This window comes from Xiphophorus hellerii, chromosome 6 (assembly GCF_003331165.1).
Source record: "Xiphophorus hellerii strain 12219 chromosome 6, Xiphophorus_hellerii-4.1, whole genome shotgun sequence".
NCBI lineage: Eukaryota > Metazoa > Chordata > Actinopteri > Cyprinodontiformes > Poeciliidae > Xiphophorus > Xiphophorus hellerii.
The window spans coordinates 16,837,773-16,981,951 of NC_045677.1; the positions used below are offsets into that span (position 1 = coordinate 16,837,773).

The window sequence follows — 144,179 nt, forward strand, 5'->3', positions numbered from 1 at the left end:
AAACTATAGCATACAACTACCTCAGGCTAATGCCAAACATTTATAGGAGCTATGTTTACACCTCCCCTCAGTTCACCGCCCTGCTCAACTGAAACGGAACAAAGGAATTATGGGAAACGTATTTCTTGCATCTTTTTCCTCAGTAGAACTCTTATTGTGGCGAACACGTTTCCCAGAATTCCCTGCGTTGTTATTAGCGACCCCATCTTGTGCCCTCCTCATGAATATATATCAGCCAGTATTTGCGTAGGAGGTCTGCCGACGTTCATTTCATATTCTAGCACTGTATTTTGGGACGCACGGTACAGTCACGTCTCCGCCCCGATCTGCCCCCTTAGCGCCCTGCCTCTTCCCAGCGAATTTAATCGGGTAAAATGTTTTTTTGGAACCGCGGAGAGCACTTCGACAGGGAAAAGACGGCGAGAAGTGAATGACAACTAAGGGCATAACTCGGCAACGCCGCCTATTTGGCGGACATTTATCACGTTGGGGACATTTTAAGGCTTTTAAATGTAGGGGGTTTCAGGAATAACCCACTGCGCACCGCTATTTATTGAGAGTGGAGGGTACTTTTCTCTGACAGAGATGGAAAGTGTGCAGGCTGTCGCCGAGGATGCGCCGTCAGATGGAGGCGCGACCAAGTTAATGAAGAAGCCCGGCGGGCCGTCTGTCGCCCGGGGGACTCCAGCGGATGATGGCGGTAGACGGTCGGCACCCTCCCGCGCTGAGACTAAGAACGGGAATAGCCTATCTCATTCCGCCTCCATGCCGGCGACTAGTGCGTCAAACCGGGCCGTGGCGTCTAATGGCCGGGGCTCGTCCAGTAACTCCAGCTCCCTCCTGTTGAGACGGCGGCGCTTGAAGAGGAACCTCTCCGCCGCAGCTGCAGCAACAACTACCGCCGCCAGCTCAGCTGTCACTGCGAAGATGAGCTCGGCCCTGTCCTCCGCGTCCCTTCACACCCGGAGCCTGGACAGGAAGACTCTGCTGAAGCACCGCCTGAACCTGCAGCTGCAGCCAGCGGATCGCGAGTGGGTGAGAGCGGATTTGCACCGGGGCTGCATTCACGTACACGATAGGCTGACGTCCTCATATCCCAGGCCAGTCCTTTGCACTATGGACAACACAGCCGGCGAGGTGGCGCTCCGTTTGAGTAAACTCTGCAGCAAGTCGAGCTCGAGCTCGGTGATGCGCATATTTTGTAAAGATACCTCCAAGACTGACCAAAATGGCAACTGCAATGTGAAGTGTGAATTTAATGACGATTCCTTTCATGTGAAAGACGGGTCACTAAGAAAGTGCAACCAGCAGACTTCCTTAGGATCTGCAGAAGTGAGTGGGCACCCCGGTGACAGATTGAGGCTGCTGCTTATGGAGAATGCAGATGACAGGCAAAAGCAACAGGAAGTTGATGGGAAACTTTTCACCCCCGAATCAGAGTCACAGGATAACATAACCTGCTCGCTGTCAGACCTGAACTCCAATATGGATATCCATAATGACGACGATTCGGAGCATAGGAATGGCGTGGACAGCTACGGATTAAACTCTGGCTCAGATGTGGAGAGCAGTGCGTTTGATGACCTGAGCTCAGGGGCCCGCCTCAGTGAGCACAGAGACTCCCTGAGTGATGACATGATCCTGGGAACAGAAGCATCCATCCTCAGCCCCTCATTTGACAGTGCCACAGAGGGCCACGACATGTATGGAAGTTCCTCAGACGAGCTGGAGCTCGACTGTCCAGTGTCTGGCTCAGGCATTGACCACAGTAATGGCATCTCAGCTATCACTGCGAGCTACACGCAGTGCAGCATGGGACATTTAAATGACATGACGAAAAACGTGGGCCCTGACAGCAGACTGAACTCACACAGTTTGGGCAGCCTGCCACCCAGCAGTAGTGCCGGCTCATTGTCAAGATTCTGCTCCACAGATATTACACCTGGCAATCAAGATTGTGGTCAAGATGCTGTGAAACAGGAGCCAACAACACTCCAAAATGGAGATTGTAGTGATACCAGCCCCACACTGTATGTTCAGCTGCATGGTGAAGCTGTGAGGAGGCTTAGTCCAGATGAGAGGCCTCTGCAGATCCAGAATGATTTTCTGTTTAAGCTTGGATTTAAGGACCCTTGGAGAGTTCAAGAGGAAGGACTCAACACAGAAATTGGCTCCCTGTTACGTTTTTATGCAGGTAAATTTTTCATATTGTGTTTCTGCTCACACCAAAACCTGTTGATGATGCATTTTTATTATGGTGATTAATTATGTTACTTTAGATTAGAGATGCACTGGTCAAGTTTTTGGTAGCTAATGCTGATTTTCATTCTTGTTTGTTGTTTGGTGTAGAAATTTGACTTTCTGGTTTAAATTATTTCTTATTAAATTATCATAATGACTACAAAGTTTATAAAAGGGCTACAGTTTCCTTCTTGGAGGCAGGAGTTTTGAATCAAACAGGAAATGAAGGAATTACAAGATTCACAGTTTATTCATCAAAGCTTATGTACCTAACCTTTATCTGATTTGTATTAAAACTCGAAAGTGCATCAAAATGCACACGCTTGGCTTTTGGTGGGAGATGGATGCACAGAATAAAAAATCAAAAATCACATTGTTCAGTAACTGACTTGATGATTACTGATCAGAGAATGGGAGAAATTGTCCATTTCCAATACTGGGATGACTAATTGCTGCATCTCTGCTTTGGATGGATGTTATTTAATATTTCCTATTCTGACTTTGTTTGCTGTTTGGTCACAATGTTACAAGTGGGATTGTGATGCAGAGGTTGTTAGCACTTGTCTAAATCTTCCTTGCCTCAGGAACTTCCTCTGATCAATCAACGTATTTATTTTTCGTTTCTTCCGGCTTTAACTGTCTTTGTTGGCCTGAAGCAGCCCACTTTGCTCCCGTGAACATGCATGACACTGCCACAAAGGCATTCAGCACAACTTATGGTGTGCAGACATAAGGGGCCCTTTCCGGCTTTTGGCCCATTATCATCCAAATGAAAAGCCTGAATGCCTTTGTGGTTGGATGGAGAATAGCGGTGGGAGCGGTATGGCCTGGGTGGACCATAAGCCCCCTCTGTGGACTCTGTGAATTTAAGTCATTGAGATGCTGCGCAATGCCTGTCCTATTGGCATCCAGCACAACTACTGTCACACTTACTGCCTGCCAAGCTGAGTTAACATGCTGCTCCTCCGAAGCTCAGGAAGCCCCCTTTTTCTTCACCAGTATTGCTACGGTTGTTGGAAGAGGAGCTGGGGGTGGCTGAAATGTGCGTCTGGTAAAGATGTTTGATGAGCAATTGTTGGCACTAAAGTTTGACATATTGAAAGCTCCTGTAAGCTAAAAATGGCCTCAAGTTTTTGAGTTCGCAATCACACACACTCAACAACCTGTGGTGATCCTTAAACTCCCTTGCTGGTGTGCAGGATTGATTTAATTAGGATGACATTATATGATTGGCTGTATAAAAATTCATGGAAGTTAACTGGGATGTGCATTAAAAAAAAATGTCTCAGATGAAGCATACATGAGCCTGTGTAGGGAGATAAAACGATGCAGTGGGCCAAAGATGCCTTGATGCTCTTAAGGTAACTCTACATCCCATGTGAGACAGCTCAACAGCGGTCACTTGAGATAGCCTCCAGCTCTCCTACCCTCGACAGCACCACTCAAAACCCAGGCTGCTCATTCTGCAAGTGACCTAACTCCCAAGCACATATGTGAAAGGACAATGACTAGGACTCTCAGGCACACAAGCTTGTCCTGCTTTGAGAAAGAAGGACTGATGCCCTTATGACATGTCTGTTGGCTCCTTGACCATTTCTTTATGCAGCTGAAGCATGTGAGGAATGTACGCTGGCTTCTCTAGAATGTTAGGCACGTCTGCTGAGCAGGAAGTGGAGGAAGGGGATTTTGGAGGCGGGGATGCATGAGGGTGATAGTGTGCAGACACATGTTGAGCTTGTTTTGAATGGTTGTTCAAAACAGATAGGGGAAAATACGACTGACCTCGGCTGACAGCAAGGCCGGTCCCCTGTCACTCCAGAGGCCTTTTTTTTTTCTCTCTCTGCATGGCCGTTCACTCTGAGCGACCTTTGATACAAGAAGTCCAACATACAAACCATGCATAATTAGCTAGTTGCTGAACAACAGTGTAATGCAAATTTTATTGGTACACAAATACATTTAATAGAAAGGCAGTATGCTTTGTTGTGGTGCTAATATGAGTGACACATGAGGTACTCCGCATGATTAGGCTTGGAGTACTAAGATATAAAGAGCCTGTTAAATGGAACAGTTGCCATGGTGCATTATGCCAAATTGTCTGGACAATGCAAAGATCGGTTTGACTTGGAAGAGGTCAGGGCATGCTTCGAGTGAACCAATTCTGCAGAGGCCAGATGAGAAAACACACTTTGCCCCTCATACACACACTCATGCACACACATGTATAGAAGGACGACTAGATCAAAGGGCCGCTGTCCTCTTTGGCAGGCCGATGAGGGATCCTTTCAGAACTGCCCACAGAGGAGTCTCTTGTAATGCCTGGTCAGCTTTATTAGAGAAGAAAGAAGTAAGAAAAAAAATCCGTCATAAGAAAGATTGGCTGAAAAAAAAAAAGAAACTAAAAGTTAATTAGTTCATGCAAATTATGTTCCAGACAAGTCCACAATTTGACAACTATATAAAGTCTGGCTTTTCTGGAGATTTGATGTCTGTTCTCTTTTTATTTTTTTACAGTTCCGGTTTAATTGCCCATATGTGTAAAAACATGCAGTAGATAATGATTTCACCAAGTATTGAGAGTATCTCCTGCTTAGGTTGGTGTTTTCACCCACCATGAATGAGATTTTTAAATACAAAATATTTCTTAGATGTTTTGAAAACAGTGCTTTTCCTGAAAAGAGTAATTAAAACCTCATAAATTTCTTGACCTAGAAACCTATTTGTGTACTGTTTACCAACTACTTTAAGCTTGGCATGAAAAATGATTCTTGCAGAACAAAGTGGTAACGCACAGTGGGTCTGCTCATGATGATTCTTCCGTCATGAGAAATATGTGCACTAGGACCTACATATAGCACTCGACCATAATATAACACCCATTATAACCGTAAAGCTTGGTTTCTCAAAACAACATTTATAGTGCATTACTTTTTTATTACATCAAAAATTCATTGCCAATGTTCTTGACTTGAAATAAGTAATATTTTAATGCTTGTTGGCTCACTGTTATTGAATTTCTTACTCAGCAAATCCCGACAATATCTCGAGTTTATTACTTTGAGCTCAAGCCAAACTCCACAGCAAACATTTCCAGGAGTATGTGGGTTAACTCCGAATGCATTTTATTTTAATTTACAAGTTTAATGTTTTTATGAATCTGAACATTAAATGACTGTCAATTTATTTACTCAAAGAAGCAAGGAGAAGCCTCACACTTACAATAAGCCTCATTTACTTCCTTATGACTTTCTTTATCACTAGAAACCTGTTTAGAGTTTACATTTTGATATCAGATCGCTAGAAGCTTTAATAAGTGCGCAGCTCCAAGATGATGCTTAGTTTAAAAACACAAATTTTGTTTCCTTTGTTCAGATTAAAATACTAATTCAAAAGAGAAATTTTGTAAAATGCAAAAAACATTTTCTCAGTGTAGCTGAGAGAGATAGATGCCATATGGCCTCATAAATAAAAGTCAATATTCCATTTCTCAGCATGTTGTTGTTTTCAAAAACAGTCGTCATGAAACTTACTTGTGCAGATCGTTCTGAAATCTCAGCTGTGAACTCCATATTTGCCTTGTTGCCTCTGGGAATGTCTGAGGATGCAGCAGCCAGTGGCGTGATGACTTAAAACGTCTCTGCAGGGTTTAAAGGCTTAATGAAGCTCCCAGCTTTCTCCAGCAGGCTCTGTGGCAGCTATTAAGTGAAGAACCAGTCTCTCTGTCTTGTCTGTGCTACGTCGCTCCTTTTGTACAGTCAGCGCGCCAGATTGCTCCCACACTCGCACTTTTTGCACTTCTATGAAAATAATTTTCAAATTTCCAACAACAAGCTGTAGAGTCTTTTTTTTTTGTTGTCATTTCCATTTGTTCTTTGAAGGCTGCTGTCCATTGTGTTAATATCCCCTCATTTTGTTTTGTTCGTTTGTATTTTGGTATGTTGAAATAATCTATTATAAAGTCAGATGTTCGGGTGTCATTTTCTCTTAGATTTATTACATTTGAATAATCATTTATCCCCCTGTATGTGAAGAAATCTGCAAATATCACGTGCAGAATTAAGGCTCCCTAATTCATACCTTTAATTATGCTTGCTAGGGCATGCTGTGGTGGCGTAGGGGATAGCGCGACCCACGTTTGGAGGCCTTGAGTCCTCGACGCGGCCATCGCTGGTTCGATTCCCGGACCCGGCAATATTTGCCGCATGTCTTCCCCCTTCTCCCTTTGCTGTCAGTCTACTTTCATATAAGGGACACTAGAGCCCACAAAAGACCCCCTGGAGGGGAGAAAAAAATAATAATTATGCTTGCTAAAAGTATTTTTAAATGGCCTTTTGCAGGTATTATGTAATTATGGCATAAGATTTCACACGTTTCAGAGCTCAAGTTTATTTCTCATGTCATTTAGCCTCAGAAAAAGCAAGCACAGTAAACAAAATGTTTTTCTTGTATTTTACCCCTTAGGATGTTAGATGTTCAAGTCTGTGGGACCTATTTTCACTTTTTATTGTAGCAAAGCTAAATCGAAGTAATTCATTTTTCAAACTGAGATTCATTGGCCTTGGGTCATTTTCTGTGAAGAACATAAATCTGAAAAAAAATTGATGACCACCCACTATACACCCTCCCTAAACATTTACATTACTTTCAGGGTGTTTGGGTCCACCAGACCCAGAGCTGATAAAAGTGTGTCTCTTTATGCTGTGCTTCTTTCTAGGCCTGTTGTTTGTGTGTGGGCTTGTGTGCGTGTGTCTTTTAGTGTGTGTGTGGGAGGAAGAAGTGAAAGGGGGGGGGGTCCTCTGGGTTTATATGTGTGCTTGTGTGTACTACATATAGAGGACCATTTTCACCAACAAAGGGAGGTAATTCGTGGAAACTGAGGACATTTTTCTGATCTTTATTTCGTTCAATTGTACTGCGCTCTACTAGTTAGGTTTGAGGTACAGTGAGAAAAAAGTTTTGGTAAAGGTTAGGATTAGGAATATACTTGCAATGGTTAGAGTTAGGAAAATGTCCAAGTTTGGCATTCAATAGCTTGTCATAAAGCCTTGCAGATAAATTGCAAGATAAAAATAAATGTGAATTCATATTGAATAGAAATTTATTTTTAAAATGTATATGTTTTTGTCATAAAACAAACATGAACAAGTAGTACATTTTTTTGTAAGTTAAAAAGCAAAAAGATCAACCATATATGCTGTTTCTTTGGATGGAATTGGAGTGAAATGAACATGGTTTTGTATTTTAATGTAAAAAGCCTTTTTTTATGTTGAATTTGAACTGTAAAGTGCAGACACCAGTGGCTGTGTAAACAAAATATGAACACCTTACAAGGGTTAAGACTGTTTTTTATGCAAGTTGGTCAAATCAACCTGAATCTTCAACTGGATCTGTGCATCAGCTGAGTCAGACTTTGAGAGGATAGCATTTTCAGCTCCTGGGTGTTAAAGCTAACAGAACTGGGGTTTTTTTTATATAGATTGCCTTCATGGCCGACACTCCATCCCCTCTCTACTTTCAGACCAAATCTTCCTCCCTCTCTCAATTTCTCTCATGATCGATCCACCTCCCCCTCCTCTCGCTATCTTTTCTTGCATCTCCTCCTCCCTCACACCATCTGACAAATTCCATTTATCTTCCCATATCTCTGTTTTCCTCTATATTATTGCCTTCCATTCCAAGATCTGCTGGTCGCCCTCATAAATGCCTTTAAAAGCATTCATGAAAGAACTTGACCAAACACAGCTACTGTACCAGGAGGTTGTAAATTGTCTCTTAGTTGTGGGATGGTATGACCCTGGTCTCCACCTGCTTACACAAAAATGTACAACAAAAAATCATATGTAATTATATAAGAAAAGCAACCATTTCTTTTACTGTTAAAATAATATACAATTGTTCCATGAGTTTATAATTTCTGGAAGTTCTTTATTTTGATTTAGATAAATAGTATAAAAATGCAATACAAACAAGCTAAATGTAGCAGTATACACAGAGTATAGCGATTTGGTAATTGCTGATTTATTTTTCAAGATACCTTCATAGTTAGCCTGCCTGCACCCTGTTGCTTTACAGCCACTTTTAGTTTTTTTGATTTGAGGTATTTCGCTAATTACATCATATGTCATGATGTACATTAATTACAACAAAAATGTAATGTCGAATAAATGAGTAACCATTTAAAAAGTGGCATCCAGTGCAGTAATACACAAATCACAACATTAAGTTTTCTGCATTGTTCATGCACTTTGCAGAGTAACTTTACCAGTTAATACAATACCAGCAGAATATTGTGTTTATGTGGTGCAAACCTGCATGGAAATTCATCACATGAGAAACTTCAACAAGTACGGTACTATAACGAGATTCTTGGCAATTTAAATTTTCAAGATGATCATCATTCACAGTTTGCTTCATCCTCAGCTTGCACATTACTAGGGCATGTGGCTTGTCAGAATAAGATTCTTGCTCGTATACAAAGCTGACGTGCTTGCAGGTTGATTGTTCCTTCTGTATAAGTTGTTTTCCTCTAAAAAAAAAAAAAAAAGAAGAAGAAAGTCCTTTAGACCAGATGAGATTGCTTCAGAATCCACGTTGGAATCTCTCCATCGCTTTCTAGCCAGCTTTTTAAAGACCTTGACTTCTTGTGAAACCCTTTGCAAGTTCCTCATTTTATTGTATAGTGTTATTTATATATGTATATATAATTACACATTTATTCTTAAAAATAAATTGGCAAAAATAAGTTGGCAGAAACAGAAGGGGAAATGATTTAACTAAAGTCCTCCTTTCTTTGCTCTTAGCAACCGAATCTAGGCTAAACAATGTCAGGACTAAGCAGGCACCTCTTAGACATAGAACTAGGAAAATTAGCTGTAAGGGGAAACGGCTTCTTTGGCCTTGTGGTAGAATCCTGACCTCTCAGCTGTCTTCCAAGCTGCCCTTGCCAACTGCTCCCCAAAATCCTCACATGGTTGAACTTGTTGTTGCCCATCAGCAAAGCCATTGAAAAGGATCCCTCCATGGGGAAGACCGACTGTTCTCGACCTGAGCACCAGCCGCAGTTTGGACTGCATGCATGAGGGAGGATTAGAGGCATGCCAGCAGGGGCTCACTATCCCCGGCTTTGATCAGCAACAGCACAGCCTAATACCAGACAACATCTGCACCTCTCTGCATTAAAGAGGCCCAAAAATTCCGATTAGGGAACATGAGGCCCGCATGCCTGCTAGTGTACAGGACAGAAGTGTGTCACTTCCTGGATGGGAGGTTTTTAAATACCACCACTCCACTGGTGCTAATGCTGATTTGTTTTACAAAGCCAGGGTCTCTAGAGAGGGGTTTTTGCCCTGTTGCTTCTTAGCATTTCATTTTGTCTAACATTCCCTGATCAAAAGCAAAAAAACAAACACACAAAAAAAAAAAAAACTGTATTTGCACTGTTTTGGTCCGCTAAATTAAATATTTAGTCATCAGAGCCAAAAAGAAAAAAAAAAAAAAAGACCTTTCAGAAACAAAAGACAAATTATTTTTTTGAGTAAACAATGATTGTTACTGAAGTGTGAGGAGACTGACGCCAACTTTATGTTTGCATCATCAGGATACAGCAAGATTAACTGTTTGGGTGGAGCTTGGGCTATGTTCCTAATATAAGAGGACATAGTTGTTAGTATGAACTGACCTAGTTTAAAGCTCATCTGTACTTCTCAGAAAATGCTGAAGTACAAGTCTAATGCTTCCTCATTGGCAGGTGAGTCTAAGATAAAAGGTTTAAAAGGAGCTGCCATGATACAGCCATATGCAAATTTACATATTTTACAGCTGCAGAGACCTTCAGCTCACTTTGCATTTTACAGATAAATTCACATCATTCTATTTTCTTCACCTTTAATGTGCAACGTTTTTTTGATTAACTCTCAATAGAGAATTTCTTAATATCCACTAAAATGTGGCGGAAGGCAGAGGTGATAACAGAAAATGCTCTGCATTGAAAAATTGTTTTTATAAAACATGTTCTGCAAGACCATGAAGCAGTTGCTTAAAGCTGTGAGTGATATGCTTGTGGTTGTCATGTTGAACCCAGACTCAATTAGCATGCCATAATTTTCTAATGCTTTTTTTGTGTTACCATTAGGTAAGTGTTTTTGGCAGCTATGTTCTCTAAATGATTACACAAAGAAGTAATGTGCCAGGTTTCGGGGTTTCACATCATGTATTAAAAAATTACAAGTCAGCCTGTCTGCGCAGGCTGCAACAAGTCTGCACTTGGGATTGACTTGAAAACAGAACATGATATTCAATAACTTTTTCAAATATTTGGAAATATTTGCTGAATATATTAATATATTACCAGAATGTTTTTTATGTTTTCGAGCAAGTGCATCTTTCTTTCAGTCAGCTGTCGGGCAGTGTGTAGCAACATAATGGGAGATGGGGGGGCTTATATCAGTTACTTTATGCTCCATTCTGCTAGAGGAAAGTCAGGCTGTTCCTAAACTTTATCAACTCTTATAGTAAAAGGATTTTAAACCAAAACTGACAGGTTATTATTTGACATTAGAATTGGTCACATGTTGAGAGTCAGAAAGTGGCCTTTGACTCTTCTGTAATACTTTCATAACTTATAACTTGCATAAATTACATTCTTGGATTCATCAGGTAACAGAACTTATTATAACATTTAGATTTTGTATCAGCTTGTTATTATTAGAAAAACAGTCATCCTTTTGAAGGTTTAACAGTTTGTCATTAAAGTATACCTTTTCTAAAACTTTGTAAGTTAGTCTGTAAATTTAAAGACTTTTAAAACACTAAATTTATGTAAACAAGGTAAGAATATAAGCAAGGCTGTTATATTATATTAAATGGCACTAGTGTTACTTCAGTGTGTCTGATTTCTGGAGAAGTAAGTTTCAGCCAAAATATACTGAGAAGAAAGCACTCCCACTGGTCTCAATCATTAACGTGGAAATTGTCTCCTGTGGCAGCAGTTTGATAATTACCCAAGTTCTGGAAAAAAAAAAAAAAACTGTGACAGGCACCTTTTGTACCAGGAAGTATCCTGTCACTTTCCGTCATCACGTGCTTTTCCTTGTACAAGCTTGTCTTGCATGGCCCAGCCTTCAACTGCAGCTTCTGTTTTTGTTTTTTAAATTGTTTATTTAAATTTTTCTTTTCTTGCATTGCTTACTGCTTGCCCATCTGGTTGAAAGCGTTCGCTCTTTAGTTTTCTCACTGTCACTCCCTTTAACTCTTACACCCCCCTCTAAGCTTCCACTGCCCGCACCCCCCCCTCCCCCCCTCCACTTCTCCCTCAGTGCCACTTTGTTCACATGGCCCCTGCATGTGACACAAAGCTGTGCCAGAACACCCCGGATGCCCGTCTCAGCCCTCCGCTGTTCCAGGCCTTGTTAAATTTTAAACAAAACAAAAGGGAAGGGAAAAAGGGAGAAAGAAAAGAAGGAGAAAAGTGAGCACGTGGGGTTGGGGGAATGTGCAGCAACATCACAAACTCATTCATTACTCGCTCTGTCCTCCATGCATCATCAGGCAAGCCCGGCACTTTGATTCTTGTGCTCTCCTGCTCTCCCTCCTTGCTCTGTGAATGTCCTGCTTCTGCTTCTGGTTGCTTCTGAATGTGGCCTTAACCTCAGATCTGGGGTCTGATTACTTCCAGGCTTGTCCTCTGGTGGTATTTAAGAGCTTTTGCAATGGCTGCTTCTTTCCCATAATAGCCACATGCACACATTAAAATCTAAAATTTCACATATATATGAAAGAAGTTTACTTTAGTTTTTTAAAATATTGGGTATTCTCATACTCTCATTACCGGTAACTTTTTCACTGTCAGAGAAATAATTTTGTATGGCTGCCTTCTGCATCCTCAAATGTCTTCTGCATCAGACATTTGGCATGTCAGAGGATAATTGAAAACACACAGACTACAATGGAAAAGGAGTGTGTGAAGCCTTACCAGCCTCTAGAACCACCTTGAAGTTTTTTGGATAAATTTATTAGTCAATATCATTGTGAAGGAATTTTGGCCCACTTTTCCCTTCAGCACTGCTGAACAAAAAAAAATTGTTTTTGCACAACTCTCTTAACATCCTGCCACAGCATTTCACTCAAGTTAGCATCTTGACTTTGACTGGGCACCTAGATTTCTTTCATTGTCAGCTACACTTGACAGTTAACAGTTGGTTTGGGGTGTTTGCATTAATATGCTGTGTACAGACTTCTCAACTTTGGTCTCATCTTTCCAAAAGCCATTGTTCAATATGTTTTAGCTTTTTCAAATGCATGTATGCAAGCCTGCTAGTCATGCTAACATCATAGTTTGTGTGAGATAAAGGTTCATCATGGTAGCCCTTCTAAAAACTCCCTTTTTCTTAGGTGTGCAGTAATAAACTTTAACATCTGACATTCTTACGGAGGTCTGTGAAGTCTGAAGTAAAACTTTTTGGATTTTTGGAAATTCTCATTGCCTTACACAGCCATGATATTTGGGTTAATAAGCTGAGACGTTCTGTCTTAGGAAGACTGGCTAACGTATAAGTAATGTTTCTCACTATAAAATTGTTACTTTCTAAAATTTGCTTTTTAATCATTCCCAGATTGTTTGGCAAACATGACTTCTCTAAGGCTCCTTGCTGATGTCTTTCCATCTTGGCATTATACTGGTGATAATGTGTGCTGATGATCAGATAATCAGGTGTTGGTAAGAAACACCGACTGCAACCCGCCCCTCTTTAAACATGAATTGAGGAGGAAGGCTGAACTCAGTTTTTAGTTCTTAATCCTGAACAACAATATATACAAACCTTACCAAATAATGTACTTAATGTATCTGATGTTGAGGCTAATCAACCAGGGGATACAATTTCTATCATTGTGATCACACATACATGTTGCAATGGAACCTTCCTGGTATTATGCTTTGTGCTGACATGCGTTATTTCAGCAACAGTTTTCCTTAATGGGAAAAACATACAGTATATATTATATAGTTATGGTATAATTATGGATCTGTTTAAAGTATTGCTATTTAGCTATGATAAGGACAATAATGGTAAATATAATTAAATTATTTATTGCTTTTATGACCTACAGTTAATCATGACAATCTTACAAAGAGGACTTCAGCTTGTGGAGTTCTGATATGAAATGGCACAAATGTTTCATGCTCATATCCTCTTATGTGAGTAAAACAAGTTCAGACAGGAGCCTGAAGCAGGCTGCAACATTCTGTTTATCCCACCAGTCAAACACACGCACATGCACGCCCACCAACACACACACAAACACACCCCCTTCTGATTTTACAGTACAGTGGTTTCTTTCTCATGCCAGCGCTATTCTAGTTCTGCATCTATGAAAATGTTGCTGCTGCGTACTTAAATGGGTCCCCCTGCTAAGGAAACTGTCTGCTCTGTGATTTGTTGCACATACTCAGTGCACACTGAAGACATAAAATCACATTTGTAATGGTGATTATCACTATGCCGCACACAATTATTTTATGATTTACTATAATAATGCTGCCCTACAAAATTGGGATAAAAAAATGTACATCAGTAAAAATAAAACTTGTTAAAGTTTGTTTTCCATATTTTAACAGATATTAAAATGAAACAGGAAAGTCTTTTTCATTTTGATGGCTAATCTCACATTGTTTCCACTTTTGATGTACTTGTGACCCCATTGTTTCTGTGTATTTATTAAAGCCTTAGATTTTGAGTTATTGTTGCATCAGCTTTGCTGACAGAGTTATGCATGCTTAGGCCCAGTTTTGATCGCAAAAAGAGTAAGGAGATGGCACTTTTGTGGGAGAGCAGCAGTTTAATAAGCGTGGGTGTAACTTCTGACATTATTTGTGTCTCAGGTTGTCAGACCTGATGCACCCATAATTAGGAGTTTTGAAAAGGATGTCAATAATTTTAGCCTGAATTCCTTTTAGTTTTAAGTTTTACAGATTAGGATCTTGGGATCGGGAGCTGGAATGTCTAACTGTCCAAAAATGATCAAGTGTGTCAATTACTGGTATCAGAAAAACAAGAATAAAAAAATAAAATTGTCATGTCTGTCTGTGTGATACAACTTTGACAATTAGATTATGTGCATCAGTTCATCTCATTTTTGACCTTTTTAAGTGATCTTCTAACTCACATTTCCATCGGCCTTTAGGCAACTCGTTCATTAGGTTATTTAATTAACAATATTCAGAAGAGCCTAATGGAGGTTCCTGCTGTATTATAGAGGATAATTATGATCATCATTTTTGCTTCCCAGATAGCTTAATTCTTCTCCTTAACAAGATCTGTTTTTACTACCACTTTTGTACAAGAGGATAGACTTTGGACCTCTGACCATCTTAATATTTTGACAACAGGAGGAATGATAAAGCCTATGGTAAAAAGGACAAAAAGAAGGCTTTATAATGCCTATTTTCTTATTTGTTTCAACAGCAAACATTTTTATGAGGAGGACAAAGCCTGCCATAAGTGTGAATAAATACAGATATAAGCAAATTACTATGCCAGTAAAATAAACAAAAATAATAATTTCTATAACTTTAAACTTTAATCATGTAATGTCAAATTGAAATTAAAGTTTTAATTTATATTGTCATTTTGGCTCAAATTTTCCCTTTTTTTGGGATCATTCATCAGCGTATGTTTTAACCCACTTATTCATGCAGAGTCATGGGAGACTGCTGCTCAACAGCAGCGGCCTTTCGGCAGCAGAACCGGTACAATGGGGCCAGGTTGCAGATTATCACGGCTGGGTGATAATTGTTTAAAATTAAATCTCCCAACTTTTTCATACCAGATATGATTTATGATTTTAATCATTTTTTTCTCTCTCTCTTAAGAAGACATTCCAAATGACACAAAGTATTTTCTAAAACCTACTTTTATTTCAATTATCCATTCTGGAAGTTGACATGGAGTTCAATTATTACAAGCTATAAAACATTCATGTAAAAACAGATAATATGCTAATATCACTGTGAATTATAGAAACTCAAGGACCACAGACTGGGATGCAAAAAGGACCTCAGGCTGGGATTCAGACTCAGACTCCCCTTGCTGCATGGCAACAGTGATTACAACCCAGCCCGCATACCTAGGTGGGCCCCATATGGGATAAAAGAGGACAAACAATATGGGTCCCATAAGGTTTTGTCCATGGTGGCCCTACATGAAGAACCTAATGGAGGCCCAGAAAGAAAATCTATCTGGGCTCACCAATGTAGGTCCCAGTAAGGATATAGCCTACCCAGTGTTCTTGGTGGGCTCATAATTCAACCAACTCAAAAATCAGAGTGATGGGTTGATGTGTTTATGGACCAAAATTGGGGCAAGTTGTTAGACTGAGTGTTTGGATCTCATTCAACACTCATGTATTTGGTATTTGAGAGCATTTACATAAAATAACATGAAATATAGAGGTAGCACCACTTCCACACCATTTTTATCACCTATTTATTTTGATAACGTTTAACCCTCTTATTCCGTCCCTCCAGCACCTTCCACATATAAGAATATGTCACAAAGTGAAGCACTTTGTGAGATTAAAATATGGCTAGAAAACATGAAATAATATATATATTTTTTAAAGTATACAAAGACTTTTAAAGCTAAGTCAATGTAAATGGTAGATAATGGCATCATATTTTACAAGTTTTTTTTTTTCTTTTTAATGCTACAGTGTAAAAAAAAAAAAGGGATTCCAGGATGATAAACATGTTGGGATCCCTGCAAGCTAACACCATAAAAGTTATCCAGAAATATTTAGGCTGTTGGCCTCAAAGAGCAGTAACCTTCTGCACTACATCAAAGCTGCACTGGCTCACCAATTAGCGATCACATCTCACCTCTTTAGCCTCGGTATCAGGGGGAGGTGTTGTCAGCCTCTTTCTTATCGCTGCTCTCCCATCACCCCTGCTCTCATGTTACATCCACCCCGATGTGCTTCCCGGGGGAGTTGAATGCTGGGTGGGTAAGCCTAAACCTCTGAGAGTATTATATAGTCCTTAAGATGACAATACCCCATTCCCATTTCATTTTCTGTGTCTTTTAGCCCTTCTGTATAGCATAAGATGCTGTGCTTTATTAAAGCTGTATACAGAAGGAGACCGCAGACAGGCTGCTGCTGAATACAGGCTATTAGCAACTTCTGAGTGACAGAATGCGGAGGCTGAAGTGACACAGTGATACCGGTGATGAGCAACCAGTGTCCTGAGTGAAAAGATAATATGTGAGGCTGGGGAAGCTCTTATATTAATCCAAGAAGTGTTGAAAATATCTACAGTCTTATCTTTTTTGTGATCAACAGCTAACCATTTCCCAAAATATGGTCTTTAAAATTATGAAACGTTAATGTTGGTAAATTCAAATCTCAATTCAACTGGAGATGTAGCAAGAAATCATTGGTGACCGGAATACGACAATTTTCAGCTTGATCAGCCCTGACTGATCAAGTCAGGGCTGATCAGTCAGGAACTTAAGGATTTGATATTTTATCCATCAGTGAGAACATCAAAAATGACTGCTGCCCACTCATAGTAACAGCAATACTCTTCTGTTGTTACTTTGTGAAGGAGGCTCAAAGGAAGCACAGAGATGTGAGAAGCTATTTAAAAGAGAATATTGTCTAAATGTCAAGACATGTCTGCATAACATTCAGGCTGCAAGAGAGCTTGATAACAGTAGATAACAGGAAGATTTAATAGAGTTGAGCAAGGTAGATATACTGTAACCTTTTTGAGCTTTATCATGAAACATGCTCCTTGGAAATATTAGTGAAGGATCTTCATTCCCTATGGAGATGGTTCTCCCAATCAACAAGCCTTGGGTCTTGAGATCCTCTTCAAAAACAAACCTGAATAAAAAAAAGATAATTTTCAATCATATTCGCACTCTAAATGTCAGAAGACATAAAAACTAAATTACTTCCAACTATATGTGCAAGTATATATCTTTTTATCGTTCTGCATTACCTTAGTAAAAACGGTTGCATATTCAAACAATATTGTCAAAATTCTCATTCACTGTTATTTTGCTAATTAGAAGCCTACTTTTGTACTGGTCTTGAGGTTACATACAGAGACTGCCATATGCAAATATAGGGATAGTGAAGTTTAAAATTGAATCCCTATAATCACATAGTCTAATATCCTGTTCAATAACAATTGTTTCTGCTCTTTATCTAAATAATAACATAATTTATTACTCATCGCTCAGAGCAGGAAGGCTAGAAAAATTTATTTGATCTTGTTCCTATATCTTATATTATGGGTTTTAAAGTGAAATCAGAATCGAACAAAATGGGGACAAAATCGGAAATAGGCCATGAATGTCCGATCAGTGTATTTTTAGAACTTAATTTTCATAGAATTATTTTTATTATTTTGTTCTAATTAGCAACCTAACAACAGATGTTTCCATTTATGTTTTCATCCATGCATGCATCATCTAAAAAGACAAATTGCTTTGTATATTTGAAACACTAGAACTTGGAACTCTTTGTTTTCTCTAAAAGCATACTCTGATGAATTTGTATGATAAGCTTTGCTTGAGGAAATCAGAACTCGACTTGTAATGTGATCGAAGAAGGTTTTTAGTTTTTTTTGGTCAAGATCAACTTCAAGTGTGAGACAAAAAGAACTATAATGAAATTACTTCATTATAGTTCTTTTATACATAAAAAGAACTATAATGAAACAGACTTATTAATGTATTTATCTGTGTACATTATGTGCCCATCTGAGACTTAATCCCTACAAATTTGATAAACAGAATAATCTGTAAAGTTATTTATAAGTCATTAAATACCTGTAGTGGACCTTTATTGAATATAGTTTAAGCATTGTTTCTGAAAACAAAAACTTCCTTTGATTACTTGATTTTATTCATTCGCTGATTACTCTGGAATCGTGCGAAACAATGGAAAGGTGTGCAGGATGCTCTTTCTAATTTGTATTTTCCATCTGCTCTCCCAGTAGTCTGACCCCATATGGTATCCTGCAGTGATACAACTTCATCAACATAAAGTGTAAACAGTGCAGATGTGTGCCACAGATCACAGTTTGTTTAGAATCTCCCCGCAGGCTGAGGCTCTCTCAGCACTGACACATTCCGTTTGCTGTCTTTTGGATTCACTTCGGATTTGTCTGCGTTGCACGCCACATCCTGCCTTTGCTTTCTTGTCATTGCAAATGCCTGCCTGTTTGTAAGCCTGATTATGTGTCCTTAAGTGTTAGTGTGAGGGGCTGTTAAAATAAAGGCCAGTGCTGCATCATTCATGAGTGTGTGCCACCCTGTGCCTGGACTGCAGTGACCCATAGCTGTCAGCGGAGTATCCTTGAGCATGATGGCACAGGCTGTGCCGAGGACAACTACAGAGCCTGCTGGAGTGTGGAGGCTATGGGAGGGGCCAGGGGCTGGGTGGGCCCATCAGGGGCAAAAAGAAACCCAGAGAATATAAAGAAGCTATTGCATTGCATGACATAAATGTTCTGTTTTCAAGAAAATTATCTTGTTCCTTCTTTCCCTCTCTTTTTTTTTCCTGAGAAGATGCGATAATTTTCGTTTTTCAAAATCGAAACTGAAGCTGTTGCATGTGTATATACATTTCAGTAGAGGGCAATAGCTTGGAGAGATTGTGTTGTAAAAGTATCAAAAGGACTAATCTATTATATTTCAAAAGGGAGCTTAAAATAAGGATAATATAGTTTCACATTTTAAATACAAAGAGATAGTTATGGAAAAAGATATAGATAACAAATCAGAAATTTACTGTTGCTGAAACCTTTTACTTCCCCCCGCAATATCGAAACATGAGCACATAGACAGTAAATCTTTAGCTCTGACTTGTCTGTTTTGAAGAAAGATAGAACGAGAGAAGCATTGTTGCCTTGCAGCAAGAATGTCCTGGGTTCGATTCCCGGCTCGGGGTCTTTCTGCATGGAGTTTGCATGCAGAGTTCTCCCTGTGCATGGGTGGGTTCTCTCCTGGGTACTCCGGCTTCCACCCACAGTCCAAAAACATGACTGTCATGTCATGTCTCCAAATTCTCCCTAGGTGTGAGTGTGCATGGTTGTTTGTCCTGTCTGTCTCGGTGTTGCCCTGCAACAGACTGGCAACCTGTCCAGGGTGTACCCCGCCTCTCGCCCGGAACGTTAGTTACCAGCTTAACCCCACTAGGAACAAGGGTGTACAGAAAATGGATGGATGGATGGATGGATAGAACGAGAGAGGAAGTAAAACAGACTCATTACATAACTAGGACTGTGGGTCTACCGCGAGTTTAGTAGCGGACAACAGTAACTCAATTCACACATGTGCGGGCTTAGTTCAACTTGTGTGTGAATGTGCAATTTCCTATTTTCTCATGTTCATGACCTGCTAATATCTTTTTTTTGCCATACAGTAGCTTCTATCTTTTGCTCCGCTGAACGAACTTATTGTGCTTTTTAGCATAGAAAATATGACACGGTTTGGTGGAAAATCATCCCGGTCTTTATTCTGTGGCAGGATGTGCAGACACTAATTGCAAGTGACAGTGTCTTCAAAGGTTTTTCTGAGCTGATTAAAAATCAAAGAAAAAATAGATGACTGTTAAATTAGCCTCACCGGGTCCTTACCTTTTCTATTGACAATAAACCAGGTTATTTACTTTGGTTTTCGGCATGACAGATTACAAAATCAGGTTTGCCATGATGAGATGCTTATCTGTCACAGAAGGTGCCTGACAAAACATCCGTTACACACACCAGAAGAAGCATTACAGTCCATCCTGACTGATGGATTAACTGATTTCAGTTCATTAAAGTAGGTGAGATTATTTGGGAGGTGTTGTTTTCCAGGTGTCAACTTTGTTTACACTTTAATCAGTAGAGGTTACTGAAATATTTTCTAAGCCTTTTCTCACAGTAATCAGCTTGTATTTTGTGTAAACGCATGGGTCTTATACGGGTTAAAATAAGATTAATGTTTAAATAATTAGGCTTGGGCTGATATGAGATTCTCACAGAATGATAACCTTGATTAAATTGACCATTGATCTCCATTACTGTATTTACTTGAAAATTTAAAGCTGGATATCGTGGTTAAGCAGCTCATAGTGAAAGCAGGACAGCAACAATTAACTTTAACGCTGCTAAAATATTATAAGATTGATTATTGCAGTAATGTTATCTATATCTACAGTACATCGTCAATTTCATAAAGTTAAAGGGACAGTATTATGTATTTTCCAGGAACATAATGCCACTTTATAGCACAATCAAGTAACTATGTTACCTTCAGTTGTTATAAAAATGCTGTATATATTTAAAACATTTTTTATTTTATAATTTATCATCTTGAAATCAAAAATTCCTGCTCCTTCTGAAACTTCGCCTTTAGAAATTCTTCTCAACAGCATTCTTCTATTAACCCTTTTGCAAACTTTTTACCAGCATTGCGGTGAGAAGTAGCTTGTATAATGAGCTCAACATATGTGCAGTTACACCTGGTGTTTGCTAATTACTACTGGCTAGTCTGAAAGAGCTGATAGGGTGAGTTGCGGGGTTCTCTGTGAGGTAGAAGCTCGGTAGCTTGGAAACTGCAGCTCTGAGTAGAAGAAGGCGGTGCTTGGTCCACCCAGGCATTTTGCACAGCCGAATGGTTGCCATGGGATATTAAAAGATTTCTCAACCATACATGAAGGAGTCAAGGCAACACTCCAGACAGACATTTTATGCATTTTGCTACATTACTATCAGAATAAATTGCTTTCCTATAAACTAACCGGCAGTACTCAGAGTATGTATTCTGTCAGTACAATGTGTTGCTATGGAAATGTTTCTCTTTCTCTGCTGCTATCTTGTTTATTTTATTTTACCACATTTCTGCAAACGTACTTGCTTATTTGCTCGGGACCCCTCCGCAGTTTATCAGCCCCTGCAATCATAATTATATTTACATCTATGCATTCAATTAATTTGTAGCAAAGTCTCATACAAACAGATTGTATGAAGCATTTGCATTCACTCTTTCTCTTTCTCTCTCTCTCTCTCTCTCTCTTTGTCTCACACTACACACAAACGGCTATAAAACGATCCCCGGAGCTCCAGTGTGTCTGTGTGAGCTTTGAGGTAGCTGATCAGTGGGCCTGTGTTTTCCAGTGCAGAGTTTCATAACAACACACTCATTACATAACGGAGGCAGGAATGGAGATGTGGAGCGAAGGCAGGAGAGAGGGGAACACACATCCATGTACGTCAGTGGACAGGCAAGCTTAAGGGAAATATATCTGTTTTCACACACCTTTACCAGGGCCCGTAATTTCCTTCTAAAGCGTTAATACTTCTCCCCTGTGTAGGAGGTTTCAGTTTGATTTTTGTGGTTTTTGTTTCATCAACCTGGTGATGAATCATGTTCATATATTGTAGCAGTTTTTGTGCTGCTGCAAGAGAATCTAGTCATTTGTGTTTTCTCTAACAAAATAATTCATAGCTGAAAAATGTGATTCACTAGCCTGTTGTGGAACTTTGTAGTTCCTCATTCATGCTGACATAAGATCTGGCTGCATACTGTACATCGTTTGCATTAGCTTCTGCTGATAAGCAAAAGATTTGCATCAGGTTGACATGAGGAGATATTTAAAGTCAGAGATTTTGCTCTGGTGTAAATACATGTTCTTTCTTTAGTATCTTCCTGCCCTTGCTCTAATCCATATTTAGGTTTACTAAATTTCATATTTAAAGTTTGAAAGCTGTAGAAATGTTAGCAATGAATTCATTCTGAACTTTCTTTGTGCTTTAAAAAGGTGCTAAACGTCACTTAGAATTCCGGAAATATGAATGCGAGACAGGGTAAAATTTTAATGCAAAGAATCTGTAGGAACCGGAACAAAATCCTTCTTCCTGTTTTAAGTTCTCCTCACACTGCCTCCTTTGTTTGCACGTGGTACTGTGATGACCTGGAAAACAAAGCTGCACAATGCAAAAAGCAGAGAGCTGTGTAGTTTCTTCTCCCCTGGGGCACAGGGTAATAATGGTGTGATGGGGAAGATGCTGCAGACTGTGACCTCATTTGGATTCAGGATTTGTGTCACTGGACAGAGGATTTCTTTTGTACAATATCTACGTGCACATGTGCACCCTGTGTGATGGCATCCTTTGCAGTTACAAGATTGAAAGGGATGAGTGAATTTAATCATTCATCAAACTATTAACTGCCTGCCTCCTCCTCTGGTGGAAACGATTGATGTCTCAAAGTCTCATGGTCACAGGCAAACACATAAATTTACTCAGTCTCTGGTTTCATTGGCCACAATCATTAATGTTTGAGACTGTGGTGGGGGGTATCACCCTGGCGGTGCTGTTAAAGGTGAAGGATACTCTGTGTTTCACAACAGACATCTGTATAAAGAGCACCGAGTGTCGCTCAGCTTTTCCTTGAGGGATTCAAAGGACTCTTCAGTGCGCTCTTGATAATTAAGTACTCATTCACAGACTCTCTGTCAATTGTTTTCTAATTACTTACAGTTAAAAAGGTATTTAGCAGAGATAATGTAAACACAATACAGCATGAGTAAGTGTATAACGTGCATGTTCATTAAACAAGCAGTTTAAAACTGTTTAATTTACATCTTTAGTTGTGATCTGATTCAGTCTTCCAAAATAAATTGTCCATAAAATGGATCCTGGTGGAATTATTTTTATATACAGTATGTGTATGATGCAATTTTTTTTTTTTTTACCTCTCCAGGGGGTCTTTTGTGGGCTCTAGTGTCCCTTATATGACAGTGGGCTGACAGGAAACGGGGAAGGAGAGGGGGGAAGACATGCGGCAAATATCGTCAGGTCCGGGAGTCGAACCCGCGTCGAGGACTCAAGGCCTCCAAATATGGGTCGCGCTAACCCCTACGCCACCACGGCACGCACCCTGTATGATGCAATTTTGTGTAAATGCTCTTAAGATGCAATACTGTGGTTTGAGAAAGAAACGTCACCAATCGATTTAAGAACTTCCTCTGCTTATGGTCTATAAACGCACCAACAGTTTGTACTTTGACTCAGTTTTGTATGTGTTTGTGCAGGGTTGTTGGCCAAAAAAAAGCTGCAACTGCCTTTTTTTTACTTTGATTTTACTTTGGGTATAGGGCTTTGGAAAACAAAGGAAATCAATCAAAATCTGAATTGGCAAGAAAATTGGAAATTGATATCTTCCACAGAAAACATAAAAATGTCCAGAAGGTTCTTAATTTTGCATAAAAAGTCAACAAAAATATATTTTTAAAATGAAAAAATTGTGTAGAAAACCTTTGCATTTATGTATCTAGTAGTTTGCTAATACTACTATTAGCAAACTACTATGCTAATAGTAGTTAGCATAGCTCATTTCACTAATAGTAATTTAGTGAAATGACTAAATTACTCAAGTAATCAAGTGATAGCAGTTTTATTACTCTTGTCAGCCTAAACTGCTAGAATCTAAAATGTCAAGAGGACGATCAGCATTTTACAGCTTTGTGACGCATGACTGGACCGCTAGAAAATCTATTTTAGCAGATGCTGAAAGTAAATGGTTGGGCTTATAAATTAGCATAATGTCTGCTTGTAATGTGGTTCACCATCTCAGCATGCTATCATTTTCCATTTATCACCCAACACAATCCAAAGCCTAATACTAAGCTACAATATTGCTATGGTACTGGAGTGAAAGTGGTGTAGTACCTCACTGTCAGGCTCAAATGATGTAAGCAAGCCGGCGTCTTTTCCTCAACCTTTTTGTGGGGATGAAATTAAGCTAACTAAACATACCTCAGTGTGTCCTTGAGTAGTGTTTTGACTGCTGGACATTTGTTTAATTCTACCTCCCTGGCAGTCAAAATATTACAACTTCAGCCTTGTATTTTTCAATCGTTGAGGCAACCCTGCCTATTTATGCCGAGCACAGCTCGATTCAAGAAAACGGATACTCAAGATGAGGTTGTGCAAATGTGGCGTCACACTGCGATAATGTAGGAACATTTCACTAATTTCCCATGCAAATGTTCCCCATCTTCTTATCACTCTTAGGCAAAGTACAGCTTGATACATTTCACACATCAGCACATTGCCAGTCCCCGAGGGAGAGTCGGCCCCCTCTTGCTGTATTGACCTGTTTGTGTGAGAACATCTGTGAATTTTTAAAGAGGGTTGTAGGATTAGGCGCCCACTAATTGGGATCTCTAATTTCAGAAAGTTGGTGTTTTTAAACAGGGTTTCTTAAAAGGTACATTCTTGTTTCAGTGCTTCACATGTTCAGTTGAAGGCATGCATCTGCCTAAAATGTGCACAGAGAGGTAAAATGTATTTTGAGAGGAAAAACTGTGGAGCACTTTAACTGAGTGCAGTGAGTGACCTGTCACCCATGATGGCCTTTGCCACCTTCTTGCGAGGCTCGTCAACCCCTGCCAGGCAGCTGGCCTTGCACGGTCTGTCACTTTGAATCTGTGTAATCACCTCAAATCAAGCATAGTACAAGAGGAGCAGTGGAGAAGTAAATAAAGGAATGGCATAGTCAAGGAAGCACATTTTTTTTCTTGCATAAAAACCCCACGTTTTGCATTTTGATGTTGCATGAGCACGCCTGGACGTCCTATGAACCAGAAAAATGAGGCAGTTGTGTCCCAGAGCTAACCGTCCCCCTTCCTAAGTTTAACTCTTATCTTGTTCTTCTTTCTTCCTTTAATCCATTTATTACCCTCCAACAGCACCACACCTAGTGTCTGATAAGATTTTTTTTATACTTTGTCTTCCATCAAATGGTTGCTGCAGATTAGAAGTGAGGCTTTCTATCCTGTACGTCACAGTTGCATATATGTCGGTTGATGCTCTGTTGTGACTTATGTGGGTCATAGATGCCCTACGGTATGGCGTGCCCAGTCCTGAAACGGAGGTGTGCTAAAGTCAGGTTGCATTTAGCAGGGCATAGTGATAAATCCGGGGTTTATTCTTCTCATTGTATATAGGCTCTAGAGTAGTGAAGTGTTGAACTGCTAAATGAAAGATAAATGAAGCAGTCTTGGGTGTTATTTTGAATATCTCATGTGGGAAAATGAGAGACATCACTAGTTCAGACTGTTGTTTATTATTAATTGATTATATGATACATGTTACTCTAAAAGATTTTGTTTTTCATATTGTGTTTTAAAATACACAGATTAGAGGCCGCTGCAGATGTGGATGTTCGTGTTTTTTACCTGTAAAGCCATGTGCCACTAGGCTATTGTGTATAATCAATATTTGCATATTTGATATAGAAAATCTTACCATTTTTTAAATAGCTCAATCTTTGGACTTTGACTTGGCCATTCTAAATGAATGAATGACCTAAATACCAAGTGTCAAACTCCAGTCCTCAAGGACTGGTGTACTGTATCTTATAGATGTATCTCTGTTTCAACACACTTGAATTAAACCAAAAAAAAAAAATGGCACCAGTGCTTGAAGTAATGCTAGTGTTTGCATGCCATGTGGGATGTACATAACTTAGCAATCTGATTACAACCATATCGCTATTGCTTAACTTGCCAGTCAAATGTCAAAGTGAGGTTTCAACATTTTCTTTCAGATGTTTGATCTTCTATTACTTGTGTTATGTTAAAACGATATATTTTGTTGTAGCACATGCACTGTAAACATCAGGTTGTTCAGTTCATGTGAGCTGTTTTTAATTATTAATCATGTAAAATAAATCTAGAATTACCATAGCAACAGTAACATTTTCTTTTTTTTTTTACAATTGCCAGTTGAGAACATATTGTTTATAATTAATAAGATGTTTATGCTGCACAACATATTCAAAGTAGGAAGTTTGGTCTTGAAAAAACTATTGCATCCATACATGTTGTGTTTAAAAATATTTTAATCAGAGTAAGTAAAGCTTTTAGTAAGTATTAGATTTTTTTGAGCCCATTTAAAGGAAAACAACTTTTCTGTAGCTTTAAAACATAGTCTAATTTAATGATCTCAAATGCAATCTTATACATCCACAATGTCTTAAATTACATTTAGTGACGTCTTAAATTTGCATCATTCATTCTTTAAATCTTCAACTTTTGTTTCATTTGTTTTTATTTACTTGTAATGACTTGTTTCATTTGTTCTATTCCCTGCTAAAATACTTAGGTCTTTGGTTTTTGTTTACCTTATGATAAAACTACAAGGCCCATATTCAGGTTTTCCTGCAAACTCTTGAACATAATTCTGCTTCACTCCAAGAGCTTTGGTACTTTGCTTTAGAGATTCACAACATTCTTATTATGTTTTCTAATTTTGCATTATTGTTATTATTTAAATTGCTTAATAAGTGGTAATTAGTGTTGTGGCAAGAACGCATGTATCATATTTAAGTCTAACGAATAGAACATTCCCTCATCTCTGCTTGATTGGACTGTAAATCAAAAACTGGAACTAAGCTTTAACTAAACTAAAATTATGTGAAACCACTCATCCCAATTTTTACCTCCTCGCCTTAAGAGATGAACCACATTAAAATAACATGGATCTAATATGTATTAAGTTGTAGATTCCTCTTTTCATTTATTTACATCTGTACACATAATCACTGACATAAATAGAAATAGGTATTTGGCATAAATAGAAATAGGTATTGGCTAGTTTAGTTTTCATTGGTCCTCTATGTGTGTGTATGTGTGTTTGGTTTGTATTTAAGCAGCAGGAGTGAACACACGTTATTGGATCCCGGTGTGGAAGGGAAACCGTCACTTCCTCTGCCTGGGGGAAAGGAAGGAAACTATCTTTAGTTTCTTACACACAAACACACACTGTACTCCTGCTTTTTCATAGTGTAAGTCTGGGAATAGATTGACTTCTGCACACGAAACACACCCACCTTGCAGGCCCCGACTATTTTTACTTTCACTCCTTATCCATTCCCCATAGATTATGGGATAACTGACCTTAATGACTAACATCATCGGCTCTCAAAAAATTTCCAGCCTAAGTGCATCTGTAGTTCATGAATTTTGAATATAGCAAATGTCTGTTATAATTTCCTGCCCCCTGTCGCAGGGTCATCCTGCTGTTCTCTTGCCCTCCACTGTGCACAGGATGCTCACTTGGGATTCCCACCTATCCCGCTGTTTCCTCCAGGGTGCGTTCCCACGGTCCGACTGTTAAAGTATATCCTCTAACATCCCACACGTCCATGTCAGATAGTTGTAAGCTCCAAATGTATCCGTGTCTGAATGTGTGGTCACATGCAGAGGTATTTGAAGAGGCGTAAGGGTGTGTGTGTGTCTGTCTTTTGTGCATACGCATGTGTGGGAGTGAGCATGCTCCAACAAAAGCCTAAAAATAGTAGGAATATGCCCATGTGACATACGGAAGCTAAAAGCTTGTGAATAATTTGCTTAACGCAACACATTCTCTCTTCCTTAGATCAGCCATGCAAATATTCTCCTGCTGGTAACCTCTGCGAGCCACAAAGTTGGAAGGGGGGAGGAACAGTCTGTTTCATTAACCCTGTTTTGTCTCATAGACCTTTGTGACATTTTGTATACAACTTGTTTTACATTGAAGGGATTAAAAGCTTTTAAAAAATTGTTTTCATGTGAAGAAGGCTTCTTCTAAATGTTATATGTTGCGTTTTGTTTTTTTTTGAACAATTGCAGTTTTTTTGCCCCTTCATTTCTTTCATACTTTTGCAGCTGTCTTCCACTGAACATTTTGCAAATCAATTCTTACCTACAGGGGATGATTTAAAGTAAAATTCTACCGTTTGATAGTTGTCTGCTGGAAAGAAGTAGCATTATTTGATTCCAACAAATGATATAAAGCTGGTGGAGGTCAATTTAAGGTTTTCTTACCTAATCACTGGTCATGATCTGTCATATTTCATAAATGTCAACTGGCCCAAAATTGGGTCACAACCACAGCTATTGGAAATAGGATGGTTTAAAAGATCTTTATAAATGAATATATAATTCCATCAAAAAAGTTTCGTAATTTCTCAAACATTGATGAAAAACACTCAAGAACAAAGGGTAACATAAAAGAAAATAAAAATTAGGGAATACAAATTGGATAAGAGGGAAATGAACCCTATAAATACCAGTAATCATTCTGTTGATTAAAGAAATGTTCAGTATTATTCATTAATCATCTTTTTTCGAAAACAAAAACTTGACAATACTGGCACTTAGTCTAAGGGGTTTTTTCTAGTAAATAAAGTAAATATTTGTGTGTAGTGTAAAACAGAGCTTCCCATTAGTGAAAGTTTTTTACCTTAGAATAAAGAAATTTTCCCTGATAAGATGTAAGAATCCTTAAATAAATATTAGTATAATAATATATTATTCAACAACGTTTGCTTAAAATTTGGTGACTACCAATGACTAAGTACTGACTAAAAGTGAGTTATGGTTTTGTGAAAACACTACAACTAAAGTTAAATTAAAAAGTACTGTTAAAAATTAACAGTGGGAAAACATTTTTTATAGACAACTTCCTCAAACTTTTAAAAAAATTTTCCCAACTTTAGTTTGCTGATTTAATCAAAATATTTTCTAGTAGAACTTAAATTGGAACTTTGCTTTACTTGTATTGTTCAGCTGTTTCTTTTTTTAACATTTATGGTCTTAAATTTGAAAATAGAATGCTTATAAGAAAAATCATCAGCCAACACCTCTGCCTTTGTGTACACGTTATGATGGCAACACAAATATCCAGTCGTTTTACAGCTTTTACCTGGAGTGGGTGGTGATAATAAAGTCTCCTCAAAAAGCAATAAAAACCTGTGGTTTCCTTCTCTGCCTTCACACCCCACTTGGTTTAGAAGTGCAAGTAAATGAATTTGGAGAGCAACAGTAGAAATCAAGGGAATTAGGACTCAAGCAAATCTTGTTTTTAATGAAGATATTGAAGGGAAATCGCTAATAATGGGGCACTGGATTTTTTTTTTTGTACCACATTAGAATTAAAGATCTTGTTTACATCGTTACGTCTCATACATATTCATTAGCAATTAACTTCAATTTAGTATTGCTGGCTTTGCTGGAAAAGAGTTCAGTCTTGATGCCAAGACATGTGACTTTAGCCCGTAGAGGTGTGTTTTATGATGTTTTTATTGTTGAAAATTTTGCTCCACCAACTAATTTGTTTCTACGGTTTCCACTAATGGAAGATTGCAGGGTTATATGATGTAGACATTTGAAAAATATGACATTTTGTACATTGCTACTTTATAATATGCAGCTTGTCCATGAGATACTTAATATTTTCCATTGATTTTTCTTTGTATCTTGAGTTATTCTACATGCCCTCAAAATGTTCTAGCACATCAAAAAATAGCTGACACTTGCAGTTAAGTATGTACAGTATGTTTAGCTTTTAAATCACATGCTCAGCATTTTGTCAAGTATCATCTTTAAAATGAGTGATTCTGCTGTGAACAAAAGATTAATATCTACAACAAAAAAAATAGATCAGTTCTTCTTTACTCTCTGTTATTGATCTGAATGTTGTGAAAAAAGTCAGGTCATCAAAAAAGATTCAGGTTTGGTCAGCTTGTGTTGACCTACCACCACATAGAAATACCTTACTGCACTACATTAGCCTTCAGTTGGCATGTGAAAGACCTGAATTATTTACAGCAACAAGACTATGTGCAAGTTCACACTTGCTCACCCTAGTGACTCTGTGTTTAGTGTCAATGGAAATGTGTGCCAGCGATGAGCTAGTCTACCATAAAAAGGACTAAAATTATTTTCTGTGAAGCTCTTTGGACATCATTTTGGAGGTAAACGTCATCAACATTGAGATATATAAGTTGACTGAATACAAAAAAAACAACGTGGTTAGAGATACAGCAAGTACAAAATACAGTCTATAGATGGAATGGTGAAATTGAAAGCCAGGGAAGGGAGGCAGATCTAGGAGGGAAAAACTGATAGAGGGGAGGAGGGAGGACAGTGCGTGCCAGCCTGGGGACGTTTTTGTGGAGGTGGAGGTAGACAGAAAGCAGTTGGGTGTTTAGACAGGGTGATAACACAGCCTCAGCTGACAGAACGCCTGATAAGCAGTCTGAAAGTCAGGTTTGGCAGGGTTGCGGTGGCAAGACTGAACTGGGTAAAAAAATAAAAGGCAGACAAATGGATAAAACTGAGGGAGCTCAGAATTTCCAAGAGCCTAATTAAGGAGACACACAACTGGAATTTTATCTGAGTCAATAATAATGTAAGATGTGCCTCACTGAATGTAAATCAGCACTGTTATATTCTGTCTGCAAAAGTAGGCCATCCAAGCCTAACATTTATCTTGAATGTTAGATGGATCTTTTGCTGTTGAACCGGTTTGCTTGGTTGTGTGGTAATAAAGCTTTTCGTCACCTTTGGCTCTGCATAGATGATATTTAAGATACACAAAAGATACGCAATACTTTGCAAAATGTCACTGAAGTCAGTTTTGTTACAGTTTGCCTACTTATTAGCCCTAGTCAGAAAACATCTGAGAGTCACAGGCTAGCCTTCTACTATTGACAGCTAATGCTCAAATGACAGGTAGCAGATATCCGGACCAACACATATGATTCCATGCACTGGTTGTTTGTATAAATAAAAGTCACATATACTGTCATTTTCACTACTTTTACAATTTTAACTACTTAAAAATAAAATATCATGAATTGAAAACTGCAAGTTTTCTTCTGAGAACTTAGCCAAAAGCTGAAAAAGAGTAACCAAGTGATATTTGGAATGCTAAACTTGGACATTAGAGCATAGCAACGTATTAACCCAAAAGTGGTGATGCCAAAGTCTCCAGCTTGAGTTCATAAAGTGAGGACTTGGTCACTAGTGAGGAGGAGAAAATTAGGATAAATCTTGTTTGAGAGGCTTAACCGGCTCCCTATATAGGAGTATATCTTTAGTAAAAAAAAAGTCTCTCTTGGTTTTTTCATATATCAGGAATATGGTCTGTCATATATTCAATAACATAAATAGATCAGGGACTGTGGATCCAGATTACTTACTACCCATACACTCACTTCCTGTTTTTAAGAAAGGCATTACTACATAAACTCATTTGTAAAAAAATAAATAAATGCATATAAAATTACTTATCTGATCTGACAGAAAAGCCAATTATGATTTTAATTATGTTTTATATTGTCAATAGTCATAGGTTTTCTTTTAAATACACTTTTAAATGCACTACCATGCCTATTTACCTATGTACTTGCCAATGTATTTTGTATTAAACCATTTTTTTTCTTTTTTACAGGGAAGCCCCAAAGTATTGAGAGCTCCGAGCGGGTCCAGCTTTCAGGGACCTACAACGTCCGGAAAGGGAAGCTCCAGCTGCCTGTCAACCGATGGACCAGACGGCAGGTCATTCTATGCGGCACCTGTCTCATCGTCTCCTCTGTCAAGGAGAGCCAGATTGGGAAGATGCACATCCTGCCGCTCATCGGCGGGAAGGTATGTAAAGGAAACATGACACACATTTTCCTGCTTATCCATTTTGTTTCAATATTTTATGGTTTATGCTTCGAATCGTAAAACGACTTGTGAAATGACCTTGACGATCAGTATGTGACCTTAAGTAACTGTTTGTTCTTTGGTTTGAGTTTGATATTTATATTGTTTGTGTTTTATTAAATTCAGTTTAGAGAGCCACTGGTTCTATGTGAATGTTTTCAGCTTAATTAGAATGTATTGCTTCTTTCTAATCTGAAGTCATGACACACTTTAACCTTTTGTGCAGTAGTATTCAATAAATTCACCTTTATCCATTTACAGCCTTGTATGCCTACTTGCCAAATAAGGTCCAAGGGTTTTCAAGAAAATAATTATCTACTTTTATGCCTGACACAAAGAACACTCCATACACCCGCCACACCCTGTTTCTAAACATTTCACACACAACATAAGACCGCATTTGTTTACATTCTGAGTGTGTGTGCTGGTGTTCCATTCAAGCTCCATTCTCAATGAGCTATTCATTCACAAAGGCCATCCTATGATCAAGTGTGACTGCATTTTCAAAAAAGATGTTTCACCTACATTCGTTGTTGCCTCTGTCACGCACATGTGTTTATCAGAAGAGGGTGTGCTTTGCATATTTTCATAACTGTCCTGGTGACTGAGTGAATCTACCCTGCAGGTGTTCAGTATTTTACTGCTTCAACAAAAGTCATTTCAAATTAGTCGTCCCTGTCTTAGTTTTGTTCCTTGTTTCCTCTCATTTATTTTACAAATGTGTCATTTTTTTGTGTGTGTGGTCAAAGTGGTTCAAAGCCTGTTGTCACTCTTATGTTTACCTTGACTACAGGTGGAGGAGGTGAAGAAGCACAATCACTGTTTGGCCTTCAGCTCGGCAGGGCCTCAAAGTCAAACCTACTATGTCAGCTTTGACAGCTTCACAGAGCACCTGCGCTGGCACAGACACGCTGCCAAGGTACGGAGTGTGTGAGGGAGTTGGAAGAGGAAAAATGAACAAAAGCATGTGTTTCTTCTGCACTACAAAAGTGTCAGGTCCGTTTTGTATTTGTTCAGCTGACATGCACTGTAATCCCACTATGGAATGGCCAAGTGGGCATAAAATTGCAGACAAGGTTATAAACAAATATTTTTGAACCCATCCACTGAGATTTTTGTGTTTTTGCTGATTAAATGGAGTCCCTCAACTGAGAAAATATAAAGTACACAGCCTTTCTAAAAAAAAAAAAAACTCACCACCTGGATTTATCAAAGCGAACAAAGTGGAAAATTCCCATTAAATTGCTGCATGGATGATTATGTTTCAGTTGGCACCAAGTTATTTAACCCCAACTGATTCAGTGAGTAACTTTTTCTTTCAACAATGTTGGAAGACATATCACATTGGAATGAAAAAGATGCTTGTTTGTATGTGAGGGGTCAAACTATTACCATGCATCAAGCAAACAAAATATCTAAGGAGATTGCTGAAATGACTAAAATTCAATTTAGAACTTTCTAATGGAAACGCTTCAGTGGACAAAAGGTTTTGTTTTCGATCGGAAATGACAGGTTTCTACCACTACTTATTGATGCCATGTGTATTTGTTGCCCATGTTTCTTAATATTTTAACGAAAATAGCATGTCGAAAATTATTTTTACTTTTCAAAATATTTAATGACAATTACAGCAACTGGGTTGAGATATCATATTATTATCTGAGAAGGCCAAATAGCCTTCTCAGATAATAATATATCTGAGAATATTTGGTTAATAATAAATTAACCAAATATTCATATATACAGTATATACAGTATATATATATTAACCAAATATTCATATATACAGTATATACAGTATATATATATATATATATATATATATATATATATATATATATATATATATATATATATATATATATATATACTGTATATATATACTGTATATAGTAATGAGTTTTTTTCTTTACTGTAATTGCTAATTAGAAAAATTTAGATTGCTTAATCAGAATTAAATTCATTTAACAGTTCAAAAACATTTTATAGCTGACTACTGGCACTGTCATGTGGTGTATAAAGCCATTGTCTCTAGGTGCCCTCGCACACAGTGTTTCTCTCTCTCCCGTCTCTCATTTGAACTCAAGTAGGACATAGCCAGAAAACCTCTTTTCTAAATATTAACAGGGACGTGCATGTCACCGGTACCCAAAGGGACACTCAGAATAGACGCTTGGATAAAGATGGCACGTGCTTCAGCGATGACTACAGAGCTGCAGGCTAACTCCACTCTTAAAGGCTCAAGTTCACAAATTGTAGAACTTCCTCCTTAAAATGAGAGACATTTATTCTGGCCTTTTAAATATGGTGCTTTTGGTGTCTCTGTTCACTCTAAGGAAACACAAAACTACTACTTCACTCTTCAACATTTAGGTGAATCGAACAACTTAAAGTTCTCAACGTTAGGTCAAAATCTTTTTTTTCTGTTGTTTGACCCCTATCATGGTGATATACACAACTACAGTTCTCATGTCATGGAGATAATACTGTTCAACTGTGTTTTTATTTCTCCCATTCATTTTTTACACTTTTCTTCTCTCTACTTCCTATTAGATGGTGTCCCAGAGAATCAACTCAGTTGATTTGTCCTGCTGCAGTCTGGAACTTCTTCCCCCCAACCTCTTTTATAGCCACGATCTCACCCACCTCAACCTAAAACACAACTTCCTCCCTGCAGACCATCGCCTTCAGCAACTGCAAAGGTATGATACTGTGACTTACCTACAGGAAAAACATCTAAGGCTAGACATCAAGGGGTTGATTTCTGGAAATGTATACTTTTGCACGTATCATTGATATATTTATGCCACTTCAGCACTTCCACATTTTGTGAAAAAATTGCTTTTCTGTTAAGGCCTTAAAGGTTAGAGAACATTAGTGAGCGGACAGCACCATAATTATATAAAATAAAAACAAAGCAGACCGATCAGGGATAAATTTGTGGAGAAGTTTAAACTAGGGTAAAGTTATAAAACGATACTCATTCCTAAGAAGTATTGTTCACTGCATCTCCTGAAATTGGAAAGTGTGTGGCACACCTGCAGATCTATGTGTTAGGGTTAGGTATCCACCCGAAGTAACAGGCTGTCCAAGGAGAGCATAAATCAGAGAAGCAGCCAAGAGGTCCTCAGAAGTGCCAGAGCAGCTGCAGAGAGCCACAGCAAGATTTCTCTCTGGAAGTAAAAAGGTCATTGAGACATGCCTCCAAACATTTGCAGGTGTAATTGAAGTGGAAAGGTGATTTTACAAAGCATTGACGGAACATTTTTTCAGACATTTTTTTGTAAAACAAAGTTTGAAAACCATGTTTTATTTTCTTTCCACTTTGCAAGTATGCACTTTATCCATCATCACGGAAAATAAACGTTGTGTTTGCAACATGACAGTGCAAAAAAATAAAAAATGATGGGAAAGTCATAATAGGTCAAATTGGTTTTGAATTGAATGTTGTGGCTCAGATGATGAACTTCGTGGCAAGGTGAGGTTTAGAAAAGTGAAGCATAAACCATGTGCTAAAGGAAACTTGTGATATGAAAAGATGAGAGACGAGACATTGGTGGCGAAACTTCATTGAAAACAGCACGACATTGCTGTCTGATTTGGAGAGATTTGGGTTTTAGCCGCATACTTGCAAGTCATCAACCTGACCAGACTAGGACAAGAGCCATTGGCACAAGAGGACCAAAGAAGCCAGCCAGGGTTGTTGGAGTGTAGGCCAAAAGAGCCCAGAAGGATAGAAGCGACTGCAGGGAAGCTTTTAATGTGCCTTGCCTGTCTTACTCTTTCTCTCTGTGGGCACCATCTGCTGCGTGCTTATCATGGTCCCAGATTAAAGACCACAGGCAAGACACTGGGTGCTACATGTGTGGTCATGTGTGTTTGCGTGTGTAGCCATATATAATGTATAATATACTGCTTGTCACTGTAACTCCGTACTGCATGTATGTATGCAAAGCGGAGAGTGTTAGTAGAGAAGTCGCTTGCCTGTAAATTTGACTGCAGGCTGTAGATTTGGGGTCAGTGCATGCAAAGTCATGATACAATATGACATTTTTATGTTTTTTGTTGTGTTTTTTAAAGTTTATTTTATTTTTAGCTGCCCTAGAGAACTCTGTGTTTGCGTGGCAGTGCATGTATAATCTGACATGCTTTTGTGCCTTCCTGACAAATGGGGTCAAATTGTTATGAGTCCCTGTCATGGTAATATTAGTTTGACTCATCTTTATTTCTTTTTTAATCTCCAGGGTAATAATGACTGATGTTAAAAGGAGGATGACATGGGAGGGAAAACCGTTTTTTTACTCAGAATATGGGATGCACAGCTCCCCTGCTGGTCAAGGGAGATAGCATCTATTTTGCTTTGCCAAATCTAAGTAGGCTCATCCGCATTTGACCCAGCATGACAGAAAATGAGGTCAGTAATGAGAAAGAGATGAATAGTTTAGCTGAAAATAGAGGGATTTTGACAGAAACATGCAGCAGAGTTACTTGAGTTCCCACATTTCCCTTGAGAGGCCTGTATCAAGCAGGCAAGGTTAAGAAGTGTACTACATTGTGTACTGCCTCTGCATTTTGATATATATATATATATATATATATATATATATATATATATATATATATATATATATATATGAATATATAAAACTCAAAAAATCCAATCTTGTTTTGTTTTGTTAATGCACCAAAGTAGATGTCACTGGAGCAGAAACTATTTATAAAATTTATTATAAAAACAATTTTTTTATATGTGTGTGGTTCATTCAGGCTCCAAGAGAGCAAGACCTTGTGCAGATAACCGGAAGGCTAAACGGAACAGAGTACAGCAACATTGCTCTGTTTATCTTTTTGAATTTTTATCCTCTCGCTGTCATTATGTTAACATAATGGATTTATAAATCTGTTTAATATCTACATTCTGGGAGTAATTGTTAACAGCAGGCTATAGTTGTAGTAATACCAGAGGTGGGGACTCGAGTCACATGACTTGGACTCGAGTCAGACTCGAGTCGTTAAAATCACGACTTGAGACTTGACTTGAAAAAATGCTCAAAGACTCGGACTTGACTTTGACTTTCATGCCATTGACTTGGGACTTGACTCGACTTGAAGCTGTTTACTTGAAAAGACTTGATATTTTTTACTCAAAGTCTTAAAATTTAAAACACATTATTTATAAAGTGGCGTCATTAATTAATTTCACTCATTCCGTATCAATATGCGCAGACCGTCACTATGTTTTTCCTCTCTCCTTATGTATGTATGTGTACGTAGCTGCAGCACAACCAATCAAATTAACAGGATTTGGACGTTTATAAAACCGCGGCAAAGCTACAGAGCTCAGGGAACGAAATACGAAATAACCGCTGGAATATGCTTCCGCGAGTAATTTCTTTTGGCTATGTAGGTTATGAACTTTCGACTAAAAAACGAACTGCAACTTGTAAAACATGCAAGAAGAGAATATCGGATGGAGATGCCACGACGTCCAACTTTGTCCGGCATTTGAAGCTTCACAGAGATCGGTAGGTGGCACTTTTCTTTTGCTGTAAGATAGTTGACTTTAGCTAACTTCGTGTTAGCATGTGTACTCCGGGTTAAATTGGTGATGATTTACCATAAATCCGGTCCTTCAAATGCCTCCACAAATAATGTGCACCGTGTTAGCTCAGGAAGCCGGGGGATAGTGAGCGGGGCTCCGGAACAGAAAGCAGATTCTGGACCTGAACACAGGGAACAGAGTCTCTCTGTCCCATCATGATGATGAGCCGGGTCTAGTATCATCTAAGGATGGTTGGTGTATTTGAAGACATCTACGTTGGGAAATTATATTGACAATATATTGTTTACTGCAGTCAGTGCATTAAGTCAACTGTTTTTGACTTAATGCACTGACCGGCGTGACTGTCACATGTCGCACAGAACCCATTTCCAAGTAGTACAGCTTTGCTGGGAAAAAAAAAAAAAAGACCAAATACAGTGACTGTCCCAAAAAAATTTTGTGTTTAGAATATCTGTCCCATATTTACGGAGGACTGAAACTAACATACTTAGAAATAAAAGCAGAAAAATAAATGCACCAGACCTTCCTGAGGTTACTTGTGATAACTTCATTTATACTTATTTCATTTTTTGAAAACTATGATTGTTGTAGTGTTGATGTTTATTTATGAATAGAAGGAGTAAACTGAAGTCAAATGTAATTCATGAATGGCTGTAATTTATTTTCTGACATCTGTTTACTTCTGACAGATTTGAAGAATACCAGATGAATAAGAGGATCACAAATGAACCTCAAATACATATTTTAAAAAGAACAAATGGTCTATTATTTGAATTTTATGTATAATTGCAAATTATTAAAAAAAAAATAAAATAAAAACGACTCGAAATGACTTGAAATTAAAGGTTCCTGACTTGAGACTTGACTCGACTTTTGCCTTCTTTACTTGAGACTTGACTCGGACTTGAGGACAGAGACTTGAGACTTACTTGAGACTTGCAACACAGTGACTTGGTCACACCTCTGAGTAATACCATCTACGCGATTCACTAATAGTAAGGTGCCAAACCCCAAAACAGTTCTTAATCATTACACTTTATTTAAGACAAAGTTATTATTATTATTTTTTTAATGACGATTCCTCTATTATATAGTGGTGTGATATCTTTTCTGCTTCTAATACAAACAGTTGAGGCAGAAATGCTAGACAAATATTTTAAAAGCTCTTATGTTAAAGCTATTGGATAGTATCTGTAATGGGATTTTAAATCTTGGCAGAAATCAAAAATTTTAATTTTATGCTTTTATACTCTACCTCTAAACCTTTGTAACAAAAAATGAAATTGATTCTTGGTTCACCTAACAAAATATTAATTCTCTCTTAATCTTATATTTTCTCTTCATCAGAGGATTTCTGGCTTTTCAACTGCTAAATGCTTCACCAGCTAGATGCCCACTTTGTCTTTTGGCCATTTTAGAGCTTGGCACACCGTACCAGGGGTTTATCAGAGATTTGCCCAAAACACAGCAGCTGCTCAAAAAGCTATAAATGGACTTCTTGGCTGGACCTTTGAAACAATGAGCTAACTGACAGTTTTTTTGGTGGCATTTATGAGCATTTTATTAGTTCAAGCTAGCTTATTAATGCAATAGTACCCCAGTACTCCCTCCCTTTTGGTCTAATTTGGCCTCTAATATGACACATCTGGGTATTACTTGCCAAATACCTCCAGATTTTATTCTTTTCAATTTTGGCAGGAAATATCGATTTGTTTTATTAACATTATTTAAAACAGCACTTCAAGTAATTAAGTGAGATTTTTGTGATAGATCTAAGAGACATCAGGTTCCTTTTATTATTTTCCCCAGTGGACTGTCATGAATTTTTTTGTCAAGCATTACCTCTACTTGTAGGGGCAATTAGCCATCAGTCAAATCTGAAACATCTGAAAATGTCTGAGTGTGAAACTCTCCTGTGTGTGCAGGTCAGTTAGGGAGGGAGAGTGCTATGATTGGCTGTTCCCTGTTGGGAATTTGTGCACAAAAAAGGAGACAATCATTATGACCCAGAAGCAAATATTAAATCAACACATTACCTTCTCATTTTTATATCTCTAACTTTTTGAAACATGTATGTTATTATGACAGATGTTGGGGCAAAACTAGCAAACTGATATTGTCATTACAGAACAGCACAAACAAAACTTTCTGGGTTTTTTTGGGGGGGGGGGGGTTGTTCAAGTAATATTTCTGTTTTTGTTATTGAATGACTTTCTTCACAGGAGAGTTAAATGTATTTACAAAGACATACATCTTACATCTGAGCTCGTATTTGGACGAAGTTTTTGTTTTGCAATCAGTTGTTGGATTCTTGATCGGCTTGTCTCTTTTAAAGTACTTAAGCATATTCGGTCTCCATAATCCAGTGATGTTGTTGTACCATTTTAAGTATCTATTCTGGAAGTAGGATATTCAGAACTAAATTTCAAACTTTACTGCTTTGCATGTTTTTGTTACAGAAATATGCCAATCTTGTAATCTCAATTACAAGATTGGCAATTACAAGACTTTCAAAAATCTTGTAATAGTCAGTAGATTTTTTTCTCTTTAATTTTTGTTAGTATTAAATATGGACTACAGAGGGCAAAATGTGATATAATTAACTTTTTGCCTATTCTAACGCAAAATAAATCTTGAAAATTTGAAATGTTTGTCAACGCTGTATCAGGTTAGAGTTCACCGTTTTAGGTCATTATGGTGAGACGAGCATTTCCTCTGGTAATGTAATAGAAATGCACCAGTTGGGTGTTTTGGCTGATTTTCAGTTTCTGTTAATGTAAACCACAGACCTGCTGACCTCAATTGTAGCTTTTCTTTTAGAACTATCCGTCTACAGACCTTTACAAACTCAGCAGCAACAGAGTAATTTGTTCTCTCTCCCAGGACTGAAGAACAAAATTACAGTTGGAGTCCGGGTTTGGGAGTTCTTGCAGCTTGTTTTTGACACTTCAACCATACAGAACTTTTTCCTGTGTGGTGTCTGGAAATTATTCTGTGCAAATGCTGCAGAATAAAGGTCATATGAGGACTTTGTAAGATTTCTGCACTTAAATATTTTAGCAATATGAAATACATGACCAGAACTTTGTTCTTGTTCTTGCTACCACGAAATAGCAAATTGCTCTGTTCTTGTAGGGTAAATGTCTACAATTACTGAGAGCACAAGAGGAAGTGTTTTATTGTTACAGACAAAAATAAATAAATAAATAAAATTAAACATATATGCTAACCTGTACTTTAAAACTGCAGCTTACATACCAAAACAAAACAAAATTATGCTATCACGCTGGGAGTTGCTCACATAATCAGTGCTTCATTAGCACTGCAACGAAGGTGGATAAGTAAGAACATTCAAGATATTTTTTCTTGCTCAGCCGTGATGAATTATTTAAAATTGGAGCAGAGGCGACATTATGCTGTGTCTCAGAGAGCAGTCTCTCTATAACACAGTTTTACTATTATTTCAGTAATAAGACAATGTGACTACCAAGATCAGGTTTTAAACTATCTAGTTAGTATCTTATGTTACATGTCGGAATGACCTAACATGATATAATGGAGGAGACACAGAGAGACTGAGGCGAAGGCATGACTCTTTCTCAGCCATTTGCAGAGACTAATTTAGTAATCAAGAGGTGTTTTCTGACATAATCTCCACCAATTTCAAGCAGGAGCCGCCCTCAGTTGGAATTACTTGGCCACCCTAATCAATAGCTCTGACATCCTTATCATTGTCATGATATATTGTGTGAATGTGTGTTTAGCTTGTGTTTGGAAAAAATACGATCAAATACTGGTTATAGCAGCTACTGTGGAAAAAAAAAAGTTGTTTGATAAATAAAGAAAAGCTCATTCTGCAAAGTTCACTTTAGTTTTGGTCTCCTAAGGGCTTGGCTCCTATAAGGGTCATTAATATGTCAAGAGGGGACACACTGAATGCCACTGGCCTCTGATGTTTAAATATATAACAGACACTCATGCTTCATTTGTTTACTCAACAAATCAACATGAATCTTTAAAACTACTCTGTCTTTGGGGGTGTTGAAATTCATTGTATTTTTTTTATTTATCTAAATATATTCAAGTTAGACTTTGCTTCACTTCCCATGTATATATTTATGAATGCGCTATTTTTTTATTGTTATATTAATCCTTACAACATATAAGAAAGCTTTTAAATTTACCCTCTCCATCTCTGTTCTCTTCTTCTCCAGGTTCTCTCGTCTCCGCAGCCTCAACCTCTCCAATAACCACCTTGGTCAGTTCCCGTTGGCCATTTGTGACATCCCCACCCTGACAGAGGTCAACCTCAGCTGTAATTACATGGACTCTGTCCCCAGCTCTGTGGGGGCCATGAGCAAGTAAGCAAAAGAAGCAATTTACACAGAAGCAATGGAAATAAAATGTTTTTTTTGTTTGTTTTTTTTACCAGTGTCAAAAAGCAAAAGTTACATACAGTACAGACCAAAAGTTTGGACACACAGTTGTGTCCAAACTTTTGGTCTGAACTGTATATTAAAGATCTAAATCTTTGGTAATGTCAGGGGCTTAATATACTTCCCCATATTTGATTTTTAGGATATTTTATATTTTGTTTGCTTTTGGTGTTTACCTTCCTCTATCTGTTATTAGTTTCTGTAGATACACTTTTTGCAACAGTGCACCACATTTCTATTTGTCTCTGTATCAAATGTTTGCATAGCCAAATGTGTGGATTTTAAAAGGGCATGACCTTACTCATGCAGTACTTTTGGTCTACTTATTTATTTATTTATTTATTTTTGTATTGTGTTGTTTGTAATGATCTTAGCTTAACAATGGCCTGACCAGTGGGTAATAAGCTTGCTTTGTCTGTCAACTTTAATGCACATTTCACTTTGATAAAAAATCTTTTTTAATCAGCTATGAGTTGGGTTTGAACACATTTGCTGACAGATTTTATTAATCTCCTTAAGCTGCTAAAAATTTATTTTTCTACACAATTCTGACAAATTGCCTATATAAATATTACCAACTCTTAGCTGTAATTGTCAGCCACATGCTGACAATAACAGACGGTATGAAATGCCTTAAGTAAGGAATCACAGCCCTGAAGCAATCAACTTCAGTGTCTTTTGTTGGGATTTTATGTGAAAGATCAACACAAACAACATGTGATTAAACAGTAAAAGGAGAAACATAGATGATTTTCAAAATTTCTCCCAAATAAAATTCAGAGAAATATAGTGTGCATTTGTTATCAGCTTAGGGGTATCAGTACTCTGACACCCCTAAGTAAATTCCAATGGAACTTCTGAATATTTTCAGAAATCATCTTATTTCTCGTACTTTTATTTAAGACACCATCCCAACCATGAAAGTTGGTGTGGAGATTCTATTTTTTGAGGACGCTAACTACAGGACATTCCAGGAAGAAAATCCACCAGAGGCAGCATAAAACCTGAAACTGAGTGAAGGTCCGCCTTCAAGTAGGACAACTGCCCTAAACAGATCAGGAGCTGAAATGGTTAAGAACATGATGCTTCCTTATATTAGACTTGCCCAGTCAAATTCCAGACCTGCATGCACCTCAGAATCTGTGGCAGCACTTGAAAATTGACACTTCATTCAGTCTAACTGGGAATATAATGTTTTTACCAGGTTTGTTAAAGGTCTATCTCCAAATATGCAAAGCTAGTAGAGCCATATCCTAAAAGATTTGCAACTGAGCTTTGACTCAGGAAGACTTAAAACAAATACATGGCATAGTCAGTTGAAAACCATGCATTGTTTTTCTTTAAGCTTTCAATTTTAGTCAACTTGGTGTTGTTCTTGGTCTGTCACATAAAATCCCATTAATCTAAGCTAAACTTTGTGGTCGTAAAAACACAAAATGTGAACGAGTTCTGGGATTACATTTCAGAACACTCCTTCATATTCAGACCTCAGTTGAAGCCAAACATGCTGGTATGCAGGGTATGAACTTTTGGAGATGAGAAGGTAATCTGCAGGACGGATCTGGTATGCCTGTAAATTCCTAAAGTGACCAGTAGGGTAGCTATTCTGCTCCTGCCATCTACTGGACATTAAGTAAACTGATTATTGAGGCATACCATGTTGCATGTTGATCTGATGTTGCTTGATAAAATCTTGAGTCAACTTTAGATGTGTCCTTGTCAAAATCCCTGATCGTTCCTCTTTCAGTTTGCAGACGTTCCTGTTGGACGGAAACAGTTTAAGTGAGCTGCCGTGTGAGCTGGGGTCCCTGCAGAGGCTGAGCTACTTAGGCCTTTCCTTCAACCAGTTCAGCCACGTGCCCCAGGTGCTCGAGCGCTTGGCCTCCATGGAGAAGCTTTGCATGGCTGGAAACAACCAGGAAACGCTCACCCTGCAGAATTTCAGACTGCTCCATGTCAAACACATCGATCTAAGGTAAAACAGCACAGGCAGCTCACTGTAGTTTTTAATTTTAGAAGGGATTTTCTGAATGAACTCATTGAACTCTGCCCAGAACAATGCATGACTTTGATTTTCCAGTCATTCCTGTCGTAACTGTTATACACATTGACATGCTTTAATCTCACTAATTATGGAAAGAAAAACATCAGGCGGATTCCGTCACAAAGCTAGAAATCATTTGCCTACCCATTAAGTCCCCTCTTGTCGTCTGGGGAAACGCAGAGCTGGAGTGACTTGCACTATTTCACAGTTAATACTTCACTAAACGTTTGTCGAAGAAATTTTGAAATCAGCTGCAGTTTTTACTCTTCTTCAGCTTTCATCCTGTTTTGTAAATCACACTCCTACTGAATAGAGGGCAACAGAAATCCACCACTAATATGTAAACACAATTCACAGTCTGGTCCAGCTGAAGATGAACCCCTCTCCTCCTCTGTTAGGTTGAATAAGATCTCCGTCATGGTGCCAGACGAGCCGGACCTGCTGAGGCACGTGACCCAGCTGGACCTGAGGGATAACCAGCTGACGGAGCTTGACGCCTCCATCTTCCCCAGGCTGGAGGTCCTCCACTGCGAGAGGAACCACATAACGTGTCTTAAGGTCAAAGGTTCCCTGCTCAAAGGCATCTACGCTTCAAACAATGGTGAGCGTGGTTCTGAATTAATAGGTAGAGCTTTTCCTTTTGAACCACATCCTCATTTGTTTCTCAGCTATACCTGAATCCCTTCTCTATAGGTGTTTTATACCATAGATGTGTCATCTCAGATGTGCCACTCGTGTTCATCTGTTCTCATTCTTTCGATTTTCTCATCAATAAAACTCTCTAATTCTCCCTCTCCATGATTCCCCTTCGCTCATCATCGCTCTGCAGCTCCCTCCCCAGTCCTCTCCTCCATTTTAGATCTTCCTGCTTTTTTATTAGGCCGTCCTTGCTGTAGGTTAATGTGTTTGGATTTCTCCCCACAGAATTACGACAGCTAGATGTAAGTCCTGTGCCCTCCAATCTCACTTACATGGATATCTCGAGGTGAGTAAAAAAGTATTTGTGTTTTGTAAAAAAAGGAACTGTACTAAAATAGTCAAATAACTGATGAATTCTGAATCTATTGGATTAACGTACGTACATCCAGTATATATTCATAACTACCTAACCCATCCGAAAACAAGAATAAAAAAAGATAATCATAAGTAAAAATTTGATTTTTTATGTACCATTTGCTTATTCATGAAAACACACAGTCTTATGGCTCATGGTTGCCCAGACTCCAGTAGACAGCTGAAGTTGTTCTGTGGTTTCTGGCACCAAAATGTTAGCAGCAGATCCTTTAAGTCCTTTGAGGTGGGGCCTCTATGGATCTCACTTGATTGAATTGAGATCCCATTTTGTTTCGTGGCATTATCCAGCTGAAAGAGCCCACAGCCATCAGAGAATAACATTTCCACTGCTTTGCTCTCTGAAACAGCATCAACGTCTTTAGCATTTTGAGCTACACTAGCTTGGCTAGCCATTACACTCTGGACGTTGTCTACCTCCCTGAACTCTTTACGTTTGGCCATTTTTTTTCTGCTTTCAGCACATTAACTTTCAGGACACATTTCATTTACTTGTAAAATATCCTCTTGCCATGATGAAGAGATGATGAGTGGTCATGCTTTTAAGATCATATAACTGCATGAGAATAAAGATTATTGAAGAAGAATGTAAATGGACATTGTAAAAAAAAAACTACTATCCCTAACCCAATAGTCAATTGTTTTACTCTTTACAATGATGGAAACTTTTATTTCAATGTTTTGACATTGACATTTGACAAAGCTCGACATTGAGACTATGTTTGATTTATAATGTTTAATTTTAAAATTTGACAAAACCAAGTGGCCTTCAGAGAGTCGCATAATGAAGAAGAGTTTCCCATCTGAGTGTAAGACAGCACTGCCAGGATTCCATTTACCTAAATCTATAGTGCTACATAATGCAGAAAAAGGACATTTATTCACTCTAACTTATATTCCATCTAAGTAACACAGTTTGAAAACGGCACATCATTCATCATCATCATCACCCCTTGTCCCCCACCAGGAACCACATGGAGTCCTTGCCAGACTGGCTGTGTGAAGCGAAGAAACTGGAAGTCCTGGACGTGAGCCACAACCTCATCACCGAGCTCCCGGCGAGGTGAGTCTCCCTCTCGCCGCAAACATGCCTGTAAATGTGGAGCAATGCCGTGTTATTCTCTCTGCCCTTTGTCAAGTGATGTATCTATCCCCCATAGAGCCTCATAAATCACACTGATAGCCGCTAACCTCTAGATGCTTTGTGAACTGGCTGCTTCTCTTTATGTAGCATTTTTAGAAGGTTAGTTCAGATGCACCTTTTACTCTTTGCCATGCTTTGCATCAACCTTGCTCTCTTGGTTTCTCTCCTGTTCTCCTCTTTCTCTCTCTTCCTACCGCTGGTCTCCGTTTTGTCTGGACATTTATTTTTTACCCAATAAGTGTCAGGATGATGAATTTCAGTTACAGGAGGCACCAGAGGCGCTGCTACTCTCAAATGTTCTTCCTTCCTCATCTGCACATCCAGCTTTGTCCTTCACCTTCCCTTTTTACTCTCTCTTCAATAACTGCAGTCTACCTCAATTTATCTATATCTGCTTGTCTGCCCACCCTACAGAATCTCAGCTATCAATCCATCTTAATCATCTATCTGTCTGTTGAAACTGCTTATCCATCACATGTCAGTGCTGACCCAGCTCTCTGGATATTTCTCATGCTGCAGGTTGTTCTGCAGCAACAGCCTAAGGAAGCTGAGTGCTGGACATAACCAGCTGCAGAAGCTGCCTGAAAGAGTGGAGCGCCCTCTGCTGGAGGTTTTGGATGTTCAGCATAATCAACTGGTGGAACTTCCCTGCAACCTGTTCCTCAAATCCAACAGGTAGCTTTAAGAATTGGCTAAAAGTGACTGGTTTTCTTTTCTTTTTTTTTACAATTATGCATCCTTAAGTCAAAGAGGAGCTTGAAGGAACAGGAACTTCAGATGTACGAAGATCAAAGACAAAACTAACTGAAGAAAACATTACAAAGGGAGATTAAATCTACCGACAGCCTGAGAGGAAAATTTGTATTTTAACAAAGCTTCTCATTGGTGTGTTTTTTAAATAATGTGTAGGGTTTTCCACTGAAGGTTTATACAAATGCAAAACTTGTTAAAAGCCAACTGAAGAAAAAAAAATAAAATAATGTTTGTTTTGGTTACTAGAGGAACATGAATCAGCTGATCAGCTGACATGGGAAAACACCACAACAAGCGAGCGTACTGATAACCAATCAAGATTGCATCAATGAGACGGCATCATATTTTAACAACTTGACCAAAAAATATAGTCAGTGAATAATCTGGTTATTCTTGTCTCCCTTGGCCCTTTGAGTTTTCATTATCTCAAAAATATTCCTGAACCCCATGAAGTTTTCTCACATTCAGCTCAAATAAATAAAATACATCTGAATTGCCTCTGATTAATTCTGCATAAAACTCTGATATGTGGCAGCTTGAAAGTTGGCATAATATAGTAAATCATTGGATGTGTTTCCCAGTTTAGATATGCATCTCTGTTTTTCTGTCCCTTAAAAACCGTGAAAATAACTGAGCACTTCTCATGTGTTTTGGGTTCAGTTTACGATGCGTAAATGCATCAGCCAACAAGCTGGAGCACCTGCCACCCTCCAGTCTGTCAGAGGAAAGCCACAGCATCCTGCAGGAGCTCTACCTGACCAATAACTGGCTGACGGACAAGTGTGTGCCGATGCTCACAGGTCACACACACCTGCGAGTTTTGCACATGGCATACAACCACCTCCAAACCTTCCCAGCGAGGTAAAGAGTTCCTTCACGAGTTCACGAAATCTGAACATGTATTATAAAGATGATTATAAATGTTCTGGGGGGGGTTTATTCATAAATGAAAAATTTATAATTCCTAAAAAAGTTTAGGATATATTTTTGCTTTACTTGCATCTACATCACCATCTAACAGTGCCTGCATGTGGTCCTGAAAAGTATAAAATTTAATTTGAGCATTTTCCAAGCCTGGAAATGTATAGGAAGGATAATTTAGACAGAACTATGTACTTCTGATGAGATATGACATTTGACTGAATGTTTTGTTTTAGCACAGTCAGCACACACATGCAAGGAAAAGATCACATTATGACAGCTGACCTCATCTGTGAACTTCTCTGTTCTTTAAAGAATCTGAGATAATTAGTTCATGCTTCAGCTCATCTGTTTCCTTTTTACCCTTCAGTAAAATGGCCAAGTTGGAGGAGCTGGAGGAGGTGGACCTGAGTGGAAACATGCTGAAGACTGTTCCCACCACTATCATGAACTGTAGACGGATGCACACGCTTATTGCCCATTCCAACTCCATCGAGGTCTTCCCTGAGGTCATGCAGCTGATGGAGATGAAGGTAAGGCTTCAGCAACAGCTCATCTTTATGAAGTCTCTGTGGTTTTGCAGCTCTGAACCTCCATCTGCAACATTCTGTTTTTCAGTGTGTGGACCTGAGCTGTAATGAGCTGAGTGAGATCACTCTCCCAGAGAATCTGCCTCCAAAACTTCAGGAGCTGGACCTCACTGGCAACCCTCGCCTCAACCTGGACCATAAAACCCTCGAGCAGCTTAAGTACGCCAACTTCATCTGAGCACATCTTTTCATTTCCCACTAGAAGCTGTTTCTCAGTTTACTCTGTTTTTCCTTGCGATATATTATTTAGTTTTCCTTTATGTTCATTATTTCTCCGCTGTTTGTTTATAATAACATATAGCTTTAGTTTATGTATTTATGTGCCTGAAGATAAGGGAATGATTTTGATCTGCTTTGTGTTTTTTGTCTTCCAGTAACATTCGCTGTTTCCGTATTGATCCACCACCAACCTTTTCATCGAATGAGGTATCTGGGGGGCCCGCTGTGTGGAGTCATGGTTACACAGAGGCCTCAGGCGTAAAGAACAAGTGAGCTAAATTCAGTCAAGAGTGAAAAGAACAACCTCCATCGTGTTTGTGCTGCAAAGCCTCACTAATATAATCCTTCTGAGAATTTGTGTTCTAAAAGATAACTTTAATGAAAGAAATAAAGAAGCAGTGCTCTTCTAAAACATGAGCACTTGCTGCAGAACCTCTTTCTTGGTTAAAATTAGAACTACAAAGCAATGAACAAATTAAATATTTTCTTTGATGACAGAAAGGGAAGAAGGGTTACTGTAGCCTGGAAAAGTCTGGAATTTGATTTCAGTATTTTCCATGTTTGGAGAAGTACAGAAAAACTTTACTCCCTACCCCACTGTCTGAATGTTCTCCATGCTTTTCTCCTTCCTCATACACTTTCTTGTGTCCTTCTTTCTTTCCTTTTTTTTGTCCTTCCTTTTGTTTTAGCTCCCATCCCTCTGTCCTTTCTTTATTCTGGCCTCCTTGTCTTCATTTTCTTTCTTGCCATTCTTCCTTCTCCCCTTTTTTCTCATGACTTCTTTCTCTCTCTTTCTTTGCTTCTTTATTCTTTTCTTTCTTTCAATGTTTTTTTTCTTGCTTCTTACCTCCATTGCTTCTTTTATTTCAGTTTCTTGTATTGTTGAGTTTTCATATTTAAAGTCTGCCCACTCTAGAATATATGCTGTAAATTCAAAGGGAAGTTTGGCATTTTATATTTTTGAATTAACATAATGAACTGAGAACTTGGAAAATTTAAAACACCTCTTTGCATAAAAAATGTCTGGGAACCTTAGCAGATATTTAGATATTCATCCAAATTGATCATAATAAGTATTACTTAATTTTTTTCTGTTTAGCTCTTGTCATTTCCTCACAGAGTGATTGTCTATATCTTTTCAGACTCTGCGTTGCCGCCCTTTCAGTAAACAGTTTCTGTGGGAGTCGGGAAGCTCTGTACGGCGTGTTTGACGGAGACAGGAACGTGGAAGTGCCCTACCTGCTGCAGTGCACGATGAACGACGTCCTGGCCGAGGAAATACACAAGACAAAAAGCGAAGAGGATTACATGACCAACACCTTCCTCGTAATGCAAAGGTACATGACCAGCAGTAACACGCTAAGCAGTAATACGCTATGTTCTCTAAACAACTGGACGTTATTTTGCAAGCAAGTGATTTTTTTGGTGGAGGAAGAGAATTTTGGTGGTCTTTGTGAATTTTTTGATTTTACAAGAGAGTGGCAATAGATATAAAAAATGTGGTTAAATGTTGTTTTTGTGTGTGTTTATTGATAACATTTCACAACTTAAAGTTGTGTTTTCTTGAAGCAGTCTGTTTAATGATCAGTACGTTGTTTTGTTTTGGTTTTTGTTTGTTTTTTTCAGAGGGCTTTGACTACAGTGATGTTGGGTCACAGTCTATTTCCAAAAAGAGTTTAGCAGATTTTTAAATACTTTATATCATCAGTTTAATTATTGCAATAAATGCCACAAAATATTATGATGAACTCTTAACCACAGCTCACCCGTCCCTACCATCAAGTTGTCAGAGGTTATGGATGGAAAATGAATCTGTTGACCAAACCCGTCCCAGTCCCAGGGTTTTAATTTTCGGGTTTTGAATGGCATCATAATTATGTTTGTACATAAAGACTCCCTCCTGAATATTTGCAACTTAAAATCTGTTCAATAAACCGTCGTCCTCTCTCTTTTTTTTTTAATCCTTTTTCCTTTTGAAGGAAATTGGGAACAGCCGGACAGAAACTTGGCGGCTCTGCAGCCCTGTGTCACATCCGCCACGACCCCACCGACCCCAGTGGCTGCTACATCCTCACAACAGCTAATGTGGGAAAGTGCCAGGCCATCCTGTGCCGGGACGGGAAGCCCATGTCCCTGTCGCTGCTTCACAACGTGGGCCTTGAGGAGGAATACCGTAGGATCAGGCAGCACAGAGCCATCGTGACTGAGGTAGAGGTTACACTAAAAAAAACTGAAGCAAATCTAGTTTCAAATGTTCTCTGTATTGATTTCCATCCTCCTTTCTTCCAGGACAACAAGGTGAACGGGGTGACTGACTCCACGAGGATTATGGGCTACTCCTTCCTTTACCCTTCAGTCATTCCTTGCCCCTATGTGCAGACGGTGACTCTCACCCCTCAGGATGAGTTCTTCATCCTGGGCAGCCGCGGGCTGTGGGACGCTGTGTCTCCTACAGAAGCAGTGGAGGCGGTTCGGAATGTCCCGGACGGTCTTGCTGCGGCTAAGAAGCTCTGCACCCTGGCTCAAGGCTACGGCTGTACCGACAGCCTGAGTGCAGTCGTGGTGCAGCTCAGCGTGAGTGAAGACTGCTGCTCCTGCTGCTGCTCCGACCCGCCCCAGCCTCCCCCTAGCCCCGGCCTAGGCGCCTACCCATCGTCGTCTTCTGCCATTAAGGATCGACCCTCGGACGGCTCCCTGCCCGTTCCGCCGTCTTCCTGCAGCGAAATCAGCAGCGAGATCAGCACCAGCGAGATGAGCAGCGAGGTGGGCTCCACGGCCTCGTCCGACGAGCCCCCGCAGAGCTCCTTTGTGCTGCTGCAGGATCAGCCTCACCACCCTCAGCTTCACTTGCACCATCAAGCCCAGCTGCTGTCTCTACAGCAGCAGCAGTCCCACACCACCTCCCAAACCTGCCAGTATCTCCTCCCAGGTTCAGAGCTGGCATCCGCTCGGAACTGCTGTGCGCTCCACCCGGCCTGCCTGGCTGGCTCCTTTCAGAGGCAGCTGTCCAGCGCCACCTTCTCCAGCGCCTTGTCCGACAACGGGCTGGACAGCGAGGACGAGGAGCCCATCGCCGGCGTCTTCTCCAACGGGAGCCGAGTGGAAGTGGAGGCAGACGTTCACTGCCTGAAAGCGGAGCTGTCGCAGTTATCATCGCCCCAAAGCCTCCTACCCGTATCATCCAGCCAGGAACGCACCTTGCTCAACCTTCCTCCACCTCCTCCACCTCCGTGCACCCCCGAGCCCCTGGAGGACAGTATCGACCTGAACCTGGCAGAGGCCGAGAACGGCCTGGAGAGAGACGAGTCGTGGCCAGGTGTGGGAGCAGGAGCTGGGGATGGTGGGAAGTTTCCGGGGAAGAGGAGGGTTAACGGTTCGGTGGCTCGTCAAGAGAAGAGTCACAACCTCATCGAGGTGGCAGCCGACGCCCCGTCCAAGAAATCAGGGGGTTACTTCACAGCTCCGGCTCAGCCCGACCCGGACGACCAGTTCATCATCCCCCCTGAGCTGGAGGAAGAGGTGAAGGAGATCATGAAGCAGCATCAGCAGAAACAGCAGAAGCCAGCCGGGACGGATCAGCCCACTGATTACTACGACACCCCTCTCTAGACGGACACAGATTCATCTCCTCTACAGCACTCCATGATTCTTCCGTTCATGCCCATGGACGGGTGGGTTTTGCCTGGAGGCTGTAGAATGCACATGTGAAAGTGTTTCACAACAGGCTTCTCTGCCATGCGCCATCTCTTTGGAGAAACATGTAATGAAGCATTCTCAGAGTGAAACAAGCAAATGAGCCCTTTAATGATCCACAACCTCCTCAAATCGCCTGAGAGGACACAAATTCCACGCGCCCTTCTCGCAGACCCGATGTTTTTTTGTTTGTTTTTGTTTTTCTAGTACATAATCAACACTAGTCTATTTGCAAATAGCATTAGCTTGTCACTGTACTTAATATGGATAACAATTCCATTGTTATTTTGTTTTGTAAGAACTTAAATCAGTGTGATCGCAGTGAAGTTGCTAAAAGGAACCTTTTGAAATACAGACTCATCTTTTTATTATCAATCGATTTTTGGTGAATCATACGCCATTAATACCACACCTAACTGTTTTAGATAGGGCATTTAAAATACTGTATTTCTTCAGTAAATCACAGCTCTTGGCCTGTAAAATGACATAGAGATTTTTTTGTAGAAAATTTCCAATACTAACTCCTAGGAGTTGCATACTCTTTATGGTGACTCAGTCACTTTTTTACTAATCTTCTCTGAGAGAAATGGTGATTCTTTTTCAATGATTGTAAATAAGAAAAATATTGTATACTGATGCTTTTAAAGGAACTGTATGTCGGTGAAGGCTTTTAGCTGTGGGGAGGATTTATTGTTTGCTGTTATGGAGGCGTGCCCCCTTTATCTTATGGTGTAAACCCACAAATACAACATCACAACAGACACACACACACAACTGTAAATGTGCAATTGCAGGATGGAAACTAACATTCCGTAAAACATTTATACACTAAGTTGCAATGGTTTGCTCCACTTTGTTGAACTGTGATGTCCTGTAGTCATCACTGTATCTACTGAACACTAATAGGTATTTGCATGCACACGCAAACAATCACACACACACGTACACACATGAGACATTCACATACATGGATACTCACAGGTAATTAGTCCCACCTCCCTCCTACAGTAACTGTTATCACCGGCATGACTGTGTCTAGTTCAGTAACACCAACAAGTATAGCCACATGGAAACGAGACACTACAAAATGTTCCTGTCTTTGGTATAATAAATTTTAAATTTGTGAATATAAGCGTTGTTGTCTGAGACTTTATTTTTTTGACATGTTAGCAGTTTTATGCAAAGATCACAACCTTAATAAAAGCTTAATTTAGAATATGTCCATTTACACATTAAAACTTCCTCCATCGCTTCCATGTCTTTGCATCAAATGACCAATAGGTGGCACTCTAAGGCAACATTAGATTTAATCCAGCTCTCCATCAACAGCTGTCATGTTTTCATTGGAAAAAAGTCCAAGTTATTGTTAGGGTCTATCATTGGCATGCACATTTTGCATGTACATGTTGCTGCTGTTGTTCATAATCTTTTTCTTGTACTTCTTCTTCACACAGAGGACACTGACTACTGTGATCACTAACATTGCTCCCAGCACAGACAGGGAGGAGGCCAGTGCTAGAGTGGTTTTATCCTGCGTGGAGCCTTTGTGCTGACAGACATTCCCGTAGTACCACCAGTCATCGCCCACCACACACCTGCAGAGCAGATGAAAGAGGATAGAAATAAGAAAATCTGACTGTTGTGTTTTCAGAATCCCTACATAGTTTCAAGGTTTCTAAGGGGTCTTAAAGAGTCATAAATTGTTTTAAATGTAAGAATATGAATTTTTACACCCTACAATGTCTTAAGGGCATTCTGATATTATTCTAATATAAGTTCATAAATTACATTATCTCATGCTGATATTTTTAAAACAATTACTAATTTAAAATAATAATAATAATAATGGATTGGTGTCATTCATTAATTCTGTTCCTGGCTAAAATAAACTCAACATGTTGCCTTATTTTGTGACAAAATTCATTCTGCAGTATAACTTATCCATTCCAGCTTGTGAACCATCAAGTATTCTCTTGAAACTGTTTTTTGTAACTTATTTAGGAAATTGAGACAGTTTTAAACTAATTATTTCCTCATAATCATGTAGGTCTTAAATTCATATGAGTGTTTTTCAGAAGTCTTATACCTGTCAATGTGTCAATAACAAAAGCAGAGTTTACGAAGAAAAATAATTCATCTTTGGTATGATATGAGTATTTTGTTGTATCATTTTAAAAAAAAAAACAGCTTAGTGCTGACTATGGTTATTTTATATAGTCAAAACCTGCTCACCTGCAGGAAGGCTTCCCTTGATCCCCAATGCAGATTCCACCATTCTGGCACAGCACATTTTGGCAAATATCTGAAGCATTAGTGGTTGTGGATGTGGTAGGTTTTAAGGTTGTGGAAGGCACAGGCTGGGTTTGTGTCAGATGGGCCACATCTATAAACAAAGATAAGATAAATGAGCGATTATATCCTTACATGCTTTCATATGGGCAAGGAAATGTCTTTTCAGCACAGTAGCACAGTTACAACCCTGATGGTGTCACATAGGTGCACAGATCAAACTTATTGTTTTATTATAGCATGCTTTGGATTGTTTATATTGGTTTGATCTGTATAGGCCTATGTAATCAGATCCAGAGGTGGGAGATAGCACAGTACAAAAACTTTATTACAGTATTTTAAAGTATTTTTTTGCAGTTATCTGTACTTTTCTTAAAGAACAGATAACTGCATTGTAATTATTATTACAATGACTTTACTTTTGGTCCCTACATCTGAACACAAATATCTGTATTGAACTCCTTACATTCTCAAGACTAACTCGTTACTTGTACATGTATGATTTTACTTGAGCTGAGGTAAAAGTCATAACAAAATCAAGGAAAAAATCATCCAAGCAGAGAAAAGGGGTCCCACACAGCTATCAAAAAATTATGATAGGCATGGATAAAATGGGGAATAGTGATGATGGGACAGGTTCAGAAAAGCAAGCAATTCCCCATCTATTGCCCAAGAGAACTCTTTGTTGTGAGCTCCAGGAATCTGTGATGTTCTGACGTAGATTTATTGTAGAATGTAGTGGTGTTGATGTGTAAGTAAATAGTCAGGATGAGTGGGAGTTGGAGCATTTTCAGAGGAGCTGACGTTGAGTTTATGTAGTCATTTGTTGCCTTTACCTTCCATTGTGAGTAGAAAAATGGCATCTCCTCCCTTGATAAAGTCTCTGCTCCTAGCTCTGAGGTGTGTGAGATACACTGGAGTACCAAAACCCGGCCCTCGGAAATACTTGGACCCATCGGTATCCGTCACCTCAGTGCCAACCTTCCGCGGATCGTCCCAGAAAAAAAGGTCAGAATCTGAAACAATGTTGAAAGGTTGCGTGAAGTTTAAACTATAAAAAGCAGCTTTACTTATGTTACAAGATTCTTCTCTGTGACAGCCTCACTTGTTGCCTTCATGGTTGGGTCAGTGGTGACGCTGCGCTGATTGGACATGCGCTTTTGAATGTGAGGGTGCTGATCCATCAGCATCATGGTCATCTGCTTCCATGGGCAAGGCCATGTTTGTCCGGTGTCCCCCTCCCGTGCCACGAGGTGAGCGTAGGCAGACAACTGCCCAGAATTGTCCTCTTTACCGCTGGGGTAAAGCTGCATCTGGAAGGTGTAACCCTCCTTGGAGGTGAAGGGGGGGCTAAAGATAGAGGTGTCGGGTGGGGTCGTATCCATGACCTGGTTGAAGTTTTTCACCCGCCATACAAACTCGGGGCAGGTGGTCTCAGAAAGGTTAATGTCATCCAGTGAGAGTCCTCCTGCTGCCGGACCCGAGTCCCCCTTTGTCCCTTCAAAGACAACTCTGAACTTTTTTTTCACATCTAGATTCACATGGTGCAGCTGCCACAAATCCTGAGGAGATCCTATGTGAAAATGAGTAGGAAAAAAAAAAGAGGATTGAAATTAGAAATCACTCGATGGCTTCATTTCTCCAGCAGAACTGTGTGAGCAGCATGACTTTGACATAGTCACCAGTTAGTGTTGTTATAAAGCGCAGCATTCCACTGGGATTAGCTTCATCGTACTCCCTGACGTGGATCTTCAGGGTGTCGCTGGGACCAGCACTGTTGTAGTAGAAAAACTGCAAACACTGATACCCTCTTTTTGGATAAACAAGCCTGCTCTCCAGCACTGCTGTGTCTCCAGTGTTGGCCGTACCAGTGCTAAAGTGCATAAAGTATCCTGATCCTAGAACAAGGGCATAAAAAATTAATGTCAATCGTAATGTATTGAATTTGCACTGTGGATGTGACAGGAGCAGACTCACTTTAGCATCCCTGGTAAAGCTATGTAAAAACCTTGTACTATGTACTGTACTGTGTAAAAATACTTAACTTAGTACTTAACTTAGTACTGTGTAAAAGACAGCTAACAGTAGAAGAAACATCATGCACTTATTTAATTTTTTTTTGGATGGAGTAGGCATGTTGGAAACGTATCATATCATCATAATGTTGGAGATGAAAGTGAAGTTCAAATTTTTTTTATGTGGATGTCTGGTTTAGACTTTTTAAAACATTTACAAGTACAGATAGATGTAAAGGATGAAAAAACAAAATTAAAAAGGAATTTTTGAAAATCATGTGTTGACTTTATTTTTTATTCAAGTAAAGATTGAAAATAAAAGATTATGAAAGATGCTTTTGAAATTGAATTTAAATTCAACTCTATTTAGTGTAGAAATGCTATGTTTATTTCAACAGTGTCTCATATCTCTCTAAGATCTATCTCACCTGTGCATTTGCCCATGTTGGAATAGTCCATGTCGGGCCCTCCAGCAGCACTAGTGACCCTCACCCAGTCGGCCTTTTCCCCATGTCCCTGGATCATCCCACAGATATTCTCACGCTCAAAGTCACAAGAGTCCAGGAAAGTGGAGCCTTGAGCTAGAAAAAATGTGGTAAGCACATGTAGGAACAGCAATAAACTCAGCATAGTGTCATTCTGTTTGTCCACATCTTTCAATGTGGCCCAACTGAAAAAAGTGACCTGAATGTTTCAATTACTTTTGTTTTGCTAAGAAAAAAAAAGCCCTGTATGGTGTTGACTCTTACTGCACTTGTAGAGGCGGTTCAACTTCAGCAGGTCACTGTCACTGAACTCCATTCGCTGTCCGATGACATCGCTGAAAGCAGGGATCTTGGTGATGATGGTGGGCTCAGAACCGTTCTGGAAAGCACCTTTGCTGTAGTGCATCATGGAGTTGTAGTCGTAGGGCACGCCCAAAGAGCTGGAAACGGTGTCATCATATGTGTTGAAGTTGTGTACTCTGCCTACAGAGAAAAAAAAAAAAAACGGTCTTTTTCAGCACACTTTTAGAAAATTCTTAAAAAGCTTGTTTATTATAGGTGTTTAAAGATGTTCTAGAAATTGCCGACCTGTCTATGGAAAATGTACTTTGACTACATTTTAAAGGAGATGATACATTAGAAATTTGATGAGCATGGGTCAATTTCTTATGGATATACTTATCATGTATGCAATGAAACAATCGGTGCACTAAAAGTTGCAATAAAACTCTGAAGCAGCAATACATTTTTCTTAGTTTATTATACACAAGTGAAAATTATTTACTAGCTAGTTGACTTCTGTTGCTCTGGAACTTATTTATGCATAGCACAGAAAGGACATTACCGACTACTTTGTATATATTTCATAGAAAATATAGATGAAATACTGAAGTTTTTGTAACAATGTGTGAAACATTCTAAGAGGTAAGACTACTTTTGCAAGGCGCTGCATATGCAATCAAGATTTTACAAAAAGAATCATTTTTGTCATAAAAAGAAAACTATTTAATACCTTCCAAGATGCGGTCCCACATGATCTGCACATAGTCATCGCGGTCTGACCTGGACTGCTCATGCCAGAAGCCCAGAGCATGAAGGAACTCATGTTCTACCGTAGCAATGCGGTCGCAGTTTGTTCCTATTGACAACCTCTGCTTCCCGACCTTGTGATTACCAACAGAGGAGAAGCAGCTTTGGGAAGGGGAGAAAAGCTTTTATGAACATCAAATAAAACCAGCAGTCTTATCTCAACAACTCCTTCTCATGTGCTGAATTAATAATGCTTTAATCCCCAACAAGGTACAGCTTGTCTTACCATCTAAAAGGGTAAAAAGAAATAATAGGTTCTTCTTGTCTTACCCGTCTCCTTTAAAGATGGAAATGTAGTTTTCTTCCCCGCTCCATGGCTTGAAGTCAATGCAGGTCTTGAGGCGGTACTGTTCAAAGGCCTTTAGAATTACGCCTTTTGCATTGATCTCTTCAGAGGAGACAACACAAGCGAATCAGGTCTATTAAAGTTTAAATGTTCTTCATCATCAAAGCTTCATCATATGTGAACCTGTATATCTGTTGCTGCTGTTACACCTGAGTCTGTGAAGGTAGATGTTACTCCGATTCTGACATCACTCACTGTCTGCACTTTTGGCTGTAGACCTTTTCATCACTATTCCTTCCTTGTACCACTTTTGATAGAGGAGCAGCAGGTTTAAAAATGCTCTGACTCAGTCTTCCAGGTTTTTCTCTTTGGCCTTCATCAAACACATTTGCTGTTCACTTTCTACCCAAACCATCCCACTCACTGATATGATCAAGATTTAATCAGTAAAGTGATATTTAGATACTCACAGAAGTACTGTCTATCTGTGTTTCTGTATCTGCATCTGACAATTTTTATTTATTTATTTTTTCTCAAAACCACATAGATTCCAGTGCAGGATTATGAACAAACAACTTGAAGATCGTCAGCACACTTATGACACTTATGATAATGATTGTTGATTAACTGACAGTAATCTTGGCTCTCTATCAGCTTTAGAGCTTGGACAATAAGAAGATGGCACAACATGTTATGTTCACAGTGTTTCGTCAGTAGGGCGCCAACATTATGCACAATTATATTCTAAAACACGTAAAGTAAAACTTGTTAAGAAAATGTTAATAAACAAAATAAAGTTGCAAATATGTAGCACAGGTAAAAGCTATGCACTGTTGCCAAGTCATACTGAAATTAAATGCAAATGTTGAGTAAATCTGTTTACATTAAGTTATTTTCAGGCTATATTTTACCAAATGTTTCAACAGACATTCTTACCTAAGTCATTTTCCATGTAATAGGGAACAGTTTTTGGCCACTTGTACTCGTCCCCAATGATAGAATTCCATGTTTGTGTCTGTAGTGGCAAGAATAAACCAATCCCAATAGAGTGAGAACTGTGATTTTACAAGTTTCACATGTGCAGATGGAAATTAGACAAAATATTAAAATCTACCTCATCGAGTACAATGTCTCCCTCTACCAGATTCAGCCCTGCCTCTGTGAGCACAAAGAGCACAGATATTATCGGTTTAAAGGGTAACCAAGTGCAAACCAGGAAAAAATGAAGAACAAAGTGACCCAAACTGTTGTCTCGACATACCTTCATTGATGTCAAAAATGTCGAGGTCTCGTCCGCCATCTACATCAAAGTCTGCGGAAAACAGAAATAAATAAACATGTTGAAGACATTTGTGTTTAGCATTATGACAGAGCGAAGTCCACAGGTTTCTAAAGAAAATGCTTACCTGGTATCTTTGCAGTCGGCTACGTGATGAATAGTAAAAGGGTAGAAAGTATTGAATAACAAAGTAATTACAATATATATATATATATTACAATTTTAAAACCCATACTATTAGATCAAATCAATATCTTACCAAACAAAGGGCGGTAACACAGAGAAGGCAACAAATGTGAAGTACAAGAATAGCATTTTTTTGTCTTCGCACCATGTTGTACTGTCTTCATTGAGAAGTAAATAAATGGCAGTGACCGTGCAAAGTTAATGCTAAGGAGGCAGAAATTACAAAGGTGTATGTTGATGATAAAACACATTTCACAAGTCAATAACTGACAGAGCCATAAACAATATAGTTACACAACAACTTCGCTCCCCTCTGCTTTTATGCCAATAAATCTTTACACCTTAGCAAAATACCTCAGAACGGCCAACAGAGAATATCTCAGCCCTGCAAAAAAGTATTCACACACTTGACTTTTTCACATCTTGTTATGAAGTAACCAAATACTTTAGTACATTTTAATTGGATTCTAATTAAGCAAGGTAAAGTAATATATACTTGTGAAGTGAGAGAAACAGGACACATGGTGTTAAAAAAATAATAATGATAAATCTTGTTTTAAAAGTGTTTTATACACTTTTTAGACCCCCTTCAAGTCCCTTTTACCTTTAGACACAGCTATCCTCCTACGCTGACAAGTTGAGGAAGGAGAACATTAACCAGAGCAGCTAATAGGTTTTTGGTAACTCTGGAAGAGCTGCACAACTCAGGCTGGAGAATTTATTGACAGCACAACCTGTGCACTCCACCTGGGCAGTAGACATAAATGCCCTTTGGAGTTGGAGTGGCAAGCAGAAAGCCACTTGTTGCAAGACAATAAGTCCCTTTGGCAATTTAGCACAAGCTATGTAGTACCGGTCACGTGAGACCTATAAATGGTTCTTGGCCTCCAACAGATCAGAGGACACACCATCCCTATTGTGAAAAATGGTGGCAGCAGCGTCACACCATGTGGTTGCTTTTCCTCAACAGGAGCAGGAAAGTCAGAGAGTTTAGGAAGATACTGTAGATGGAACAAAATACTGGGAAGAAAATCTCTGGAAGGAAAAAAATAAAATAAAAATAATGCAAAGCCCTCCCAAAAGTATTGGTAGTCATGTCTGTCTTAATATTTGCTTCTACCAGGTTTTATGATTGCAGGATGCTTAATGTCACTGTCTCACATACAGGTCACATATATTAAATAGGGTTGGCATAAATTATAGTTTCATACTTAGGAAACTGTGAAGTCTCTGCAAAGAATAAATTAATGAGCTTCTGTGGAAGTGGTCATGTTATCTTTAAGTACTGATGTACATTTCCACATCAGTGTTGCACCTTGGATTAAGAAAACACAAGTGCTTCTTGATGACATTAGCTAATATGACTACAATAGTTTTTCCTCTGTAGCGCATGATTAACAGACAGATAATTGTAAAAACAGACAGTGTAGATAAACTTTAGGCTGTTTGGTGAACGTTTTTAAAGATGTTTTTATTAGACTTTTATTAGATTTTTTATTTTGATATTTTCACAATAAGTCTACTCTTCTTTTGCTTCCATTATTTCATCTAAAGATCAAGTTTATTATTTTTATTTTTTCTTTTACCAGTGCAGCAAAATATTTTGCAGGAACTGACTGTATAAACTGTACTCCTGTCTGATTTAGTGTGCTTCTTTTCATCACTATGGTTACCTGCTCATTCTCTTTCAAACCAAATGCAGCTGGTTGTTAAAAAATACTTTGCTGTCAGCGCCACCAGCACTGGAATGTCTCCACAGACACCAATGTTAGACTTACAAAAAGAGACACAAGTCAATAACAAGGTGAACTGTTTGAAGAGGTTTATGTAAGCAAGGTGATGTTAATGTACAAACATCCTGTGTTTTGACCTGTTTTAGTTTTTAATCTGGTATTGTTGTAGGATTTGCTGTATGTAGTTGAAATTATCAATAATATTTGACCATTTGCTTTTATGTGTAGATGGCATATGTACATCAAAAATCAGGAAATCTTTCAAAAGTTCATTTTTATCAGTAATTTACCTGTATATTCATTACACACCTATAATTCAATTATTCAGAAAATTTTAATATTATATGGCAATAATTAGCAAACAGTAAGGAGTAAAAAGTCACTACAAAAGACACCGACTGTTTATAGAGTGCTTTATTCAAGCATATTTTTTGGAAAATTGAATGAAAGGAAACCTGCGACTGATAAGCTTCTTGGAGACTGATTTCATTTTCCAGAAATACTTGACACCTACCCATACTGCCAGAGGTACAAATACTTTTTAACAACAGTATCATTGTACTTGATCAGGGGAGAACACGTTCCAGCTGATCTGGAAGACGGACACTTCACCAGATTTAGACGGTCTCTTTTGAGGAATAGCTCTGACTCATCTGACCCAAAATTGTTAAAAACTATATGTACCCTATTCATGATTTTTTTTATATATATAATCAAATTAATAAATACACAAAATAACACATTGTATGCTGAAATTTTTGTTTCTTTCTGTAAAAAAGCGCATATTTTGTCTGTGATTATGGTGGAAATAGGACAAGCAAAGGGAACACAATTACACAGCTATGCCACAGAGCAGACTTTGTACAGTTTGGCTTAAGTGATTACCTATTGATATTTCCTCAGCTCTGCTTTATATTCCTTAAAAAATGGGTTTACATGATAGATGAAGCCAGTGAAGCTGAACTGATGCATCTAGGTCGCTGGCAATATTTTCCTTGGAGCTTACTTTAGCTACAGGATTTATGTATATTTTTAACCAGACATTCTTGCAATACTAACCCTCATAAATCAGACTTTTTTCTCACTTTAGAGGTCTGATGAATCCTTTTGCAGAAGTCTTTGATAGTAACTTAAAAGGAGTTAAGAATAAATGTTAATTCCAAAGCTAATGCACTTGATGTTTTTCAAAACCATACAGTGTTTATGACCCTTGAACCCTTACAAAAAACTTCAAATATCGTTTCTCTTGCATCATTTTTATTTTGTTGCATTCGAACTCAGTAAGATGTGAACTGATTCATAAATAAATACTGCTCAAATACAAACCTTAGTGATTTAAAGTGTTGAACCTTAGGTATTATACTTTAGTTTTTTTCTCACCTAGACTAAAGAAGCTGATTTTTTTTATAGGGTAAGAGAAAATGTTGTGAATATGCACACAACAGTTCTAATATGAATCTATTCATATTGGAACTGCATATTGGAATATCCAGTTCCAATATGAACTGGATATTCACAGTTCCAATATGAATAGGTTGGAATATATCATGCTTCTTTAGTTAAAGTAAGGATTTTTCTTTCTGGCTGAAATGTGTCGAAGATGCTTTATTTCTGTTTCCAGAATCCTGTATGTATAACCTTTACTACAGATGTTATATGGCAAATCATGCAAACAGTTTCACTCATGTTTCACTCATGAGAAGCTCTTCCATGGATGGATGTCCTTTTGCTTTTGTTCAATCATCAACACTGAGGCCTGGAAGTGGCTAATAAAACTAAACCCAAAAAACTTGTCAATCACAATTGCTTCATGGTTTCACAAGGGAGACACTTACTTTTCCCTGGAATTTTTTTCTCAAAATAAATAAAATGATCATTTGAAAACTGCATTTTCTATTACCGAAGATTACACATGTTTGTTTTAAACTGGTTATGATCTGAAAAGTAACATAAAACTAAAACATAAAAGGAAAGTATAAAAATTGAAGTAAAAAAGAGCTATAGAAATCTCTAAGGGAGCTAAAAACACTCCTGTAACTCCCAATTCTTGAATCAGAACCTCTCTGTCGGCCTTGAAACATTTTACTCAGATCCTAAAAAGTGTTGGAACCAAAATGCAGAGAAACTCTTAGAATTTTGCTGGACAAGAAATTCTTAATATTAAGAAGTACACATATTCATACAGTTAATATTATATTTAATTGTGATGAGAAAATATTTTTTAATAACTCTGGATGTAAAACTGTGCTGTCATTTTTCAAGGTTTGTCCGCCTCTTCCACCCCTCATTACCCGTGTCCAGTGGGCCAGTCCGTCAAAGCCGCCCCACCAGCAGGTGCATCAGTGGCGCCCCATAGCAGGAAATGCCACTGATAAAACTTCCTTGCATTGCCTCATTGACCGTAGTAGATTTTTAATCTTCTGCAAATTCCCAAGCTGAATATCCATCCTGAACGGTTGGAGTATAAGCCTTTGTTAATTAACGATGAGGAATAGTTACTATTCAGAAATGGAAGTGTTGAAATTCAAATGGAAGTTCCTCCGGTCAATAAGATTATAAGAGCATTTTTTTTTTGTCCAAGCTTTCTAAAAATCTTGTTATAACTATTTTAGCCTTTATCTGAAATTTTATGTTTCATTTTTGTGCCTCATAATATCCGGAAGGACTTTATCACATTTCTTATCTCCCAATTCATATAGAGTCCAAAGTCTTTGGGGTAAGAAACAACCAAACAAACAACAATAATTACAAAATGGTAGGGGAAAAATAACATGACAAACATGGAGTGAAAACCCACAACACACTCGTGGGGGGGGGGGGGGGGGGTCTAAATCAGATTACATAGTTCAAAACTGGGATAAAATAAAAAGCAGAGTTCAGCTATAATAAGGAAACCAACTGCAGAGAAAGGAAATACTACAACACAAAGATTGGCTACAGGGATTAATTTGATTTGATTTGATAAAGTAAAGATGAGAATCTAAAGCATGGTATTGCAGCTTTACTTTAGTCACCAGGAGCTGTTCATTTAAAAACCTGTGATTTAAAATCCCTTTCTTCTCTGACTTCAAGCATGAATTGTAATATGAATTGTGAATTCTGTTTAAAATAAAAGTTTTCACAAGAAGAATCGGAAGTTAGTCCACTTATCTGTAATCATGACTACATAAGGTGCCTGTGGCTTTTTTCCCACCAGGTGAAATCCTCCTAAGCGCTCATTCTGTAATCCCACCAGACCACTTTGATGTCCACGCTGTGTTTTATCTTATCATGTACCTTCATTTCTCATTTCCTTCTGCGGACATGACAATTAAATTCATTGACAGCACCATTACAACTGGAATAGTGCTTTCATCTCAAATTTGTCCTCAATCAGTTCCAGGCTCACCTGCCTGTTGGTAATGTGAGTATGAGGGGGATTTCATGAATATTGGGAAGAAGTGAAGGGTGGGGTCGGGGGGAGAAGCAGAGGGCTGGAGGGGGGGGTCACAAGAGGCAATATTTTCACAGAGGGATATTCTTTTGAAGATAATTCCTACCTGCTTTCAAAGTGTGACAGAGTGGATGGTTTCTTGTTCTGCTCTTTCTGGAACACACAAAATTAATTTTGAAGCTGCCACCACATGTTCCTTTTGACCCAGTTTGATTGATGCCAGAAATGTTTGTGTGACTTCTAATTAAAAGAGCCACATCGCTACTGTCTTTGGTAACTGAGATACATGAAATTGCAATATTTTTTTTTAATTATTACCATTTTTATTATGTTACAAAAATCAGAGGACACAAGGCTTGGAGAATTTTAATGTAACTAAAGATGGTATTACTAGAGTAAAAAGCACATTATCACATTGATAATGTACATTTATCCTTGTCCTCCAGGGCTTCAAATGAAAGAATTCAATGACTGGTAGTAAAAGGCTCTAGTTTAAGTCTTGTGAAAAATTTCCTGCTAAAGAATCTTCCTTGGTACATGGTACTTCATAGGACTCACAGATTATCTTTCTCATTTTTATCATGTCACGACATAGTGACGTTCTTAACAAGTATGTAAATACTTTGTTTGTTTTGTTTTGTTTTACAAAAGTTACTTATTGCAGCTTTAACCACTAAGATTTGTGTAACAATTTGCAAGAATTTGGGTAAGTTTGAAAGAGCATTGAATAAAAATGATTAAATTTCAACCACATTTTAATATAACTTTAGGCACAAGAGTCATTATTTGTCAGATTATATAATAAGATATATGGCGCGTAATTAGAAGTTCCTAATTCAAAGACACCATCCATTAATAAGCTCTGATAAATCAGTGCAAAATTTGATACTAAACTGAAGTCTAAATCACTTAAACCATTATTAATGAACACACTGATAAACAAACTGTCATTGGAAAACCTCATTCAAAGTTCAAGTAGATAGTAACTTTGCAATATCATTAAATCACAGAATCCCACAATCATAAATGTAAAAAATATATGTTGCATATCTTTTTATCTTTTTTTTAAGGTGGTCAAATCTAGAAACTATCGCTGCATCAGTGAGAAGTGAAAGTTGGACTGGAGAGTCTTATTAAATTTAATATTTTACAATAAATAAATAAAAAGTGTGCAATCTCCTGCTGCCATAGTTGCAGTGATCAACACCTGGCTAAATCACGATGACTTTTCACACACTCGCATCCTACCAACGCGTGGATGCGCTCAACTGTTTGCTTGCCACTTTTTCATCAAAATTAATTTCGTTGGAGGTGCTGTGACGCTTAATGGAGCGAGGCACAATACGCTTCTGCACCCCTCCGTGGACACGAACCTGCCCACGTGGACTTCAGCGGTTATTGACGTCATTAATTGCTGAGAGCAGGTCGCTGTTTTGGGACATCTGGATCTTCCTCTCTGTAGTGAAGCCTCTCGACACAGACGCGTAGTAAAATCCAGATTGATAGGCGCTGCAGCTGCTGCCGCCGCCGCTTTGTTAGGACTGGACTCACTTTATTTGGCGTTAGCAGTGTTGGAGGTGTGAGGAAACAAAAAAGTTTGATGAACGCATCGTGGACTGTTGGAAAGTAATTATTTAAGGTACGTTTTATTTATACTTTGATATTATTTAACTGCTGAGGGAAAAGGGATGAGTGAAAACGTTTGAAACTTAGTCCTAGATCCGTTTGTTTGTCCATAGGTGGCAGTTTGAACGTGAAAAATATACATATATATATTTTTATAATGTGAGGCATTCCAGCGCTTTTTTTGAGGAAAGCTGAGAAAGCAAATATGCTTAGGCCTACTTTTAAGGACTCTCATCTGAATAATTCAGTATGTTTATTTGTTCTATCTGGGTAAACATTATTGGAAGTAGACTATAAGCCCATCTGTGTTCTCTTTGCACAGAGAACATTTCTCTGCTGATTTCAGTTTGTCGGTGATGCACGGATATGACCGTGTTAATTGTTCCCAGGATCCACTTGGGATTTTTTTTCCTTTGGGCAACGTAGAAATCAACCTGTTAAGTATGTTTTTTTTTTAAAATCTCGTTGAACAATTTAATTAACAATAAACTTAATGAGATGCCAATTAACGCTAACATCAAAAGTTGACTGCTGCATGTAGGTTATTCTATGTGAATTCAGTTTTTGGTCAATTGTAATGATTGTTAGATTGTGTCCCATTCAATTATGAGACATTTTTGTTCGAGCTGCGTCTTTAAAATGATGTTCAAAATAGCAGGCATGCAAAATAAAATTCACATAAAAAAAAAATACAAAAATAATTTATGCATTTAAAAGAAATTATGTGAAATAAATAAAAAAAGAAAAACATTATAAATATCCTTCAAGGCATTAAGGCATGGTCAGTTTGGTGCTAACAGCTAATGTATATTTGGCAAGGGAGTCAAATGTAGAGGGGAGAGTGGCATTGAAAGTGGTTACTATATCATCCGGGGCAGAGGAGGGGTCAAGTGGCAGCACATTGTTAACTTCTTGAGCACAGGTATCCGGGTTTATGTTTTTAATGTTTCTGTACATGATCAGGCTGACATGTTCACAAAATAAGGAATTGTTCAGTTAAAATTATTTATTAACATAGATTCTAAAAAAAAGCTAAAACAGACTGGAAGTGTAATATCTGGATTTAACAAAAATAAAACAATGTATTTTAGATGGGACTCTTGGCTGAAGACATGGCGTTCCACTCCAGCATTCCTGTGCCTCTGGATATAACTGTGGCTGTAGTCTACTCAATTTTCGGTGAGTTAAGTCTGCAGAACTTCAAAGGTAATGTTTTTTTTTTCTGTTTTTAAATTATTCTTGAACAGACCAACAGCTGAGTTAATAATGTTGTAAATGAGTTTTCTGCGAGTTCTGCTCAAGCGGGAATGAATCACAGCATGAGAAAAATTACAGCCCAACGCGAAGCCATGCCAGCTCACTTCTGCTGTTAGGTGTTATGGATGCCACTCGTTTTGCATGACATTGCCACTTATCTTCTTATTTAATTATTGCTCCAGTTTATACTCACCATGGGTTCAAAAAGGCAGGTGTTCATGTAATATTATCTGACACAACACCATGAAAGGCCCCTGATAACCAATTCTCTGCTCCCAAAGTTGACTTTCATCCTATGTTTTGATCTTGGTTGTATTTCCAAGAAGAGCCTACATTCCATGTTGCTGCAGATGGAGTTTGCATATGAATGCACCGTACTCTATTTAGTGTCAGCTGTCACCTGAATGGCACTTGTACAGGAATGTTGTTAAATGTCCTCTTCTAACATGTACAAGGTTGTGTTGCATCATGTAGTAACAATTTCATCCTTAAACAATCCTATTCCACTTAATGCACCTGCCTTACCCGAGGTTTTAAATCCAACTAATTAATTCAGTCAATTTCTAAATGTTTTTTTTAATTTTTTTCAAAGGTTAATGCATTTATTGCATAATTAGTCAGCTATAAATGGTGTAATGCTACAGGAGCACAGGCAATGCAGTCTGAAGTTAATTTGGTCTTGCTCAGGGTCTTCAGCTTTTCAACGTAATTGGTGGTAATGTTAAGGTTTTTTATTTCAACACTCCTGGTCAGAATCCGATCTTGTAAAAAAAAATAAAATACAGGAAATAATATAGCTGGTGTCTTGGATGCTTGTGGTTAGGTGATTTATGATTTTAAGTACCGGTATACGACATTAAAACCAAATATGCTTCAAAATCTAAAATGTATTCTTCGGTCTTCCTACTGAGGTAGGCTAGCTGTTTCCCGGAAAACATGAAATTGTGGTTTTGTTGTTTTGCAGGACTATGCTCACTCTTTGGAAATAGCACACTGCTATATATCTCCTACAAGAAAAAGCACCTGCTGAAGCCTGCAGAGTACTTCATCGTCAATCTGGCTGTTAGCGACCTGGGTCTCACGTTGTCCCTTTATCCCATGGCCATAACCTCAAGTTTCTACCACAGGTAATGAACTTAGCATGTGCTGTAGCATTGCAATTAATGAGAAAAACAAACAAAGACAAAATATTTTTCATCATGACTGCAAAATTAAATACCTTCAGTTTTTTCAAGAGACACTCTTTAACATTTCATGATTGTTTAATGCACGATTGATGAACCCTGTGATTGCCAGTGAGACTACACTGCAAATATAGTTCAATCTACTCTTTTCTTTGTCTTTTCTCACCTTCTCCCTCATTGATCATTTCTGCTGTTCTGCTTTCTCACACCCCCTGCCCTCCCACGCAGGTGGCTCTATGGGAAAACTTTGTGCTCCTTATACGCATTCTGTGGCATACTGTTTGGCCTCTGCAGTCTGACCACTCTAACCCTGCTAAGCATGGTGTGCTTTGTGAAAGTGTGCTGTCCGCTTTATGGTAAGCCTTTCAAGAAAGCTATGTTTGCAATCTAATATTATTAACCACCATCAGGTCCCTATAAAAGAAGAGGCCAGTAGTTGATTTATTGATGGAAATAGCAGAATGAGCCTTCAGTGAAGCACACATTAGCCTTCCTTTGTGACTGTCAAGTGAAGGGGCTGCAGTCGATATGACGTGTTTGTGATGTTGTGTGGTGGTTCTTTAATCTGGCCTGAAGAAAGTGTCTTCAATTTACTCTCATAGAGGTCTGCACATACCTGAAGTTTTGTGAATAAGCTTTAACGTTTGTTTTTTGTTTATTATTGTTATTTTTTTTGTCTCACATTAACGTTTCATATCATCAAAATTATTTTTCATAAATAAGAAGTTGCTTCCTGAAATTAAAAATAAAATTACACTTGTTTTAAATTCTGTAAAAATTTTACCCAAATTTGGGGTTTTGTTGGTTATCAGATTAGTCCAACACAGTTTGAGAGCATTACACAGAGAGACTAACCTTTAAAGATGCAAACAGTTTTGCCTGCACAAGAATTTTGGTTTTCATTTAGCATATGTGGATTAAATTACATTATCCCAACATGTTGGTTGGATTTATGTAAACAGTTGTCCGGACTGCTTACAAAAAGTACACAATGTTTTTCCTATAATTGAATTTCAAAACAATTACATTCACATGCAGTCATTTGCATTTTATTTGCTGGTTCACATTTGCCTGTGTTTAAAAAACAGAGTGTTCAACTGAATGTAGAGCAACAGTTGCACCAGATGGAACATTCATTACAGCATGCCTATTAGGTTGTTACATCTTTTCAAGTTTTATGACTATATTAATGCTGTGTTTTTTCCACACAACATTAATATTTCAGGGGCTGAATACAAATTGCTATATTGCTCAGATATATGTTTGTAGAGCAAAATGAAGAGGCACATGATTTTGCTGCTATTTTCACAAGTTTACATTACTGAGACAGATTTGTGGTCTGTCTCAGAAAATCTCAATAATTTACAATAAAGTTCCAGGTTGAATAACGGCAACATTAGAAAGTTTTAAAATTAGGGATACCTTTGTAAGCCAGTCCAAAACCCACTAAAATTTATTTATAATATTTTTGAGTATTTGAAGGAGTAAATTGCTCTGTGTGAATTTGGCTATGAGTCACCAGTAAGAATCTGCACATGACAAACTTGAAAGACTTGGACCAATTTCACAACCTCGGCATATATGTGCAGTGAAGCACGTCTCTCTTTGAGAAGGAAACATCCCCCCTCAATCTGCTAGATCCAGAAAATTGCTTAGCAATTTAACATTTTTGACCCATCCCACTGCTGTTCAGTGTTCTTTTTTCTTTTGTGAATCTTGGTTGATCCGGTTTGAGTCAGACTTCTGGTTTGAATACCATATTCAGAACGAAATAGATAGCAGGCACAAGGAGCTCGTGAAAAACCAAAAGTGCCTTTCTGTTCTGGGGTAAGACAGTAAGGACAATATGAGTATGCCCTAAATTATACTTTCTTTTGTTTTAACTTTCACAGCAATTATTTCATTAATTGACAATTGTGCTTAGTACAAGGCAGTCAGAAATTCTTCTTCTCTGTTACTTTGTAAGCGGCCAACTCTTCATATTTGTTTACCATCTCCTGTGAGAAACTAACATTTTTCAACTAAGAATAAATGAGTGGTGTAAAATTCTCTAAATGTATCCTAAAATAAGCAGTTTGTGGAAAGTTGATTACTTGTCTTAAATAATTAGCAATAAATTTTAATCCTTGTCTGTTTTGACAGGAAACAGGTTCAGGCCTTTTCACGGCCAGCTGCTCATAGCCTGTGCTTGGGTCTATGCGTTGCTGTTTGCCTGCTCCCCACTGGTCCACTGGGGAGAGTACGGACCAGAGCCTTATGGAACCGCCTGCTGCATTGACTGGCGCTTGTCCAATAAGCTCGGCACGGCCCGCTCGTACACTGTGGCGCTCTTTGTTTTCTGCTACATCCTTCCATGCTGCGTAATTGTTGCGTCCTACACGAGCATCTTGGTGACTGTGCAGGCATCCAGGAAGACCATGGAGCAGCATGCATCAAGGCAGATGAACATGAGCAGCATCCAGACGATTATTATCAAGGTGAGGTGAGAGGCTCAGAAATTATTTATGAATCACATCTTAGTTTACTTGAAGACTGATCTAATACTTTTTGATTGGCTTTCATCCCTGATATGCTGCATTTTCCATAAATGCTAAAACAACAATAAAACAACATTCTACCTAATAATATTTGACTCAAAAAGAAAACAAAAGAAAAAACAATTAACATCTTATTTAGACAAAAACATGCATGTTAGTGTATGATGTTTCTTGGGGCTATTGATAACAAATAAAATGTATCATTAAAAATTATCCAAAATTACAGTCCCCTCTTCAATTACTGGTGCACCCGTTAAATTGGTGTAGCAAGTCTGAAAGTCACATTTCATAGCAGCTGTAGTAGTTTCATAAACTCAGAGAAAGATTTAAGAAAAAAAAAATCTTTAACAATATTTCTTCAATTCAGCAAAATCTCAATAGCTCTGTATTTAAAATTTAAACAACATTCTTTTGTTGATAGAAAATCACCTATTCTTCTCCTTTAACAATAGTAATTTGCCAGCTGAAGATAGCTGCTCAGTGAATTAATGTCCACTATATTTGGGGTGCCCTGTGCTGCCCCATACTGCACATTTTTAAATGGACAATACAAACCCACTTCACCTTCAACTCTGGAGAAGTAATGCAGAATAACCTCCTTTAATTCTACTATGTAGAGATGTCACTTTTTCATAGAGTTGTAGTTATGTATTCACTTTCTACTGTGCTTGTTTTTTCTTCTTCTTCAAGCTAAGCGTTGCTGTCTGCATTGGATTCTTTACAGCATGGAGTCCATACGCCATAGTTTCAATGTGGGCCGCCTTTGGAGAAATCGAAAGCATTCCCCCTCTTGCATTTGCAATGCCTGCTATGTTTGCAAAGTCGTCGACTATCTACAACCCGATGATCTACCTAATGCTGAGGCCTAATTTTCGACAAATCATGTGCAGGGACCTGGGATCGCTATTCCAAACATGTCTGAAGGGATGTCTCTTGTTTAAGGGCCAAGCGAAGTGCTGCTCGAAACCAAACGTCATGCTCAGACGTCGCACAGCTCACAGACAGACCAACCAGCCTCCCTTATCCATCTCCTCTACTCAACTGCCTACAGTGACTATGAGGGATCTCAGGTGTCAGAGGTGCATGGACAATTTTGAATGCTTCAGACACTACCCTCAAATGTGCGGGATTGCTAATCCAGCCGCCAACACGGACTCATCAAGAGATCAAGAAACTCCGGTTTTGCAAACATTTAGCCAGATGTGTGAGAGTGAGCATCCAAAGAAGTCCCTGATGGCCACCGTAAGGACATCAGATACAAACTATTTCAATATCAGTTTGGAGATGGTTCCCAGGTACACAAAGGAGGCTTGGCCCTGATAATATTTAGAACGTGTCTGACATGTTTAGAAAATGTGGAAATATCCATTCCATTCAACCAGTCAAAGTGAGAGGCTACATGTGCAATTTGAACCTGGAATCATCCTGCACCAGTGCTAACAACAAGAAGCTAATAACTGCCCTTCTTTACAGCCTGCAACAATTTTTTTAAGATTCAGAAATTTATACTATACCGTTATGTCTTTTTTGGCAACAGCTATGTCCTATAACATGTTTGTCATCTTTTTTTTATTTTATTTTGCTATGGACAGAATAAGAAAAAGTTTGGTCAAGTCTTCCACTAACTCAAAGAGGGTCTTGATGTGATAAAGTAAAAATAGGTTTGAAGATTTAAACATTTGCTCTTTCATATATATATATATATATAAAAAAAACAGAGCTCATTGTTGAAAAATGAACTCTGACCTTATCTAAGGCCAGTGATGCCTGCAGTTCTGAATTATTTATTTATTGTAACTTCCTGAATTAGTGCTGTTAAAATAATTTTGGTGGTCTGGACCCTCCTGGGAAGGTTTCCCCACAGCTTCATGTTGTCTCCAACTGTAAATAATGACTCTCACTGTAGTTTGTTAAAGTCGGCAAAGCCTTTGGAATGGGTTTTAAAATCAATAAATAGAAAACTGGGAACACAAACAGATATACAGACACATATGGACAATGTTTATTGTAATATCCTTTCAGCAGAACACTACCGACAAGGGCTTTGAATTTGTAGAAATGTGCCACTGATTGTGCAAATATATGCAACCTTAATCTTAATGAAGCAGAAGTCCAGAAAGCCAATTCAACAAAGACCTGAACACATCGCAAAACATGAGGAAAAGACCGTCATCTACAATAGTTCCAAGAAACAGCTCATCAGAATGAAAATATTGTGAAAATTACAGTAATTTGTGCAATGAGTCATCAAACAGAAAGGTCAGAAGTAATTATGCTTACTTTTCACTGTCACTGGGTTTACATTCTTGAAGCTCAAAATGTGCAACAAGCCTTAAATTTACTAAATATTATTGTAGAAATATTGCACCATTTATGCTTTTGTATGTTCAACATACCATTTTCTACTATACGTGGTATTTTTGACTCAACCTATCTTGAAGGTTCAATTTAAACATGTTGCTCAAACATGATGGCTTTTTATCATTATTCCACCTCGTAACAAAAAAACAAAACAAACAAAACACAAACACCAGAAAACCCCTATTAAGAACGTCAGTTTGGCTCAGACCACACATATGTAAAATGAGCTACAAAGGTAATATTGAAGTAATATTAAAAAAAAGTTTGCATATTGTCTTTATCAAAACTGGTCCAGCAGAAATTTAACATGTCTTTTTGAACGAGTTACATTCATAATCAGTCAATGTGAACTTTTTTTTTACTAAAGAGCATCCTCCAAAAAGGTCCATACTTCCCAAAATTGCTCATCATAATAACTACTAAAAAGTAGGTAATATTTCAGATTTTAAAGCCACACCAATACACTTACTGGTACAATATTGTTAAACCGTTTCCCATGAAACCAAAAGTAAGTTGGCCTCAGCGGCTTAAAAATAGTTCAGAAAATATGACCACTGTTAAACGAAAAGAGCGAAAACTACTCAGAAGAATCGCACAAGTCCAGTATTTTCTGAATGACATCTACTTTTATATTTCCTTGAAGAGCTTGGCAAAGCCTCCCAATTGTACAGTTCAAAGATCCCTGCTTTCTTTTCCAGTATTCCAACATCTGGTGCACCATCTCTGGTAAGCCGTCGCGGTAGTAGTCGTGGTCTATGGTTTCTATTTCCACCTCTGTCAGGCCCAGGCGTCGCGCACAGCGTTTCCATTTCTTCCCCATGTTCTCCCTCAGCATGTCCAGCTGTGACTCTTTTACCACATGGTCCGCTAAATGAAAGATAAGGCAGTAAATGACAATAAATGACAAGTCCTCAAATAGAGAGAAAATGCTTTAAGTACAACCTGTTGTAACAGTTGAGCTGTAGTAAATTCCTGGACCAACACATCCTGGATCAACAACCTCTTGTTAATCAATGTTTTGATCAATCTTTTAATTCACATGGTTTATTATCTCCTGACGAAGTTATTTTTTACAGTAAACATTCATATTTACTGCATACCATAAAATACATTGTAAATAAAGACTTTACAATGTCTATACGCAGATCAGTTGCCATGGCAAACGACACCACACCTCCGCTATCTGTATTCTGTTATTGTCTGTGGTAAAAGACAGTTTCCATATATGCTTTCAAACCGCGCCAGAGTTCACTTCAACAAAACCGTATTTTGAAAGAAGCTCCGCTTTGGACCACTTTGTATTGTATTTGGCTGTAGCAAAGAGGAGAAATGCAGCCACTCAGCCTTGAGACTTTATCAGACTGCTTCAAATGATTTTTACTTATCTCTCCTACTCACAGAGTAACACTAAATGCAGATTAGTCATCAAACATTCCCGTCTTTAAATTCTGAATTTGATCTTTTCCTTATATGCCCCAGATTAGTTTTGCTAAGTGTACAAAGTGAAAAAAAATGGTATGCTTGATGGCAACATTTTTGAGTCAAACATGTCTTTTTGTTTAATTAAGTAAAATAAGTTCTCCAATCTTCCATCTTTAAAGTTGTTGTGAAGTTAACCTTCATGTGTGTCTTTGAAAACTGTTCAATCTATATTAAAAAATATATATTACAGAGCTCTTTGCTTGCTTCTACAGTTATTAGTATGGTGGTAACATTGTTCTCTGAATTAAAAAGTGGAAAAGGCTTGAAAAGGTAGCACCGTTTTTTACACTTCCCCATGAAGTTTAAAGCTTCTTCATAAAGCTTTTATGATCTTGAAAACTTAATTTATTGACTCCACTATGTACATGTTGGTGTTTCTGTTTTATTTGTTCTTGCAAAACAAAACTAGGTAGCTCTGGGAAACAGAATAATCAACTTCAAACCTTAGGGAGAGACCTGCTAGTAAATGTATTTTATGTAAACGTGATGATTTACCATATTTAGAGATGCCTTCTTGGATTGGAGAGGCAGTGTTGCCATCAAACAAACCCTGAGGTAACTCACTACCTCTAATGCTCATTGTGTTGTTATTTCCTATCTGGATCCCACTGGCATTCTGAATGTAGAGAGGTCCTGGAACACACAAGATAAACACACCATAGAAAAGGCGATCAAAAGCATAAATTAGGTGTCAGTGAGGAACCTGCTCATAGGAGACTTGGGTTTATATGTACCTGCGTCCTGTAGAGATCCGCTCTTTGAAGAGGTCAAATGATGGCCAGCATTTCGGTTGGGGTCGAGGGTTTCGGACACTGGGTAGATTGGCCAGGACTGCTGGCGGTCCAGGAAATGTGGTGGTTGCTGGTTAAACTGCGACAGAGAAGGAGTGCTGAAAGACGGGTGCAAATGCAACTGATTAGACGAGCAGGAGTTTATGGACTCATAGAGATCGGATGTGGGCCGACCATAAGCCTCTGTCTGGCTGGTGGGCTGTTCCTGTTCTGGTTTTGTCCAAGAATGGACAGAGGAATTTTCTTGAGCTGGAAGCCTAAAGCCATTGTCAGAAAAGTTGAAAGGGTTTTGAAAGAAAGGATTTGAGGGATTTTTCTGAAGGCCCTGGGCAGATTCGGGTTGGTTATTACAAGCGTAACTGCCATGTTTGTGGTAGTTAAACTCCCGGTCTAGTTTCTCCTCCAGCTCTGAGGGCATCCTCAGTATCCTTGCATCTGTCTCAAGAGGATCTCCAGATGGTTGATCACTGATGTTACGTAGGTCCTCAATGCTGGCTTCAACTGGCATTGACAAATCTCTGTGTGAACTCAAAGGAGCTGGACCATCTAAAAAAAAACCCAACAAAACAAAACAAAAACAAAAACAGGGAGGTTACATCAATAAAGCTGCTCAAAATTTCAAAGAACAGCATAAAAAGTAAACTTTCAACTTTACCCACCTTGATCTGTAGAAGAAAAACTGTCATGTGTCATTGATAATGATTTTATCTTCTCAACAAGCTCATCTGGACCTTCATATTGTTCCTGTAAAAATATAAATCCAGGAGGTAGAATGATTATTAAATATATCAACATTTTTCTTGGCAAATACAATTTACACCAGGTGTCGGTACAAAGTAAACAAAACAAATAAATCTACATATCAAGTTAAGCATTAAAAAAGGAATGACAGAGGTACAATGCAATGTACATATGAAGGAAGGAAGCTGCAAACAGGCACAGAAAGATAAACACTGTACTCTTTTAGTATTTAGAAAGTGATCTTTCAAAAATAACCCTAAAGACTTAAGGAGCACATGCACACTGCTTCAGAAATACCTGGAATTAGCAGATACATTTTTCTGTGAAAACAGTAAGTAATGAACACAATGTCCTCTTGGCATGCCACTGAGGAATAAAAACATCTTGTTGAAGTTTGTTTGGACAGGCCGACTAAATGAGTAAAGAATACAGTAAGACCAGATAAAACTGAGATTGAACTATTTGGATGTCGTTACAATAACTATGTCTGGGGAAGAAATGGCACGACACAAAGTCTGAAGTCTGGAGGTGGGAGCATTATGGTGGGGGGCAGTTTTTGAACACATAGTTGCAAATCTTATTGAGTAAGTGACTGGAGAAATGTTTTGTGACATTCTGAATAAGAATGTGAAGACAAAAAAAGATGGCTTTTTTAGAAAAGCCATCTTACAGCAAAGGAACCCAAAAGAGTGGCTAACATAGTCCAGTCAATCATTTGACTTGTGTCCATTAAAAAGCTTTCATGGCAAGAGCTGAAGATCAGAGCACATAGAGGAGTTCCACAGAACCTTTGGGATTTGGTGACGGTTTATTTTGAAGAGCGGGACAAATTTACACATCAGCAATGAAAGTTTTTCTACACAGGTGACATTGAAATATTTCATTAAATGTAAAAAAAAACAACTTTTTGTGTAAATATCTCGTGTTGAAAACATAGACATTTGTGGCTTATAGACAAGTCCATCCTATTCATGTACTTATTTTTTCTTTTCAAAGTTAGGTACAGCTTACATTCAAATGTGCTCAATAGACAGGAAATTATGCTAAATATGTAATTATTCCTTGTATCATTCCTCTGTATTTATACATTACTTAATGTATGAACTAATTTGCTTTGATGTCTTTGTAAGTGAAAACTACTTGGACTGTTACCAACATGTGGTGCTGATTAATTTCTTTGGCATGGTTACAAATGTTAACTAAAGAATGTTAACATGCTCAATAGGTATTTTCTACATATGTCGAATCATAAAACTGTCAAAACTGGTTCAGGTTTTCCATTCCAGCGACTTAAGATCTGTTATTAAGTTCATACTCACCTGCAAAAGGCATACATCTTTCTCTACAAGTGGTTCAAGCTTTTCCTTGTAGAAAGGAAGGAAGCTGTCATAGGCCTCTGCCAGAGAGAGATCATAGAAGAGAAAAGGTGAGTTCTTTATATTTGAGCGTATTTGTATTTTTTTATTATTTGTTTAAAGAGCTAGACGTCTGTGCACTTGTCAGACGAAAGACTTCCGGTGCTTGTATATTCTGTCTGTGCATGTGTGGGTACTGCAGCTTCCTCTCAGTCCAAGAACATGATGTGAACAATTATTAGGAGAGTCTTGTTTTTTAGGATTATTTTTATTAATCACCAACTACTGTGCTCTATATTAATCCAAAATGTTAATAGACTTCAAGCAAAAGTAAGATTTTGGCTTTCTTAGAAATTATCAATATGTTCACGATTATTGGGCAACTATTATTGTACAAAATTACTATGCAACTAAATGAATTATTTTTTTTCATCTAATTTTTATTTTCATCTGTTTAACTGAGAATTATAAATATGTAAAAAAATTTCCAATAACCATTTGTGACATTTAAAAATATATATTTCAGTGACCAATATATCCTTGTTTCTCTTCAATGACAGTTATGGGTCTTCCATTCATGAAGTCTGTTAGTTTCTAGATCTGTTGTCAGTCAACAGATCTACATGTCGGGATGCTGTGGTTGACATAATGTATCTCACTGTATTAAGAGAGGTGTTCTCACTTCGGTTCAGGTCAGGTGAGGAAGGGGGCCATGCCATAGGTTTTTCCAAGTTTAACGCTTTTAATGGCTGGTCAAAACAGAGGTGTACTTGGACTCATGTGACAGAGAATTGTTATTCATAAAAATCGTCTTTTTGAAAGATTCAGATTTCATCACTCCTTAAAAACTGGAAAGCAGATTTGAGAGTTGATTTTGAGTCCATCTTCAAATCCAAAATGTCCAACCAGCTCATCTTTAATAATACCAGCTCCCCACCTCCATCTTGTTGCCGTCTCACTCGACAGATGGCAACAGTGTGATTTAAAACTGCTTTAAATCAAACAAGCAGAGCACAAAAGTTTTAATTTCTTCCACTTCTTCACTCATCAGCAGTTTCTTTATTTGTATTATTTGTACTCTGCAACCCAAGTCTTTCTGTTGCAGAGTACTAGGGTGTCCACAAAAAAAAGCATACCTTTAAATGTTGGTCTTTCTATGGGATCCTGAGCCCAGCATCTCTTCATAAGATCAATTATCTCTCCAGGCGTGTCTTCTGGGATGGGCTCCATTGCAGGTCGGTTACCATGGCGAACACACTGGCTAATATGGTCGTCACTCCTTGCATCTGCAGAAAGAGAGATCTTTGGTCACAGTTTGATAAAAGAATGGTGTATAACCTGACCAAGATGTTTTGTTAGACTTAGATTAATCATCACAGCTCACTTTCATATGGTTCTTTCCCGGTCAGAATGACCCAAACCACAATGGCGAAGCTGTACACATCAGACTTCACAGAAGAAGGTGTATTAATGCTTTCCAGGTGCTCTGGGGCCATGTAGCTTAATGTGCCAGCACCTCTCTCCCCAGCTGTCACCCCCCTGAGGCTTTTCCTGCGAGACTCCTTTCTTGTGAGCTTGTTCCATGCCTGGCAGGTGGCCAGGCCAAGGTCAGCAATCTAAGCACAGCAGAAGGGGTTGTTTTTTATTTATTTTTTATTTTTTACATGAACTGACAAAGTAATTAATGCATAATAAATGCTTTGTGTATCGCATACTTTGATGTGAAAATCCTTATCCACCAGAATATTTTCTGGCTTTATGTCCTTGTGAATGACATCCTGCTCTGTCAGATACACCATCCCCTCCAGGATCTCTAAGATGATTCTTCCCTTAATGGAGATTGGCACAGTGACCTAAGAACAACACAACAGCATAGCAATCCTACAGATTAAAATGGATCATCATTTCGAGACATGTAACATTTCCCTAAACTGGTCTTAGACTGACCTTCTCCAGCATGACCAGCAGGTTGCCTCTGGGTAGAAGCTCTATAATAAGAGAGCAATCTCTGTCCTCCATGATCACACCAAGCAACTTGACCACGCGGTTGTGGTTGAGGCTTGCCATGATACTTCCCTCCTCCAGCAGCGACTTTTTGTTTTCTCTGGGAGGTCAAGTGAAAACAGAAGGCCAGATTGTAAATAAAGGCACTCTAGAAACATGCATGGTGTCTATCACACAGGGACATTGGATAAAAATCATTGTATGGAAAAACACTATATTTCTTTGTCTTACAGGGAAAAGCATGGCACAACTGCAACTGCAAACCTAACAAGACATGATTTCTCTCTTAAAATGTCATGCCAGGCAAAGACAGTATCAATCAGAGAAGCAGACAAGAGATATATTATAGTTCTGAAGGACATGCATAAATCAACAGTGCAGGAGGGAATAATCTGTAAAAACAATCATTTGTGCAAAAAATCTGTCCTTTATGGAAGTTTCATGAAGAAAGATGCTCTCCTGAGATTAATCATTTCTGTCTAAATGCAAAACTCTATGTGGCAGAAAATTAACATTGCATATCACCATAAATGTACCAGCCACGCTGTTAAACATGGTGGAGGCAACGTCATGCTGTGAGGAAGCCTTTCTTCAGCAGTATCAGGGAAGCTGCACTGAGCTGATGGAAAGGACTGATTGAGCTGAATACTTGCTAAATCAATGAAGACCTGCTAATAACTGAAAGAGATTGGGGCAGATGTTCATCTTCCAGCAGGACAACAATCATAAACAGCCAGACTACAGCAGAATGGTATAAATCAAATCATATTTATGGATGCGTTAGACCTCAATTTAATTCAGAATCTGCGGCAATACTTGTTAACTACTGATGCTAGTCTCCCTCTAACCTGACTGGTCTTTAGCTATTTTACAGGAAAAAATTAATTGACTTTTCAGTTTTGAGGTGTGCAAAGTTGCTAAAAATAGTAAAAATAATTTCAGAAATAATTGGTTCTACAGACCACTGACTCATGGGCGGTAAATATAAATCTCTGTGCTGATTTGACTCTGACTGACACAAACAAAAAAAATACAAATTACATGAATGTACAATAACATTTAAGTGAAACAAAATATAAAAGGTCCAATGCTATACTGCTGCAAGACACTGCAGATAAATAGCTTTTATAAACAAACTATTTACACACAAGCTATTTATCTGAGGTCTTTAATGCTGCAGAAATATTTTAGATGGAACATGTTGATAAAAACACCGATTTGATTACTGTAACTCCTAACACATGAAAATACATCATTTCCCTTTCTCACCTACACTTCCTGAATGCATTTGTGGACAAAGCTGCACATGAAATAATGCAAAGAAAACTGTATATAACTGACAGCATCTAAACTAAAATAAAATTTAAGCTGCCAATGCCAGCCTAATAACTGTAAAGGGCAATGCATGCATGCAAAGCCATATTGCTATAGAAATTCTTAGAAGAGCTTTAAATGTAGGTGTTGCTTCTGGTCTGAGAAAACGGATGTCAGACATCCGCATTTCAGATGGACCTACATCTCATTCTGAATGAAAAGGAAGTGATCAAAAAAAAAATCTGTGCATGCTTTTTCACAGAATAATCATAATTTGTGATGCTTAACACGCCTCTTTGCACATCTGAGAAGCACACCAATTTCCTATTTTCTTCTTTTTTCTTTTGCACTTCCAGATTAGAAATACTTTCTTTAAACAGACTGTACTCGTGATACGCGTTAGAGGAAGGGGAATACCCAGTCTGGCGGTGGGCACATTGAACACTTACTCGTTGCGAAGTGAACCTGTATACACGGTCTTCAACACCACTTGGCCCAGGGTAGCATGGTAACACAAATAGACCTCTCCAAATCCTCCATAATCCAGAGGTTCCCTTTTGATGAGGTCTGTTGATCTCATATGAAGCGATAGCTCAGGCGCGGTAGCCATCACCGCTGCCAATAACAAGACACTGTCGGAGTTACAAAAACTACAGCTCAAAAAGGTAAAACATAGTGGTTAAAAACTTAACAGACAGTTGATCATGCATAAAAATAAGAAAATGTTATAAACTACATGAATGGCCCGGCGAATTACTCACCCGTAACACTCAAAACACTGATAGTCTCAAGAGGAAAGCTAGAAGCTAAGTTTTATGGCTAAACAAACTTTGGCTTTCTTTACTTTACTTTTTACCAAAACACGTAATTGATTAAAGTGTCTTATAGCATTAATACTGAAACAAAGACGTAAAACAAATATTAAAAACTGCCTTAAAATCCAAGTAAAGTCGCACAATCTTTGTATTTCCGGTAAAGTGTCGTCAAACACCGAAGTTAGAAGCGAAACATGTATCAGACTCCAACCAGGCTTTACAGATTGAGGTCAGAAAAATACACCGAGGATGACTAGTAGATTTTAATATGCGATGCTTTCAAATGACTCAAAAGTGCATTTACAGTATACGCACTCACACTACCGACTCCACCTTTCTGTCATCTTTTTAAAAAAGATTAATGCTGAATTCTTCTGAGAAGTGGTTTCACATTGGAGTTGGATTCACTCCCCAGTCGAAGCCATACGTCAATTAGTCCGCCATATTGTAAGTGGCAAGTTCGCCTTGACAACCACATATTTTTTTTTAAAACTGGGATTTTTACAAACAAACTAAGTAAAAACAACCAAATAAATAAATAGAAACTGAGCTTTTCATCCCATGAAATATACTAATATAATTTAGCAATCTTACTTTTAGAAAGTAAGATTACTAAAATTAATCTTACTATATCTGTGAATATTTATGAAGACATAGCAAACAAGTTAATCCAATTTTAGTTTACGTTGCAAGGAAAACCAATGACACACTCACTACACTTAAACATAACAATTTTCTTTAAATTATATTTAATTTTGGACTGAACAATGACTCCTTTGATGGCTTTGTACATGATGCACTCCAGCTCTCATCCAATAACCGCTGATAGCAAAAACCAGAAGTTTAGATACACTGGATTAAAAAACAACAACAAAACTAACAAACTATTTCTCTTATGTCTGAGGTTAAATCAAACTTCTCTTGTCAGTTATAGTTACCAAAAAGAATTCTGTTTGCTAATACCACAATAATGAGAAATAATATGTCAGATCTATTTATTAATGTCTTCAAATTCAAACATTTATATGCATCCCCTTAGTATTTAGTTGTCTTTGAACTGTATGTCTTGGTTCAAATGTTTTGGGTTTTTATCCACAAGCTTGTCACAATACTTTGGAGGAATTGTGGCCAATTCCTCATTACAGAACAGATGTACGGTAAATGAATCAGGATTGTATGCCACCTCACTAACTCATGTTGATTCAGGTCTGCCAAATTCTCTACAGGATTGAGATTAGGCTTTTATGATGGCCGTGCCAAAATCAAGGTCAAATTATTCATTTGGAAGAGCCATTTTCCACCCAGCTTTAACTTCCTAGCTGGTGTCTTTTGGTGATGTTTCAATATCTCCACATAATGTTATTTCCTCATAATGTGTATATTTTATGAAGAACACCAGTTTCTTCTGCAGCTAAACAGCCCCACAACATAATGCTGCCACTTCCACAATTCACAATTGGGTTCACCTGTCGCCTTCCTTAGTGTAGGATGGCTGGATATCTTATCATGTTTAAGCTTGCATAATTGTTTGAACAGATGAGCACAGCAACTTAACACTCTGGGAAATTATTTCCAAAGATAACCCAGACATGTGCAGCACCACAATTCTCTTCATGATATTTTGGCAGATTTTTTTTTTTTTTTTTTTTACTTTATTGTGTCAAAAGAGAAAGAAGTGTATTGGAGATGTGTCGTTAAAATACATCCACGGGTGTGCCTCCAATTAACTTAGATGAGTCAGTTAATTTATCAGAAGTTTTCAAAGCCCGGCAGGGAGTAATGGCTCTGACGGCTCTTCCCCACAGCCGTCAGAGCCATTACTCCCTGCCACCCCCCCCTCCCACACATATCATAACCTCGCAGTCACACATACATATCCCCCACCCCCACACAGCCATATTGTTCTGCACTTTGCACTGTCACATCATCTGTACTTTGCCATAATTGGACCTGCTGCTACTTCTTTGGTGTGGTTGAGTGCCTTTAGTTAATTTAGTTGTATATATTGTTATATTATTATTGTGTGTTTGCTTATTTTTACTGTATATATTTGACCTTTTGCACGGGAGCTGCAATGGAAATTTCATTGAATTCTGTTCAATGACAATAAATGCTATCTATCTATCTATCTATCTATCTATCTATCTATCTATCTATCTATCTATCTATCTATCTATCTATCTATCTATCTATCTATCTATCTATCTATCTATCTATCTATCTATCTATCTATCTATCTATCTATCTTCTAGGCTTTCCTTCATTGTTTCCTTCAAATAGACAATAATTATTCTGCATGTAAACTTTTGATTTAAAAAATAAATAAATAAATACATAAATACATCTCTGACGTATTCTTTCTCATAATATTGAGGAATTTAGAAAAAAAAATAATTTTTTTTCAATTCTAACCAACCTCAAACAAGATGAAGTTCGGTCTCATTTAATTTCTCTGAGGAATAAATGGTGTATGTGTGTGACTTTGTTGCCACCTAGTGGTGAAATTAATTATTTTAACATTTTACAACTAGAATTTTACAAGACAATATTCAATTATTTTATTAAGATTCGACAATAATCCAAATTTTATTAGCAGGCAGATGCGTTGCTAAACCATGTTGAAAAGCTGACTTCAGACTTGTATATGCAGCAAATGCAATAACAGGCCTATTCGATATAGTTATCACAGCATAAATGGAATTTTACCATTGTTCAAATGAAAAAAAATAAATAAATAAAAATTAAAAAATCAAGTTCATTGATAAAACAAGCATTTGTGTGAAACTAGAGCGGGAAACCACCTGTGTTGTAACCTCTGGGAGTGTGGGCGAAGACTGACATGCAGGCCTACATTTTGGGCTGCCTATCTTCAAACACCCACACTATAAATTCCTCCTTTTTGCACACTAAAGCCACAACAAAGCAGTATCATATTTACCTGTCTTTTGTTGTGTCAGTTTAGTGGCTTATGTGTTTTTCTGTTTCTTTTTTTGTGACGTTGTTACTCACATACATTGCTGGTAATCTGTAGGCTATTCAGAAACTTCTCCACCCGTCTCTTATACGTAACAAGTAGCTGAGCTTTGTTACTGACAATTACATCAGCAAAATGGTTTGCTGATTGCAATAACGGAATCGAATCCATGCTTCTAAATGTTTGTAGAATATTTGAGATCAGTCAGATCATAAGGTCAGATATTTGTTGTTTTTTTTCCCTATAAGCTTGTATTAGATTTTTGCAAACTTTTTGCAGTTCTTTAGAAGTTCATTTTATTTTTTGTTGACCATGCAATAAAAACATTTAACCCTTTAACTGCCCACTCGACCATATGATTTAGCACATTTTGAGTCTCTATATCTCAATATGAGGAGTGCCTAACTTAGCTTAACCTGATTGAGCCATCTCTGCCGCTTGGTTGAGGTACGATATGCTAAAGAAATCCACTGGAGGGCACTGTTTCTTTAAATAGTATTCTTCTTCTTCCCCTCTCCAACCAGGAAGTCAGAAACACAAAAATCTGTCACAAATATCGACTGGTTGTGGTAAAACTTTGAAAGGTAGAAATAGGTTTCTGGCATATAATAGTGTTATAGACCTTACTAAACAGAATTATGTTACTTGATACCACCTAAAAAGCTAAATTAAAGGTCTAATAATTTTTTTAAAATATGCTTGACCAAACGGTTGATTTGTCACTTTATGGTAAATGTTGCAAATTAAGCTAATGTAGTTAACATTTAATTTTTTTGCTATAAAATCAAAAGTAATTTTCATCTATTGGTGTAAATATGAAACAATGTGTTATTACAGTGTTATACACTAAGAATAATTATAACATCATTATCTTACAAAATAATTTTTGTGACTTTCTGAGTTGATATTAGCAAATATGGTAAAATTTTAGAATAAATGTGGGGAAATCATAATTTTCACAACTACTAACTAATTTTAACTTTTCAACCACCACTAGAGGGACACTAAATCCTTCTATGGTGCAAAGCCATGCACTCTTCTCGCCCTTGTACCAGAAAATCCTTAAGAATCTGATTGTGATCTAAGTGATGATGACCAAGTAGACGATCCTGATTATCAGCCCACACAAGCAGATGATACTGGAGACAGCTCTTCTGAATCCCTGGATGAAGAGGAGGCTCCCTGAAAAAGCAGATCTTCTACACAGCCACCTCGTAAAAGGAGCAGGAAAGGGAAACACACACTAAAAACTGTTCCCTTGGAGCAGCCAAATGACAACGCCAACCCAAGTTACACCCCAGGCCCCAACAAAAGCACAAGAAGAATCTGGAAGCAGGAAGACATTGATGAGTTCCAGGTTCTTAATTCAAGATTTGAACCCCTTGAAGCTGTGCCCTCACCCTTCCAGTATTTCAAAATGCTCTTCACTGATGAGATGATTGAATATATCGCACATCACACCAATTTGTACTCTACTCAAGAGTTGGGGGATCCAATCAAGACTAGTCCTGAAAAGATAGAGCATTTCCTAGTGATCCTTCTTTTTATGGGTGTTTTCAATTTCCCATCACTGGAGGACTACTGGCACCGTGAATCACGCTTCGACCTGATCACTGACATCATGCCAAGGAGGAGATTCCAGCTGTTACGGCGATACATTCATTTATGAGGGAGATGTAGTCTGTGTCCAAAAGGAGTGTCCAGGTGGAAATGTGAGAAATGTAATGTCTTCCTGTGTTTGAATGCAAACCAGGCATGCTTTAAGTTATATCACCAGAGGTAAAGTGCATCTAATGCACAAAAAGAATGCTGTTTTGCAAACACATAGATAAGGTTGGAAATGTGATGTTTTAATATGTTTGGTAATGTTTTTTCTGTGTTTGCCATGTTTTTTCAAAGTTTAAATGAAAACAAGTAACACTAGTTCAATCAATCAGCCAGATACGTGACACTTGTGTCCCAAAATACATGCTGTTGCACCAAAACAGAAAAGGTGTGCTGAGATATAAAAGCAACAAATGTTTCTATTGTTCTGCAGTATTTTCTTTTCCTTTTTCAATGTAAAAATGAATGTTTTGCACTATTACCTATAATCAGAAGTGGATTGAATGTGAGAATTTTGTGCTGTTGCACTTTAATACAGATACAGTCAAGATGGGAAGATTAAAAATGCAATATTCCCTTGTTCGACGCAATATTTTCCTTGGTTGAAATTAAAACCAGTGTTTTGTGGCATTTTGACAGAAATAAACTGTATCCAATGCCCCAGACATTTTTTGTTGGTTATTTCTTTATAAATTAGCATTTTATTTTAATTTATCTACTGTACTTGGTATTTTTATTACGTCATATACTTAAACCATCAAGTGACATCTCAACTGTTTGGTAGAGATCAATATTTTAAAAACCACAGGGTCTGTTGGAAAAAAAAATTTTAATAAGCAGTTCACAGAAGATATCCATCACTTCTTGTCTACTACATGCACCTACTGCCATTCAAACATTAGCCTAGCCAACTCACTGCATCCGATCACCAGGAAGTAGAACTAATCTGTGAGACTAATGTGGGGCAGTGGGTAGCAGAACTTCCTGTTGATGTTTTTACAAATGATGATAATAATCAGAGCAGCATAGTCATGTGCCATCACTCTGTAAAAGTCACACCGTTGTTTCCTATTGTGACTAGTTTTTGATCTGTGTCTGTTTTGCTCAGAGAGAATTGGGTTGCTCTTGTGAGTTAATGGTTGTGATCAAAAAGCAAAAGCAGGTAAAACTTTCTGGTAAAACTGACACATTTGGTGAAAAAGCTTTTGCTTATTTACAGTTTTATTTATTTAATCTTTTTGTTCTGGTTGCACCTAAATGTCACAAATCAACAAATACATTTAAACATAAGACATAGGTAACCTGACTAAATACAAGAAGTTGTTTTCAAATTATCTTTATTTTAAAAAAAATCTATCGAAACCAACTTCTATCTATCTGAAAAGTAATTGGCTCTTAAACCACAAAGCTGGTTGTGTGAACCCTGGCAGCAGCACCTTGATAGATGGCCAGACATTCGCCTTTGGGCTATTCTTTTCCGTTGACAACAACATGTTGACTAGACACCGGTGAAGCAATCTGACTCCAGACCATCTCACCAATACCATGTTTAACTGATTTATTTCTGAACCTAATTTTTAGGGTTATGCGACATGTGAATATAGGCATTCATAAAATACTACTGTAGCTAAATTGTAAATATTTTGTAACAGTAATGGGGATAAGTTACAGCAGGAAATTTGCATAGATCTTGGTGTGGCACTCAGTAAATGTAAACTTCCCAAAACCCCTCTATGCAGAATATGCTCTATGATGATCTTCATGATCTAATCAAAATAAAAATCATGGAGGTTTGTATTCAAACATTTCTCAGTTTCACGTCAAAATTGTGTATTTATTAAGAAGCCAGTCATGAGTTCCTACAAGATTGTCCCAAAGGCATTGCTATCACTTTTCTCTTGTTGGTGGACATTACTGTTTTTATAAAGGCACATTTGCAAAACTGTTTCACCTGTGATACTACAATTCCCAGGATTCCTTGCGTGAAGAAGCTCTGGCGGTTTACTTAATCGCCTCAGCCTCACTCGTATTTAGGCTGCCGCCTTTACTCTCACTGAAAGTGAGAATTTGGAAGCGATTAAAGGCGGGATACAGATCCTTAGCAAACAAGGGTAGGCTACACTGTGCCTATTTGTAGCGTTGGAGTTCCGACTCGGAGTTACGGCATGGGGAACGGCATCAATAAGGTACTAATTTAGCTGGCAGACTACGCAAATAAGTTTTTCGTATTTGGTGGCGTTAATATCAGTATTTGCTTTCATTTGTTAAAAGTTATGTGTATGAGAATAAAGTTATCTAACCAGATATGATGTATTTATTCATCACGTTCTCTTTGGTGTTGGAAAATTCTTAGCTGTTTTCCCCCCCCATCCTTAAGGTTCTTCCAGATTTGTACTTGGGAAACTTTAAAGGTGTGTTGTAGCTTTTTCTCCTTGGTCCCTTTATTTGCCCACTTTTCGATGTTGTTTACTGTTATCCTGTCTGTTTTCCTCAGATGCAAGAGATAGAGAACAGTTAGCCAGAAACAACATCACACACATCCTGTCTGTTCATGAGTGTGCAGCTCCCATGCTACCGGTGAGATGCTCCCCTGTTTTCCTGTGATAACACCCAGCCCTCAGCTGGTTCTCCTAAAATCACGGTTCTTCTTGCAGAGTAGGGAGATAAATGTAGCTAAAGAGAAGTTGACTCCATTTAGAGAAAGCCAACTGACCAGGCTGTGCAGAAGTGCTCCACCAGTCACTGTAGTTCTCTCTGGTGCTTTTCAGAGTATCCTGCTCTGTGCCAATAGTCAGCAGCCGATGTAGTCATGGTGTTGTGCTTAGCTGTCAGCTTGTGTAGGCGTCAGAGTAGGCAGTTATTCTTGTTGTAGCCAGTATCCACTGTGCAGTGTTCTTTCATGGAACATCAAAATGAACCCTAAGCTGCTTTACATTTTTCCATTCTGAAATGCAGTTACATTTATTATTGCACACATAAGAGTAGCTCTGAAATAAATTAGTTTTTTGTTGTGTAAAACCAGAAACACAGATTAGTATAAATAATATTAGTAAAAAAAAAAAAAAGCCTCATATACTGTTGATTGTTATTGATACCAGCAATTTATTTGTTTATTTATTTTTTCTTGATTTTGTGTTAGTTTTAGTTTGTTTCATTTACAAATTGGAAAAAAAAGAAGAATGAAGTTATTAAAGAAAAAATTCAATGTCACCCACATTTTGCCTATGTTTTGAATAAATCCAGTTGCAAGAATGATGGTACAATTGTGAAACCATAACTGTCACAATTTGGATGTTATGTTATTCCAAATTCTTAAGGGCTTGCAGGTAACCAGTGTGCTTTGTCCACCAGGAGATGACCTATCTCTGCCTTACCGCAACAGACATGCCCTCACAGGATCTGTAAGTACTATTCACGGAGCTCAGCATGCAACAATGGAAAGGCGAGCCAACCAGAAAGAGGGCGTTCACATAGGGCTGTGCTCTGTGGGTGTCTAAGGTTCATTTTCCATAAGTTAACGTGTAAATGATATGATTTCACAAGTTTAATATTTGACTGTGAACTCAATCTCTCACATGACCCAGAGTAACACAACCACATTCAGTTGCTGATGAGCAACTGTTCCTTTGACATAAATAAAGGTTACATGTAAGGGGTTTTCCTTTTTTAAGAACGTTTTTCCAATGCAATTGCTAATGCTGGTGTTGGAAGTATCCAAAGAACCACTTTTAAATTGACTAACTTCAAGAACAGAAGTCACACGAAGAAGATTACTCTTTTGAGGATAATGGTGCCAAGATGATGCAAAGAAGCTCATTGGGACACCATGAAAATATGTCAGTAGGATTTGTAAGCACAATCAATCTAAAATCCATCTGTCCATCCACGGCCAACTGGATATATTTAGATTATTTTGTAATTATCAACAAAAGTACACGGTGAATGAAAGTTTCCTTAGTTAATGTTGCCATATTTTGTAGGCAACACTAACCTTTAGAACCTAGTGGCTGTTTAGTGTTTTGTTGTGAAATGCCAATTTTAACGAGCAAAACATGATGGCAATGAAAGGATTATTTTTTGCTAGGTTGATGTACAGGGCTTCTTAAAGATTATTAAACATTTCCTTGCTTACATGCAAAATTGGATAATTTACCAAACCTGATATTTATGTCTCATGTAGTAATTTGATTTGGCTTTTGAACATGAAAATCTGTGGAGCTTCTCGCTGAGCTACAAAGGAAGTTTGTTGTTATCCCTTTCCTTTTGCAAGATTTTTAAAACAAAAATGTGTAAAATCTGCAAATGTGATCAAATGTGTAAATGAATAATTAGTTGTAATGGTAGCGTGTGTGTATAGTTTTCATTGTACAACTTGTGATGTTCCCATAATATTTATTGTCATCATGACCTATAATAACAAGTACTATTTACATATTTTATCACCCTTTAGAACTCAGCACTTTAAAGAGAGTATAATGTTCATGCACGAGTGCCGGCTGAAAGGAGAAGGCTGCCTCGTTCACTGGTGAGTTCAAAATCACTTTTTCATCACGCCTTTCATCATTGCTTGGATTCCAGCTACATTTTGCACAGCTTTGTTATTTTCCATGAAGTCACAAACTTAAGTGTGTGCTCAGGTCTTTTATATATATGGTTACTGCTCACAAGTGAAGCCATGTGTAACTTCTGCACTGGCAAGATTAAAAAAAAAAGGAAGGCCTATTCTTGAACTTCCCAAAACAGAGTACAGTAACAAGGCTTACCAAATTGTATTTGCGTGGTGTGATAGCTCACTTATGTGTTAAAAGAGTACAACTATATTTGGTTGGACAGAGGGTCTTCTCAGAAATCCATTTGGCTATTTATAAAGACGTCTTGAGTCAAAAGTTTCTTGACACAAAAATTTGACTTCAAAGAAACCTTTCTAAAAGCTATTAATTTATAGCAAACTTTCAATGTGTTTATTTAGTCAGTACTTAGATCTTACTTCCACTATATTACCCAGTAGTTCCTGAGTTTCATTTTCTATGTCTTTCACTATGTATATGTACTGTATATACTATATGGTTGGTATCACATTTAATGAATATCCATTTTTATATCAAATCACAAAATGTCTTCAATGTCTTCTTAGTTGCGTTTCCAACAAAAAACTTTGAATATCTTCAACTCTGCAAAATTCACTTTGTTTCAGTTGCCTTTCAAATGAAAGTTGGCAGAAAGTGAAGCATTTTTTGTGTTTTCTGGTCTGAGGTTTCTGTACTTCATGATTATGCTGGTCCAGTGAGTGTGGCATCTGTATTTCACAGTGTAATCTAGGAGAGTGTCGACATATGCAGAAAATAACTGCTGCTAACTGAGAAGGCCATATCTATGTCGGTTTATAGGTGTTCATCAGTTACAAACGAGCATTGAACCGCGCTTCTGAGTCCAACCTTTAAAACTCCTCTCTATAGTTGGGTGCATCTTAATTAAGCCTCTTCTAAAAATTCACTTTTCATTCATGTTCCAAAAATATGCATGTTTCATCATAACAACTGTTCTGACTCACAGAGAAACGCTGTTACTCAGAAAGCACACATGACAAACTATTAGTTTCATTTTTGTTTTATATTCAAAATTTGTTTACATTTAAAGGTGTATTACCACAATAATACACCTTGTGGTAATTTTGCTGCATTCTTACTGTGCCTGCTTTGTATACTTCACATTTTACTACTTTACAGCCACAAATCTCAGTTATCTGGGTTTATTGTGACAGACCAACAAGTAGTGTATGAAATGAAATGAAAGAAAATGTATGGTTTTCAAACATTTTCACCCAAAGAAATCTGAAGCGCCATTTACATTTGTATTTAGCCCCTACATGTAAATATACTGGTGAAAGATTAAATTACTGTTAAAAAGATTTGAATGCCCTGAGCATTTTGCAGATGCTCAATAAGATGGAATTCAAACACCAAAGAGTACAGTGATAAATAGAACTGTATTTTGAAAGTAATAACTGCACAAGGAAGGTTTTCAAAAATGGAAAAAGAAAGTCGATGCTACAGGCTGCATATTAGCTAGATAAATTTCAGCTGGATTTTTGTGATCTTGAAAAGAGTTTATCTCTTTAACTTGTTTATAACTTGTCAGGTTTTTTGGGCTTCTAGTGTTGTAGATAATACTCAGGAGGACTACCAAAACAAAACTGGCATACTCCATGAAATAGGTCAACCAGTACACTAAATGGAGTGAGACATAACTTCCTGTAGACTTTCATAATAAGAATCGTAATCAAAAATATGTGCTTTTAAAAGTCCAAAACTGATTACAGTAACTTTATTTTATTTACTTATAAAAACACAAGAGTTTAGATGGTAGGTACATTATGTCTGTTATTTATTAAATGACTTTGTTTAAAGAATATAATATAAAATAATATATCATTTCATATAAAGACTTTGTTGCGAATAAGTGAACATACTCTTGTTTTTTCTTTTTTCATATTCGATACATTTTAGCAAAACCTTGATATTGATGATTATAATGCATTTGCTCACAATAATAAACAGGCAACATTTTCATTTTGTTAGCTGTCTAAGACTGATGAAATTATATGCAGCTTTCTTTGCAGAATTATTGTCCTGTTTGCTGTTATAATATTCTGAAATACATGTGTAAAAAAATATGTCAATTTAAATGAAACTTAAATACACACATTTGTATTGTTAGCATTTGAACAGTTTTCTGTAGGTTGGTGGTGGAACAGCAACAGAACAGACTGAATTTAAAAAATGTAGTCGTTTAGAAGAATTTTGTGAGATAATAATACATAATGAACTCAGTGTGTATAATTTAAAAAAGATATCTTCTGTAATACTAACTTCAAAAAATAATTAACAAAATGTAGTTTTCTGGTTGTTTTTTTTTTTACCAAAATGCAGGTATATGGAATATTTGTGAAAAGTGAAAGTCATGTAGTTTGGTTTTCCCTCAGTTTGGCAGGAGTGTCTCGCAGCGTCACCCTGGTAATAGCCTACATCATGACAATGACAGGCCTGGGCTGGCAGGACGTGCTCAATGCGGTGAGAGTGGTCCGGCCCTGCGCCAACCCCAATTTGGGTTTCCAGAAGCAGCTGCAGGAGTTTGAAGATACTCAAGCTGAAAAGGTAGGTTGTGTGAGAAAGTAATTGCTGTTTTTTGTTTTTCTTTTGTAACACATAAAAGAAAAAAATTATCTGGATCCTTTTAGACTTTGAGATTGTGGCTTCAGATTCAAAAGAAAGTGATGGAAATGGGTGATGAATGCCATTCATGTGTCAAAGTACATCTTTAACCTCACTCACTTTTGACTCAAAAAGTGCATGTAATTGCATACTGTTAGTTGATGGGTTTATAGATTGAAAGAATGGAAGTTCTTTGTTTTCATACAAGTAATAAAGATAGGGGGGGGAAAAAAATCTGATTTTTCAGACCTGCAGATCACACAACTGATCTGATTTAGGGAAAAGAGTGAGATTCTAATGGAAGGTGATCTGTGCATTTCTGTGTGTCTTTTGAAGTTTTTGTTTACCAATCTTTCTTTCTCTCCCCCATAAGTTCAGGGAATGGTTTCAAATGACATACAAGGACAACCCCTTCAATGATACTGCAGACATACTTAAGCTACTGGGCAGGGTGCCTGATGTCAACCAGGAGGGGATGGAAAACCACGTGTCTACTCCGCTTGAAGGTATTTGAAGTGAGCTAAGATCTTTTGCAGCTCAATCAAACTGACTGTGACATCCTGAAGAGGTTTGCACCTGGGTGGAAATCTGAAATGCACTGTTCTCTGACTCTTTCTTACACATTCAATGACTGTCATGGACTTCTTACATGCATTGCATATGTTTCTAACATTGAACTGTTTCTAAGATTTGGTTGTTGTTTTTTTTGCTTGTAAATGTTTTATTTTTTTCAATGTGTCTATGTGACCTGAAATTGATAAATAAAAGAAGTAAAGCCAACTGCTTGGGTAGAGGTTGTCGGTCGATGGTCTGTAAGGTTGGAGGTGATAAGACACTCTACGCCTTTTGCTACTTGGTTTCCTGGTTCTCTTCCTGTTTGTCTCATGTGCAAGAGAAGTCATGCATGGTGGCATTACAAACATCAAGATCACACCCTTTTATCAGCCTGGTCTTAGTTATTTTCATAAGCTGCAGAACAGCAATAAAAGTTCCGTTTTACTTTTAAAATTTACCATAAGTCTTATGTATTTGGTATAATGACATGGTGTGACCACTGGGTGGCAGTATTACTAACGGACAAAGTCTGTGGTGTGTGTGCGCGTTTCTTTTTTTATTTTGAAACGTGTGTATTTTTTATTATTAACGTATTTTGCGGGTGTCATCCATGAACACACATTATGTTAACGTTAAATGTTTTGTAAGGATAGTTTGCAGTTGAAAATAGTTTGGACTTTTATAAAAAATAAACACGGGGGATATATATGTGACTGTACAGGTATGATTGTTCCATTTCGTCCTGATCTCCGCTCAGGGTGTCTCTAAAGGGATTCCCCACCTGAGAGCTGCGTGGGTTGAGCTGAGAGTTTTACAGAAAAGAAGTTGTGTTTGCTCCTCATCTCCTCTTGAACCTCCGACAGACTCCTCCCTGTGAGCAAAAAAAAAAAAAAGACGCGATAACGTTTATAGGACCCCGAGAGCCGCATTAGAGATTTCCGCGGTGGACTCTACATCTCTAAAGGTAAGCTGCAGCAGACCGATTTCAAATGATTAAAAATTACAACCAGAATGCAAACTTTTACTGCATCAGGTCAAAAAAAAAAAAAAAAAAAAGTTTCTGTCAGAACATTAATACACTCAGGGACGAAAACGCTACATTTTCATCAAGCATTCTTGTTAGACGATAGTGTAATGCCTGATCACCACTTAAAATATTTTCTAAGCTCCTTTCATTTATTGTGTTTAGGTATTACAGAAGCTTGATGAATTACGTCATTCACGCATTTGACATAAATGAGTCAGATTTATTTATTTATTTTTTTGACAAAACCACCAATCGTGATGAGGAGAATCATTCATTAAAGCATCCATGTCTTAATCCTTTAAACGCTAAACGTGCATGCACAGAAGTGAATGTATAGATGGCATGTAACCAAAAGTGATGTGATGTACGCCTAAAGAGAAATTAGGTGGCCTAGAAACCAGTTTATATTTATTCCTAAATGAACATCTCTTACAGTAAAATACTGCATACGATTAACTGGAAAGTTCAATTATAACTCATCTAAACTAAATCTGGTATCTCAATATCTTGTATCCTATTTGTTCTTCAAAACCTTTCTGGAAGCATTAGGTGTAATTGTAAATATCTTAATATTGCCACATTTCTGCTTTGTATCTCATTTTAATTCATTTGTTTGCAGATATGAACCTGGATGAAGATGGTGGTCTGTCAGGCAGTTGCGGCAACGGCAAGCTGAGGCAGTGGCTCATAGAGCAGATTGACAGCAGGAGATATCCTGGCCTGGTTTGGGAAAATGAGGAAAAAACCATCTTTAGGATTCCATGGAAACATGCAGGAAAACAGGACTACAACAGAGAGGAGGATGCTGCACTCTTTAAGGTTAGGCAGTTTTGTCTTTACCTGCTGCCTCATGCTGCAAAAGCAAATATAATGCATAAAATTCACAAGTAAAAAAATAAAACATCAAAAAAGCTTAGTAACTTTTAAGATTTTCCTTAGCAAAAGCTAATTTTTGCTCGATTAACATAGTCTCAACTTAGTTTGTCCCGGAGAAAGAGGAAGTTAGAAATAAATCTAATCAGTTCTTGAATTTTGTGATTCTGCTGTTAACAGGCTTGGGCGATGTTCAAGGGAAAGTTTAAGGAAGGAGTTGACAAACCTGATCCCCCCACATGGAAAACCAGACTACGCTGTGCCCTTAATAAGAGCAACGACTTTGATGAAATAGTGGAAAGAAGCCAACTGGACATCTCAGAGCCGTACAAAGTTTACAGAATCATCCCAGAGGGAACCAAAAAGGGTGAGTGTTAAAAGCTGTTCATGCAACCTAGCAGTCAACATGTAGATCAATTACATGTGCATCGAAGATGAGAGAACGTGGTAAGTGTAAGATGATTTGTGGTTAGGTTTTGAAAGCAAATCATAAAGTCTGCTACAAGCCTGTGCAGTTGCAAAAACACTCAAAGTATGCCCGCATTTTACACAGCAACTAACACTGTTTATACTCTACTGGTTAATTTTCACATACGTTTTTGCACCACTGCTGATTCTGGTGAGGCAGGAAGCACAGGAAGCAAACGCATGAACCAAAAAGGCCGTAGTGCTTTTTTTAGAGGGCTACGGTTACTAAGCGCAGAGTGCACAGAACACAACAAGACAACCTCAGCCTTGCATAACTAAGTTTCTACCATCATACAACAGCCATTGTCACACATGAGCAGCTTTGGCTGCCTGGACTTTATGTTAATTGACTAACTTGATGCACTCTCTCACTCTGTGGTCCGTTGCACTCTTTGCAAGATATCCCCTAAATAAAAAGAGCACACTGTACATGTGCATGAAACATCTTTATTCTGTGGATCAAACAAAGATTGCAAAATATTATTGCAAAATCCATATCAACTCACTGAGTGCTGTTAATCAGCGAGTTGTGTTAAATGACACAATCGTAATGCAATGTTTTTACATTTGAAGGCAAAATATTTGTTGTGTCTGTTTTTGACCGTAAATAGGTATGAAGATGAACCGTGTGGAGGAGACGCCATCTCACCCGCTTGGATATGTTCCACCATATACGTCACTTCACAACCAGGTCAGTAGACTTGGCTGCGATTCTAAAACTAAAACCCCACAAGCGATCAGTTTTAAAGAGAAAGTAACGGTTGTTTTTCTGAGTGACAGCCCCTGTCCCCCTCCACCTTAGGTACCCAGCTTTGTTGTTTCTCCAGAAAGAAGGGACTGGAGAGATTTCCACGCACCATCAGAACAACATTCTCTTCCTAATGCAAACCACCATGGACAACACACAGACCTGCAGTATGGTCAGTGCCACTATCAGTCGCCAATCAGTCGAGTTTGGCCCAGTTCGCACACAGAAAATGGTAAGCAAGCATACAATTGAAAAGAACTGCATTGCATGTAGCAGGATTTCAATTGGTTTAAGGAAGGAGTTGACAAACCAGGACTGCATCCTGTGGATGTTTGCCTTTTATTCTTGCATATTATGCACTTTTATTGTGAACTTAACATCATACAGCTAAAGATATTGAGATGCATGATGTTGTCAAGTCAAAGGAGAAAGAAATGTTGAAAATGTGCTTGTTTATGTCATTATGTAAAGACAAATTGATATTTGTGTTCAAGTAATTTAAAATGTTACATATCTAATATATAAGATGATTTATCTATAAATGTATAGGGCTGTTGATATAAAGTAATGTAATCTAAATATAAAATAAAAAGCAAATTCAGTAATTATTAAGTTTTTGATGAATTCCTGTGTGTTAGCTTGACCTTGTATTATTATTATTATTATTTTTGACAAAATTATTGATTAAGCATTATTTGACATAAATGAGTCAGATTTTGATAAAATCAGACATTCTTTAGATTTCTATTGGGGATGGGGTGTTTAAAATAAATCTATAAATATTAGTTGTACAATTGACGTTTGACAACCTTTCACATTTTTGTGGATTTTCATTTGGTCTGTTAATCAGTGTATTTACCCTCTTTATTTATCAATTCCAGGTTTCCAGCTCTCATTCCACACATACTTTTCAGAGTCTCAGCCACCAATGTATACAATGGACCACAACAATGCCATATCAGGTGAAACAACATCTACAAATACAAGTATACATTACAGAAAGACTGATTGTTTTAATGTGTCTGTGCACAATTTTCAATCTAAAAAGATCTGAGTGAATAGAGTAATGCTCTATATTTCAGTGTTGTTGCTATGGGTTGAGTTTTGATCAAGCTTCTGTCATTTTCCTTTTGGTGCATTTATTAAACACTTCTCCCTCCTTCTCACAGATTTCAGCCTCCATGTGTCCCTTTACTACAGAGAAACACTGGTGAAGGAAGTCACTGTCACCACTCCAGAAGGTTGTCGGATTACCTCCACCTCCCCATCCTCTCCCTCCTCTTCCTCCTCTTCTTCTCCATGCTCAGAGGACAGGTTCCACAGCGGCGCAGAAATCGTTCTTTTTCCGGCCCCCTACCCCGAGTCTCAGAGGCAAGGAGCCGAGCTGCTTCCCAACATCCTGGAGAAAGGGGTGCTCCTGTGGATGACAGCTGATGGGCTGTATGCCAAGCGCTTGTGTCAGGGACGGGTGTACTGGGAAGGACCGCTGGCTCCGTATGTGGACAAGCCCAACAAGCTGGAGAAGGAGCAACCGTGCAAACTGTTTGACACCCATCAGTTTCTTGTTGGTAAGCAGAAACATGCAGCTGTTTGCAGCTTTGCATCAACTCGTAGATGACACATCTCTGAGGTCCTGCGTCAGATCATTGCAATTCTTTTTACAGATTCTCGGCCTTTTCAGATGCTGCTAATCTGCTAGTATTTTAGGCCTGCCACTTCTTCTTTTCTTCTCTGGACGCTCAGTTTCCTCAAATTATTTCAGTACATGTAGCGCTGCTAAGATATGACAATTTCTTGTCTGAAAACTCTTTGGGTACAATCTCGCTGAAAACATATTATTTCATGCTTGTCCAGTTGTGCTGCGTTTGACGTTTTTCTCATGATGCAGCTCAAGAATTGACACTTGAATTAGGCAATGTTTGTGGAAACATGAAACTTCCTGAAAGTAGTTTCTTTATAGACATGATACTAGCTCATACTTTACCTATGTTGCGTTGTTTTTGTTCTTAAGCAATTCATAAATCAGTGTTAATGACTTAATAGAAATTTGAATAAAACAAAATATACTTTTTTAATGATCAAATATTGGATCTGTACTGACAGTACAATTTATTGTAAAAGAAATGATAGAAAATCTTCCTCAACTATTGTTCAAGACCACTCAAGTGGACAGTATGTGTGGTTATTCCAGGCGTTCTGTACATTTTAAAATTGGTCAGAAGATTTTAACATTTATTTATGTCATAGATCTTGGACTACTTTTGTATAGCATTCATTTGTACTGTTAGTAGTTCAAGTTCGTCAGAAAAAGCATTGGATAACTACTCCTACAGCATTGGGAAAAATGTTGTAGGAGTTCTCCCACCTTTTAAATACAGATTATTTCCCCTTTAAATAGATATAATATGTTAGCCTTGTAGCAAACAGTTTTGAAGCAATAATGCTCCACTAGCCATTCAAAAACAAAAGTTGAGGTCATTGGGAATGAGATGACAATGATGAAAGAGATGCTGCAGGTGCTTGATTTGGGTAATTCCCTCTCTTAGTGTTGAAGTAGCACAAAGACGTCGCATCAGGGGGCCAAAGTGTGTGGAGTCCCCACCCACATGTGGTCCACACCACACAAGAGACCGTTTTTTTTTATGCCATTTCGCTCTGAATTTCCACCAAGCTTACTAGTAGTTACCAGAAATGTCTTTGTGACTGAGGATATGACATACAGTTAAAATGGGATTTTTGAATGTTTTTTAAATGTCCAGTGTGACACATCAGTGTCTTTGTGGGGTCAAATGTCAAGTTAGCACTAATCTTCTCTTGATCCGCTTTCAGATCTACAAGACTTTGTCCATAATGGTCGTCACATACCACGACACCAGGTGGTCCTTTGCTTTGGAGACGAATATCCAGACCCGCAGCGCCCCAGGAAGCTCATCACAGCGCAGGTAAGTGTAAAACCAAAAAAACTTTACCTTGTAAACAAAGCAGTTTTTAAAAGCAGAGAAGATGCTAAAGCATTATATGATGAACAAAGCAGAATCAATAGTATCTTTTTAAATAAAGTGATGTGTGGATAGAAAATTTTTTCAAGCCAACTCGGGGGTCTTTTGACATTCTAATTAATATTTATTTGGCAATTGGCAGCTACTTATTTGATCCCTAGCTAGCAGTAGTCATACTTATAATGAATTAATATCTGTGCCATGATGTGATCTTATTTCATTATTTTAAAGCAGATCCAAAAAATATCAGTCAAAAATTACAAATGAGTTTCGAGATAGTGTATTGCATCTCAATCTTCAGATAACTTGAGAAAACAAGAAAGTAAATGGATTGCAAGCAAAACATAAAAACAGATGCATTTACTTTTATATCAGGTATTGATATTTTTTTGAGTTTATAGTACTGTCCTTACAAAATGCTGAAGTGAGACTGCTTTATTATGCTCTGTGGAAAGTGAGAGTTGTTAAAATCTTCACATAAATTTCACCCATTTTTCACCCATTCTTGAAACATGCATCTATATTCTGATCTGAACTGTTTGTTAGTGATGCAGTATTTTCATAAATAATAGTTGTAATGAATTTAAACATCTCATCAATGAGGTATTTGAATAAAGAAAGTGCAACATCTAATAAGATACTCTAATAAGACTCTACTAAAGCAACTCACATCTGTATTAAAAAAAAAAAAATGTAAAAATCAAAAATAAAAAAATATTGCTATTTAAATCAACATGAATATGCACTTTTAGCTCCCATTTTTAGATTAATCACTCCTATTTTGTGCTTCATTTCAGATAGAGCCAATGTTTGCCAAGAAACTGGTCTATTATTACCAACAGAACACTGGGCACTACCTGCGAGCCTACGATCACATTCAGGAACCAAACACCGCTCCAGCTATTGACTATCCTCCCCAGAGACCCGTACAGCATATTCAGGAGTGAAAAGCATGCCAAAAATGCCAACTCGCCACACAATCACATAAGCAGGAAGAGTATTAATGTGAATATAAAGCTGTGAATTTGTATTGTGCCTTAATATTGCTGCAGCCATGTGTACTGTAAATGATTAATTTAGGCACTGAGGGGTTGAGATGGGGAAGACCCTGTAAGTTTTTACATGCTTGTTGTATCAGGGACTGGGATAGTAAGAGTTTTCTTTTTTTCTTCTTCTTCAGCAAATATTATTGTGACAGTGTGAAGGATGCGGTTTGAGGGTGGGGGAGATGAGCGGAGCGGAGGGCAAACTGAGACAGGAAGTACTAGCACAGGTGCACAGGAAGAATGGCCCCTAAGACAAACATTGATACGTCTGTGAGATAAGCCAGTGTGAATGAATACTTATTTGCAGACAACAGTAATTGTTTCTTCTTTTTTTAACTGGCACTGAGGGCAGTTTCTGGTTATCCACTCTTAAAGCAGCTCATCTACTTTATAGTCTACAATACTTGACATGCAAGATAAAGAAGGAAGATAAAAGACATATGCTTACAGAAAAAGATAACTTACAACAGTGATTGGTTCTAAGGCAGTTTTTTTTTTTGTTTGTTTGTTTTGTTTTTATGTGTCATTGGCACATCCCTTGTTTATTCTGGCCTTTTGGCTGCTCTGTTCCTTGTGAAATATTGTATAGTTTAACTTCTGCAAGGGTGGTAATAAATGTTTTTAAAACAGTTCGATTTGAAGGTCATTTTTTTTACCTCACCCTGTAGACATGCAGCGCGTCAGAAGTTGTAGCTACAGCTTTCTGTGTGGTATTTACCCACACAACAGAAGTGGACAAATGGTGCACAGCAAATTATCAGAGAACAATCTGTGGTTCAAACTCTGTCTCAGTGGATGTGGGCCAGGTTGACTGGAAAATAGCACTCATCCCGTAACTTACAGGGAAATGATACCTGTAGCGCTTGACCTGAAACTAGTGGCCTCGCAAGTGGGAAGGAAAACTACCTTGATGGTCGCAGTGCAGATTGTGCACAGAAGGAGCAGTGGTTCCCATGCATGAGGTCCTTCATTTAGAGCAGTGGTTCACAATTATACTTCAGATCGTTTAAACCGAGTAAATTTAGTATCAGATAAAGTGTGCCTGAGTTAACACAAAATACAGTTTTGAAATGATGAAACCTGATTTAAGGAAAGAAAAAAACAACTACCCAAGCTAACCTAATCACCTTCATAAGTATATATATTAAAAAAGGAAGTTATTGTCCAACTCCAGTACCTGGGTGTGCCATGTTTGGCGGTTGCTGATCTAAAGTGTTTGCTATAATGATTAATGATTGTTTTATATTACCATGGATGAATTTAAACCCACATTTCTTTACCGTTTTATTTTTTGATTCAGCCACATTGTCTCTTTGCAGGTGGACTGACTAGTGTACTTTGTGTCATAGTGCCACTGCACGACTCCAGCATGCTTGAATCTAAGGTCATGAACTGATGGTCGGACAATCAGAGCAGAATTTATGGTAAATAATGATAACAGGTGTAATGGGACACTTATGTTGAGAAAGATCTGAATTTGTCTACTGAATGGATAATAATCATCACAGTCATCATTATCATATACAGTACTGTAATATACAATTGTAATTTTTTTGTATTTTTATAATCATTTACCTCTGTTATTCCTCGAAATACTTAATTACCAAGGAAGATACATTAATATGCCATTCTTTAAGTATGTTAGTATGTTGCAAATTGATTTGCAGGCCAAATTGCTGTCTCTGCAGTGTCCCTCTAGGGTAAAATAAAGCAAAGCTATTTTCTCTTAGCGCTTTTCTTCTTAAAGTAAAAAAAGTTTCTTCTAGAACTTTCAGTATTTTTCTATGGCTTGTTTATCTTTCTTTCAGTCTGGCTTCTTTGTGGAGAAAATGGAAGCTCATTAATAATGCAGTGTTACCAGAAGTAAAGTTAAGTCAGAAAAGCCAAGCCAATTAAAATTAATTACTGTAATTGCAGTGGGAAAATTATTTATTCCGATCCATTTGGAATAAATAGATCGGAAAACCATCCTGCAGATCCTGAATTTGGGCATCTCTGATGCAGATGCTCACAGCCTAAATATAACACAAAAACCTTGCCAAACTAGGTTCCTAACTATGCCACAAACATGGAAAGCACTGATTATTTTAGCAAAATTCCTCGTTCTGCTGATGTTGTTAATGTCAAAAGGCAAGGTAGAGGAGATTTAAGCATTGTGATGTTTTCTTCTGTGGTCCTGAGTTTCGATCTCTGCGTTTACTTCCCTCACACTTAAACCACATCCCTTTCACAAACTTTGACCAAAATCACAGTCTGGAATACTTTCTTTTTTCATCAACCATAAATCCTTTTTCCTCAAATGTCTTGCCAGTGAGCCCCCAGACTGTCTGATGAGTGAAATTCAGTCTTTATATCACAGTCAAGAACTCAAAATGATTCAGCCGACGAGTTCCTATTCTTGCTGTCAGCAATGCATATGTGCATGTGCGCGAGTATGCATAGTGAAGGACCAGATGCCTTTGTGTGGGTGGGTTCACAGTTGTGGTATTACTGTTATCAGGAATTGACATTTATGGAGTTAGGATAAAACATGTGACTCCCCCACCTACAGCATTGGTGACTCAAAAACAGACACCTATTTCACATCACATTTAATGACTTACAGTAAAGAGCAAATCAGAGGAAATCCTGAAAATCATGACAGTCAAAAAGCCAAATCAAAAAACCTTTATTTAAACAAGCTTTTAAATAAAAGCTGTCCTTATTCTACTCGAAACATTTTATCTCTGTGCTGTCAACATTTGCAGACACTGAGAGCAAGAATGAGAGTGATACGTGGTTAGAAAGATAAAAAAAAGGAAAAAAAAAACATACATTCAAGCATTTGTCATGGTGTTTCCCCTTTTGCAGGAAGCCACATCATTCGTAGTTAGGCTTTTAGTTTTTCCGTCTGTAGAAGCTGTTGCTAGTAGTGACATTGTTTGTGTCCTTTGCTTGAAGCTCTGGAGCTGAAATCCTAGTCAAGGGATGCTCATATATATTGTTATATAAAGGGTTTATAAAAAAAAATAAAACCCCAAATATCATATCTGCATTCTGAAAAACATATTATGATGCTGGACTGGTTTCTACAGAATCACTAGGATGAACTTTAGCGATTTTCATGTTGAGACAATTTACATTATGATTTCTTCCATAAAAGTAGTGAGATTGATTGTACTTGCTTCTTTTTTTTTATCTTTGATGAAACAATGTTGTGTAGAGATAAATTAAACGTCAAAATAAATTTGCTGTGAGTCTAACACAATTTTATCAAGTATCTCAATTGTTCTACTGCATTTCACACTACAGCCATTGTGGTCAAACTGTGGTATAAGTACAACTAACGGTACTTAGCTGCCTTCTGTGGTACTCGTCTGAAAGCCTGACACGTTTTAGTTTCAACTACTTACAAACTATATCTAAGGCAGTTTGGCCATTGAAAGTTGAAGTGTAATTTAAAGCTAGTAAACAGCCAAAGAAGATGAGTAGTTCAAACATATTATGCCTCAGTCAAAAATGTTTTAAAAGGAAAAGTATATTCCAAAGAAAATTGAGAAACCTTCTGTGACGCCCTAAAGTCAGAACTTGGATGTGGAAATGCAAGACGTTATAACATAGTAAGTGTAAATACTACAGTGGCTGCCCCAAGACATATGAGAGGTAAGCAGTTTCAGATATAATTTTGGTGTTATAAGCTATAATGAAGGGCTTATAACAAAGAAATGGTATAATCATAATCTATCATAGAAAGGTAAAATTACTTAAATAGGAGCAACACTTGATTTACTGATAATTAAACCAACTTTGCCTTCATCCAATGCCTATGTCTCCGCTACAGCTCTCTCCACCTCAGCCAATCATCATTCAAGAATCTCTTTATAAGACTCCTCTTCCATGGATTTACCTTTCCAGCCGAGCTTCAACCCGCCTCCTCCACATCCTCCAACTTCGTCCTCCCAGGCTCCTTAAAGCTTCTCTCCTTTCCAGTCTCCACTCCAAGAAAAACTAATCCTCATCCTGATCAGTGCATTCATGGTCCGAGCACCAAAAAAATCTACCTCCAAATCAAATAAAACTCTCTAATTTCTGTGTGATTTCTCCACCAAATAAAGAGCTTATCCCATTCATGCCAGCACAACAATCACACACGCAACATACAAGTCATTTGTTGTTTTCATTAAACACTTTACAAAGTGTATACATAGTGCAGAGAACTTAATTCTGACTTGTTAGAGCAAACCTTGCTCTTCATGTTGTAATTAAAACCATATCTTTGTTTCACAGTCAAGAACTCTAAATCATGTTTCATTTGCAGTCACATTGGAGACACATATTCAACTGAATCGATCATCAGCCTGTCAGCATTCTTTATATTATATTTGGTTTATGAAAATAAAATGGGTTCACCCCAGTTCCCTTTTCTCAGACCTCTTTTTTTCTACAAACATATAGAATACAAGTAAATCCCACTTAAGATTTAATGTTAAATAATTAAAAACCAGAAACATTATATTAGACCACTGCAGTAATTACATTTTTAAATTTCTCCTTTCCAGTATTATTTTCACTTATTTCACTTATGAGCTTAATTGCTCATATGCAAAGAACAAAACAAAACAAACAAACAATTAAAAAAAACATTTTTAAAGAGAATTTGATCTGTGAAAACACAGCAAGGTTTTCATGCAAGAAAATAATGAGATTCTGTCACAGAAAACACTTTGTTGTGCTTTGCTGACATCTGCTGGTTAATGTTGAGTTTATGCCCCAATTGGGGAACATAGCTGATGCTTGCAAGCAGAGAAATAAAGTTTCACCCACAAAGAACCCGTAGTGTAAAGTAAGCCATGCACTATGCGACAGTGACTAGGTGCTTTTTCCACATATTGTCCCTTTTTACATCAAGATATCTTGGAGAATTTGTTACTGACTGTCTTATCTCATCAAATATCATTTCATGTTCTGCTAAAATTCAGCAAACTTTCATCTGTTTTGCAGTTATTTACCTGTTTACGTATTTATTTTAACTAGTTTTTATGTTTTTATTCATTATTTTATTTATTTATTATTGCTGGAGCCTTGCAGTGAAATTCCACTTGACATACAGTATACATTTTATATATGCAGTTGAATGAAATGATTATTATATAGATAGATAGATAGATAGATAGATAGATAGATAGATAGATAGATAGATAGATAGATAGATAGATATCAAAAAATGTGTTTTCATGCCGTCACTTTCTAGCAACATGTTGAGGTGTAGATAACATCTAATGTTGTGTAGGCTTGCCAAGTTGTTACTCTTTCTGGCACTCCTCCAAGTGTAAGCTTTGAAGATCTTTACCTCCCTTCTTATCTTCCACTGTGACCATTGGCTAAAACAAAACCGGCCTCTGTTCTGTGTCATTCTTACGCAGCAAGAAGGACAGTGTTATTTGTGTGGAAGGAGGAGGATTTATGAATTCATAATGATTTTGGTTGAATCTTTCATTCTTTCATGACCACTTGTTGTCATGGTCCTGGCATGTAATTAAAAAAACATACAACTCATCAAGCTCCAGCCTTGCAGATAATGAAGCTTCATTTTCAGCTACTGACATATACTATCTAACTTAATAAATAACTGTCTGTTTTTTGGTAGTTGTTGTTGCAGACCAGCAAATAAAGTTAATTTGTGATGAATTAGTCCATCAATTGCTTTTCGTTGAATAGATGTTTTTTTGTCACTTTAGGGGTTTGCTTCAGGATTTCATCCTTACTGTTTTGTCAGGTTGGTAAATGTCATCACAGCCTGTAATAAAGAAAAATGTGAACGGAAAGTAGCAAAATATAATAGTGAAAAAATTCATGGATTTAGATATCCATTTAGAATAAGACTAGGAAAACTCAAGAAGATCTCAAAGTCAGTAATCACTAAGCTAAGCTAAGTGCCAGTAGTTATTGATTAAGAAAATGTTGTTTTAATTGTTAATATTCTTGACCGGGAAAACTTTACTGGCTTTGACTAAAGTGGCAAATGCACCAGTAAAAATATAATGAATCCACACAAGCATCAGTAAACTCCTGTCACAACAATCTAGTTCCTGTTGATGTCAGCACATTGTACAACTTTAAATTCTGAAAATCAAAGTTATATCTCAGAGAACAGTTATTATGTCATATGGGCAAGGAAACATAGGCTATTGGGGGAAAACTGATTGAAATCTCAGCTGAGAAATTTTCATTTTGGAGTTTGTCTTTTTCTATTTATCTATTTATCTGTCAGTCTTTCTGTCTGTTTGCCCGTAAATACACACTCTTTTGGAATAGGAGCCTGTGTTGATTTTTTATCTATGGAAGGAAACAAAACAATATCACTAAAAGTTTGCCGATAGCTAAAATTAGGTTAGTAAGTTAATTTTTGACTTAGGCCATGAAAACTCACGAGTCATTTCTCCTCCACCAGTTCCTGAAAATACATATCCTCATAAACCAATTGCATATCTTTGCAAGGCAGTCGTAAAAGTTTGAGAGATAGCAAATAAAATAAACATTCGTCATAACAAAATGGACTCCTGTAAGCCGACCTCGAAGCTGAGTTCCTATAATTTCCTCATCGCTTCCCATGTACTTTATATTTTATTGTGCGATTAAAATGATTATAGCCTCCTGTTGCAGCATGAATGATTATCTGTATGTGACCTACCAAAATCATGAGAATTGTTCGGTTTCCAAAAAATCTATTACGTTTTTATTAGCACAAGTAATTCAAGTGAATTGTTTGAGATGTCTTTGTTTATACAAGTGTCTTCAGACAACAATGCTCCTGGCTCAATACATTATGATGACAGGAAAGCACCAACAGTTATCGGATAAGGAGAGTCAGTGTAATGGAAAACACATGACTATAAACAGATAAAACTTGATAAGCAGAACAATATGGTACATTACGTAGCACTGATACATGGGGCTACATTGTGTGCTTAATTTGGCTGGGAATGTGCATGACCTTTGAACATAAAGGATATTAGACAGAAACATTAATTGACAGAGTAGGAAATTCAAAGTTATTTAACAATCCACATTTTCCTTTTATTTAAAGAAACAAACAGCAAGTGTACATTTTTTTTTAAAGATTCAACAAAGTTGTATGTATGGACCAAGGTGGAGTGAGGAAAATGGCCAGCAGAGAGCGATATATTGCCAGCTATCTGAAAAAGTTAAATTAATAACCATAATTCTTGCATTTCGTCACTGCTTACCCTTTGGACGTTGTTGTTATTGTGAATGAAAAGAGAACACATAAGTGCCACTAAAGTGAAGCTAAATGACAATGTGACGATCCACATCAATACATTTAACATCTTCCTAAATTGAAAGTCTTCCATTAACATACGGTCCCTCGTTCTTGTTTTATGAATCAAGTAACACAGATTCAGAGAAACAGAAGTGGTCAGAGTGGTAGCTCTGAGGGTTATTCGTAAGTGAGTGGCTCTTGGGCTGTTTTCAGACTCTGTGTGGTCTGTGTGTGTGGTCTGCAGCAGACGGGTAGGGAGGACGGTAGAGACCTGGAGTCCATATTTGCATGTGTGTGTGTGTGTGTGTGCATATGTCTATGTCTTTTCATGTATTTATTCGAATAGGTCCAGTCACTCTGTGACCATGTCTCTTCTAAAAAGATGTACCTTTAGCTACTTAGCTAATCATACACAAACATACAATTCAACCAGACTGACACAACTCAAAGACAGTTTTGACTACTCATCTTTACAGCACTTGAGAGATTTGTCAGCTAGAGGACCGCAGTAACAGTAGGTACAATAGTAGTGATTTAACCTTTTCATATTTTGTCACATTGAAGAAAAACATCCTTACAAAGTTATGCAGCCACCACCATGTTTTTTGAATTGGATGATATATTCAGGATGATGTGCAGGTGTCAGTTTTGCACAGTGTTCCAAAATGTAGGCCTTAATCTCATCTGACTAGACTCCCTTCTTGAACATGTTTGTGGTGTTAGTCCACATCCTATACTAAATTTTACCAAAGTTTAAATGGGCCCTCTCACCAACAATAAGTACGGTTTTACTGTTAAATAAATTTTTAATCTGTAATGGTAACTAAATATTAACAGGGATTATGGCCTGTATTTTTTCAGATTATGGATTAAGCAGTGCTTTGTGACTTTTGCAGAACAGCTGGAGTCATATTACAATAAATTACAAAATGTTGAACCCAACAAAATTGTTGAAAGATTGGTTACAATAAATAAGTTAAGGTCATAACTGTAATGGGAGATGGATATAAATTAATACAGCACTTTTAAAATGTTATGTTATTTTAAAAACCATGAATAAATTTTCTTCCACTTGAGAATTATGCGCTATCTTCTGTTGGTCTGTAACAAAAAATCCAAATAAAATACGCTGACATTTGTGGCTAAAAATTCAGCTAAGCGGAAAAGTTAATGGGGTAGCACTTTTCTAGGCACTGTAATCTTCAGATGGAGCTAGTTAAATATTAAAAGCAATGGAGACATGACATGCTTGACTTCATAATCCCTGCATTGCTGGCTACAAATTAAATTCAGTCTCAATATCCATAATTTTTCTAAAGCATGCATACCAGATGCACAGTATTAAGCCCTGGTAGTGCTCCACAGCTCTATGCTCCTCTTCCACTCCCATGCCATTCTCATGGGAAGGCTTTGTAATGCAGTACTGCTGAGAACATGCCATGAAAATATAAATACAACCTCGCCACATTTCAACCATGTAAATAAACAAGCCCACCCAAATTTTCAATTAGAGCTTGTGTTGTAGGCAGGAAATGGGGTAGACGAGAGGAGACCACACCTTCTTCTCAATCCTCCCAAAAGGAGTCCAGGTCCAGGTCAGAGGCAAGACAGACCTCCACACTCTGATTATAACTGGTTCTTGCACAACGTCCCACTCCACTCTGGTTCTCTTCTGTAATCTACCTGGCGAGCTGAACTCAAAAGCCTTTTCCCAAACCACAAATACGGGCATCACCTCTGATCAGTCCATTCAAGCTCATGTGCTATTCCTATCTGACTAAAATTAAGCATTCCCACTGTATTTCACATCGTCCTTGGAACAGCAAGACACCCGTATTACACAACTGAAGCCCTGAGACCACCCAGGAGATTCAATGCACTTACAGAGGGCAGGCTAAGTTCTTGCAACTATAAGGAGACCAAGCTGAGAAAGTGCTTTGACAGTGAAGCAAGAGGCATGATACTGTATATCAATGTCTATTATTGAGCTACCTAAATCAGGCTAACATCCCTTACGGTCGCTGCTTTGGTTGAGGTCAATCAATAAACATCATGGGGCCTATTAGTTGACATAAACACAGCGTAGTGTAATTACCCTATAGTCAAAGAGCTGTGTCATGAAAGTCACTTTCACTCCAAGATACGCTTAAGGGGAGACCACAGTGTTTCTTAATGACTATAATTCATCCGGAAAGGGCTGAGCTCATTTAGATAACACTTAAAGAAGCAAGGTAGGGTAATGATTTACCCTACATGTCTATATATGCAGAGCAGTTAACATTTTTGCCACCATATTAAGCTATCCTCGGATGTCAACAGTGAGATTGATTAACCCACCAGAAAACACTTAGTCTTGGAATAAATGTCATTTCTTCTGTTATTTATTCATTGTTGAAGTTTAATTGGTCTCCTGATGCAGTGTTTCTTCCCACACCGGCTACCAAACAGCAGCACAGGAAACAGGGAGCATAAACAGAGGGATAAGCAGATCCTCTCTTGATTTGACTCACGAGCTGCAGACGCTTTGCCTAAACACTAGATAATCATTTTGAAATTTCCATGTCAAACTTAAGCAATCGCTCAAAAAGATAGTGGTCAAAGTATCAAGATAAAAATCCCATGAAAATCACATGTTTTCACATGTGAAAACGTGATTTTCATTTTTTTTGTAAGGTGAGAAACAGGCACACGAACTAGCACTTTGTTGTTTATTTGCATATTGACCTTTAAAGCAATTTATAGGAAAGTGGTCTCACAACATCGACTGCTTGATGATAAGCACTATCAAAGACTGTCCTGTTCAAGATTCTATTTCCTATTAAAATAAGAAGTATTATTTTTTAAAGCATTTGCTTAATATTGATTAAGGGTTTCATAGTTCAGTAGAATTAATATCCTGTGCATGCAGAAAAATAATATTCAATCAGTATTCTGAAGTCAGCATCATATCCTTGTCACATTATTGTGCACCTGCCTAATGTTTCAGGCACAAAAAAAAAACAAACTTAGTTGTCTTATTTTAAACAAGGAGAGTGCAGAGCATTTCACAGGGAGCTGGTGCCTGTTTATTATCAACAGAATTACAAATAGTGACAAACATGATGAAAGTTATTGATTTCTTAGATCAACAAAAATAACGTGCAAAGTCTGAAGCGAAGAAACCTTACCTGACTATTTCAGTTTTTTTTCTTATACAACCAACAGCTTACACCAGTCAAACACAATATAATAATAATTTTTAAAAACAACTTGGATAATATTAACCTTACTGTGCTTACTCTGTATTCCAGTTCAAAACAGACCTGACCATGTCATCAAAAAAAAAGAAAAAAAGAAAAGAAATATGGTGACCTCTATGGCTGAAAGATATGACATTTTTTAAAGTAATTACATATTTTTAAGTAAATAGGAAAATTATAACATATTTAGGCCAACATGTTCAACTAATCATGGATCCCTGTAAATACAAACCTGCTAATCTGGATGAAGAAAACAGACAAATTCATTCAAAATCATTATAAACTACCTGACATTAGTTGAATTTCTCATTGTGCAGAAATGAGAAAGACTGTAATCCTCAAACTAATATTGATCTTCTATTAAAATGAAACTCAAAGCTTTTTCTCCTTCTTTAACATTAAGACCTATGAAGACCCACCAGGGGTTGTACTTTTACAGCAGTGAGGTTGTTTTAACAACTCAGGTTAGAACAACATGCTGCAGACCTGTACACATTAGATAGGACAACGTTATGAACATCAATAATAAAATCACAAAGGTGTACTTAGCTAGAGAATATCTTTGTGTTGTATAATAACACTGTTTAGTGATGATCCGATCTGTCAGTACACTGTGAATGTAGCCTTTTTGTGGTAAGATTGTCTTTTTTTAATGTTGTTTGAACAGTCTTGTCCAAATTTTGAGCAAGGTCACTGAAAGCTCTAAAGCAATCAATATTTGATTCTGTCACAGATATGTTTACTTTCATATTGTCTAAATAACTAAAAGAAAAGCATTGCTAAAAGCATGCAAAGTAATCCCCTTGATTACTTTTGCATTAATTTCACATTTGTCCCGAAGAGTAAGAATAGTCAAAACACAATCTAGAATTTTTATAACTGACTTTCTGTTGGAAGTATATAGTCAAAGATGTCATTTAAAAGTAATTATAACACGTTCATTGTACAGACTCTAATATAAAAGGTAAACTTACAAACATGTTTTCTCTTTCATCCAGTAGGGGGTGTGTTTTATTGTTTCACTCTAGAATGTCACTGTGATTTTATAAGCAGTAACAAACAAATTGTTCCATAAAAGAGAAATGATGAAATGAGGAAATTATAAGGTCTCAGGTCTGAGATTGTCTAATTTATAGTCCTCAATGAAGGTAATGAAAACCCATCCATCCATCCATCCATCCATCCATCCATCCATCCATCCATCCATCCATCCATCCATCCATCCATCCATCCATCCATCCATCCATCCATCCATCCATCCATCCATCCATCCATCCATCCATTTTCTTGCACCATTATCCCATTGGGGTTGGGAGAGTGGTGGTGCCTATCTCCAGCTGTGTAATGAAAATCCTGAAAATTGAAATAGGTGAATATAATAATAGACATAAAGCAGTGACAATAATGATGGTATGTTTATATAGCATAAGTGTTTGCTTGTGTGTGTGTGTCTGCAAAAAAGAACTAGAGAGAGAGGAAGAGAAAGAGCGACGAGTTATGTCAGACTGGATTCACAGAAACCTTTGATCTCATTCATCGTGTGCCAGCCTGGCCTGTTCTGGTACAAAGAAAGCATACCTCGCTGTTTTGAGTTTTTAACTTTCAGATAAACCCTCACACAAGCTCATTGTAACTGTTTCCCATTAGATCTCCCAACACAATTGTTCATCTCAGGTTTCTTCCTTTAAATCCCACCCTGCTTGCTCTAAAGAGGTTTGCTGGAAATGGCAGTCCCTCTCACTCTCTCTACCTTTCTATCTCTCTCTCTCTCTATGGCTCTCCCTCCTGACATACACAGACAATAGACACAATTGCAATGTTTTATCCGGTGATTTTTATGGATTTATGAATAACTTCTTACCGAGCAGTAAAACCTTATCAGCGTTCCCGAATCCTTTTCCCTACTGATATTACTGCTGGTAAAGTTAAACAAGTTAATGGTTTGATTGTACATCAGGTTCTTGAAACCACTTGTTTGCTTACTGTAAATGGTGACAAAGACAGAAGCAGATGTAACATCAGAAAGCAAGATAAAAGTTGCAGGTCATTAAATTTACTATCCTATGTGAAGCTTTTGAGAACTATCTGAAGCAAGCATCATTGATGTTTATAGAATATAATTATAATATGATTTATAACTGTTTAAAATTGTCTTTATATATATATACTGTATATATATATGTATATATACAGTATATACATGTATATATATATATGATATCTTCTGGACCAGCCCCCAAAGCCCTGCAAGGACAAGCAGGTTCAGATAATGGTTGGATGGACACATTCTCCATAAACTTTTACATACAACTGGGGATCAGAGGGCCAAACAGGTTCCTTAAATATGGTTGCCATTTAGTACCAGCAATAAGATTTTTCCAAAACAAATCACTATTAGTTTCTCCCTCCATCTTTTTCCTGCCTTTTTGATCCAATGCTTTATCGCTAAATGCATAATGTTATTTATTTGATGTGGAATGCACATATTTCTTTGAGTTGTACTTTGATTGACAAGATCCGAGATAGTATACCTGTAAACCTGCTTCTTTGTGGACCTGGGGAAACATTCCTGACTGAGGGAGTTTGGGCATGTGAGTCTTGGGCGGAGCCAGACGCAGGTTTGTTTATGTCCTTAATCCCACATCGCGTGCCAGACAGCAGTCACCCATGTCAACACCAATCTCAAATCATAGAATTCCCTTGCATGGAGACATTAGTCATTACTGTTTACTATTTCCAATGTTTGTGTCGTTACTTTGTGTCTTGGTCATCAGTCACCTTATTAGATATGCTGTCAAATCTCCTGGAGGATTCTACTGAGGAATTTCAAGGTTGCTGGTATGAATGTGTATCTCAGTGCTTCTCATCGGGTTGTTTGGATCCGGGCCTCACCCTAACTGACAGCCCCCGCAGGAGAAACTCTGCTTTTGTTTTGGAACTGTTTCTTTGGTACAACAGAAAGCATGTTTATGTTCAGGGGTTGAACAACTTTAATTTTCCTAACGGGCAGGCAGTTTTTCTGTGCCTTATTGTACATGAATAAGATATTGTTATATAACTATTCTATTTTATTACAGTTTGTTCTTAAACATAAAACAAATTGCGATAACTCACCAAATATATCACTTCATAAAGGTGCAATAAGTACACTCAGCCTTTGGAAGCAACAATCTTCAATGAAACTGTATTTGCTGCTACTGTTGATTTTATTGTTTTCAGTTCAACAAAGAGTGTTTGCCTGAAATTGTGTTTTGCTGTCATAAAACTAGTTATATAACATAATTTATTCCCATAAATTAGGAACAATTTATAGGAACTATTAAAGGTTAATGCAAGGTTTAATATGAAACTTAGTCTTATGATGTGTCATTATATGACGCGTGTGTATGGCAGAAAAAATAATTTTGACTCGCAGTGTCTTGAAAATATTTGTATGCTGTATACTGTACATGCTGTACCTACAACCTCAGTTCCAAGAAGTTGGGATGTTCTGTAAAACAAATAAAAACAAAAATCTATAATTTGCAAAACCTTTTCAACCTATCTTCAGTTGAATTCACTACAAACACAAGATGTTTAATTTTCAAATGGATAAACTTAGGTTTTTGTTGTTGCTCTGTTTTTGCAATTATTTACTCATTTGGCATGCTTACTACTGTGTTCCGTCACCTTCCCTTTTCATGACACTCAACTTTGTTCAAACTGAACCATCAATATAATCAAGTTGGACAAATTTCCTTCTTCACTGAGAAATTAGCAAAGATCTCAAGGTTTTCCAAGACTTAAGGATTCAAAAGTTTGGGACTTCTTCAAATCAGTGCTTGGATGTTTGGTAGGTCGATATATTTTGCACGAGACATAGTGATGCATGAGTATAAGATGCTAATGATGAGCTGACATAATGGAAAATCATTACATTTTTTTTTTAAAGAGGCTCAATGTGTTCTATGATTTAAACATTCCTTTGAAACATTTTCTTCTGAGTGAGTATCTGAAACATTTAGATCACATCCTGGGTGCATGTTTGAGTAGTTAAATGCTGTGTGCATATGTTAATGTTAAGAGTTCTATGTGGTTTGCTTGAATGTTATGATGTTTAATTAACAGCCACCAAGCACGTACACCTACTAGAAAGGGACTGCTGGGTTTTTGCTTTTGACTGCCTCTTACCACCCTGCTGTATCTAACTTGATGTTGGAACATCCAGCCAGACACACCAACAGGCTGACAGCTAACAACATCCTTTCCAGATGCTTAGGTGCATATCTGAGTTATAAAGCCCAAAACTATAATGAAAAATTATGGGGATTACCAGCTACTGCCCAGTACAATGTGTGGTTACACAACCAGCTGGGCAGACATTGTTAATCAGGGAGTGTCACTTTTTTTTTTTTTTTGACAAGAACTTCTTCAGTTTTGTTATCAAGAGATGTGATGTGTGCTGCTTTACTAACATGTGCTGCTTGAGCACGTTAGTAAAGCAGTGTCTGAAGATACGACTTCATTTTTCCTGCACAACAGAAGCACAATTTAATTTTTATTTTATTTTGTTCAAGATTACGTGAGAATTAACTCTGGCATAAGCCCCTTTTGAAATATGTCAAAATATACCAAAACAAAGAGCAAAAATGTATTAAATTTACCATTGTGTGACCATTTTATTCTATCCCATTTGGGTATAAAATGATCGTTTAAAAATAGTTTATACACGTGTTCTAAGCATTGCCATCAACAGTAAAAATGTTAAACTAGACGTAACACTACTTTTTGTCATGTGAAAGCTGCTAAAAACAACTTTCATTCTTTTCAATGCTTATTGTTTTGTTCTTTTTATATGACTTCAAACAACACCCTTCTATATGATATTTGAATGCTGTGTTTACCAAAGGAAGCCACAGAAAACTGTTTTTGTAAAGTTGAGTCAATGTGTCATCATGAGTCACACAGTGTTTATGCTTTTCTAAAAAGAGCTCATCACCTCCTACAATCAGGGAGTGTTTGCTGGTTTTTCAACTGTAAGCATTCATTAGTCGATTGTTGTTGTTCTGGACTCACCTTTTCTGCACTGAATGTATAGTTATGGAATATGTTTAGATGAACTGAGCCAAATAAATTATAACTAAACAAGACACATGAATATTTCTTTCGCCGGTCTATTTTTGAAGGGTGGTAAAACGGACACATTCCTTTAGCCTGGGAAATTTGCATTCATTTTAGATGAGATGAAGATACTCTAACTTAGATCTGAGTTGTGAGGAATTTCAGTTGTTCTTTTTTTTTTGCTTTCTCTGTCACTTGATGAGATTAATTGTTTTGTGTGTGTGTGTGTGGGTGGGTGTGCGCAAGTATGTGGGTGTGTGTGCGTGTGTGTGTGTGTGAGAGAGAGAGATCAACATTTTAGTGCCTCAGAAGACCTTTGATTCTAAAAATTCTTCAGTAACAAACACCTGTTTTTCTGTACTTACTACAAATTTTACAAAGTGATTAAACTTAACTAAACCAACTTATACCAAATATAAAACACTTGCTCCAATTTGAAAATAATAATAATAAAAAATCTGGTATTTGGTTTCACTCACTAAGGCATTATGTTCTTGCCCTTCGCCAAACTATGAATGTTCTTTTACTGTTTTGTGTCCTGCTGGTGCTGACTGTTTGATGCTGAATGGAGATCAGATTACAAACGCATTGTTTCCATCTCCTTTAGAAATTTCACAAGCTGGGCATGACCAAGTCAACTGATGGGAAAGGGCCCTGCATTGTGTTCATACATTTCTCTTTTAGAGTTCCCGGCTCACCAAGGGATCTCCTAAAAACTCAGTCATAATCAGATCAGAAGTCAACAGCCAGTTGTAATAGGGGGAAGTGGTTGTTTAATGGGTGTGATTTGTGTGATATAAGGTAATATCCAGCAGGCTTAGGGATCTCAGTACCTGTGGGGTAGAGAGCTGAGTTGGGAAGGGCCTAGCCCTCCTGACAATGAAAATGTGAAGAAGCTTAGTTGGGAGAGATTCAGTGTGATAAAAACAATGAACTGTTTCCAGAAAAACCCTAACATGACATTGTCCAAAAAAAAAAAAAAGAGAAAAAAACAATATTTAATGGTAGATGGGATGTGGACAATACTCATGGTGGAGTTGAAGTTAAAACACACGGTGCTATTTCTCCATTTTGTCAATATTTTTTCAACTGAAGAATGAAATGTACCATGTCTAGATTTTCTGGTTTGGGATACTGTAAAGGTTTTACAAACCTTATTTTCTTCCTTTACTTAAATAACATTTGGTTTGGAATTGTAGTGTTTGACATGTACACTTGATGTCACATTTGAGTTACTCAGAAACTTTGCGTTTGGCTTTCCTTCCAATCTTTCCTGCAGAGACCATTTCTATTTACGTGAGTGAATTTCTAGTTAGCCGAAAACCAAGGTGCAGATTTGATGATCCTGTTCATTTGATGATCTTGTTCAAGCCTTACCCTCATGATTCATAAGCCAACTTGGCTTTTTTCAAACCCACCCTTCTTCTCACAATCAGGAATGTTTATGTAAAGAACTGAATCATTTTTGCTTTATCTGAAGTTACTGATCAGTTAAATGACAAATGATTCATGCCAAAGGGTGGATCCAAATCTGTCACACACCTTCACCAACTGCCATTGGTTGCAAGGGGATGATTGGTAAAAAAACAATATTTGGAAGATTTTTAAGTTCTTGCTGCAAGAATGTCCTTGTAGCTTGAGTTCAGTTAATGAAAGAGAAAATCTAGTCTGCCATATCCACTAAAACTGTAACACCAATTATAATACCAGAAGTTATGAATTCCGGTACAATGTGTCATCTTAGTCTATGAAAAGAATTTAGAAATATTGAATTTTTATTCTCTTCACAGCAGACCTGCCAGAGATACAAATTTGGAATTATAGCTAGTGTAAAACAGCAATGCATTAAAATAGTTTTGAAGAAAAGTTATAATTGCTTGACTTAGACATTATTGCGATATCTGCCTTTTTAAACAAATCTCCATGAAATCTAGAAGTATTACTTTCATGCATTAAGATATTGTTACATATAGTTGAATAAATCTAATCTTTCCACTTGGTGTGAAGATGCTACATTAAATGTAGAAAGTGTCTTACTTAATTTGTCCAAAGGTTGTTATTTTTTATTTAATTGATCCTATAACTTTATGAAAGATAAATCTTCCATAAAGTCCTTAAAACCATGACCTTGGTTTGAATAATCCATGGTTTTGACGTCAACCCCTTGGCATTCAACCCCGATTTGCCAAAGATTATAGGAGAAACCAAAAAAAGGTGTGGAAAAGATGTTACGCAGCGTAGCAAAAGATTGTTTAATGTTGTCTAGTTTAAAACTCAGATTCCACTACTATGCTGCTGCCTTGTACAGCATATAAGTAATTTTTGACTTTAGAATGTGATTCAATTTATCTCAAGAATTTTGAGAACATACAGTGTATGTCATTGTCTTAACCATCTTGTGAGACCCTTCTGTGCTTCCTGTACAAGGATGATTTACAGATCCCTTTCTACAGAAATCAGAATGTCTTCTTTAATTTGCTCAAATATTGCTTATTTAGTTTATTGTGAAGAATTTTTTTTTTTGAGAAAATTGTTTTTGTTTTTTGTGACCTGTGAATACTGTACTTTCAATATCTTTATTTGGGAAGAATCAGCATGGCTCCATGGACACGGATGCATCCACCTGACCTGGCAGGGATGCACCTGCTGTAGTGTGCTTAGGGGACAGAGGTAAAGGTAAACATCCATCCATCCTTGTCCCTAGTGGGGGTCAGGAGGTGCTGGTATCTATCTCCAGCTAACGTTCCAGGCGAGAGGCAGGGTACACCCTGGACAGGTCGCCAGTCTGTCGCAGGGAAACACGGAAACAGACAGGACAAACAACCATGCATACTCACACTCACACCTAGGGAGAATTTAGAAAGACCAATTAACCTGACAGTCATGTTTTTGGACTGTGGGAGGAACCCGGAGTACCTGAAGAGAACCCACGCAAGCACAGGGAGAACATGCAAACTCCGTGCAGAAAGACCCCGGGCTGAGAATCGAACCCAGGACCTTCTTCCTGCAAGGCAGCAGTGCTACCAACTACGGCACTGTGCAGCAAGGTAAACATTATTCCGCTATATAAATTTTATTTATATAGCACATTTTCAGCAACAAGGCAATACAAAGTGCTTTACAGGAATTAAAAGGAAATACAAACAAAATAACAAACCAAAGGAAGGAGCAAAAGAAGAAAAAGCTAATAATGTTGATCCAAAGTAAATAAACTAGATACTCCTATTCAGAGTTGGTAGATAAGTATAAGTAAGTATTCTCTGGTCTAATTCTTTTCTGGTTTGGAAGAATAGGAGTTTAAAAAGTAGTTGCTAAGGTAGTTTTTTTGGGTTCCAAGTTCTAATCCCTGTTCTGGGTAGCTAAATAAGTGTAAGTAGGTAAGTATCCTCTGGACTTCTGGGATGCTAGATAAGTATAAGTAAGTATTCTCTGGACTTTCTACGTGTGCTCTAAATTTGTAAAAGTAATGAGTATACTCCACAGTTTCTAAGTAATAATAAATACTAAATGTTCCTGTTCTGGAAGAATTTTTTCTGAATTCTAAGTTCGTTCTAATTCCTTTTCTGGATTGCAACAACAGGAGTCTCTGTGCATCTAAATAGTGAGTACAGTACTCTACAGTTTCTAAAATATAAGCTAAAGAGAGACTAATAAACTACAGTCTCTGGATTCCAAGTTTGTTCTAATTCCTTTTCTGGGTTAAAAGCGAGTACTCCACAGTTTCTAACAAACTACAATAAAAATACCCAGAGGCTGGGTAACGGGGCCGTAATGTGAGACAAATATTACCATGGAACAGCAAGACAGCAGCTGTGTTTTTTCTGTATATGATCATTAGAGAATGAGGTGTTTGATTACATAGCATATTCAATTCTTTAATGGTCAACACTTTATAGGACCTTTAAAGTACACAATGAAAGACTTTTAGTTTTGTTTATGTTTTGTAAAACTTTACCACATTTACTTCTGACTATTGGGCAGTGCTGTCCAGGCAAAATAGGTGGATGCATTGCTAAAATGTCTTATACATGCTAAATGCAGCTCGATATGTTATCAGCTTGTACTTCTCACAGTTCCTGAAAATACAAGTAGGCACAACATTTAGCAAATCCTGGTTTTGCCACTTGCAAGCTGAGTATGGTTAGGTTAGATTAGGTTCAGTGTGACATCATTCCCAGTACTGAGCTCAGCACCTCTCCAATATCACAAGAACATCAGAGGCACTGAACACATAATTTAAAATCCAAATCGTAAATGCAGTAAGATAATATTGCCTCTTTAAACTTTGTTCTAGTTTTTTATGCTTTTTGAAGTGTCCACTTTGCTAAGTTAATTGGTAGTGAAATGTCAAAACAATAAAACATGTGTCTTTTAAAATGGCCATTTACTTTAGCACATTTGACTTGCTGGAAGGTGTACTTAAACCACCATTCTCAAGTTTTTTTTGCAGTAGCCTATCAAGTTTCCTATCCCTGATAAGGAAAAGCTTCCCAACAGCATGACGCTGTAATACCGTGTGTTGAAGATTAAATGCTATCTTCAGAGTGTACCATTCCTTTAAACCTCTCTAAAAGTTTAGTCCTGACAGTCTAGAGTGTTTTATGTTTTTCATGAAGCAGTTTGTTCATTAGCCCTCTCTAACAAACCACTGCTGCCTTTACAAAATGGCTGTATTTATATTTGCATTTAGAACAAATTGGACAGAGATGGACTATTTACTGATTAGTTCATTTCTAAAAGCATTTCATTGTACTACTTTAGTAAGGGATGGCTCAGAGTAAATGCACATGAACACAAATCACAACAATTTTCAGTTTTAATACATAAAAAGATTCAAAACCATCTATTTTTCTCCTTCCAGTTCACAGTTTTGCTTTTCACTTCAGTTTATTACAAAATGTGAGAATGCTAAATGGGCATTAATGTTATTACAATGCGCTTCGTAATTAGTGAGTAGTGGACAATATATAAGTGACGACCAGCGACTGCAGCAATTAGCAAACTGCTAATTGAACTGCCAGTCTGCTGAGCTGATACAAACTAGCCCTCGGTCCAATCCTCCTAAAAAAGGTTGTAAATGGCATAATGTCAGAAAGAGGCCAATTTTAATTTGTCAGTCTGCAAAGTGAAGTTTCTTTTAAGTTATATTTCACGCGCACAGTATTTTTATAACAACTGATGGTAACATAGTTACTTCATTGCATTATAAAATGGCACTATGTGCCTGGAAAATACATAAACCCCCTTTAAGCAAATTAAGCATTGAGTGCTAATTTGATACAGCTATGTGGAGAGCCACAGTGGGACAGCAATGTGTGGACTACAGCTGAGGTGCTTAATCTTCATAGCATGGCAGGTAGGAGAAGGCTTTCCCCCTCAGGACAGCTTGTGTATTTAAATCGTCAGAAATGATCCATTGCTGTTTTCAGCGCGTGTGCAAAAACACAGAGAATCAGTAAACAAACAACACAGTGCTCGCATGCTCTGGTAGTTGGAACACACACTGCTGTAACCATGCTGTAAACAGTCTCTGTTCACAGGCATTATGAATAACCTCACAAACTTTAAGTATTCAACTTAGCTGAGGTCTTGTCAAAAGAAAGGATCCAGAACAGGTCTGGAAGTGAGTTGCTAGGAAGTGAATACCATTTAACTTTGCTGTCAGATTGTGTTTTACTCTGCAGAGTGTTCTGCCATGACAGCTTGGCTGTCCTCCAGTGGAAGTGCTGGTTTTATCTATTCCCTCCATTTTTTAACATAAACATGTTCCACCATCACAGAAATAGATAAATGTTACTCCATGCACATGCAGTTTCTTTCATGTACTAGTGAAATGCGTTGTTTTACCAAATACGACAAAACCCGAATCACTTTGGGTTACTTTCATCTACCAAAAATCTTATGGAATTGGAAAATGTACTTAATTAAAAGAAAAGAAATAAAACAACAAACAACCCAGAGGGAAAACAGCAAGAACTGCTTTGTGGCAAAGTAAATACCAGTTAATATTTTTAACTTTGCTTTGTGATGTTTTGTAGAAACAAAGCAATTAAACTTGGTAGACAACCCTGGCAACAGCAGCAACAAATATAGCCATCAAACACTAAAAATAAAATGGGATCATTAACATTATGATCGCTCTGAAACCATACAGCTCTAAATCACTTTGACAAGATGGCATTTGGCCTTTCAATGACTCCTTTCGGAGTAGGTGTGAATAAGGTGTGTGTTAGAAGATCAGTGTCGGTTTCGTGCAAAGCGAACAATTTACAGGCACTCACCTGAAGGGAGTTCCTCCTCTCATTGGCACGCAGGGCCCTTTGTTGTCTACACGCCAAGCCATTACTTTTCTCATGCCTTCTTTTTTATCTTGTTTGAAAGTTACCCAAATAAGACCTGCAGACTTAGTAACTTTGATATTATCTAAGCATGCTTCGCTTGAAGGGAATCCCAGTGCACAGGTTTTTCTTTTTTTTGTTTGTTTCTTTTTTAGGACTGGAGTGCCTGGAGGCAGCAAAAACAGGTTGAGCACAGTTGGAACAGGTTAAATCCTGTTAACAGCTTTGAGATATTTTTGTTCTGTTTTCAAGCAGTTGCTGTGATTCCACATGTGAGATGTCATTTTTTTATTTATTTTTTATTTCAGGCTTCATTAAATAATTAGGCACCAACAAACTTGAACATTTTTGCCCATCAAGATTCCACATACAGACTTCTAAAAAAGGACTAAAATGTTTAGGTGCAGGGCACCAGACCATGACCTCACACAACTGTTGTCCATTCGAGATTAAGGTTGGAGATGTCTGACTTACGGTCATACAAGTGCAACACGCAAAAAACACAATAATTAGATGCTTTGTCTTGTACAGTTTAAAATATTTTTGAAACATTTTTGGTTTTTCAGTCATTTTTATTTATTCATTTATTTTTTTACATCTTATCTTGTCACATCCACAGGTTTCAATATTTTTGTTTGGGATTTTATGTTCTCCATTAATGCAAAGTGGCACATAGTTGTGAAGATGAAGAAACTTGATTCATAATTTTGGAAACACAGGGCAATATTCTGGACAGAGCAATCCAGGAAGAAAACCTTTTTGAGGCTGACTTAACACACAGGCAGAGCTTGACTTTCCAGCAGGACAACAGAACTGTTATATAAAAGATTTTTACTGTGTTCAACATCCTAATATGGTATAAAAGTTTAAACCGTATGCTCATATGAAGAAGATGTGTGGTTTTTATCACCAAAGACTGGTTAGTGTCTTTGGTAATGCAACGACTAATGTAATTAATTGAGTTGTTTTTAAATATCATGTCCCTCTCTCACTGAAAAAAAAATTGGTTCTATGACAACATGCAACACCAATAAATTACAAAGATGCCTGAGTAAATACAATACAATTCAGTTCAGTTTATTTGTATAGTGCCAATTCACAACACACATCATGTCAAAGTATGCAGAAAACAAAAGTCAATTCAATCAAATCATACAGACGGATTTCTAGAAAAGTACAAATTCCAATTAATCAAACATTGCTGTTGAGTTCAGTTATTCATTCAAATTGGTTAAAATGTTCTTGTGTTTCAATGGAGCAATCTTCTAAAGATTTTTCGGCGCAAAAAATAATTATTTTTCTTTTAATGGTTTACTGGCCATCACTCTGACCAGTGATTACAATTATCTACCAAAAACACAGGGATCACAGAATGCCACAAGATGTAACTTTCAGAAAACACCTACATAGATTGTAATAATTAGATCTAAGATCTAATGTTAATTTTTCCTCTAATGTTTTTCCGTGGGAAACTGTAAACTGTGAGATCAGGGAAGGTGATAAAACTGGAGAGCTGCTTCATTGGTACGCTTCATTGGCACTTAAAAAGCATATGAACACAAAGGAATGGTACCAAAACTCTGATTAGACTTTATTATTTTACAATTGCAGTTGATCTGCAAAAATTGTCCAAACTGTAACAGTTTCCGTTACAGTGTTGAAATGGCTCTTCCTTTGCTCCCACACTGCCTGCTTTACACAGATTGCAATGTTTAGTCACCATCCAGTGATGCTGGCAGTGGTTTTGAACCTCTGTTGCTTGTCAGTAACAGCTTATGGGTGTTTGTCTGCACTAAGAGAGACTCAGCACAGACATCACTACAAACAGAAACCTTCAGATAACAAACAGAGAAAGACTTGGTCTTTTGATTCTTTCTCTGTCATCGCCAAGGCTGTTATGATGTTATACCAACGATGTTTTCTGAACGTTCTGTGATATGTTTTTGGCTGAATTGCCCTCATTTTGCCTTTTTAAAAATGATCGGTTTGAGTAAGTTTATTTAAGAGACGTTGAGAATGTAGGCTGCTCTACAATATGGCTTGGAAGAAGTTCAGATGTCTGCTTTTTATTAGTCCTTCACACAGGGCATCTGTGCTCACCACAAAGCCTTGTATGCCTGACCTAAAATAACTTCCAGTGAGCATTTCAAACTTGGCTGGTAATTAAGAATCAGAATTTTGGTATGCATTTGCATTCAGACATCTGTACTCTGATACCCCTAAATAAAACCCAGTGCAGCGAATGGCCTTCAGAAGTTACCTGAGCAGTAAATAGTGTCCATCTGTGTACCGCGTAGGTTTGTTGGTGAAAAAAGGGGATAGAAATGACATTAAGAAAACCACTTCTGAAAAGAATTTATATGGTTTCCCTTTTATAGTCGGCCATAAGTCATTTGTGGACGCAGTAAACTTGTGAAAGATGTGCTTTGACATAATAGGTCCAACACCAAACTTATTTACCTACATGCAAAAAACAGAGGAGTGGGGGAAAGAAAAAAGAAAGTAAAGGAAAACAACTATCCAAATGTATCCCAATGTGCGCATCATGCTTGATACCTGAGCATTCCCAGTGGTAAATGATATTTTCAGTGGTTTAAGCATCATCCAGTAGGGCTGTTTTTTTTTCAGCAGAGACAGAAAAAAAAATATCAGTTGATGGAAAGTTAGATGGAGCTGAAGACATAGTAATCATGGAAGAAAACCTGTTAAAAGCAGCACAAGACTTCAAACTTAAATGTAGGGTCATCTTCCAGCAGGATACCCTGAACATATAGCCAAATGTACAAATTAAATGTTTAGATCAAAGTATTCATGCCTTATAATGGCTCGGTCAACGTCCAGACCTAAAGTAAAACGAGAATATGTGGCAAAACTTGCAAAAATGATGTTTGCAAATTGTATCCATCCGAAGACAAATGCCTATAAATATCAGCTTCTGAAAGTGCAACGCTGGCAGAAACATGGCAAAAAGACTTTCTACTGCAATCACTGCGAAATAAAGTGACTCAATCCCATTGAGCCGTTACATTTAATCAAATAAATACAATTCACTTTTTAGCTTTATTTCACATTTAGATCACTATTTTTTTGCTTCAAAATGACGTTTTGTGTTGGTCTACGACACAAAATACCAATGAAATACAATGATAAAAACTTAAAGGAGCATAAGTGTTTTTGCAGGGTTGCAGAGTGGAAAAGCTGGTAGCCCTCCTGCCTTGCAGCTTTTCCACTCTGGGTTTGAATCCTGGCCAAGTGTCTTTTGGAATGAAATTTGCATATTCTTCCTGTGCATGCATGAATTCTCTGTAGGTGTTATAGCTTCCACCCACAGTTCAAAAACATAACTGTTAGGTAGATACTGTATGTTTGTCTAACATTATCATTATATGTGAGTGTGTATGTGCATGGTATGTCCATGGTAATAAGTATACATCTTTATTTTAACTATGCAATGAGTTCTTATAAGCTAGCAAGACCCACTGCTATAATGACCTTGAAAGAATGACAGATCTTTATCGCAGAGCCATTTGGCACCTGTTCTTTTTTTTTTTACTTTATGTGTTTATAACCCTCTGATTACCATCTCAACAGTGAAAGATGGGATTTGGCCTGAGTTCATAATGACTGACGTACTGAAAGGTGAAGACTTCAAAAAGAGTACACCAGCACCCAATTTTTGCATTTTTGACAATGTTACAGACATAAATGAAAACATAAATCCGGGTGACCTACACATACTTCTGGTCGTTGGAGTATAAAACTAATTTTAATACATACAAAAAGCCTTTGTGTGCAAAACTGGGGATAATCTCAGATGCTCCTCACAAGATCAGAGCTGCTGAAAGTCAATGGAAGACGGTTGTGGTCCTACCCGCTGTTTAAAAGTGTAATTAAAATTTTACCTAAATCCCAAGTTTCTCCATAATATTTAAGCTGTTGTGCAACACACCAAAAATACACCTCAAAATGCTTACTCAGTAGCTAATTATAGATTTCTTTCTGTCACGTAATGACAATATGCTGACATGGTTTCAGTCTTTAACTTGTAAAAACATGTACATTTATTCAGCAGGCATCAGCTTTTAGCAATGTATAGAATATTAACACACTGAAAGCATGTCAGCATATTATCATGACCTGACAGGAAAGAAAACTATAATTAGTTGTAGAATGCATTTTGAGGTGTATTTTCGGTGATTTGCACAACAGCATAAATAATATGGGGGAAACTCTTTGGATTTAGATTACATTTTAATTGCCCTTCTAAGGAGTGGGTAGAACCATGACTGTCTTCCAGACACTGACTTTCAATTCTTCTAATCAAGGGCAAGACATCTGGCCATCTGAAGTCATTCACAGTTTTGCACGCAAAGGCTTTTTGTTGTTATTGAAATCTTTCAGATAGAGTTGCTGACATCATCATACGGTTAATTTTGGACAAAGTGGTATGTGCTGCAGCTTTTTACGTCACTGAGGAGCTAATCAATGTTTGAATGGTGACCACTCCTAATTTGTTGAGCGCATTAAAAAAAGAGATGATAAGGCTAAGTTGATATTCACACTGCAACACCTCTGAACATTTTGTTGTGTCTTGCTCTTTTTGAGCTGTTTTTAGCAACAGTTTAACTCCATACACATCTAAGTCTGTTTACTCTTCCTCATACTTTCAAACAAGGGATTGGAAGAAATTCCATTGCAAACACTTAGTCAAGGGGAACTTTCTTGACTCATTTCTCATTTAAACAAATTCTAACTGGGTAACTTAAAGAAAGTTGACTGAACAACAACACAAAACTGCAACTTAAAGGTTGCTATCCGGTCAGTAAAACACATTGCTGGTTTGATTTTAGTCTCAAATGCACATAAGTCTGGTTTGTTACACTCCTTAATGACAAAGAAGGGGAATGAACTTATGAGCCAGTTTATAGGCTAGAGATTACAGGTTACAGGCTCTCTGCAAGATCAACTTAGTGCTGCTCGACAACTGTACGTTTTTAGGTTTCTGTCCAGGAAATTATATATTTGCATGCTTTGCATTTGTGTTCAGAAATTTTAAATAAGAAAACCTTGTCCTTTCATAGGACAAGGTCATAAGACAGCATCATAATGCCACAAGGAGGAACTCATTCTTCAGCTACCTCTGGCCATTCATAAAACATCAGTCAAACTGGCCATGTCCTATGCATATGTGAACTTGGAGAAGCCTGCATTGGAAAACCAATTGAGGTGTCCAATGGAACTCAACTGCGTCTGTATGAAGTGCTGCTCTTTGTGCTGAAGATATCCAATTCTAAAAGGTCAAACACATTGGTGGCATATGTCACCTTATCAACTTTATTCTATTTTCGTTTGTAAGAGCTACAAAAGAAACCACTCATGGGTGAAGTTTAGTGGTCTGTTAAGTCTCTGTGCACTTTATCGTGACTTGTCCAAAGTATGTTCATGGGAAGAAATAATGTGCATGATGCACCGCACGACAATCTCCCAATCAAAGTTTTGTACAGTTAAGCCAAAGGTTATCCATACCTTTGGCATATTTAGGCTTCAACTTATTTTAATTTAGTATTTTAGTGTTTGATGAGAAATTATATGTGTCTTTAAAAAAATAATGAAATGTATTTGCTTGTGACTTGAATTGTTACTTGCACGGAAAGACTTGAACATTAGTGACTTAGTCCAACTCCTGCTTATTAATACTCATACCCACAATAAAGACATCTATTTTGAAATCTGCGTGGGGAGGTTTTATTTACTTTGGCAAATGCCTGGAATTCCCATGTGCTTTCCAATCAAATGGTCAGGTGTACTGTTGCGCTATGTTTTGCATGTGTGGGAGTGGTATGCACCAAGCCGTGATTATTCACGTCATTGTTTTCCTCATTCCAAAATTTCCAGACAAGTGTCAAACCCAGAATAGCAGACATTTCCAAAAGTCTGATCTGAAATCTCAAAATCAGTTTGTCTGTCATGTGCACGACGATGCTTTCATAGCTATTTTACAGTTGGTGCTGTTAAAAAGGAGCCATAGTTGACATACTTGTGCAGCTCAGACAAAAACATTTTTTTTTGCACCAAGGAAGTTTTCACCATAACGCTTGATAATGTGTAAGCTTGAAAAAAATGAGTTCATGAAAGGGGAAGATGCTATCTGATTGTATATCTGCACAAATTATTATTATTACTATTTCATGTAATACTTTCATAATTCAAATATTAGAAGACATAAAGTGAAACTAGCAAAGCAATAACTTTCAAATTGAACTACACTGTATTGAATTTCTTTGTGGGTGCCAAGAATCAATTTTTTTGTGCAGGCAAAAAACTGGGCAATGGGTGTAAGTAGAAAAGACAAAAGCTTTCTGAAACAAAGGCATAGAATGTTCAAAGCTTGGGGAAACTTTTTCTCTTCATAGAAAATACATTTTCACAAATGAAGTAATTCTGACACTAGTTAATGGCAGAATATGTTTAGAAAATTATACTATTTTAGAAACACACTTCATGCTAATACCTTAGCTTGTCTTAGCTTAGCAACGTGGTGTTTCAATATATCCATAGATCGCACTTTGTACGCCTTATTTACACTGTGCATTCATACTTGAAATTCCAGCTATGACGCTATAACTTACGGCTTAAGCTCTCCTTCAGCAAATCACAATGCACGAGAGAACTCACAGAGTTGCACCCTGTGCTCTCACAAGCTCCTACTTGCAGAGAAGCAAACAAATACCTACTGTTTGGGCTCCTGTCATTGTGTGGTTGGCTTAAAGGAATCTCCACTTGACATGCCACCATTGAAAATAGTGACCTTACCACAGCTTCAGGTGTCACACTTAACACAAACAGATTACTACATGCACAATCCAAACATCCACACCAGTACAAACATGTGTAAGCAACAGTGTTAAACCATGGTTTGCACACTCCTCTATGGAAGCAGTTGGTGACTATGTGTAGCGTGACTATTATGTCAGCTTTTGTCTGCAGGTGTGTCTAAAAGGTATTGTTTTTCAGATAATCTTTTGCTGCTGGAGAACTGAGAAGAAAGCAGTGTTGGTGTTTGTTTTTAAAGAGCGACGGTGACTCTTAAACAAATAGTTATTTTAGCAGAAACAAACTCCCAGGGAAATATATGACTATGAGGATAATTTGTTGAAATAGTAAGAAGACATAAACATTAGCTTTAAGGACTTTAAGGCAGAGTTCAGACTTTAATTGGTTTGTTTGGTTTGTAGCCCTGACTCAAATTGTCTAAAACCGAGGTTTTTCATTTAGAGAGAACATAAATCATTGGAAGCAATTTGTCATCAATCATCCTCTTGGCACTGAGCAACAAGATGAACAACATTGGTTTCTAGTCTGGTTGTGAAAGCTACAACCTATAGCTGACAGATTTGATGTGGCAGATCATGAGTGCATTGAACTGTCCAAATATTGATGGCACAAGCAGCACTTCTGTTGATTTGTTTGAATGTCATAGTAGTAAGTTTAAAACCCACTGTAGGAATTTTTACAGTGCTTCGTAAAAATAGTCACACCCCTTGAATCGTTTCACATTTTCTCCTGCTACAACAACAAAGTTAAAAGTATTTTGTTAGCATATAGTGTGAAAGTAACATGTTTATAAAGTAGAGAGAAACTGAAACATGGTTTATTTTTTCTGTAAATAAAAATCTGAAATTTGTAGTGACCCCCTTTTTATTCTGACAATTCTAACTCCTCAATAAATTACAGTGCAACCAATTCCCTTCAAGCAGGGTTAGGTTAAAACAATTTCTCAAGCTGCAGACATCTCACAAAGCTGAAATTTATCATGTGAAACTGGAAAGGGTATAACATAACCACAACCCAGACATGGATTTTCCAACTAAAGATAGGCGCTTAGTGTTAATTTCAAGAGGCAGCATAAACACTGAGTTACATGAAATAGGTGAATCTAAAAGTAATTATATATCTTAAAAGTTAGCATTTTTTGTTCTACAAGTTTCATGCATTTTTGAATGATTTTCTATGACGGACCAATACAAGGAAGCATGTAACTAGGAAGTGGAAGTATGCATGGTTTTCCTATTCAGATAGAAGACTGAAAAGTGTAGCATGCTTTTCACTGAGCAGCCAGGAGTGAATGCCTTAAAGAAGAGCCTTTCAGACCAGTTATAATTCATTTGTAGGATATCTCCATAACTGTGATGCAGACACCACCATGTTTCATCGTAGGAATGGTGGGTTCAAGATGAGCAGTGTTTTTCTCCTCTGTTTGTTTGTAGCAAGTGGGATTACTTTTGGCTTTTATTTAATAATGACTTCCTTTTTGACTCTTCCCAAAAGAACAGTTGATCTAGGGAGCTTCTTCAAAGTTTTGATGTGCTTTTTGAACACATATCTTTATTAATGCTCTTATTGTCATGTCACTAACTTACAGTAGAGAGTTACGCCCTCTGGTTGTAACAGGTGAGATAGTTCTAGAGTGTTTGACTGAACACGTTCAGCAGGTACGGTGTTGAGAGAAGTTGTCTCTTTATGTTTGTTTGATACTACGTGATCAGTCAGTATTCATTTATGTTATTCTATTCACTGTTACGCCACTACTCTATTTGTAATACCTATTCAGATGGTAAACATGCATTTTTCTTTTCTTTTTCTTTTTTTTTTAACATAAAGCCCCGCCTTTTTTGGGTTGGTCCTGAGGTGAGGATGATATAAACAATAGTCCGTAGAGTAAAGGTGAGATGGGCTGTTGCGCTCTGGCAGGTATGACTGGAAAGACACTGGCCCTGAGAGACTCTCCAAGGCACCGCGCGTCTTGACGCACAAACCACCTTTACGCAAACAGCTTTTCTGCGTTTTACGCTGGATCTTGCAACTCATCACCTCTATCAGCATGAAGTTAGAAGTGTTGTGTGGAAACCATGATATGACGCAGCTTGAGATCCCCGTGGATGGAGAGGGGAAAGAGAAGTCCGCTCTTTCTGCAGAGGAGGAGTTGGGGTCCGATGGAGACTGCGTGGCCCACAGCCCTCCACTGGTTACTCCAAGTGGGAGCAGCAAATCGAAACCATACACACGGAGACCCAAGCCCCCTCTTTCCTACATCGCTCTGATCGCCATGTCTATCCGAGATTCCCCCACCGGACGTCTGACTTTGGCGGAAATAAACGACTACTTGATGAAAAAGTTCCCTTTCTTCAGGGGCAGCTACACCGGCTGGAGGAACTCTGTGCGACACAATCTGTCTCTGAATGACTGCTTTCTGAAAGTGCTCAGGGACCCATCCAGGCCCTGGGGAAAAGACAATTACTGGATGCTCAACCCTAACAGCGAGTACACGTTCGCTGATGGGGTGTTCCGGCGCAGGAGAAAGCGCATCAGTAAGCAGTTCAACCGAGTGCAGGACGTGTCGGAGAGCGCAGAGGATCTTCAGGGTACCGACAAGACTGACCCAAGCAGCAAGACTGAGCCCCGTCCCAAGTTTACAAGCTCATTTGCTATTGAGAGCATCCTCAGCAAGCCTTTCAAAAGAGACTCAACCAAGCAGCCATTTTACCCTGCATTGATCTGGCCATACTCTGAACTTATGCTGCCTCACTCAAGTGCATCTGCTTTCCCCCATCCGTTTAGCTGGGCTGCTCGTTGAGCCTGGTGCTGGAATGCTTTTCTTTATGAACAGAACAAAAGACAGACTCATTTTGTTACTGTTTGTATTTTTTTTTCTTGTTTGAGAATTGAAAGTCATCAGTGAGTGATGCTTTAATTTATTACCTTATTGATGCTGGCATGTTTTTTGTTTGTTTGTTTGTTTTTTGTTTTTTATTTTATTTTATTTTTTTTACCTTTACAGGCCGCCTTTTTTTATTTATTACTTTGTTGACAACAATTAATTGTAAATGTGACTGTGTACAGTACACTAACACTTTTGTTATTTGATAGTCAAAAAGTCTCAAAATGCACTTTGTTCTCTTTGTCAAAACCTCTATCATAAAATATTTAAACACAGCAAAAAGAAAAAAAACAACGGTACAATGGTGTTGTGTGTCTTATTCTTATTGGAACCAATAAAAAGCTCCTCAGATACCAAAGCAATAGTGTTCATTTATTTGTTTGCTCGTTTATATAAATCTTGGAAATTTTGATGGAGTTCATTTTGAATGTTGTACTATTATTAAAACATTATTTTTTATTCTGTCCATCCATCCATCCATCCATCCATCCATCCGGGGCCTTAAAATCAAAGCCTCAAGGTCGTGTGTCCTGTACATTTTAGATGCCTCTGCTTCAACACACTTGAGTCAAATAATCAGGTAATTATCAAAACTACTGATGATGTAATTTGGTTCTTTGATTCATGTGTGTTAGATCAGTGGCACATCTAAAAGTTGCTGGACATCAGATCTTGAAGCCTAGATTTTGAGACCCTTAGTATATATACCTTTGTCCTTGCAGGGTCACAGAGGCCTGGTATGTATGTCCAGCAGTGGGTCAGAGGGGATACACAATGGACAGGTTACCGTTCCATCCTGGGCAACAATGCAGACATCTAAGATCAATTTTAGAGAAACCATTTGACCTGTCAGTCAAGCTTTTGCACTGTGGGAGGAAGCCGGGGCACAGACTGAACCCACAGTGTTCAAATCCAGGATCGTCTTTATCTTTCTGCAAGGCAACAGTGGTGCCAAACAATTATAGCAATTGGGGCAATTGGACTGTAACTTTGCTGCCAAAGACCACTTAACCAATGTTTTACATTAAGTTGGGGAGAGGAAAATAGGTTACATATTTCCAGGTGTAGGGTTCTTTATTTTGTCATTTATCTATGACTATTTTATGTTTTTGTTTGCTTTAGCAATTTGCTGGAGAGTCTAATGAAACACTTGAAATTGTGTTTTTGCTGATATCTTTTGAGTGTCACCTGACACATGAACATCAGTGGACCCCTTCAGTCCACCCTCTAAGAAAGCCCTTTAACTCCCCCACCCCACCCCCCACTCCCACCCCACCCCTCCCTTCATTTTTTGAGCTATTTTTCATTTAAAAACAATTCTTGGTTAAGAATTAATTTATCAAGGGATTGATTCCAAACTCAAGAGGAAACACAGCACATGGAATCTGTGTGTGTGGTATTCCTATACAAGCTACATGTTTTGACAAAATAAAAATAAAATCCTGTCTTGTAGATAACACAGTAAGAAGGACTCTAATACTTAACTTCTGCACAAACCGTCAAAGATGTCATTTTTGCAACGAAAGATATTTGGTTATCAAATGTGGACAGAAATACTTTGAAAAGTGAATCGTGGGTGGGGATTAGTCTTGCTGTAATGCGCTGTGTCCGACTCCTTGTCTGGATCTTGGCCAGTGGGGCAGGGAGTATTTCCTGATTTCTTGCAGTGATTTGGGGGGAAACGCAGGATGTAATGGGGCTAAGGACACAGAGGAGAAAACGGATACAGTCGAGTTCTGTTTGGCCGGGTAACAAATGCACAAGTGAAGTGGAATATCTTTATTCCTCTTGACATAAAGGATCATTGCCAACATGGCAAGTGAGACGAAAGACGGCAGAGGACCGCTTATTGCCACGGCTGTAAACCTCGCAAAGCATTTTAAAGGAACTTCTTGAAATACTGCGTCAGGAAAGCGGAGTAAACTACGTTATACAGGGAAGGCTTACATTCAAACAGAAGCGCGAACATGACTGCTGAGATGCCTCAGCAGCAACAGCTGGATCCCTGTGATTCTGCGCGCTCCTGCGCCGAGCTGCTCAGCCCGCAGCCAGACCTGGAGAGCGCTCAGGGCGCACTTAGAGGAAAAAAATCCACCACCAGCTTGAGGCGCCCTGAAAAGCCGCCCTACTCTTATATCGCACTCATAGTAATGGCAATCCAAAACTCACCGAGCAAAAGAGTAACTCTGACCGAAATTTATCAGTTCCTGCAGGCCACATTCCCCTTTTTCAGAGGATCGTACCAGGGATGGAAGAACTCTATTAGACACAACCTGTCTCTCAACGAATGCTTTATAAAACTGCCCAAAGGTCTGGGAAGACCTGGAAAGGGTCACTACTGGACCATAGACGCAGGAAGCGAGTTCATGTTCGAGGAGGGGTCCTTTCGCCGCAGACCGCGAGGATTCCGGAGGAAATGCCAGGCTATGAAACCAGTGCACAGGATGATGAATGGCATCGGGTTTGGCGCGTCCATGCTGGCGCAGAACTTTGATTTCCAGTCTCCTCAAGTTTCAATATCATACCACAGTAACTACAACCTAGATTTAGTGGGTAGTGCAGTGCAAGGGGGATTTGAAGGACTTGGAGTAGGCCATCTCAACCCGCATATTTCACCCACCTCCCTGACATCCTACGTGACGGCATGTGAGACAGCATCTCCCACCAATTATTACCCAGACAACGGCAGCAGCAGTACCTTACACTCTTCACCAAAAACAACAGCCACTCTGGACCGTACATGTGCGTATGAAAATGCCGCCTCGCACTGGAACGCACCCGGGGTGTCCTCACACAGAAAACAGCAAGCTCTGCCATCAAGCTGCAGCAATCCCTCTGCAACTTCACCTTATTTTTTGCCTCAAATCCATTTTCATCATAACACACGAGAATCATCTGAGGTGGCAGGTAAAAAATCCACTTAAAGAAAACTGTGATATGATGCTGATATCTGCGCTGCAGTTTATTCACTTATTTGGTGTTGACTTGTCTTAAACGAGTTTAGAATTTTTCTCCAGTATATTTTTAATTTTGAATTAAAAATGTGGATGTGTATTCATGATATTTTCCGGTAGTGTGTTTTAAATATTTGCTTATATTTTTTTTGTATATAATGTTCGAATACATTTCAGAAAATAACGCCTATTTCCACTGAAAGTCTTCCAAAAAAGACGATGATTGACCCTAAACGTTAGGACGTCAAACTGTAGGTGAATTATAGACGCTTTTTCATTTGTGATACATTTAAATGTTGATAATTTCATTCCATTTAAAATGGCACCTGTCATGAAATTTAAAAAAAGGAATAACAGATGAGTGAAAAGGAAGCTGCATAAACTGCTCGAAGAGAGAACTGGCTACATTTAAGGGCCTCAAAACTGTGTGGTGCAATTTGAGAAGATTTTTAATTATCTGTGACCTTTGGTACGTCCTACATATGCTGCACCTACTATGTCTTGTCCCTATTTTTGTTATAAACGGCACACACAACTATAAAAATACATAGGAGATGCAATAAAGTAGCAAATTATTACACAAGTGATGCTAAGAAGTTATATCACTATGTGGACACTCAAACACAAGGAGGCAGAATTATTATCTTTTAACTTAGCTTAAACTTAATTTGCATAATATAATATTTAAGATTGAATTTGAAATAACATTGCCAAACCTTTGACTAATTTTACTAATTTAGGCATGTTTAAGTTTAAAAAAGTTTTCTACAAACTACTTAAAACATTTTCTCTAAGTCATGAAAAGCATAGTCACTTCTATAATTCATTTGCAAAAAGAGAGAAAATATTACAATAAACAAGTTAAAAAAAACTTTTTGTAGCAACAAAAACAAAACATGAAAAATCTGTTGGCATTTTTTTTTTAAAGGGCTTTAAAAAAAAAAGAAGCTTTTAAAAAAAGCTGCCTTGTGATCCTGATCCACACATGCTGATCCTGACTTTGGTTCTGTTTGTTTCCAGTGGGATTGCCTCGATATTGCAGCCCCTCAGCTGTTCGAGCGCCGGAAAGGAAGGAATTCGTTTTGAACCTAAATGGAATCTCTTCCTTCCATCCGAGTACCGGAGAATCCGATTATCCTCAGCTTCATCACCACCACAACCACAGCGACTGCCAGGACGTAAAGCCATGTGTGCCTCGATGACCACACATTTATACATTGCCCATGTGCGCGTTATTTTCCTTCCGTTCAATGATTGTCTTGTTTTCAATCTTAGACTCTTTCTCCCTTTTCTACACCTGAACAAAATACAAAATTTAATTTATCTTTTGAAGTCTATTTGAAATACCCAGTTTCTAATGCTTATTCAGTTAAAATGTCATTTTATCCACTCAGCTCTCCACCAAACTGCAAAGTTCAAATCCTTCGATCCCATTGACTTGTTCTGCACTGCCATCTTGAGGTGTCTAAATGTAAAGACGGGGTTTCAGGGCATTAAGCAACAGCCAAGTTGTAATAAAATTTCTGGCAAAAGAGGCGTTAATGATGCGTGCATGCTTCTACAAGAAATTCTGGTTTCGTTGAACTGGTAATGTGCAGATGCAGAAGTGTGAGTGCAGCTAGCTAAAAGTCAAAGGCCGAAGCTATTCTCGAATCATCGTTAAAACATTCTGAAAACAATGTTATTTATTTTCTAGGAATTGTGCATGGGTTTGTTTCACTTTCAGCAACCAGTTTCTTTACTGTGCATAGTACTGGAAGTTAAGCTTCATGTGAGTTAAAAACCACAAATGTGACACTACTATTTCTGTAGAAGGAGGAAAATTAACAAATTAATAATTTTGGAGGTTGAATATTTAATTTTTTTGTGGATACTTGTTGGCTTAATCCTTGCATGTAAATAAAAAATGTACAACTCATTGCTCATCAAACACCGGCTTTACAAAAGTTAGAATCTTAATTTTCAGCTACTTACATCTAACTGTCATGATAATTGTTGTAACACACCAGAAAATAAAGGTAATGTATGATGATTTTGTCCATCAGTAGCATTTCATTGAATTCCTTTTTAGTCTCCTCAGGTGTTTGCGTCAGTCTTTTGTCCTTACAGTGTTTTCGGGCTGTCAAAATATGATTTGGAATGACACTCCAAATAGCCTGTAATGAAGAAAAAAAAACAGAGAGTAGAAAACATGCATGTTGAACGTATTGATCTGTACTGAATTGGTAAATTGCTGCCGGGTGAGTCCTGCATTTCTCCAATATTGGTAAATGTGTGAAGCTTTAGATCAACCAATAATCAGCCAGTTTCTGAAATAGCTCAAAGGTATGGCTCATGAACCATCAACTGCCGATCAAGCTTAATGTACATGGGCAGAGAACAACACAGTGTTACAATTCTGTCAATAGAATGACAAAGATTTTGACGTGATCAACAGCCAGAAAGAAGAAGAGGAGGAAGAGGAACGAGGTTGTGACAGAGAAGTTAGGAGGCAAAACACTGGAAGAAGCCAAGGACATATGCTCCAACATCACCAGGCAATGGATTGTGATCCACAACAAGATGGTGATGGCGTTCCTCTGATGCTACTCCTCATTAAATAAACCCAGAGTTATTTTCTTTAGCATGGAGATGGAGAGCACAGGAGAATTGTGTTTTGTTCCTCCAGCTCTGCCTGTGCAGTTTTCTAGTAGAACACTTTTTTGTGCTCTACAGTGCTGTGTTTTCTAACTTTCTTATTCTTGGCTTTTTATTTTGCTTTACATTTACTGTATTTTGCCTATTATTTACCGTATTTTATTTACAAGTCCGTCAAAATAAATAATGCAGTCAATATAATTTGCATTTAAGCATTCCTGATTATAGATCCAACTCTTTGCAAGAAGGAGAATTTGGCAGTGTTGAAGCATTATTTCATGTAGACTTGTCCTTTACAGTGATGAAATTATGAACTCTTTCTGCTATGATCGCAGTTCAATCAGCCTCCTATCAAAAATACTCCCGGGGTTTTGTAAGCAACACTGGCAGTGGAGTATCTTTAGATCTAGGCCATGAAAATTCCAACTTCACGTAATTGTGGTAATACTTCATTATTTTTATTTTTCTTTGCCCAGACTCTGTAGCTTTACATACTAAAAGTCACTCAATTCTGTCTCTCACACAGGCATGAATCCAGAATCAGATATGCTTGAATGCAAATTTTATTGATTGCAAAACGTTTTTTTCCTGAGCTGTAACTGTTAACTGATTCTAAAATATGGAGTTTGAGCTGAGAATGGCATCACAGCAATAAAAAACGGTATCCATGTAGCAAGAACTTGTCATACTGATAATGCTGACATGTCCATTGACAGATGTTTACATTTGAGAGATCAACTAAGTATTTTGAGAAAGACTCTGACTTTTGCAGAAAATACACAGCGTGTTGCTATTTGTATGAAATGTTTTGAGAGATGCACTTACTGCTTTGCAAAATGCATGATGATTTGAGAAGCGACTGAGAGAAACTATATTTCATCTCAGTGCAGTGATGTAGTACTAAAGTGTATCAAGAGATGGCAGCACCCCACCAGAAACTTCCTGCAACACTCTGTTCTGTCTCTGTTGAGAAATTATGTCCAATACTAAGTATGTGATTTATAAAACGGTTTTAAAAAATGAATATCAGGGTGAGTAATACTTGACACCTGCTTTTTAAAATTTGTTTGTTAATTTTTTGTGGGGTTTTTTCCTGCTTTTTTTATTTTATTTAGAATTGCATGGCCTTTAAACGAACAAGCCATGGTTACTAACAAATATCAAGTTGAAATCCAATACATGGTCTAAAAATGACAATGTTATTTTCACAGTCTGTACAAGTTTCCCTTCCTGGCCACTAGAGGGAACCGAGCTTCTGATTTTGATGGTAAGACTTAAACAACGTGGTCTTTCTTCTTGTTCACTTTTAAAGTTGCAGGAGAGTAATTTGTACGAAAGTAAAGTCACTGCATTTCTATGTTACATTAATTTGTTCCATTTGTTAGTCACATTTTCATCACTTACGTTTGTCATCATAATCATAATTTAAGGTTACACAATCAGGACTATTGTTATTAATATATAGAGACTTTGGTGTATGTCTTGACCTGTACAGTAATCTCAATACATCAAAAGATGTTGTATTTTGATTATATATAAACATGCTTCTATTTATTTATTGCTATTTCAGACAAATATTTGTGGTTAGATGTAATGAAAACATAAGATCAAAAATAATTCTAAAACTACAGTGAGCTAAATTTGACCCAATATGAAATTACACCATAACATGTCTAGATGCAGTACCACACTGAACGCGTTAAAGTGACCCCTAAAATTTACCTTTCTTCAAAGAAATATTCATGATCATTGCGTCGTCTTTTTTGTGAAATAATTTGACACTCTGTTATGCCTGTCACGGTGCCTCAGTTGCGAATAGTTTAAATTATCAGGAGTTTTGGGGGGGACTGGGTGGGCAGAGCGCCGCATTAAGTAAAAGGCCCGTCGTGAACTGTGTAAACAGCCCAGGGCGGTGGAAAAAGTTCATGCCCGGGTCCATGTAAGGAGAAACCAGCGGAACGCTGCAGGCCACCGCACGGACATTTAATTAAGAAGACCTGAGGAGGATTTCAGTGAAACTCTGGCTATTACTGTTGTCTCAGGGTGTTCGGTACTGATTTTAATGCGCTGCTGCTCCCGACAGTCAGAGGAGCAGCAACTGTCGACCTAAAGCAGAGAGGCCTTAGGTGTCAGCTTTTTGAACCTTTTGTGTTTTAGTCCATTTTTAAAATAATTTTAATTTAATAATTTTTTTTTCTATCTTAGGCTCTAAAACTATAGCATTCACGTTAATGCATATGATAATATTTTAATATGATTTTTTTTTCTGTTGTATGAATAAATAAAACAATGTTTAATTAAAAGATTTTAAAAAATTAATTCTTCACAGTGTTTGTCTGGCTTCCGACACAATAAAACAAAACAGTTTTATTTAAAATGTTTCGTAGCGTGCTGTGCTGGTCTCCGTTACTTCCTCACGTTTCTCACATCTGCAGGTTGTGAGTTTCAGCCCAAATTGTCTCTAATTCTGGTCTGAATAAGATTGCATCTAACTGCTCAATATAAAAGGACATTTATTTCCTCCTTTGATCTCACACTGAGCCACAGTTGGAGCTCTTTTGTCAACACCTTAGAGACGTTCCCATGGGTGTAAGACACACCATTTGCTTTGCTGAATAACTTAATTAAACCATCAGCTATAATTTAACAACAAATATAAAAATAAATAATAATATTTTAAAATGGGTATGCTATATTTTACTATTGTAAAATACGTTTGAAATTGAGAAAAAAAACGAGATTTTTTTTTTTTTTTCCCCAATATCAAAGTGTCGCACTGTGTTTCTCCCTTTCACCTTAAAGGCAATAGCTTTAACTGATAGAGGATGCGCCGCGCAGGAACATGCGATCATGTTGTGTCTCTGTGTTCATATTAGTTGCTCTGTCACGTCTGAAGCTTTTTGGCAGGAGCGCGCTGGGAGTTACCCACACCTCCTGAAACCTTCTCCCTGAGAGCTGCGAGTGTGGCCAGGCAAGTGCACGGGCTGGCCTCCCATTGGACAACCCGCACACTCTGGAAAAGGGGGCGGGGGATCCCGGCCAGCAAAAAAAGGAGGAAAGAATTTAACTGCGCAAAAAGTCCTGTGTGGTGACGGATGTCTCAAAGTTCAGAACTTTTTCCGAATAGTTCCAAGGATGGGGACCGCTTGAAGACGTTTCTTTTTTATTATTAATATTGTTGTTATTATTTTTTTTAAAGTAAAGCAGCAAGGCGCTGTGATTTGAACCATCATCGGAGGGAGAAGTGGAGCTCACCCTTTGCAGACTCCGGATCAAAGCGAAGACATGCAGGCTCGCTACTCCGTCTCCAGCCCCAATTCTCTGGGCGTCGTTCCGTACATCAGCAGCGACCCCAGCTACTACAGGGCCGCTGCCGGTGGGGGCTACACGGGGATGGCAGCGCCTATGAACATGTACTCTCATGCGGCTCATGACCAGTACCCCGCCAGCATGGCCCGGGCTTACGGACCGTACACTCCCCAGCCTCAGCCCAAGGACATGGTGAAGCCCCCCTACAGCTACATCGCGCTCATCACCATGGCGATTCAAAACTCGCCCGACAAGAAAGTGACCCTGAATGGGATTTACCAGTTCATCATGGAGAGGTTTCCATTCTACCGAGACAATAAGCAGGGCTGGCAGAACAGCATTAGACATAATCTGTCTCTGAATGAGTGTTTTGTCAAGGTGCCCCGCGATGATAAGAAGCCCGGCAAAGGCAGCTACTGGACCTTGGACCCGGACTCCTACAACATGTTCGAGAATGGGAGCTTCCTGAGGAGGAGGCGGCGGTTCAAGAAGAAGGACGCGCTGAAGGAGAAAGAGGAGCGGCTGCAGAAGGACGTGCCGCCGAGACAGCAGGGCCGGGATCAGGACCAGCCAGTGCAAGGCTCCCAGCCAGTACGGATCCAGGATATTAAGACTGAAAACGGGGCCGTCACGCCGCCGCAGGCTGACTCGCCCTCTTTGAACGCAGTGCCCAAAATCGAGAGTCCAGACAGTAGCAGCAGCATGTCCAGCGGGAGCCCGCACAGCATCCCTTCGAGCAGGTCCATCGCTATGGACAGCTCCGAGCACCACCAGCAGCAGCACCACAGTCAGGCCTCTACGCAGGGCTTCAGTGTGGACAACATCATGACCTCCCTCCGGGGGTCTCCACAAGGGGTCACCGAGCTCCCCTCCAGCCTGACCGCTTCCACTAGGACAACAGGTATAACGCCATCTTTGTCCCTAAACTATTCTCCAAATCAGACATCTGTCTATAGCTCGCCTTGTAACCAGAACTCCATCTCTACTACCTCCAACGCTACCTATCATTGTAACATGAGCCTTTACGCTGGGGACAGGTCGAGCCACTTGGCACCGAGCACCGTGGACGAAACGTTGCCAGATTACTCAGTCACAACCACCTCGTCCTCCCTGACCCACGCTAATCTGAACTCAGGGCAGGAGGGCCCTCATACCCACCAAGGGAGGCTAGCGTCATGGTACCTGAACCAGGCCGGAGACCTGGGCCATCTGGGTGCAACGTACCCGGCGCAGCAGCAGAACTTCCACTCAGTCCGTGAGATGTTCGAATCCCAGAGGATTGGCTTGAATAACTCACCGGTGAATGGGAATAACAGCTGTCAGATGTCATTCCCACCGAGTCAGTCCATCTATCGCACTTCGGGAGCTTTTGTATACGACTGCAGCAAATTCTGACCAAAAACCAAAGAAAAATGAAAAGAAAGTAGGAAAGCTCAGTATTTTCTTAACCACACGGTGTTTGAACTCTGTCATTAAAACCCCATTTTACCTCTGTTTCCTGCCCCATGACAGTATGGACAAATGTGAGACATAAAAAGACAGAAAAGACTTGATCTTGGTTTTTTCTAAAGAACAGTGTTACATCAAATAACACGTAAGTTTCTTTCTTTTCTTTTTTTTTCTTTTTTTTCTGCTTTTCTGGCTT

The 144,179-nt window shown here is 38.0% G+C and overlaps 9 protein-coding genes and 1 long non-coding RNA gene across 11 annotated transcripts in view; 7 read left to right on the plus strand and 3 right to left on the minus strand.

The window, feature by feature from the left end:
* Positions 1-276: 276 nt before the first annotated feature.
* phlpp1 (PH domain and leucine rich repeat protein phosphatase 1) lies at positions 277-53,342 on the plus strand. Its single transcript, XM_032565591.1, has 17 exons — positions 277-2,194; positions 31,520-31,716; positions 32,570-32,695; positions 34,330-34,478; positions 41,554-41,700; positions 43,523-43,750; positions 44,218-44,420; positions 44,744-44,804; positions 45,858-45,953; positions 46,554-46,709; positions 47,448-47,648; positions 48,079-48,241; positions 48,327-48,457; positions 48,673-48,786; positions 49,660-49,854; positions 50,497-50,725; positions 50,807-53,342. Exons 1-17 carry the CDS (start codon positions 586-588, stop codon positions 52,124-52,126), a joined length of 5,325 nt encoding a protein of 1,774 aa, XP_032421482.1. The 5' UTR covers positions 277-585; the 3' UTR covers positions 52,127-53,342.
* LOC116721701 (uncharacterized) lies at positions 3,450-6,263 on the minus strand. Its single transcript, XR_004339665.1, has 2 exons — positions 5,772-6,263; positions 3,450-4,568 (listed from the first exon to the last, which is right to left on the minus strand). It is a non-coding gene; the product is annotated as an uncharacterized LOC116721701 (long non-coding RNA).
* A 3-nt stretch (positions 53,343-53,345) lies between the features above and the next one.
* mep1bb (meprin A subunit beta b) lies at positions 53,346-60,052 on the minus strand. The gene is made up of 14 exons (XM_032565592.1): positions 59,913-60,052; positions 59,781-59,799; positions 59,636-59,686; positions 59,489-59,532; positions 59,311-59,389; positions 58,359-58,476; positions 58,012-58,190; positions 57,264-57,482; positions 56,943-57,095; positions 56,182-56,397; positions 55,605-56,072; positions 55,336-55,515; positions 54,443-54,593; positions 53,346-53,805 (listed from the first exon to the last, which is right to left on the minus strand). Exons 1-14 carry the CDS (start codon positions 59,985-59,987, stop codon positions 53,577-53,579), a joined length of 2,181 nt encoding a protein of 726 aa, XP_032421483.1. The 5' UTR covers positions 59,988-60,052; the 3' UTR covers positions 53,346-53,576.
* Positions 60,053-67,722: 7,670 nt separating this feature from the next.
* Positions 67,723-73,308, plus strand: opn7a (opsin 7, group member a). The gene is made up of 5 exons (XM_032565989.1): positions 67,723-67,810; positions 68,853-69,015; positions 69,301-69,428; positions 71,215-71,549; positions 72,300-73,308. Exons 1-5 carry the CDS (start codon positions 67,723-67,725, stop codon positions 72,927-72,929), a joined length of 1,344 nt encoding a protein of 447 aa, XP_032421880.1. The 3' UTR covers positions 72,930-73,308.
* A 281-nt stretch (positions 73,309-73,589) lies between these two features.
* ripk1l (receptor (TNFRSF)-interacting serine-threonine kinase 1, like) lies at positions 73,590-82,681 on the minus strand. Of its 2 annotated transcripts, none has more exons than XM_032565987.1 (11): positions 82,419-82,681; positions 82,107-82,272; positions 80,287-80,443; positions 80,055-80,192; positions 79,724-79,955; positions 79,476-79,625; positions 78,304-78,380; positions 76,903-76,987; positions 76,187-76,789; positions 75,948-76,085; positions 73,590-74,837 (listed from the first exon to the last, which is right to left on the minus strand). In XM_032565987.1, the coding sequence occupies exons 2-11, from the start codon at positions 82,265-82,267 to the stop codon at positions 74,548-74,550; spliced, it is 2,031 nt and encodes a 676-aa protein (XP_032421878.1). In that variant the 5' UTR covers positions 82,268-82,272; positions 82,419-82,681; the 3' UTR covers positions 73,590-74,547. The 2 variants fall into 2 exon arrangements, with proteins under 2 accessions (XP_032421878.1, XP_032421879.1); XM_032565988.1 differs by having other exon boundaries at positions 82,107-82,289; positions 82,419-82,674.
* Positions 82,682-89,039: 6,358 nt separating this feature from the next.
* On the plus strand, positions 89,040-95,710 carry dusp22b (dual specificity phosphatase 22b). Its single transcript, XM_032566434.1, has 7 exons — positions 89,040-89,237; positions 89,429-89,462; positions 89,546-89,628; positions 90,403-90,452; positions 91,502-91,576; positions 94,034-94,205; positions 94,636-95,710. The coding sequence occupies exons 1-7, from the start codon at positions 89,217-89,219 to the stop codon at positions 94,774-94,776; spliced, it is 576 nt and encodes a 191-aa protein (XP_032422325.1). The 5' UTR covers positions 89,040-89,216; the 3' UTR covers positions 94,777-95,710.
* Positions 95,685-102,608, plus strand: irf4a (interferon regulatory factor 4a). Its single transcript, XM_032566433.1, has 9 exons — positions 95,685-95,781; positions 96,464-96,663; positions 96,898-97,084; positions 97,797-97,876; positions 97,988-98,165; positions 98,815-98,895; positions 99,103-99,501; positions 100,763-100,875; positions 101,730-102,608. The coding sequence occupies exons 2-9, from the start codon at positions 96,466-96,468 to the stop codon at positions 101,877-101,879; spliced, it is 1,386 nt and encodes a 461-aa protein (XP_032422324.1). The 5' UTR covers positions 95,685-95,781; positions 96,464-96,465; the 3' UTR covers positions 101,880-102,608.
* A 30,019-nt stretch (positions 102,609-132,627) lies between these two features.
* Positions 132,628-133,996, plus strand: foxq1a (forkhead box Q1a). Its single transcript, XM_032566591.1, has one exon. The coding sequence runs from the start codon at positions 132,798-132,800 to the stop codon at positions 133,548-133,550; it is 753 nt and encodes a 250-aa protein (XP_032422482.1). The 5' UTR covers positions 132,628-132,797; the 3' UTR covers positions 133,551-133,996.
* Positions 133,997-135,227: 1,231 nt separating this feature from the next.
* foxf2a (forkhead box F2a) lies at positions 135,228-138,627 on the plus strand. The gene is made up of 2 exons (XM_032564847.1): positions 135,228-136,541; positions 137,609-138,627. Exons 1-2 carry the CDS (start codon positions 135,602-135,604, stop codon positions 137,788-137,790), a joined length of 1,122 nt encoding a protein of 373 aa, XP_032420738.1. The 5' UTR covers positions 135,228-135,601; the 3' UTR covers positions 137,791-138,627.
* Positions 138,628-142,282: 3,655 nt separating this feature from the next.
* Positions 142,283-144,179, plus strand: part of foxc1a (forkhead box C1a) — a 2,171-nt gene continuing 274 nt past the window's right edge. The window contains exon 1 of the mRNA XM_032564629.1: positions 142,283-144,179. This exon is cut by the window's right edge and continues 274 nt beyond it. Coding sequence (XP_032420520.1) covers positions 142,511-143,929 — 1,419 coding nt within the window. The 5' untranslated portion in view covers positions 142,283-142,510 and the 3' untranslated portion in view covers positions 143,930-144,179.

What these genes read in the sequence shown, in the direction of transcription:
- mep1bb (XM_032565592.1), bottom strand. Translation starts at nt 59,987, where the DNA reads ATGGTGCGAAGACAAAAAAATGCTATTCTTGTACTTCACATTTGTTGC. An exon ending in CAACATGGGCAAATGCACAG is followed by an intron (nt 56,398 to 56,942) that starts GTGAGATAGATC and finishes CCCTTGTTCTAG; the next exon opens with GATCAGGATACTTTATGCAC. An exon ending in CAAGGGAAGCCTTCCTGCAG is followed by an intron (nt 53,806 to 54,442) that starts GTGAGCAGGTTT and finishes TCTGCTCTGCAG; the next exon opens with GTGTGTGGTGGGCGATGACT.
- dusp22b (XM_032566434.1), top strand. Translation starts at nt 89,217, where the DNA reads ATGGGGAACGGCATCAATAAG. An exon ending in GACATGCCCTCACAGGATCT is followed by an intron (nt 90,453 to 91,501) that starts GTAAGTACTATT and finishes ATCACCCTTTAG; the next exon opens with AACTCAGCACTTTAAAGAGA. An exon ending in AAGATACTCAAGCTGAAAAG is followed by an intron (nt 94,206 to 94,635) that starts GTAGGTTGTGTG and finishes CTCCCCCATAAG; the next exon opens with TTCAGGGAATGGTTTCAAAT.
- irf4a (XM_032566433.1), top strand. Translation starts at nt 96,466, where the DNA reads ATGAACCTGGATGAAGATGGTGGTCTGTCAGGCAGTTGCGGCAACGGC. An exon ending in ATACGTCACTTCACAACCAG is followed by an intron (nt 97,877 to 97,987) that starts GTCAGTAGACTT and finishes CCTCCACCTTAG; the next exon opens with GTACCCAGCTTTGTTGTTTC. An exon ending in CCACAACAATGCCATATCAG is followed by an intron (nt 98,896 to 99,102) that starts GTGAAACAACAT and finishes TCCTTCTCACAG; the next exon opens with ATTTCAGCCTCCATGTGTCC.
- opn7a (XM_032565989.1), top strand. Translation starts at nt 67,723, where the DNA reads ATGGGACTCTTGGCTGAAGACATGGCGTTCCACTCCAGCATTCCTGTG. An exon ending in AGTGTGCTGTCCGCTTTATG is followed by an intron (nt 69,429 to 71,214) that starts GTAAGCCTTTCA and finishes CTGTTTTGACAG; the next exon opens with GAAACAGGTTCAGGCCTTTT. An exon ending in TCCAGACGATTATTATCAAG is followed by an intron (nt 71,550 to 72,299) that starts GTGAGGTGAGAG and finishes TTCTTCTTCAAG; the next exon opens with CTAAGCGTTGCTGTCTGCAT.
- foxf2a (XM_032564847.1), top strand. Translation starts at nt 135,602, where the DNA reads ATGACTGCTGAGATGCCTCAGCAGCAACAGCTGGATCCCTGTGATTCT. An exon ending in AGAATCATCTGAGGTGGCAG is followed by an intron (nt 136,542 to 137,608) that starts GTAAAAAATCCA and finishes GTTTGTTTCCAG; the next exon opens with TGGGATTGCCTCGATATTGC.
- ripk1l (XM_032565987.1), bottom strand. Translation starts at nt 82,267, where the DNA reads ATGGCTACCGCGCCTGAGCTATCGCTTCATATGAGATCAACAGACCTC. An exon ending in ACAGGTTCACTTCGCAACGA is followed by an intron (nt 80,444 to 82,106) that starts GTAAGTGTTCAA and finishes TTGACCTCCCAG; the next exon opens with AGAAAACAAAAAGTCGCTGC. An exon ending in CGGGAAAGAACCATATGAAA is followed by an intron (nt 79,626 to 79,723) that starts GTGAGCTGTGAT and finishes CTCTTTCTGCAG; the next exon opens with ATGCAAGGAGTGACGACCAT.
- phlpp1 (XM_032565591.1), top strand. Translation starts at nt 586, where the DNA reads ATGGAAAGTGTGCAGGCTGTCGCCGAGGATGCGCCGTCAGATGGAGGC. An exon ending in AAAACCCTCGAGCAGCTTAA is followed by an intron (nt 48,458 to 48,672) that starts GTACGCCAACTT and finishes TTTGTCTTCCAG; the next exon opens with TAACATTCGCTGTTTCCGTA. An exon ending in ACCTTCCTCGTAATGCAAAG is followed by an intron (nt 49,855 to 50,496) that starts GTACATGACCAG and finishes TTCCTTTTGAAG; the next exon opens with GAAATTGGGAACAGCCGGAC.
- foxq1a (XM_032566591.1), top strand. Translation starts at nt 132,798, where the DNA reads ATGAAGTTAGAAGTGTTGTGTGGAAACCATGATATGACGCAGCTTGAG.